The sequence below is a fragment of the Rhipicephalus microplus genome, chromosome X (assembly GCF_043290135.1).
Source record: "Rhipicephalus microplus isolate Deutch F79 chromosome X, USDA_Rmic, whole genome shotgun sequence".
Taxonomy (NCBI): domain Eukaryota; kingdom Metazoa; phylum Arthropoda; class Arachnida; order Ixodida; family Ixodidae; genus Rhipicephalus; species Rhipicephalus microplus.
The window spans coordinates 134,785,267-134,929,445 of record NC_134710.1 but is presented as its reverse complement, the minus strand read 5'-3'; the positions used below and the strand labels follow the sequence as shown (position 1 = coordinate 134,929,445).

Genomic DNA, 144,179 nt, shown 5'->3' with positions numbered 1-144,179 from the left:
GAATAATATTGATACTAAGTGGAGAAAGCGAACTCGAAAATTGTCAAGAAAGTATTTAGACAACAGCAGAATACCAAGCCAAAAGGGAACATCGGTTAAAAAGAAGGTGAAGGAAACAGAGAGGGACATGAGGAAGATTGGAATGCTTACGAAATCATCACTGGAGACCTACCGAACTTTCCAGCAGGACATTGCAAAAGGGAAGATGTACGATAATTCTCGGAGTAGTTCTCTGCTGTTCGAGGCCAGAACGGGAGTATTGCGGACCAGGATGTACCGACTCGAATACAAAGGCACAGACATGGCATATATAATGCATGTGGAGAGAAAAAGAAAACAACTGAACATTTGATAATGCTCTGTAAAGTACTGCACCCTTTAATCCAATATAATGGCGCAGAATTCGTCAAAGCATTGGGGTTTAGGAACAGTGAAGGCAAAATAGACTTTAAACGGGTAGAAATAACCAGGAGGAGGCTAACTGATTGGTGGCTACAATCAAGGAGCAAGTGAAATTGAATCAATGATTGATTGATTGATTGATCGATTGATTGATTGATTGATTGATTGATTGATTGATTGATTGATTAATTGATTGATTGATTGATTGATTGATTGATTGATTGATTGATTGATTGATTGATTGATTGATTGATTGATTGATTGATTGATTGATTGATTGATTGATTGATTGATTGATTGGTTGGTTGGTTGGTTGATTGATTGATTGATATGGGAGGTTTAACGTCCCAAAACCACCATATGATTATGAGAGACGCCATAGTGGAGGGCTCCGGAAATTTCGACCACCTGGGGTTCTTTAACGTGCGCCCAAATCTGAGCACACGGGCCTACACCATTTCCGCCCCCATCGAAAATGCAGTGTGCGTGCGTATGTGCAATGTAATATCCAAGGTTTTATGTCCCAAAACAATGACAGGCTCCATAGTGAAGGGCTCCGAAAACTTTCACCATCTGCTGTTCTTTAACATACGCACAGGCGTCACACAGTATACGGGTCTCTACCGTTTCGCCTCCGCCAATGTGCGACCGCGGACAGGATCGAACCCACGACCGTGGCGGCCTCTGTGTAAGCGTGTGTGCGTCTATTTGAGAGAGCGACGAAAACTAACGTACGAAAAGTTTTTAGAAGTGCGGATGATTTTATACCCTCTGTGACTGCTCACCTGATCGTTTTCTTTTTTTTAAGGAGAGTTCATAAGTGTGTGTCGCGATAGTCTTGATCCTCTGGAAATGAGAGTTGATTGAGCTGTTGACGGGTGCATTCATTTCTTTGACCGGAAGCCAGCCCTGCCACCGCTGGCTGTCATTGGGCACTTAAAAGTCTTTTAAGTAAGCGGTCTTTCTCCGAAAAGGAGTTCCTGACAGCAGACACACGGCACAGAGCGAACTCCTTTTCAGAAGCGGTCTTTTTCGTAAACGGCGTTCGTCGATCTCTTTTACGGCTCCGAATGAGTAGCCTCGAAACCAGTGGGCGCCAGCAATTTTCGAATGGTGGGAAAAAAAGAGCGAATGCTTATTTTTCTGTCACCAAACCTCTGTGTAAAAACAAATTTCATATGCTGCAGAAGGTGTAATGAACTCGTTTAATGGTTATTTCCTTTTCTACTCTCGTAAGCAGCTACAACGCGTCGGCAATATCACGTGGTGACGCTCGGTCTTGCGCTGCTTTATCCTCTCTTTGGCAACTTTTGCAGCGTCTGCCTCGCTTTCCAGAGCGAGAAGGCAGGCCGTGAGGCTTGCGATCCTCGCTTTTTCTCCCGTACAGTCGCTCATATCGTGTTGAGAGCAGTCGAGAGCAGCAAAAAACAAATACGGTAAATAAAAGCACAGTGGTGCCAGACGGACTTGTGCACGTCGCTATAGTTATGGGAATGCTTCCTTATCTAGTGCAAAAAACATTCACATTAGTGTTTCTTCATCTCTTATTCTTAAACTTATTTGAAGAAACGAGCAGTGCAACAAGCCTTTAGTTTGTACATCGTGATACATCGTTTAATTTTCATTGCTTCTCTTTTAACTGCTAGCGCCACGCTTTCGCTAGCGTCTTCGAACGAAAACACTAAAAGGAGATCGTTGCTGCCGTGTGTCTGCGCCGCAAACACCTCTTTGTTAAAAGTATTTCAACTTCGTAAAAGACCGCTTACTTAAAAGACTTTTTGCGCGCCCGAGTGACACAGGCTGCCTGCGTATTACACGCGGAGGAGATCGAATAATTTTGAAGAGTAGATCGTTTTGTTACGATACTTAAATGCTTGACATTGTATTAATGCTCAGCGGGGCTTGTGAAATGTAACCCAGCAAACACTGATAAGTGTACGATTAATGCAGATGAGAGCAGCGCTTAAAGGAAAGAGCAGTAAAACATTTACAGGCAAGTCACGGAGGCCAGAGGGCGTCTAAAACCAGCTGGGCGTCTTCTTGAGGACACAGTGAGCGTCTTCTTGAAGTCGTCACGTGCATCAGGCTGCATTATTGTCCTCTTGTGCCAAATCATGGAGAATAACATGTGGTTCCTCGAACTCGGTCCCTTTCTGGAGGCTATAGTCCAGCATCAAGCTTATCTATTAACGGTGATGTTATAACCGACAAAAGGGAAACAGCGGGGGCGATGAATGATTACTTCTGTTCGGTGTACACGCGTGATAATGACGTTACCCCTGATTTCATCACCTATGACACCATGCCACCTATCGATGACGTCTGTATCACTGAAGGGGGTGTCTTATTGCCTCTGCTTAATCTCGATCCCAAAAAGTCACCGGGCATTGACTCTGAACCTAACGCTTTCTGATAAGGTATGCTGAATGGAATGCCAAATACCTATACTTGATCTTTAAATCATCTCTCCTGTGCGCTGAACTTCCGAGGGATTGGAAGCACGCTAAGATCACTCCAGTACCAAAAACTGATGACCATTCGCTTGTATCCTCGTTTAGGCCTATCTCCTTGCTATGCACTAGTGTCAAAATTCTAGAGCATATAATATTCAAACATTTGTCTATGTTTGTCGAAAGAAATAACCTAATCACGACCCTTCAGCACAACTTTCGCAAAGGATATTCTACGGGAACCCAGCTTATTGAGACGTTTCGTGACCTAGCAGCAGCGATCGATATGAATGGTCAAGTAGATGTTATATTATTGGATTTTTAGAAAGCTTTCGATTGTGTGAGTCACCAGAAATTACTAATCAAGCTCAAACCAATCCTGAAAAATGATAAATTACTTGCATGGATAACTGCTTATCTTTCAATGAGGAGTCAATGTGTTTCCATTGATGGTGTAACCTCGAGTTCCACCCCCGTGAAATCGGATGTGCCTCAAGGGTCAATTTTGGGGCCGTTGTTTTTTCTGTTATTTATTAATGATATTGTGCTACACTTGCCCGTAAAAATAAAGCTTCTCGCGGACGATTGTATAATTTATCAGAAAATTTATAGTTACAGTGATCAAGAATCTTCGAATACTGCACTAGCAACGCGATAAACGTGGTGTGAAAATTGGCAGATGAGAATTAAATATAAAAAACAGTAGCAATGCGAATTACACTTAAGAAACAGCCGTTTCTGTTTACCTATCACGTCAATGGTCATGCGTTATCCGAAGTCACTAAACACAAATATTTAGGACTCATACTCACATCAGACTTAAAATGCAATGAACACATAGAATATATTGAAATAACTCGGCAATGAAAAAGCTTGGCTATTTGCGAAGGAGGCTTGTGGATGCCACACCACACATCAAACTTCTCGCGTACAAAACTTTCATTAGACCAGTATTAGAATATGGAGCTGCAGTGTGGGATCCCTTTACTGAGTCCAATATTATAAAATTAGAAATGGTCCAAAAAAATCTGTCCGATTTGTTTTTAATTGTTATAGTTGGCGTACTTCCCCTTCACTTCTTCTAATTAAAGCGGATTTCGAAAAACTACAGGAGAGAAGAAAAATGGAGAGGCTGAAGCTTTTTTACCTTATTTTTCACAACAAAATTGGTTTCAACAAAACAGTGCACATTAGACAAACAAGTGAATGTGCTGTGCGCTCACATCAGTCAAAGAAAGGTTTAGATTACGTAAACCGCACAGACACATTTAGGTATTCATTTTTTTCCAATGAACTACCCGTGAGTGGAATTGCCTATCACCCGATACTGTACAGTTTCCAACAGTTGATTTATTTCTACATGTTCTCAATAACCACTAGCAGTTTTTTTGTACAGTCATGCAGCCCAGAGTTACGCAATGTTCCATTTTTTACTACGTTTCAGTCAGCAAAGCTTTGCCATTGTTGCAATGTTTTTCTTTAGTTTTTCATAAATTGATACAAAAGTGTTGAATTGTATTCTTTTTTTTTTTGCTTTTGTCAATCATTACCGCTGCCAGTATGCTGTGTGATGTCAATTATGTTTTTTGTAGTAAACATTTCTGCATGCCCATTTCTGCTTAAGACCTGGTAAACAGGTCACCAGTATGTAATAAATAAATAATAAATATGCTTCTCCCAAACGACGCGCCCGCGTCACTCTGCTTCCTCGCAGTCTAGTTATGTTCACCTCTTAACCAGCCGTCGCGTCGGTAGCGAGAACATTTGATTCGGTTTGTTCCCTTGGCGAGAGGTCGCCTCCTCCATCTGCTCAGGGCTGGAAACTTGATATATTTCGTCTCCCTGAGCGTGCACCACACTTATTCACCCGAGACGAGAAACGCGCTCCACGTCCGCGGAGGCGACGAGTGGCGCACGAACAGGCAGGCCCGGAGTCACGTGGGCGACCGCCTCCAGCTGCTGCGTCCCACGGCGGCCCGCCCCGCGCGCGCCCACGGCCGTGACCGTGAGCACAGCCACCGGCACCTGCTCGCGATTGTGCGGCGCGACAGTCCGGGAAGACACGACCGTCATTCATGACACTCTGTAACAGCGTGCAAAACTGGGCTACTTGAAAGCCCCGCCGCGGTGGTCTATAGTGGCTAAGGTACTCGGCTGATGACCCGCAGGTCGCGGGATCGAATCCCGGATGCGGCGGCTGCATTTCCGATGGAGGCGGAAATGTTGTAGGCCCATGTGCTCAGATTTGCGTGAGCGTTAAAGAACCCCAGGTGGTCGAAATTTCCGGAGCCCTCCACTACGGCGTCCCTCATAATCATATGGTGGTTTTGGGACGTTAAACCCCACATATCAATCATTGAATGACCTTAATGGTAAAAACAGTGCAAAAAAAATGGCAACACGAGACGAAGAACGACGCAGGACAAGCCGGCGCTGAACTTACAAATGTCTTTATTACACCGAAAGGAATAAGTACAGATAGTCCAACTGCGCATGCACCATCACATAACAGATATTCGTCACATCTTTCGAGGAAGCTCTAACCTTAATTGGCTTCGCCTCGCCATGCGTCTTCCTACGATTGTGAAATGAGCCGTCTCGAATATCGACAAATGTACGGGAAGGTGCACGCGCAGTTGGACCAATAGTGTATGTTCCTTTTTGTCCACCATAGTGAAATAACGGTTATGCTGCTCGACTGCTGAACCACAGGTCGTGAGATCGAATCCCGACCGTGGCGGCCACATTTTTGATGGAAATGAAAATGCTTGAGGCCCGCACTTACATTTGGGTGCACGCTAAACAACACCAGGTAATCGAAATTTCCGGAGCCTTTCACTGCGGCGTCGCTCTTAATCATATGGTGGTTTTGGGACATTAAACTGTAACAATATTAATTCTGCGTAATAAACGAGGTATTTTTTTTAGTTCAACGCCTGTCCATATATGTCGTTCTTCGTCTCGCTGTTGCCGTCGTTTTGCGCTGCATTTACCCTGATGTTTATGCGATACGGCCGACTCTATTGTGCAATATGGAAAAGCATGTGAATTTCATCATGATTCGTATTCATGAAATGCATGCTATTCGACTCCCCTAGCTCATTTGTTTTAATATACAGCCGATTCTCAAACGTTTCCTATCCACTTATACTAATGATTCTCCTCAGTATCACTTCAGACATTCGGCATTCATTATGTCAAAAACCAAAACAAATATAGACTACAATTAAAAGATTCATTTTATATGCCCACAAGAATTTGCTATTATCTGTTATTGCATATCACACCCTGGCGACATTCAGCAAGCAATGAAAAAAATGTTCACTTGATTGCGATGCTCACTGACTTTTATAACTGCAATATTTTCAATATTTACCGACTTAAAGCTTCATTCAGTTATCTATTACGTATTTCTTCATTTATTGGTTGTAATTGGTGTTATCTTATGCCATTACTATCGATATCTCCGTAATTCCGTTTTCGTGCTTCTGCATTATTTGTGCATATGATGTATCTTGTTCAAAGTAGTAGTCGAACTATTGTGTTACGGAATTTCACTACTGTCTGCATGTCCTTTCTACACACTAAACAAAAATAACCTGAAATAACCCGAAAAAGTGGACAAACTTTAGACTGTGCTACTAACAGTGACCACTTGCCTATTAGTTTTGTTCTGAACTTTCCGATAGTACATGTCACCGGAAAGGCCTACTTATTCCTCAACTATAGAAAATTATAAATAGACTTGAGGGCTACTTTTGATCACCGCAAGGACATACAAGGTGACATTAGGGCTATGAGTCTGTGTGCAGTGTTAAAAAGATCAGTAAAAGACACAACTTTTAAATTAAATTCGGTCACAAGAGGTTCTTTTAGTCCGTGGTGGACTGAAGAGTGCATGAGGAGCTATAGAAAATGGAAAGTTGCATGGAAACAATTGCTGGTCAACCAATGTCCAAAAAATTCGTGTGATTATAAATTCGCAGCAGCAGACTTCAAACGTACAGTAAGTACAGCAAAAGATGGTTATAATATGAAACGACATGATTATCTTTCTAGGGCTAAAAACAAAAAAGCACTCTTCAGATTTTTAAGATCTCAAAAGATGTTACCACCCGCTGAAAATATTGACTCTTCTGTTCTTTCCCCCGTGAACTCTCTGATTTAGTAGAAGATATTGCGAAAGGCCTTTAAGATAGATTTATGTCAACTATACCGCTGCACATTGTGAACCCAATGGCAGGCGAGGATTTCGAGGAGGTTACTTTAGATGAGCTGGCAGAGATAATAAGGCACTTATCTCCTTCAGCACCTGTACCAGACGGGGTAACAAATGCAACGATAAAAGTAATACTCGAGATTTCTCCTACTGAAGTACTTAATCTGGTGAATTTTTCTTTAACAAAAGCTTGGATACCTGCGGAATGGAAGCTGTCTAAAGTGATTCCATTTCTTAAAAAGCAGAAAAAAAGGATTCGCCTTGGACAATGTAAGGCCGATATCACTCACGTCAAATATGGTTAAGCTAATTGAAAGAATTTTGAATGCCCGGGTAATGAAATATATTAATAGTAACGCAATGTTAAACACCAGTCAAATTGGTTTTAGATACGGTTGCTCAATATGGTGTGCGCATGTTGATTTAGAGAGCCGAATACATCTGGCTCTGCGTCGGCGCTAATACTGTGCATTAGTTACTCTAGATTTGGCTAAAGCGTACGATAGGGTTCAGCATTCGATTTTATTAAAACAGATGAAATATCACCACTTTCCCAACTACATCACTGCGTGGGTGTCGGAGTTTCTAAGAGGGAGAGAATATTACCGCTTTAAAGATGGGTACTCGTCGAATAGATATAAGCAGACACGTGGCGTACCACAGGGGGCTGTCCTGTCGCCAGTTTTATTTAACATTTTCTTAAGCTCCATTCCATCAACTAAGGATATTCAGTTATATGTGTACGCGGACGATATTGCTTTCTTTGCAAGTAATACCGACCTTCAATCACTATACCAGAGTCTACAAAATTATCTCAATATGATAGAAAGATGGCTTAAAAATATTCATATGACCCTGAACGTAAAGAAAAGTGTGCTTCTTGCATTCTCTTTTCTGCAGCCTATCAACATCTCGTTAATGTACAGTAATGAGCTCATTCCACAGGCAAATTTCCTTAAATATTTGGGCATCATATATAATGACACATTAAATTGGAGAAGTCACATTGATGATGTGTACTCCAAGGCAACACGGGCCATGGGGTGACTATGGAAGCTGGCAAACCGTAAAGCGGGTTTAAGAAGAGATGTGCTAATAAAGATATATAAACTTTATGTGTGGCCCATCATGGAATTTGGATGTGTATTATTTTCTGGCAGGGCAGCTTATAAAATGAGACCCCTAATACTGCTAGAAAGAGAAGCGTTGCGTTCGTGTCTGGGTCTACCAAAATTTGTTGCAAATAACGTGTTGTATATGGAAGCTCGCCTACCTTCTCTGCTAAATAGGTTTAAAATTCTTACTGTGCAAGCATTCTTAAAGATATAGAGTTCACACAAAAGAAACTCATTTTACGCTTTCATTCAAGAACCGGCTTTATTTTTTGAAACACATTCGTCGCGACTACACACCCCGCAAATAGTATTTGCACAAGCGCTACTACAGCAAGTGAATGTAAAAATTAAACATATTGGTCAAATACACAACCTAAAGTCAATGCTTAGCATACAATTTCATGATATATTTCCTCATAACACAAAACAATTGACACATAGGCACTTGAATGACCAGTTAGCAGATTATCTAGCTCAACTAGAGATAAGCAATATCATTGCGACTGATGCATCTGTGTCAAAAGAAAAGGCTGGGGTTGGCATCTTCCCTTTTTCTTTGGACTGGTCCTTTTTGATTCGACTCCCAGATTATACCCCTGTATTCATTGCAGAATTATTGGCCATTGTTCTTGCCCTACGCAAATTGCCCTCAAGCGAATCATTAGCAGTTATCATTACAGATTCGTTATCAGTTTGTAATGCACTTTCTGCGGCAGTAAATGCAGAGCTGATGAATACGTTTTGGCATTTAGTACCGAAAAACGTAAAAAAAACTGCATTTGCTATGTGTACCGGGCCACCGCGGATTATATTTGAACGAAATGACGGACTCTTTAGCAGCAGTATACCTAGGTGGGCCCACCATCCCAGTTTTGCCAGATATGGCTTACGTGACAGCGCTAAGGTTCCGAAATGCTTGCCTGCAATGGGGAAAAGGTAATTTGGATAAATTCAAAGATTTCAAGCATTTTAGGTATTGCTGGAATAAACAGTGGTGTGCATCTCGCCAGTTAGAGGTCACTTATACCAGATTGCGCTGTGCAGTTCCACAACTAAATTATTACCTTAACGAAGCTCGACTCAAGGCGTCACCGCTATGCATTTGGTGCAACGAAATTGAAACAATTGAACATTTCTTTTTATTCTGTCATCCTTATTCTTATCAGAGAAAAAGATTTTTAGTAGCCCCATTACAAAAGCTAGAAATGCAAGTAAATCTACCAGTAATTTTATCACTTGGCGGAACTTCATTTGGTTACTGCCCCAGGGATATATGCTCCACTGTGTTTCATCACATCAATGCAACTAAAAGATAACGGTACTAGTGAACCCTAACCTTTTCATATCTTTAATTTATGATTCGTAGCTATGTCTATCAAAAACAAGAGATGGCTTGACCGCTTGCTCAGCAAACATTTTTGTTTTTTGGTAGTATTTTTTTTTAAACTACTTTTTCAGATTGGCTTCATTTTCATTTTAGGTTCATTTAGGTATCCTGCCGCCCGGTTCTTGGCCCATTCCCCTCTGTGGGTGAGCGCCATCCATCAGAGGTCATCAGCATCAGTCGGTGTTCTGTGGCCCAGTCCTGTGCTTTCTGCTACCCCGATACCTGCGAACTTTCAATCTCATCGACCCACATAGCTCCTTCATGCGTTAGCCTTCTGTGGGAATCCAGTCAGTTACTTTTAATGTCAGTGTGGTACGTACCCTGCCCATGTGCATTTTTTCTTCTTGATTTCAACCATATCATATCCTTAACCCCGGTTTGTTCCCTGGCCCGCTCTGCTCTCTTCTTATCTCTGAAGGTTACACCTATCATTTCCCTTTCCATCGCTCGCTACGTCGTCCTTAATTTAAGCTGAACCCTCTTAGTAAGCCTCCAGGTTTCTGCTGCGTCGGTAAGTACCGGCAAGGTGCAGCCGTTATGTACATTCCTCTTGAGGGATAGTGCCAGGTTAGCATTCATGATTTGAGAATGCTTGCCGAATGTGATACACACCGTCCTTAACCTTCTAGTTATTTCACTCTCATGGTTGAGCTTCGCGGTTACTACTTGTCTTAAGTAGATATATTCCTTTACGACTTCCTGCGTCTCTCCACCTATCGCAAAGCACTGTTTTCTGCCGAGACCGTTGCACATTACATTAGTTTTGTGCCATTCTGCTTTCCATTCAGTAACCATGAGCTGCAATTTGTCCCCTAAGTTACTCTTCAAGACAATCTCATCAGCGGATCACAGGTTACTAACATACTTTCCATTAACTCTTATCGCTAACTCTTCCCAATCTTTCGCTAGCTTCACATATACCAAATTTGGTGTTATGTGACATGAATGGATGCAAAGGTATATGGCCAGGTGGAAACATGATTATCATGACATGCGTGTCTTGTAAAGACATGACTACAATTAAGCCACGCTCATGATGCATTCGTGGCCATTTCGCTAGCTTCGCATATACCAAATATGGTGTTACGTGACGTGAATGGATTACAAAAGTATATTATCTGGTGCAAACATGACAATCATGGCATGCGTTTTATGTAAAAACATCACTACATACCACGCTCATGATGCGCTCGCGACCGTCTCGCTCTCTTCACATATACCAAATTTGGTATTACGTGAGATAAATGGATGGCGAAGGTAAATGACACGTCCAAACATGATAACTGTGATGTGCGTGTCATGTAAAACGTGACTACATGCTACGCTCATAGCGCGCTAGCGGCCGTTTGGCTATCTTCACATATACCAAATTTGATATTACGTGACATGAATGAACGACGAATACAAATGCTAAGCGCAAACATGGTAATCACAACATGGAAGTCATGTACGGCATAATTTACATGCCTACCACTGCTGGTGCTGGCATTGCAAATGTTAGTGGTGCCGTCTTTATGCGACTATAAACAACATACTAGCATCTTATCGGAATACGTGAGTGTGCATAACATTTCTAATTGCATTTACTGTGTACTACGTTTGTTCGCCTCATAACATTGTGCCAATTTTAAGGTTCCATATCACCGTTCCTCATTTGTGCTTCGCCCAGTACGACTCCGGAGACAAAGTGTGAATATGGAAGCCTGTATGTGCACATGGTCATTCTGAAAATATGGTGCAGCGCTACTTCGGCACTTACAAGGTACTTCGCCGGTTGAGCACCTTAAACTACGAGGTCATTCCCAAAGGTCAAGCATGCTCAACACGAGGAAGAATTCATCCAGAAGTCGAACATGTGGTACGCATGAAACCCCACTACGAAAGGCAATGAACATCACTGATACACGTGCTCAACCATCAAGCCAAGCCCTGCCTTTCAACACTTTTGGCCCTCTCTACGCATTTTAGGAGGAGGATTGATGCCTCAGGTTGCTCATCATTCTCCGAAGACGCACCCTACTTCTTGCGTTTGTGAATGCCACCAAACAATCAACAAGCAAAGCGCGCAATGCACTGGTGGACTGTGCGTGCCATCACACCACGCACAAAAAGAGAAAGACCAACGGCTCATTGTGTGACCATTTTGTGGCTGCTTGAGAGAATAAGAGGTCGAATAGGTTCATGGTAGCTAGCGAGGAACATTTTGTATGCAAGGTTGTTTTCTCAAGTTCACAGGCACAAATTCACCCTGAATTAATAGTCTTTACCAAGAGGCGTTCTATTCGTTGGTAACAATATCATTGATTCCTGCTGTTCGTGATATCTGCCAATTTTTGTTTTTTAAACAATCCCTTCATCATAACTTTTAGGTAAATACACGATTAAGAGAATGGTCTGGCATCTGTATTCGAACCTAATTTTGTCATTGCATACTAGGCTGCTGCGGTATCTCTAAGTAAGAGATTCTGCTGCACTTTGCAAGCACTGTAGAATACCACCTGACCGCCTATCAGCGTATATCATTCGTAGCTGGCCTGGCCTTTTCTCAACTTTTTGGAAGTCCACTTTGCTTTGAAAAAAAAAGAAAAAAAAAACACCTCGCGCAGTTTCAAACTTTTGACCTTGCGAGCTTAGGCCGGCTTAGTGATCTGGATGACCCTCCTGGGTCAAGCGTTTATTCTCTCCCAGCTTCTCTCTGTTTTTCTCAATTTTGACATTGCTGGCTTCAATGTCTCTGCAATGTCAAAGTTTTTCTAGGGGTAGCACTCCGACTTTGACGTTTCCTGTCAACTGACGAGTTATGTGCTCCTGTATTGCAAACTAACCGGCTACTTCTATGTGGTGGCGACTGGAGTGCATAAAAAGTAAACAAAAAAGTTTCTAACTGCTAAAGAATAGACTGGCACTGCCTTTAAGGCTGTATCCTATTTTCCTCGTCCTTTGGAGTAAATAGATATAGTAGTAACTCTGGTAAATAGATATAGTAGTAAACAGTGGCCTTCAGTCGTACTAGTAATTACATCTACGATTAGCCTAATAACGTATAATAGTGGATGAAAAGATAAGGAGCGAATTATTTCTAGTTCTAGAGGGTCATCGAAAGGCAAAAACGTTGTACGAAAGTGATGCTTGCATGACTCACCCCATAGCGTCAGCGTGAATCGCTAGACTCCGACCACTCTTTGCACCGTACATATACACAACGATACGACCACGCTTATACAGAACAGCAGTATATGGCATGTCCAGAATTATTAAGGCTTAACTCAGGATTTCACTATTTTTGGCCATGAACCAATTTTGGGAGAGGTGGGTTATGTGTACACAACATTGCAATTCTTATCTAAAGATGACTTACACCTCTGCTTCCTTAGATTTTGGCTACGCTATTCTTGAAAAACTGTATACTCAGATGGTGCGATCAGAGACTGCTTAAGTTTTCGATAACATTATATTAATACAAGTTTATTACCTTCACTTGCAGGTTCTGTCATACGCTAATGAACCATTTGGTTTCCTAAAACTACTTCTACGTAACTAACCCACAAAGCATTCAACTACTTCTGGGATCTGGCGCCGCCATGGATGCCAGAAGCTTACACGCTGTATTTCTACAGCTTCTGCAGGTGATGACTGCCTTTCATCCGACCTACGCAACGTATCTTCTTATCGATGACGTCGGCTGTGCGGACTGTACGTGCCCGACCTCCATCGATGCCTGGTTTCGTCAAGCGCCACTGGACTTATCAGCGCTGCCAGCTGTCAACGACTTTGCTGGTTGGCAGCAACGCCCATCGGAAGACGGAAAACTACTTAAGCTGCTCCTCCTCCCAGCCACTTCGGGATCTGGCGCCGCCAGGGATGCCAGAAGCTTACACGCTGTATTTCTACAGCTTCTGCAGGTGGTGACTGCCTTTCATCCGACCTATGCAACGTGTCTTCTTATCGATGACGTCGGCTGTGCGGACTGTACGCGCCCGGCCTCCATCGATGCCTGGTTTCGTCAAGCGCCACTGGACTTATCAGCGCTGCCAGCTGTCAACGACTTTGCTGGTTGGCAACAACGCCCATCGGAAGACGGAAAACTACTTAAGCTGCTCCTCCTCCCAGCCACTTCGGGATCTGGCGCCGCCATGGATGCCAGAAGCTTACACGCTGTATTTCTACAGCTTCTGCAGGTGGTGACTGCCTTTCATCCGACCTATGCAACGTGTCTTCTTATCGATGACGTCGGCTGTGCGGACTGTACGTGCCCGGCCTCCATCGATGCCTGGTTTCGTCAAGCGCCACTGGACTTATCAGCGCTGCCAGCTGTCAACGACTTTGCTGGTTGGCAACAACGCCCATCGGAAGACGGAAAACTACTTAAGCTGCTCCTCCTCCCAGCCACTTCGGGATCTGGCGCCGCCATGGATGCCAGAAACTTACACGCTGTATTTCTACAGCTTCTGCAGGTGGTGACTGCCTTTCATCCGACCTATGCAACGTGTCTTCTTATCGATGACGTCGGCTGTGCGGACTGTACGTGCCCGGCCTCCATTGATGCCTGGTTTCGTCAAGCGCCACTGGACTTATCAGCGCTGCCAGCTGTCAACGACTTTGCTGGTTGGCAACAACGCCCATCGGAAGACGGAAAACTACTTAAGCTGCTCCTCCTCCCAGCTACTTCGGGATATGGCGCCGCCATGGATGCCAGAAGCTTAGACACTGTATTTCTACAGCTTCTGCAGGTGGTGACTGCCTTTCATCCGACCTATGCAACGTATCTTCTTATCGATGACGTCGGCTGTGCGGACTGTACGTGCCCGGCCTCCATCGATGCCTGGTTTCGTCAAGCGCCACTGGACTTATCAGCGCTGCCAGCTGTCAACGACTTTGCTGGTTGGCAACAACGCCCATCGGAAGACGGAAAACTACTTAAGCTGCTCCTCCTCCCAGCCACTTCGGGATCTGGCACCGCCATGGATGCCAGAAGCTTACACGCTGTATTTCTACAGCTTCTGCAGGTGGTGACTGCCTTTCATCCGACCTATGCAACGTGTCTTCTTATCGATGACGTCGGCTGTGCGGACTGTACGTGCCCGGCCTCCATCGATACCTGGTTTCGTCAAGCGCCACTGGACTTATCAGCGCTGCCAGCTGTCAACGACTTTGCTGGTTGGCAACAACGCCCATCGGAAGACGGAAAACTACCTAAGCTGCTCCTCCTCCCAGCCACTTCGGGATCTGGCGCTGCCATGGATGCCAGAAGCTTACACGCTGTATTTCTACAGCTTCTGCAGGTGATGACTGCCTTTCATCCGACCTACGCAACGTATCTTCTTATCGATGACGTCGGCTGTGCGGACTGTACGTGCCCGGCCTCCATCGATGCCTGGTTTCGTCAAGCGCCACTGGACTTATCAGCGCTGCCAGCTGTCAACGACTTTGCTGGTTGGCAACAACGCCCATCGGAAGACGGAAAACTACTTGAGCTGCTCCTCCTCCCCGCCACTTCGGGATCTGGCGCCGCCATGGATGCCAGAAGCTTACACGCTGTATTTCTACAGCTTCTGCAGGTGGTGACTGCCTTTCATCCGACCTATGCAACGTGTCTTCTTATCGATGACGTCGGCTGTGCGGACTGTACGCGCCCGGCCTCCATCGATGCCTGGTTTCGTCAAGCGCCACTGGACTTATCAGCGCTGCCAGCTGTCAACGACTTTGCTGGTTGGCAACAACGCCCATCGGAAGACGGAAAACTACTTAAGCTGCTCCTCCTCCCAGCCACTTCGGGATCTGGCGCCGCCATGGATGCCAGAAGCTTACACGCTGTATTTCTACAGCTTCTGCAGGTGGTGACTGCCTTTCATCCGACCTATGCAACGTGTCTTCTTATCGATGACGTCGGCTGTGCGGACTGTACGTGCCCGGCCTCCATCGATGCCTGGTTTCGTCAAGCGCCACTGGACTTATCAGCGCTGCCAGCTGTCAACGACTTTGCTGGTTGGCAACAACGCCCATCGGAAGACGGAAAACTACTTAAGCTGCTCCTCCTCCCAGCCACTTCGGGATCTGGCGCCGCCATGGATGCCAGAAACTTACACGCTGTATTTCTACAGCTTCTGCAGGTGGTGACTGCCTTTCATCCGACCTATGCAACGTGTCTTCTTATCGATGACGTCGGCTGTGCGGACTGTACGTGCCCGGCCTCCATTGATGCCTGGTTTCGTCAAGCGCCACTGGACTTATCAGCGCTGCCAGCTGTCAACGACTTTGCTGGTTGGCAACAACGCCCATCGGAAGACGGAAAACTACTTAAGCTGCTCCTCCTCCCAGCTACTTCGGGATATGGCGCCGCCATGGATGCCAGAAGCTTAGACACTGTATTTCTACAGCTTCTGCAGGTGGTGACTGCCTTTCATCCGACCTATGCAACGTATCTTCTTATCGATGACGTCGGCTGTGCGGACTGTACGTGCCCGGCCTCCATCGATGCCTGGTTTCGTCAAGCGCCACTGGACTTATCAGCACTGCCAGCTGTCAACGACTTTGCTGGTTGGCAGCAACGCCCATCGGAAGACGGAAAACTACTTAAGCTGCTCCTCCTCCCAGCCACTTCGGGATCTGGCGCCGCCATAGATGCCAGAAGCTTACACGCTGTATTTCTACAGCTTCTGCAGGTGATGACTGCCTTTCATCCGACCTACGCAACGTATCTTCTTATCGATGACGTCGGCTGTGCGGGTACGTGCCCGGCCTCCATCGATGCCTGGTTTCGTCAAGCGCCACTGGACTTATCAGCGCTGCCAGCTGTCAACGACTTTGCTGGTTGGCAGCAACGCCCATCGGAAGACGGAAAACTACTTAAGCTGCTCCTCCTCCCAGCCACTTCGGGATCTGGCGCCGCCATAGATGCCAGAAGCTTACACGCTGCATTTCTACAGCTTCTGCAGGTGGTGACTGCCTTTCATCCGACCTATGCAACGTGTCTTCTTATCGATGACGTCGGCTGTGCGGACTGTACGTGCCCGGCCTCCATTGATGCCTGGTTTCGTCAAGCGCCACTGGACTTATCAGCGCTGCCAGCTGTCAACGACTTTCCTGGTTGGCAACAACGCCCATCGGAAAGACGGAAAACTACTTAAGCTGCTCCTCCTCCCAGCCACTTCGGGATCTGGCGCCGCCATGGAAGCCAGAAGCTTACACGCTGTATTTCTACAGTTTCTGTAGGTGGTGACTGCCTTTCATCCGACCTATGCAATGTGTCTTCTTATCGATGACGTCGGCTGTGTGGACTGTACGTGGCCGGCCTCCATCGATGCCTGGTTTCGTCAAGTGCCACTGGACTTATCAGCGCTGCCAGCTGTCAACGACTTTGCTGCTTTGCAACAACGCCCATCGGAAGACGGAAAACTACCTAAGCTGCTCCTCCTCCCAGCCACTTCGGGATCTGGCGCCGCCATGGATGCCAGAAGCTTACACGCTGTATTTCTACAGCTTCTGCAGGTGGTGACTGCCTTTCATCCGACCTATGCAACGTGTCTTCTTATCGATGACGTCGGCTGTGCGGACTGTACGTGCCCGGCCTCCATCGATGCCTGGTTTCGTCAAGCGCCACTGGACTTATCAGCGCTGCCAGCTGTCAACGACTTTGCTGGTTGGCAACAACGCCCATCGGAAGACGGAAAACTACTTAAGCTGCTCCTCCTCCCAGCCACTTCGGGATCTGGCGCCGCCATGGATGCCAGAAACTTACACGCTGTATTTCTACAGCTTCTGCAGGTGGTGACTGCCTTTCATCCGACCTATGCAACGTGTCTTCTTATCGATGACGTCGGCTGTGCGGACTGTACGTGCCCGGCCTCCATTGATGCCTGGTTTCGTCAAGCGCCACTGGACTTATCAGCGCTGCCAGCTGTCAACGACTTTGCTGGTTGGCAACAACGCCCATCGGAAGACGGAAAACTACTTAAGCTGCTCCTCCTCCCAGCTACTTCGGGATATGGCGCCGCCATGGATGCCAGAAGCTTACACACTGTATTTCTACAGCTTCTGCAGGTGGTGACTGCCTTTCATCCGACCTATGCAACGTATCTTCTTATCGATGACGTCGGCTGTGCGGACTGTACGTGCCCGGCCTCCATCGATGCCTGGTTTCGTCAAGCGCCACTGGACTTATCAGCGCTGCCAGCTGTCAACGACTTTGCTGGTTGGCAGCAACGCCCATCGGAAGACGGAAAACTACTTAAGCTGCTCCTCCTCCCAGCCACTTCGGGATCTGGCGCCGCCATAGATGCCAGAAGCTTACACGCTGTATTTCTACAGCTTCTGCAGGTGATGACTGCCTTTCATCCGACCTACGCAACGTATCTTCTTATCGATGACGTCGGCTGTGCGGGTACGTGCCCGGCCTCCATCGATGCCTGGTTTCGTCAAGCGCCACTGGACTTATCAGCGCTGCCAGCTGTCAACGACTTTGCTGGTTGGCAGCAACGCCCATCGGAAGACGGAAAACTACTTAAGCTGCTCCTCCTCCCAGCCACTTCGGGATCTGGCGCCGCCATAGATGCCAGAAGCTTACACGCTGTATTTCTACAGCTTCTGCAGGTGGTGACTGCCTTTCATCCGACCTATGCAACGTGTCTTCTTATCGATGACGTCGGCTGTGCGGACTGTACGTGCCCGGCCTCCATTGATGCCTGGTTTCGTCAAGCGCCACTGGACTTATCAGCGCTGCCAGCTGTCAACGACTTTCCTGGTTGGCAACAACGCCCATCGGAAAGACGGAAAACTACTTAAGCTGCTCCTCCTCCCAGCCACTTCGGGATCTGGCGCCGCCATGGATGCCAGAAGCTTACACGCTGTATTTCTACAGCTTCTGTAGGTGGTGACTGCCTTTCATCCGACCTATGCAATGTGTCTTCTTATCGATGACGTCAGCTGTGTGGACTGTACGTGGCCGGCCTCCATCGATGCCTGGTTTCGTCAAGTGCCACTGGACTTATCAGCGCTGCCAGCTGTCAACGACTTTGCTGCTTTGCAACAACGCCCATCAGAAGACGGAAAACTACCTAAGCTGCTCCTCCTCCCAGCCACTTCGGGATCTGGCGCCGCCATGGATGCCAGAAGCTTACACGCTGTATTTCTACAGCTTCTGCAGGTGATGACTGCCTTTCATCCGACCTATGCAACGTGTCTTCTTATCGATGACGTCGGCTGTGCGGACTGTACGTGCCCGGCCTCCATTGATGCCTGGTTTCGTCAAGCGCCACTGGACTTATCAGCGCTGCCAGCTGTCAACGACTTTCCTGGTTGGCAACAACGCCCATCGGAAAGACGGAAAACTACTTAAGCTGCTCCTCCTCCCAGCCACTTCGGGATCTGGCGCCGCCATGGATGCCAGAAGCTTACACGCTGTATTTCTACAGCTTCTGTAGGTGGTGACTGCCTTTCATCCGACCTATGCAATGTGTCTTCTTATCGATGACGTCGGCTGTGTGGACTGTACGTGGCCGGCCTCCATCGATGCCTGGTTTCGTCAAGTGCCACTGGACTTATCAGCGCTGTCAGCTGTCAACGACTTTGCTGCTTTGCAACAACGCCCATCGGAAGACGGAAAACTACCTAAGCTGCTCCTCCTCCCAGCCACTTCGGGATCTGGCACCGCCATGGATGCCAGAAGCTTACACGCTGTATTTCTACAGCTTCTGCAGGTGATGACTGCCTTTCATCCGACCCTACGCAACGTATCTTCTTATCGATGACGTCGGCTGTGCGGACTGTACGTGCCCGGCCTCCATCGATGCCTGGTTTCGTCAAGCGCCACTGGACTTATCAGCGCTGCCAGCTGTCAACGACTTTGCTGGTTGGCAACAACGCCCATCGGAAGACGGAAAACTACTTGAGCTGCTCCTCCTCCCCGCCACTTCGGGATCTGGCGCCGCCATGGATGCCAGAAGCTTACACGCTGTATTTCTACAGCTTCTGCAGGTGGTGACTGCCTTTCATCCGACCTATGCAACGTGTCTTCTTATCGATGACGTCGGCTGTGCGGACTGTACGTGCTCGGCCTCCATCGATGCCTGGTTTCGTCAAGCGCCACTGGACTTATCAGCGCTGCCAGCTGTCAACGACTTTGCTGGTTGGCAACAACGCCCATCGGAAGACGGAAAACTACTTAAGCTGCTCCTCCTCCCAGCCACTTCGGGATCTGGCGCCGCCATGGATGCCAGAAGCTTACACGCTGTATTTCTACAGCTTCTGCAGGTGGTGACTGCCTTTCATCCGACCTATGCAACGTGTCTTCTTATCGATGACGTCAGCTGTGCGGACTGTACGTGCCCGGCCTCCATTGATGCCTGGTTTCGTCAAGCGCCACTGGACTTATCAGCACTGCCAGCTGTCAACGACTTTGCTGGTTGGCAGCAACGCCCATCGGAAGACGGAAAACTACTTAAGCTGCTCCTCCTCCCAGCCACTTCGGGATCTGGCGCCGCCATGGATGCCAGAAGCTTACACGCTGTATTTCTACAGCTTCTGCAGGTGGTGACTGCCTTTCATCCGACCTATGCAACGTGTCTTCTTATCGATGACGTCGGCTGTGCGGACTGTACGTGCCCGGCCTCCATTGATGCCTGGTTTCGTCAAGCGCCACTGGACTTATCAGCACTGCCAGCTGTCAACGACTTTGCTGGTTGGCAGCAACGCCCATCGGAAGACGGAAAACTACTTAAGCTGCTCCTCCTCCCAGCCACTTCGGGATCTGGCGCCGCCATAGATGCCAGAAGCTTACACGCTGTATTTCTACAGCTTCTGCAGGTGATGACTGCCTTTCATCCGACCTATGCAACGTGTCTTCTTATCGATGACGTCGGCTGTGCGGACTGTACGTGCCCGGCCTCCATCGATGCCTGGTTTCGTCAAGCGCCACTGGACTTATCAGCGCTGCCAGCTGTCAACGACTTTGCTGGTTGGCAGCAACGCCCATCGGAAGACGCAAAACTACTTAAGCTGCTCCTCCTCCCAGCCACTTCGGGATCTGGCGCCGCCATAGATGCCAGAAGCTTACACGCTGTATTTCTACAGCTTCTGCAGGTGGTGACTGCCTTTCATCCGACCTATGCAACGTGTCTTCTTATCGATGACGTCGGCTGTGCGGACTGTACGTGCCCGGCCTCCATTGATGCCTGGTTTCGTCAAGCGCCACTGGACTTATCAGCGCTGCCAGCTGTCAACGACTTTCCTGGTTGGCAACAACGCCCATCGGAAAGACGGAAAACTACTTAAGCTGCTCCTCCTCCCAGCCACTTCGGGATCTGGCGCCGCCATGGATGCCAGAAGCTTACACGCTGTATTTCTACAGCTTCTGTAGGTGGTGACTGCCTTTCATCCGACCTATGCAATGTGTCTTCTTATCGATGACGTCAGCTGTGTGGACTGTACGTGGCCGGCCTCCATCGATGCCTGGTTTCGTCAAGTGCCACTGGACTTATCAGCGCTGCCAGTTGTCAACGACTTTGCTGCTTTGCAACAACGCCCATCGGAAGACGGAAAACTACCTAAGCTGCTCCTCCTCCCAGCCACTTCGGGATCTGGCGCCGCCATGGATGCCAGAAGCTTACACGCTGTATTTCTACAGCTTCTGCAGGTGATGACTGCCTTTCATCCGACCTATGCAACGTGTCTTCTTATCGATGACGTCGGCTGTGCGGACTGTACGTGCCCGGCCTCCATTGATGCCTGGTTTCGTCAAGCGCCACTGGACTTATCAGCGCTGCCAGCTGTCAACGACTTTCCTGGTTGGCAACAACGCCCATCGGAAAGACGGAAAACTACTTAAGCTGCTCCTCCTCCCAGCCACTTCGGGATCTGGCGCCGCCATGGATGCCAGAAGCTTACACGCTGTATTTCTACAGCTTCTGTAGGTGGTGACTGCCTTTCATCCGACCTATGCAATGTGTCTTCTTATCGATGACGTCGGCTGTGTGGACTGTACGTGGCCGGCCTCCATCGATGCCTGGTTTCGTCAAGTGCCACTGGACTTATCAGCGCTGTCAGCTGTCAACGACTTTGCTGCTTTGCAACAACGCCCATCGGAAGACGGAAAACTACCTAAGCTGCTCCTCCTCCCAGCCACTTCGGGATCTGGCACCGCCATGGATGCCAGAAGCTTACACGCTGTATTTCTACAGCTTCTGCAGGTGATGACTGCCTTTCATCCGACCCTACGCAACGTATCTTCTTATCGATGACATCGGCTGTGCGGACTGTACGTGCCCGGCCTCCATCGATGCCTGGTTTCGTCAAGCGCCACTGGACTTATCAGCGCTGCCAGCTGTCAACGACTTTGCTGGTTGGCAACAACGCCCATCGGAAGACGGAAAACTACTTGAGCTGCTCCTCCTCCCCGCCACTTCGGGATCTGGCGCCGCCATGGATGCCAGAAGCTTACACGCTGTATTTCTACAGCTTCTGCAGGTGGTGACTGCCTTTCATCCGACCTATGCAACGTGTCTTCTTATCGATGACGTCGGCTGTGCGGACTGTACGTGCTCGGCCTCCATCGATGCCTGGTTTCGTCAAGCGCCACTGGACTTATCAGCGCTGCCAGCTGTCAACGACTTTGCTGGTTGGCAACAACGCCCATCGGAAGACGGAAAACTACTTAAGCTGCTCCTCCTCCCAGCCACTTCGGGATCTGGCGCCGCCATGGATGCCAGAAGCTTACACGCTGTATTTCTACAGCTTCTGCAGGTGGTGACTGCCTTTCATCCGACCTATGCAACGTGTCTTCTTATCGATGACGTCAGCTGTGCGGACTGTACGTGCCCGGCCTCCATTGATGCCTGGTTTCGTCAAGCGCCACTGGACTTATCAGCACTGCCAGCTGTCAACGACTTTGCTGGTTGGCAGCAACGCCCATCGGAAGACGGAAAACTACTTAAGCTGCTCCTCCTCCCAGCCACTTCGGGATCTGGCGCCGCCATGGATGCCAGAAGCTTACACGCTGTATTTCTACAGCTTCTGCAGGTGGTGACTGCCTTTCATCCGACCTATGCAACGTGTCTTCTTATCGATGACGTCGGCTGTGCGGACTGTACGTGCCCGGCCTCCATTGATGCCTGGTTTCGTCAAGCGCCACTGGACTTATCAGCACTGCCAGCTGTCAACGACTTTGCTGGTTGGCAGCAACGCCCATCGGAAGACGGAAAACTACTTAAGCTGCTCCTCCTCCCAGCCACTTCGGGATCTGGCGCCGCCATAGATGCCAGAAGCTTACACGCTGTATTTCTACAGCTTCTGCAGGTGATGACTGCCTTTCATCCGACCTATGCAACGTGTCTTCTTATCGATGACGTCGGCTGTGCGGACTGTACGTGCCCGGCCTCCATCGATGCCTGGTTTCGTCAAGCGCCACTGGACTTATCAGCGCTGCCAGCTGTCAACGACTTTGCTGGTTGGCAGCAACGCCCATCGGAAGACGCAAAACTACTTAAGCTGCTCCTCCTCCCAGCCACTTCGGGATCTGGCGCCGCCATAGATGCCAGAAGCTTACACGCTGTATTTCTACAGCTTCTGCAGGTGGTGACTGCCTTTCATCCGACCTATGCAACGTGTCTTCTTATCGATGACGTCGGCTGTGCGGACTGTACGTGCCCGGCCTCCATTGATGCCTGGTTTCGTCAAGCGCCACTGGACTTATCAGCGCTGCCAGCTGTCAACGACTTTCCTGGTTGGCAACAACGCCCATCGGAAAGACGGAAAACTACTTAAGCTGCTCCTCCTCCCAGCCACTTCGGGATCTGGCGCCGCCATGGATGCCAGAAGCTTACACGCTGTATTTCTACAGCTTCTGTAGGTGGTGACTGCCTTTCATCCGACCTATGCAATGTGTCTTCTTATCGATGACGTCAGCTGTGTGGACTGTACGTGGCCGGCCTCCATCGATGCCTGGTTTCGTCAAGTGCCACTGGACTTATCAGCGCTGCCAGTTGTCAACGACTTTGCTGCTTTGCAACAACGCCCATCGGAAGACGGAAAACTACCTAAGCTGCTCCTCCTCCCAGCCACTTCGGGATCTGGCGCCGCCATGGATGCCAGAAGCTTACACGCTGTATTTCTACAGCTTCTGCAGGTGATGACTGCCTTTCATCTGACCTATGCAACGTGTCTTCTTATCGATGACGTCGGCTGTGCGGACTGTACGTGCCCGGCCTCCATTGATGCCTGGTTTCGTCAAGCGCCACTGGACTTATCAGCGCTGCCAGCTGTCAACGACTTTCCTGGTTGGCAACAACGCCCATCGGAAAGACGGAAAACTACTAAAGCTGCTCCTCCTCCCAGCCACTTCGGGATCTGGCGCCGCCATGGATGCCAGAAGCTTACACGCTGTATTTCTACAGCTTCTGTAGGTGGTGACTGCCTTTCATCCGACCTATGCAATGTGTCTTCTTATCGATGACGTCGGCTGTGTGGACTGTACGTGGCCGGCCTCCATCGATGCCTGGTTTCGTCAAGTGCCACTGGACTTATCAGCGCTGCCAGCTGTCAACGACTTTGCTGCTTTGCAACAACGCCCATCGGAAGACGGAAAACTACCTAAGCTGCTCCTCCTCCCAGCCACTTCGGGATCTGGCACCGCCATGGATGCCAGAAGCTTACACGCTGTATTTCTACAGCTTCTGCAGGTGATGACTGCCTTTCATCCGACCCTACGCAACGTATCTTCTTATCGATGACGTCGGCTGTGCGGACTGTACGTGCCCGGCCTCCATCGATGCCTGGTTTCGTCAAGCGCCACTGGACTTATCAGCGCTGCCAGCTGTCAACGACTTTGCTGGTTGGCAACAACGCCCATCGGAAGACGGAAAACTACTTGAGCTGCTCCTCCTCCCAGCCACTTCGGGATCTGGCGCCGCCATGGATGCCAGAAGCTTACACGCTGTATTTCTACAGCTTCTGCAGGTGGTGACTGCCTTTCATCCGACCTATGCAACGTGTCTTCTTATCGATGACGTCGGCTGTGCGGACTGTACGTGCTCGGCCTCCATCGATGCCTGGTTTCGTCAAGCGCCACTGGACTTATCAGCGCTGCCAGCTGTCAACGACTTTGCTGGTTGGCAACAACGCCCATCGGAAGACGGAAAACTACTTAAGCTGCTCCTCCTCCCAGCCACTTCGGGATCTGGCGCCGCCATGGATGCCAGAAGCTTACACGCTGTATTTCTACAGCTTCTGCAGGTGGTGACTGCCTTTCATCCGACCTATGCAACGTGTCTTCTTATCGATGACGTCGGCTGTGCGGACTGTACGTGCCCGGCCTCCATTGATGCCTGGTTTCGTCAAGCGCCACTGGACTTATCAGCACTGCCAGCTGTCAACGACTTTGCTGGTTGGCAGCAACGCCCATCGGAAGACGGAAAACTACTTAAGCTGCTCCTCCTCCCAGCCACTTCGGGATCTGGCGCCGCCATAGATGCCAGAAGCTTACACGCTGTATTTCTACAGCTTCTGCAGGTGATGACTGCCTTTCATCCGACCTACGCAACGTATCTTCTTATCGATGACGTCGGCTGTGCGGGTACGTGCCCGGCCTCCATCGATGCCTGGTTTCGTCAAGCGCCACTGGACTTATCAGCGCTGCCAGCTGTCAACGACTTTGCTGCTTTGCAACAACGCCCATCGGAAGACGGAAAACTACCTAAGCTGCTCCTCCTCCCAGCCACTTCGGGATCTGGCGCCGCCATGGATGCCAGAAGCTTACACGCTGTATTTCTACAGCTTCTGCAGGTGATGACTGCCTTTCATCCGACCCTACGCAACGTATCTTCTTATCGATGACGTCGGCTGTGCGGACTGTACGTGCCCGGCCTCCATCGATGCCTGGTTTCGTCAAGCGCCACTGGACTTATCAGCGCTGCCAGCTGTCAACGACTTTGCTGGTTGGCAACAACGCCCATCGGAAGACGGAAAACTACTTGAGCTGCTCCTCCTCCCCGCCACTTCGGGATCTGGCGCCGCCATGGATGCCAGAAGCTTACACGCTGTATTTCTACAGCTTCTGCAGGTGGTGACTGCCTTTCATCCGACCTATGCAACGTGTCTTCTTATCGATGACGTCGGCTGTGCGGACTGTACGTGCCCGGCCTCCATCGATGCCTGGTTTCGTCAAGCGCCACTGGACTTATCAGCGCTGCCAGCTGTCAACGACTTTGCTGGTTGGCAACAACGCCCATCGGAAGACGGAAAACTACCTAAGCTGATTGATTGATATGTGGGGTTTAACGTCCCAAAACCACTATATGATTATGAGAGACGCCGTAGTGGAGGGCTCCGGAAATTTAGACCACCTGGGGTTCTTTAACGTGCACCCAAATCTGAGCACACGGGCCTACAACATTTCCGCCTCCATCGGAAATGCAGCCGCCGTAGCCGGGATTCGAACCCGCGCCCTGCGGGTCAGCAGCCGAGTACCTTAGCCACTAGACCACCACGGCGGGGCGAAAACTACCTAAGCTGCTCCTCCTCCCAGCCACTTCGGGATCTGGCGCCGCCATGGATGCCAGAAGCTTACACGCTGTATTTCTACAGCTTCTGCAGGTGGTGACTGCCTTTCATCCGACCTATGCAACGTGTCTTCTTATCGATGACGTCGGCTGTGCGGACTGTACGTGCCCGGCCTCCATCAATGCCTGGTTTCGTCAAGCGCCACTGGACTTATCAGCGCTGCCAGCTGTCAACGACTTTGCTGCTTTGCAACAACGCCCATCGGAAGACGGAAAACTACCTAAGCTGCTCCTCCTCCCAGCCACTTCGGGATCTGGCGCCGCCATGGATGCCAGAAGCTTACACGCTGTATTTCTACAGCTTCTGCAGGTGATGACTGCCTTTCATCCGACCCTACGCAACGTATCTTCTTATCGATGACGTCGGCTGTGCGGACTGTACGTGCCCGGCCTCCATCGATGCCTGGTTTCGTCAAGCGCCACTGGACTTATCAGCGCTGCCAGCTGTCAACGACTTTGCTGGTTGGCAACAACGCCCATCGGAAGACGGAAAACTACTTGAGCTGCTCCTCCTCCCCGCCACTTCGGGATCTGGCGCCGCCATGGATGCCAGAAGCTTACACGCTGTATTTCTACAGCTTCTGCAGGTGGTGACTGCCTTTCATCCGACCTATGCAACGTGTCTTCTTATCGATGACGTCGGCTGTGCGGACTGTACGTGCCCGGCCTCCATCGATGCCTGGTTTCGTCAAGCGCCACTGGACTTATCAGCGCTGCCAGCTGTCAACGACTTTGCTGGTTGGCAGCAACGCCCATCGGAAGACGGAAAACTACTTAAGCTGCTCCTCCTCCCAGCCACTTCGGGATCTGGCGCCGCCATAGATGCCAGAAGCTTACACGCTGTATTTCTACAGCTTCTGCAGGTGATGACTGCCTTTCATCCGACCTACGCAACGTATCTTCTTATCGATGACGTCGGCTGTGCGGGTACGTTCCCGGCCTCCATCGATGCCTGGTTTCGTCAAGCGCCACTGGACTTATCAGCGCTGCCAGCTGTCAACGACTTTGCTGCTTTGCAACAACGCCCATCGGAAGACGGAAAACTACCTAAGCTGCTCCTCCTCCCAGCCACTTCGGGATCTGGCGCCGCCATGGATGCCAGAAGCTTACACGCTGTATTTCTACAGCTTCTGCAGGTGATGACTGCCTTTCATCCGACCCTACGCAACGTATCTTCTTATCGATGACGTCGGCTGTGCGGACTGTACGTGCCCGGCCTCCATCGATGCCTGGTTTCGTCAAGCGCCACTGGACTTATCAGCGCTGCCAGCTGTCAACGACTTTGCTGGTTGGCAACAACGCCCATCGAAAGACGGAAAACTACTTGAGCTGCTCCTCCTCCCCGCCACTTCGGGATCTGGCGCCGCCATGGATGCCAGAAGCTTACACGCTGTATTTCTACAGCTTCTGCAGGTGGTGACTGCCTTTCATCCGACCTATGCAACGTGTCTTCTTATCGATGACGTCGGCTGAGCGGACTGTACGTGCCCGGCCTCCATCGATGCCTGGTTTCGTCAAGCGCCACTGGACTTATCAGCGCTGCCAGCTGTCAACGACTTTGCTGGTTGGCAACAACGCCCATCGGAAGACGGAAAACTACCTAAGCTGCTCCTCCTCCCAGCCACTTCGGGATCTGGCGCCGCCATGGATGCCAGAAGCTTACACGCTGTATTTCTACAGCTTCTGCAGGTGGTGACTGCCTTTCATCCGACCTATGCAACGTGTCTTCTTATCGATGACGTCGGCTGTGCGGACTGTACGTGCCCGGCCTCCATCAATGCCTGGTTTCGTCAAGAGCCACTGGACTTATCAGCGCTGCCAGCTGTCAACGACTTTGCTGGTTGGCAACAACGCCCATCGGAAGACGGAAAACTACTTAAGCTGCTCCTCCTCCCAGCCACTTCGGGATCTGGCGCCGCCATGGATGCCAGAAGCTTACACGCTGTATTTCTACAGGTTGGTTATTCATATCGTACTGTAAGGGGTAAAGCGTTCAAAAAACTGGCGTCAGATCCCACTCGCCATGTGCGTACGACTGCTGTTGACCTAATAAGTTGTATCGGGTCTTACTGTGAATGCATTGCGGCCATTATCAAAACATGTTTAATGTGCTGTGGTGATATCGAGGAAAACCCTGGACCTCTCTCAGCTGAGCAGGAACAGAAAATGTTTGAGGCTATCATGCAGATACCATCATTGATTCAAACCCAGACAGACATTCTTAACGAAATTCGTTCGCTTCGGTCCGACCAGCAGGCGATTGAATCAAAAGTAACGGAACTGGCTGCCAAGGTGGAACGGGCAGAAACGTGCACCTCGTCTGAACCGCCCTTAAAAGCAGCAATTGAAAATATGTTCACACGTGTTGAAACAACCATTTTATCACTGCAGGCATTGCATGGTGCCAAGATGATTTAGATAATCGATCGCGCCGTAAAAACTTGATAATTTACGGCCTTCTGGACACTGTAAATGAATCTTGGGCAGAATCCAAACAAAAAGTTATTTCCTTTTTTTTTCTGATAAACTAGATATCTCAGTCAGTCCAACATCCATTGAAAGAGCACACCGATTGGGGAAGTACCAAGTAGAATCAACACGGCCGCTGATTGTCAAATTCTTGTCATTCAAAGATAAACAACGAGCGCTTGCGGCTGCTTCAAAGCTGAGGGAAACCAATTCTTCTATCAGCCAAGATTATTCGAAAAATGTTAGGATTGCTCGAAAGAAATTGGCTCAGTTTGCCGTGACCGCGGTGGTTCTTTTAAATTGCATTTCAATAAGCTAATTATGGGACATGAAGTGTTTTTCTGTGACAGTAAGAGTAATTCTGTAATCCGGGCGAGCCAATAGCCATGACGAAATGCTCCCGAAAAATGACTGCGCCAAGTGAACGACTTGGAGGTTATTCTCATAAATTGTCGCAGTATTAAAAACAAAAAAGAGCAGTTTGATTCGCTGTTAGATCTGGTTACCCCTGAAGCAGTGATTGGTACTGAATCTTGGTTGGACAGCACTATAACTAACAATGAGATATTCCCATCAAATTACACAGTGTACCGCAAGGATCGTAACTCACATGGCGGTGGTGTTTTCGTCATGGTTCACAGTAGTCTGAATTGTACTCGTATTGAGGTTGAAAGTGCGTCATGTGAGACAGCCTGGTGCAAGGTCGCCCTAGCTAATGGCACTTCGATAGCATTTGGGTCGTTTTACAGACCACCTGCTTCCAATACTCCTCAATGTATATTCGACTTAAATAACATAGTACTGTCCTTAGATGCAGCGTATACCGTTCTTGGAGGAGATTTTAACTTACCAAATATTGACTGGCTCTGTCACCAGCCGAAAATAACCACTTCGTTACCTATTTACTCTGCGTTTCGTGAAATGATTAATGCACATACCCTGTTCCAATTTGTACAAACTCCCACGAGAATAACCCCAAATAGTGCAAATGTGCTAGACTTGTTGTTTTGTTCTAAAGGCACTCTCATTAGTTCTGTCAATTTATTACCCGGTATAAGCGACCATGAAATTGTTCTTGCACACCTATCTTTTGTTTTAAAGCGTTGCCATGTTCCTCCTTCGAGACAGGTGTTCCAATATGATAGGGCCGATTTTGCCTCACTATCACAGGAGCTTGATGAATTCCTGCCTTTTTTCAAACAGCACATTTCTGCCCTTGACATAAAATCTGCATGGAACCTATTGAAAACCAAACTTTTATCGCTCACGAAGTCCTTCGTTCCGTCTCGAGTAATCACATCTAAGCGTCAGGCAGATAAACCATAGATTAGTATAAATATTCGTGCATTGATAAATAAACGACATCGCCTGTATCACAGGTACTGCAAATCGCCGACTCCAGACCTTTCAAGCAAGATGAAGGAACTCGGTAAAACTATAGCAAAAGAAATACCCGAGGCAAAAAGCGCATATCTAGATGCAATGGGCGAAAAATTAAAAGCTAACCCAACAGAAGTCTGGAAGTACGTCAGAACCAAGCGAATGACGAAGGATGACTCTTGACTCTTTCGTTACCGCGCGAGAATGGTTGTTTTTCATATGTCTCAAAAAGATCGCTTTTGCCAGTTTGAAAAGAACTCCAGTATGCATTGCAGCATACCAAACTTTGCAGAATAAAATGCTCTTTCCAAAAAATATGTTGTAGAGAACAAAAATATTTTAGAATGAATAAGAATGTGAAAAGTGTGAAATTTTTCGTCACCCTCTGGTAAACAGTGGAATAAACACTATATATACAAATATATCCAAAACGAAAAAAAATCGGAATATACATTTTATACATAAATGACCCAGGAACAGTATAAACTTAATTAATGTTGTACAAAATGTTTCTTTTCACATAGACAAAGAAAATCAGAACGAGGTGCTGCTACATTGCTCATGCCATGCAGTGAAGCATTGCATAGTTTTCATGACACAAGTTTACTCGTACGCTCTTCTCAGTTAATTTTATTGCCTTGCGATAAGAGTCGTCAGGTATTCCAATATAGATGAATACCAGTGATGCAAATAATCTCTCTATAAATGCGATGTCCAATGAACTTCGCTACTTCATCTAGCGTCACCTCTTTCCATGAGACACCTCACTCTGCATAGGTTGGCGTTCCAATATATGCATCCAAGCATATTTCTTTGCATCTTTGTGCATATCGTAATAAAAAAAAAAGGACAATATCGCACGCAGTTCTAAAATGTTTCGCACTCTTGCGAAGTCAGGGCCAACATGTGCTCCGTGGTCTTTCTTGCCGTTAGGAGAAGCTCTGCAGCCAGCGCCACCACACCGTGCCCTAGCGAAATGTGGACCACGCACGTAACCTGATTAACTATAAGATTATGCACAAAAGTCAGAAGCTATACGCACTTGCAGTGGAGGAGATAGCTTGAGCATGTAAACAAAACAAACCCATGAATGGCTACGGATCTCTCAGGCTGATGCAAAACATCATCGCCATAAAACTTGAAGCTGAGGTGCTGTCATCCACGAAATCTCAGCTCATTCTCACTCAATTCAGGTGGGGTCGCAAGACAGTATCAAGCAGCGCATGTGTTTTGCAGTGCTGATGCGCAGCCATGCGCGCGTAACGACCGTGTGATAGGAGCGACCAGTGACACTAGATGTGACCCTCTATCTGATATAACGATACAAGCAGAACTAAAGTGGCTGGAAACTGGCTGTGAGAGCCACTTGCACACTTTACACAGGTGGCGGACCTTGGGAAATATTTCTTTTGTAGAATTGATTTTCCCTGACTTCTAGCAACCGATTTCTATTGATTAGTTGGCATAAATTTCTGACAATTATTACTGCTCAACTCACTCAAATTGCAAAGCTAACCGATGAATTCGTTATTTGGCTTGCAAAGTTTTTCATTACAGAACTTCGATGTTACCGTAGCATAATCACGTGGGGCACGCACTGCTGTCAAGTGTGCCAACCTAGTGCATTTTTCCAATTCCACACAGACATTGGTTCGCTCAAAAATCTGTGAAAAAATCACTGTTGCCCAAGTCGGCAAATTAAAAAAAAATTCTGAAAGTTGAGTGGCTGAACTAACTACTAGAAAGTGCTGGGTGCACAAAAAAGAAATTTAACATGCCTAAATCGATGACAGAAAAGCGTCGATCACCGGTGATCGATTTGTATAGGCGTGGGAACGGAACAGTTAAGAGCTGCTTGTCTTTAACCAGTATTCAAAGTAAAATGTACAGCTATCATATTTATGAAAGGGATCACGCGAGAATTTAGTAAATAGCCTCAAACTGCATGTGACTTGTTGCAGCGGCGAAATGTGAGCTAAAGGAAGAGAGCGGTGCAATTCTTTCTATTGCCTGCAAGCCTTCTTGAAGTTTTTCTTGTTTTCAAACACTCTAATGGCGAATTCCATTGAGAGAGCAGGAGCACTCAAAAGCACTTTTATAGTGCTCTCTTCAGAGCCGGCATGTTGCAGTGGTCAAACAGGTGCAGGAGCACTGTCATCCATTGGTAAAACAAGAGTGCTCTTGCTGCGCCGAGAGCAGCCAGGAGCAGTTTGCAGTGCTCTCACTTGAAAAGCGAACTAGGCACAGTACGATGAGTCACGTGGTCCTTGAACGTCGCCGCTTCCAAATTTTTCTTCAGCCGGCGAGCGCGGCAGCAATGGTAGCAACCATGTGTAGTTTGACCCCGCTGTTTTGTACGGATGGCTACGATGAGAGCTGGACGTTTGCCAAATGAGTCATTGCACAAGCATACTAGATATTAGGATAATGAAGAATATGTGGCTGATCGATTTCGCGCATATTTTGCTGCTGCCCCACAAAGAATATGCCGGGGCTTGGAATGTTTCAGTCACATGGTCTCTCTACTCGTCACCTTCTTACCTGCTCTCCGGGAGCGCGGCGCATTCCAGTGGCAGGTTGAGTGACCCTGCTCTCAACCTGCCAAAAATATAGCAAAAGAAATACCCGAGGCAGAGAGCGCGTATCTAGATGCAATGGGCGAAAAATTAAAAGCTAACCCAACAGAAGTCTGGAAGTACGTCGGAACCAAGCGAACGACGAAGGATCCCATTCCAAATAATATAGATGGCAATAATTATGCCGATGACCTCAAAGGAAAGGCTGAACAGTTCAATAACTACTTCGAATCTGTATTCGTACGGTCGATCCCCCAGGCCAGTGAGCTGAAAACTGTTTTGAACTTACCACAAATCGGTGATATATCCTTTTGCGAGCAGGGAATAATAACGCTACTACGAAAAGTGAATGTGAAGACAGCCCCCGGACCCGATCACATTTCGAATTCCTGGAATGACCATATTGATTACGTAGCAGCGAAGGCTAGTCGGGTCCTCAACTTCCTAAGGCGTAACTTCAAGCAAGCTCCCCATAAGTTAAAAAAAATTCTTTACTTTTCAAATGTTCACACTATATTAGAATATGGATGTTCCGCTTGAGACCCCGGTACAAAGACATGTATTGACGAATTAGAGCGCATACAAAAGCGTACAACATGATTTGTATCATGAAACTATGATTTCAGAAAAAGCTCTTCCGATATACGGGATAATCTTGGATGGCCGTCTTTGCAGGACAGGCGGAAGTACATACGCCTGAAACTGTTCCACAAAGTTTTGATAAGTGCAACAGGCTTAAGGAAAGAATTTTACATACTTGATCCTACCTATAGATCTGCCCTCGTAGACCATTCCCTGAAGATTAGGGAATATAGGTGTCGGATCAACCTATATAAACATTCTTTTTTTCCAAGGACAGACCATGACAGGAATAGTCTCCCGAATGAAGTTGCACTGTCATTGCAGACTTCCTTTGATGAAGCCCTCGCAGAATGTTTGTTTAACTAGGTTTTACATGACATATGTGGGATATTTTGAACTTTAGCTCACCATTTACAGCTTCTGCCTAGTTGTGTTTTCTACTGTCTTTCTTATGAGGTTATGTATCTATAAAGTTAATTTATGTTTAAAAGTTTTTACTTTAATATTATGTTTTGTTGCTTTTTCATATTGCGCAACCTGTATCAACCTTTTCGTAACGTGATGTTTAGTTTTTTTATAATGTTATTTATGTGTAGAGTGTTAATGTTATCTTTAATCCTACATAATGTTTGTTGCTTTTCACGTTGTATATACTACCTGTATCTTTTCCTGTTTGTTTCCCCCCTACAATAATGCCAAGTTGGGTGCTGTAGGTATCTGAATAAATAAATAAAATAAATACTTGAAAAGCATTACTCAAAGCTGGAACCCACCAGAAAGAGGGTTCCATATGCGCTATTAAATGTGCTCAAAATTGTGGCACCAGATTCATTCATGCTTTGTATTTGCATGACATCAGTTTTTTGTCCCTGAAAGCCGAACGTAACTTATCGTTTCCTACTCCCTTATGCATTGAAACTCTGCTCTCCCACTCTCCTCTCAAGAGCACAACTTACAATACCCCTGCAGCTCACATATCTCATCATAATGACAACACACTCACATACATACCTGTGCTAAAATATTTCCTGCTTGATTTTTTCATAGAGCAGTAGAAGAAGACTGGAATGGCCCTTCATACAGTACCACCCCACTCACTGTTCCCTGAAGCTTTAGGCACACCATATCAAGTGGGAATTCATGTTGAAATAACATGGCAATAATAACACGCTGTGTATACCATGCCCCTTACATAATTGCTGTTGTGTTGTGCTGTTCTTGCCAGTTTCATTTTCCGTTCCAGTTGCCATGTGGCACCTCGCACAGCAGCGATGTACGTGACATGCACCACTAGGGTGCGTGGCCGTCAGCAGCGTCAGTATGCTGCGGCGCTTCGTTCTTCTTCTTCGTCGGCCTCACGGCTAGCTCAACCCCGACACAGCAATGGTGACCCACGCGGGCAAAGCCCATTGGATTGGTGCACTGTGCTACTTGGACAACATATTGGTATGGGGGTCGAAATTGCGAAGAACACGATGCAAACTTCCATGCAGTTCTTTACCACATCAGCAAATGCGGTATGGAACCCAATAACAAATGTATTTTTGCTGTGAGAGAATTGCAACCGTTGGGCCACAAGATCAGGTCTTGCAGCTTAACACCTGTTGAGTCAAAAGTTCAGGCCATTGTGAATGCACCCCGTCCTACTGATGCCAAATCACTGCAATCATTTCTTCGTCGTGTTAGTTACCATGCAAAGTTTGTGTCACAATATGCAGATGTGGTTGAACCACTGTGCATCCTACTTCGGGAGGGACAGCCTTTTACAGGGTCAGTTGAAGCTGAACAGAGCTTCATTAGAATTTAGTGAATCCTGGTCTCAAAGCCAGTTGTCAGTATCTTTGATGAGAAGCTGTCTATCGCCATCACAACAAATGCATCCGATGTTGGACTAGGAGCAGTATTTCAACAAAAGTTAGGTAATCAGCTGATCACCATTGGGATTCTTCTCGCACATTGTCCCCTGCCGAGCGCAGGTATTCCACTGGAGAGCGTGAAGCTCTCGCATATCTTTTTGCTTGTGAGAAATGGCATGTTTATTTTTGGGGTCACCATTTCCCTATGCGCACAGATCATCAAGCTCTTGTCGCACTTTTTTCTGCAGGACCCGAAGGTTGCTGCCCCCTTCGCATTTCTAGGTGGTGTTCCAAACTCATGTACTACAACTTCAATGTGCGGTATTGTAAGGGTGCCAATAATGTCATTGCAGACGCCTTGTCGCATCTCCCTCTTCAGCTATTGCTTACTGAAGAGCGTGATGAAAAAATCATTTCCTTGGTTGCTTCTTGAATTACCAAAGCTGAGCTTCAGACTGCCACTGCTGCTGATCTAACATTGTCTCAAGTTCTTACATATGTACATGAAGGCTGGCCTTCCAAAAGTGCCCTTTCAGCTGAGTTTTTAACTCATTTCAGTGTCAGAAAGGAACAGTCTTGTGTCGAGGACTTGCTTTTCCATGATGAACAGGTGATTCCTAGGCTTCTTTCCGACACAAGCTGATTCAACTTGCCCACGAGTTGCATCCTGGCGTTGTTCGCACTATAAACAGAACCTTCGTGACAGGTACTGGTAGGCCGCCTTAGACAAACAGGTTGAACATGCTGTGTACAACTGCCACATATGTCAGGTGGCAGACAAGTCTGCCAAACCTTCATTTGCTCCCTTGCAGCCTGCTCCCTGGCCTAATCAACCTTGGCAAAAGCTTGGTATGGACATCATTGGTCCTTTGCACGATGTTCCACAAAATGCGCGGTTTGTTATTTCCCTCATTGACTATCACTCCAAGTGGCCTGACATTTGTTACATGCATAATGTAACTTCTGAAGTTATCGTTGAGTTTCTTCCATTTTCAACAAAAAAGGTTTTCCAGATGCAATAGTCAAGAATAATGATCCACAGTTTCAGTCGCTTCTTTTCGAGACTTTTCTTTCACAACATCACATTCAGCACTTGAATTTATCTGTTTTCTACCCGCAATCGAATGGACAAATCAAGCAATTCAATCATGTTCTGAAGAACAACATTCAGATTGCACAACTTTAACAGCGTCCCCTCAAGCATGTCTTGACTCAATGCTTGGATTCGTACAGGTTTTCACCGCAGGGCACTACAGGAGTGTCTCCTGCTCAACTTCTTCATGGTAGGCAACCTCGAATTGCTCTCGACATAGTTTCCTTACATCGCAACACTTCAGTTTCTCCAAGTCAGCAACGTCGTACCAAAGTTTTTTCCCATCCTAAAGCAATGGAGCAATATGTGGACAATCATCGAGGAGCCAAACCTTCCAAAGTTCCAGTCCGCAACAGAGTTGGTGTTCGTGTCGCAGGAAAACGTCCCAAGTATCGAGATCAGTACAAAGTTTTGAAACAGGTTAGCCCAACTTCCTTTTGGTTGAGTGATGGCAACATATGGAACTCCTTTTGTATCATCATTTCTTAAGCTTCAATGCTTCAAACTTCTGCTCATCACCCTTCCACCCCTTCCCAGTACTTGGCAGATTATTGCATGTGGCCTCCAAGTTAGACATTTTGTTCTCAAGGGGGAAGGACCTTCCAGTAGGTGTAGCTGGTAAGTGAAACGGTTCACATTGAGCCTTCACTAACGTCAGAGTCTGTCGAACCGGAAATTGCTCTGGAAAGTCTTGCTGCAGCTGAAGCTCCTACTTCATGTAATGAGGCCGCGACCGCAAGAGCAGAGTCCAACCCAGTGCCTTCTCCACCTCTTGAAGTTTAATCACAAGAGGCCGTGCAATCGTCAAGCGGTCTTAAAATCGCCAATCTCGAAGGAAGCGGACTAAACCAAGGAGCTTTAAAAAAATTTCTAGAGTGGAAAGTTTTGCCCACGAGTACAGCTATGCCAACCGTAAGATGGCGGCTGCGGCAGCAATCTTGCTAGGGGCATGATGAACTGTTGGCGTTCGGCAACTGAGAAGGAGCGTTCGCCTCGCATGCTTAATGAGTTTAACATGGCAACCTTTTCGGCTCAGATAGTGCTCAAAGTGCGTCTTGGTGTTACTAGTTTTATTTAGTAAGCCTCGAATTCAAACAAATTTTATAGGACATTAAGTCACCCACACTAGTCTCTGCGGATTATTTCTTTGGAAACAACTATCTTTTAATATATATTTAACGTAGCCTTTAGACTAAAAAAATCTAACCCACTTGATGTCTAAGTGGGCACCACCAGAAAATAGCATATTTCTGAGATCTTTCGAGGGCAAAAGCTGGCTTCACTACTGCTGGCAAAGCATTGCAGGAGCTCCCACTCCAGCAATTTTTTTAAACCTCCTTGGACTAAACCTAGCCACTTCGTGGACTATGTTCTAGACTGATTTGGAAGTTATTGTTCTTGTATAAAGTGTACTAAGTGATCTTGTACTAAGTGCTTGTTCTTCTATGCGCTGAGCTGAGCATACTGTCCAATTTTATTTTTTTATGAGTGTTTTTTTTTCGAGGGCGGTAAGGAGATGTTGTGTAGTACTGTTCTTGTCAGTTTCGTTGCCGGTTTCCGTGTGGCACCTCGCACGGCAGTGATGTATGTGACATGCCCCACTAGGGTGCGTATGAAGCGTATGTGTACATAGTTGTAAATAAAGAAGTTGGTGTCGTGCTGTTGTTCAAGGCAGACATTCTTTCTCTTGGCGCTCCGCACCCAAGTCGTGGGTGGCTGCTGCTGCCAGCATCAGCGTGCTGCGGCGCTCATGTGAGTACCTAAATTTAAAAACACGAATATTTTTGAATCTTGCCCCACTGAAATGCAAACGCTCTGGCCACATATTCAACCTGTCATGAAGTGGGTCATAGCAGCTAAATGCCACAGCCGCTATGACCCACTGAGCATGAAATTTTGACCAACAGTGAAGTGTCCTCTTCTTTTTTTGCTTTCTTTTTCTTTGCACTGATTTCAGTATGCAATTACACCAACACAAAATAAGTGCAAGTCAGCACACTACTGTTCTAATTAAGCAGTAAAGCACTAAATAAAACCTACAGGCATATTGTCACCTCACAATGACTTTCAATGGCTTCTTTGGCTTCCATTTCTTATGTTAAACCTACCCTATTTTCTCATTGTTAGGTATATACCAATCCACTACAATGGTGTGTCCCGCAGTAACGAACGATGCATTTTCATGCATGTTGCACCTTTCTCTGGGTACATCTCTATGCTCTTATCCCATATGTAATCTATCAAGATATCTTGCAGAGCTAAGATGAAGGGAAACAATAAACTTATGGCCACCAACACAAACTGGATCACCTTGGTACACTGTTCAAAAGATATATATATATATATATATATATATATATATATATATATATATATATATATATATATATATATATATATATATATATATATATATATATATATATATAGTATGCATAGAGCTCACACCAACAGTTTTATATAAGATTGCTTAAGCAAAATCGGACACTGCAAAATGAGACCAAAGAGTAATGCTCCAACTTAGATATCATGATTGTGGCATAAAATGTTTTCATGCAAATGGCATTGTTTATTAAGATTTACTTGCCTTTAGCGGTTAAAATTTGATCCAATCCTACTTTTACAAAAGCAAATGAAAGGACTAGAGCTCTCAGCAACGAAAATGTAACAGTCTGGCCAACATAGATGCTGGTGTTTTTTGTGCCACCAATGACTGCTGGTAAGTCACCCAAGAGTAAATGCTACAACACTGCAAAACCAATACTCTTGCTTATAACATAGACAATAATGAGCTACCTTCATGTCTCCAGTGTTCAGTGCTCACACAGATAAAGTGACAGCGACGACGCACATTTGACTAAAAAAATTGAATCTCGGAACACTCTGTATGCACAAGAACCACTAGTTTTTGCATTGTGGATGGCATTCTGCACCAAAAAAAAAAATGAACAAGAAGGAAAAGAGCAGAGACAGGCACAGACTAACAATGAAGTTTATCTTCAGAAAAACACGTGTGAAGAAAAGGCAAAGGCACATGATCATGAGTACAGGTTGGCGGTTAAATAATCTATTTTGAGTTTATGAAGGTTCACCAATGACCTTGCCACACATACGTCACTGGACTTTTGTATGAAAAAGGACTCAACGATCTCTCGTGCGGTCCTATCTTTCAGCCTCAACAACACTGCAGTTTCATTTAATAAAAGATGACATCTACAATCCTTACAATGCAGACAGAGATGAGACGGAGGCTGCCCTTTCAGAGAATTTCTGTGGTTTATTAATCGTTATATAAACAGCGCCCGGTTTGGCTAATGTAACACTTCCCACGTGATAGTGGAATATGATAGACTACCCCCTTTTCACACTCAACCAATCTGTCGCAGTGGTCCATCCAGAGCTACCACTAGGTTGTGGTCTATTTGGCTCAGAAAAATTTTGCTAAGTATGGTTGAAACTCGAGATGAACAACTATTCCAAAATGAGTGTGGTATATTTGTGGGGGTCTTTCTAAAAATATTAACTATGTATTTGACTCGACTGTGGTTGGTTGGAAGGGTGATGTTTACAAGTAGAGATCGGGCATGTGCATAGGTTCTCAGGCTGCACCCACACTTAGCGATATTTTCCTGAGCAAAATAGACCGCGACCTTGCAGAAGCTCTTGATGGTCTTGTGGTAGCGGCATTGCTAGGGACAAGGTCCTGAATGTATTTAAGGAGAAAGGTCCCGGTTCGAGCTTCACTTACGAAGTTCCTATGGAAGGATGTAATCAGTTCCTCGACTTGAGAGTCACGACTGAGCGTAAACATACCTGCTGGATGTATTTTCCAAGGTCCGTGAAGCCGATTCTGGACTTCAGGTCCCACCACTCTAAGTAGGTTAAAGAGGGGATCCTCACGTCTTGTGTGGTGTCCGCCTTGTGTAAGTCTCGCCCACAAGAAATGAAGGATGCTTTTTCCAATTAAGTCATTCGACTAGGACAGTCCAATTGTCCCTGAAGAAGATTGGCCGTTCTCTGTGAACGACTACTGAGAAAATTAAAAAGTGAAGGATGTGGTGACGCTATGATGGAGGCCCACGGTAAGGATAGGCCAGTCGTTAGTATTCCATATGTGCCTGCTATTTCTCACCGCATTAAAAAATCAGGGAGTCGGTTTGGAATGGACGTAGTATTTTCCACTAAGAACAAGCTACGTTGTATCTGTGCATCAGTTTAAAGGAAAGTTGAGGGTGCTAAGACGAAAGAATGTAATGAGTGTGATCTGAAACACCCCGGCAGATTGGTTAAGTGTGAAAAGTCTATCATATTCCACTATCACGTGGAAAGTGTTATATCGACCAAACCTGGAGCTGTTTAAATAATCGATTAATGGACCACAGAAATTCACTGAAAGGGCAGCCTCTGTCTCATTTCTGCCTGCATTGTAAGGGTTGTAGATGTCATCTTTTACTAAATGAAACTGAAGTGTTGTTGAGCCTGAAAAATAGGGCCGCACGAGAGATCCTTGAGGCCTTTTTTATAAATAACTCTGGTGACGTGTGTGGCGAGGCCATCAGTGAACCTTCATAAACTCAAAATAGATGATCTAAACGCCAGCCTGTAATCATAACCACATGTCTTTGCATTTGTCCGTTTTTTTTTTTTTCCCCGCAAAATTCTATCTATACCAACTCGCCCAGCGCTCGGTTCTTCTAAGTTTTAGCAATTATATCACATATCATTGAACCCAATAAACATGCTAAACTATAAAATTTTTGGACGTTATTAAAAATGTCTACTTAAATTCATCAATGAAACACTACAAGCAGCGTTCTCTGCAGTGGTTTGATAAAGTTTATGCATAACATGCAAAGATGTTTCAGAATTAAGAGCACTGAAGTTTCACAAGCATCACTCTGCCTGCCCAGTCACAGTGACTGTTTTTCTCCAAGACTATAAGAAAGTCTACTGTGGTGACGTTTTCAAAACACTACAGATGGGCCTACTGTACTCACCGACAGCTTTCTGTAACAACAAGAGCTGCAGGGGCGGCTTCTGCGTGCATGTTAAGGCACCGAGTAGTCCAGCAGCATTTCACACTGCATTTTGGTTGACGAGATACTGAATCGGCACAGCTTTTAATGGCGTTGCATTTGGTAAAAAACATTAGGCCTGTCATAGCTTGCTCTTGTAAATAATGCACTTAAAGTTTCCCTTCTCCAGCTAAACTAGAATGCATGAGAATGTCACTTTTTTTAGGAGTGGGCTGGCTTGCGCACACTTCATCTCAATACATGGTTTTCACGTGACATCATGCTGTGAGGCACATGCCGTGACGGAAACATTGGTACAGTCAGTGTAGTGCTGGCTAAGTGCCACACATCTTTTACCACGCAGTCACTTGTGGAGCGCAGGTGGCTTGACTATTTTTCATATGAGATGCTGTCCCTTCTTATTACCCATTCATAATGCAGAAAAGTATTCCGGTGTGAACAAAATTGACCCTTTCATGCTGTGACTGGCAGCAGACACCTAAAGCAGTGTCAATCAATATATTCTCATAGACTTGTAATGGTGACATCAATAATCACTGTTTTCACTGCCTGCATTCCGACCATTTAGGAAATCAAAGCATTTAATCAACCAAGAAGTATAATCATTCTACTATCAGATGAGTCAAAGGTCTCCAAACAAAACAACTGCGAGATGGCAAGGTGCTTCTGCTTGGAGCTGTAGCAGCAAAGCTTATTTTATTAGAGAGTAAGAGCAAATGTTTACTCAGTTCACTGGTGAATATGTGCAATGATTTACTGAGTAAAAATAGCTACTCACCAAGTCTCAAGAAGGTTCCATTTTACCACATATACTTTGACAATTTCAAATGATATCATGAGTAGCCATGTTTCTTTCGCTTTTTTTGCAATGCATATGAAGGCAACCATTGCTGGCTTTCTTGGTGCGCACACAAAACAAGTTATTGTGCAGAAAAGAAACAATCAGGCATAAAGTGATTGGTGCTGCTCACCAGAGATATCACGACCAACAACTCATATAGTACCGCCTGTCACTTTGCACAATATCATGGGATGTTTTGCTATGCTTGTAACATCGGCATCAAATGAAACTCGAACAGTGACAAGCCTTCCCAATGGTATAGTGAGCACCATCAGGTTACCACCATTCACAGGCGCGGGCATCCTGTTCAGCAGCTCCGTGCATATATGCATGCCTGTCCATGATGATAAGTCGACGGTGTGCACTATACTATCACGAAGGCTTGCCACTGTATGGGTTTCATTTGATGCCGATACAGTGGCATCAAATGAAAGTACATCCTACAGATGTGTGTCCCATGCGCATGCCACTTCAGACGGGGACACTAGAATGTGCATCCTCACCATTTTGGTGTTGAGACGAACACGTACACTCTGAGCTAGACAGAAACCTCATAGATCTATGCATAGTACTTTCGTACAGACACCTTGATGTTCAGTGACATTTAGTAGACCTAATAGTTTACTTCTTGATTTTACCTAACAAGCACGATTACAGCATCCAACAACAGTATAGATAACCAATCCAATGCATCAAAACATAAACTGTAAGTGCAAACGGCATCAGCTTCATAGAATAGAATATTATAAAGTTTCAGAGCCGTGATGTTGATGCAAGTAACCTGCAAGCATAGACAACAAACACCTATCTGCCAGTGCATAACTTGACTCTTTTGTTACCACGCGAGAATGGTTATTTTTCATATGTCTCAAAAAGATCGCTTTTGCCAGTTTGAAAAGAACTCCAGTATGCATTGCAGCATACCAAACTTTGCAGAATAAAATGCTCTTTCCAAAAAATATATGTTGTAGAGCAACAAAAATATTTTAGAATGAATAAGAATGTGAAAAGTGTAAAATTTTTCGTCACCATCTGGTAAACAGTGGAATAAACACTATATATACAAATATATCCAAAAAAAAAAGTCAGAATACACCTTTTATACATAAATGACCCAGGAACAGTATAAAATTAATTAATGTTGTACAATATGTTTCTTTTCACATAGACAAAGAAAATCAGAACGAGGTGCTGCTACAATGCTCATGCCATGCAGTGAAGCATTGCATAGTTTTCATGAGACACAAGTTTACTCGTATGCTCTTCTCAGTTAATTTTCATTGCCTTGCGATAAGAGTCGTCAGGTATTCCAATATAGATGAATACCAGGGATGTAAATAATCTCTCTATAAATGCGATGTCCAATGAACTTCGCTACTTCATCTAGCGTCACCTCTTTCCATGAGACACCTCACTCTGCATAGGTTGGCGTTCCAATATAGGCATCCAAGCATATTTCTTTGCATCTTTGTGCATATCGTAATAAAAAAAGGACAATATCGCACGCAGTTCTAAAATGTTTCGCACTCTTGCGAAGTCAGAGCCAACATGTGCTCCGTGGTCTTTCTTGCCGTTAGGAGAAGCTCTGCAGCCAGCGCCACCACACCGTGCCCTAGTGAAATGTGGACCACGCATGTAACCTGATTAACTATAAGATTATGCACAAAAGTCAGAAGCTATACGCACTTGCAGTGGAGGAGATAGCTTGAGCATGTAAACAAAACAAACCCATGAATGGCTACGGATCTCTCAGGCTGATGCAAAACATCATCGCCATAAAACTTGAAGCTGAGGTGCTGTCATCCACGAAATCTCAGCTCATTCTCACTCAATTCAGGTGGGGTCGCAAGACAGTATCAAGCAGCGCATGTGTTTTGCAGTGCGGATGCGCAGCCATGCGCGCGTAACGACCGTGTGATAGGAGCGACCAGTGACACTAGATGTGACCCTCTATCTGATATAACGATACAAGCAGAACTAAAGTGGCTGGAAACTGGCTGTGAGAGCCACTTGCACACTTTACACAGGTGGCGGACCTTGGGAAATATTTTTTTTGTAGAATTAATTTTTGCTGACTTCTAGCAACAGATCTCTATTGATTAGCTGGCATAAATTTCTGACAATTATTACTGCTCAACTCACTCAAATTGCAAAGCTAACCGATGAATTCGTTATTTGGCTTGCAAAGTTTTTCATTACAGAACTTCGATGTTACCGTAGCATAATCACGTGGGGCACGCACTGCTGTCAAGTTTGCCAACCTAGTGCATTTTTCCAACTCTACAAGGACATTGGTTCGCGCAAAATTCTGTGAAAAAATCACTGTTGCCCAAGTCGGCAAATTCAAAAAAATTCTGAAAGTTGAGTGGCTGAACTAACTACTAGAAACTGCTGGGTGCACAAAAAAGAAATTTAACATGCCTAAATCGATGACGAAAAAGCGTCGATCACCGGTGATCGATTTGTATAGGCGTGGGAACGGAACAGTTAAGAGCTGCTTGTCTTTAACCAGTATTCAAAGTAAAATATACAGCTATCATATTTATGAAAGGGATCACGCGAGAATTTAGTAAATAGCCTCAAACTGCATGTGACTTGTTGCAGCGGCGAAATGTGAGCTAAAGGAAGAGAGCGGTGCAATTCTTTCTATTGCCTGCAAGCCTTCTTGAAGTTTTTCTTGTTTTCAAACACTCTAATGGCGAATTCCATTGAGAGAGCAGGAGCACTCAAAAGCACTTTTATAGTGCTCTCTTCAGAGCCGGCATGTTGCAGTGGTCAAACAGGTGCAGGAGCACTGTCATCCATTGGTAAAACAAGAGTGCTCTTGCTGCGCCGAGAGCAGCCAGGAGCAGTTTGCAGTGCTCTCACTTGAAAAGCGAACTAGGCACAGTACGATGAGTCACGTGGTCCTTGAACGTCGCCGCTTCCAAATTTTTCTTCAGCCGGCGAGCGCGGCAGCAATGGTAGCAACCATGTGTAGTTTGACCCCGCTGTTTTGTACGGATGGCTACGATGAGAGCTGGACGTTTGCCAAATGAGTCATTGCACAAGTATACTAGATATTAGGATAATGAAGAATATGTGGCTGATCGATTTCACGCATATTTTGCTGCTGCCCCACAAAGAATATGCCGGGGCTTGGAATGTTTCAGTCACATGGTCTCCCTATTCGTCCCCTTCTTACCTGCCCTCCGGGAGCGCGGCACATTCCAGTGGCAGGTTGAGTGGCCTTGCTCTCAGTGCTCTGCCCTCCACTCATCAGTGCCCTGCCCCTCTACTCCTGTTCTCTCAATGGAATTCGCCATAAGTTGTTCCAAGAGCAGCAGCCTTAAACTGTGATAACCACAGTCCTTATCAAGATTGTTGATCACTGAAACTTCCTAAAAAGTATGCATAAGAAAAAGAAGGCGTAAAATAAAGATAAATGTATTCATGTTGGTAGTATAGGCAGTAGAATGAAGGACACCACTCGCTTATTTTCACATTTCCCCACTTCACTGTGCCACACATGAGGCACGAAGCCATTTGCCACGCACTTGCGAGTTCCCTTTCATCAAAACGATGGCTGTACACTACATCTTAGCATAAGGGGGTGCCTTACATTGCTTAAATTGGGTCACCATGTTGTCAATCAGTTAAAACAGAAGACACATGTCGGATGAATTTTATCATATCAAAGAGCTTGGCTGCATATTTCCTGATGCAGTATTATGTGCTTTTGTCGGAACGCATTAACCTTAAAAGACTTTCAACAAACTTCTGGGTCAACAAAATAAAAACAAAAATAAATGTTTTCTCCTGGACAGTCCAATTTATTTGCAGACGCGTTCATGTGAAAGGATCCAAATTTAAACTACAAGAACAACTAGTTTACAAGCAATTTTTTTTAAATAAGTGTCCGCCATGCACAAACACGAGCTAGTACGGCAGCCCACTATCAAAATTTACCACAACGCCGCCGGCCCGTATACTTCGAGTCAGGCCTGGTCTCTTTGCCCTGCCTTCGACGACGTTCCTTTTTTTCTTGAATCCAGGCAGCGGCGCTCTTCGGGCCCTTGCCACGCTGCTTGTGAAGCCGCTGTTTTCGCTCTGTGCACTCAATTTGGTCACGCTGCTCAGAGGACGCGCCGAGAGCAGCGGGTAGTTTTTGTGGCCCACCAGTGAACAGTACGAGGAACATTTTCTTCGCCTTGGTGCTGTTCGGGTAGTCCACCACGAGTCCCCCGGTAAAGCCTGCTCGCATGGCCTGCTGGGTGAGAAGCTCCACTTGATCGGCGTTTTCCGGATAGAACTGGAACACCGCGCGTCGGCCGCGTCCTAGGCAAGCATACAGGCTGGAGAAAAATGCGTGCAGGCGTTTAACGGGACTATGACTTTTCTTGTCAGCATTGCACAACCACTGCAACGCTGAGATGCTAATAGCACCGTCGAATGCCCCCGCGCGGAAGCAAAGACCCTGGCCTAGGTCCCCTAAAAGCATGTCGCCAGCAGCTTCCCGTTCTTGTGCCACATTCAGCATGGCACGACTGATGTCGACGCCGACCCAGACGTGGCCCTGTTCTTCTAGAACGTCGCCACTCAGGCCGCTGCCACATCCAAGGTCGAGTATGAGGCATGTCTCGTCATCTGGCAGAGCCAAAAGCTCGACGGCACGCTCCGACATTGCCGTCTGAATCTCCATGATACGCGAGTTGCTTGTGTACTTCTCCGCTTCCTCTTCGTTATAAAAGAGCTCCGGAGGAGCAGAATACTCGGGCCTTCGGGACATCTTGACGCTTATATTAGGGACGGTCCACAGAATAGATACGACCGTCAGTCAACACTGTCCTCCCGTGGCTACAAATGTGACGATCATGACACAAAAGCGCTGAATGCAGTAATCTTTACGCACACATACGTTCCAGACGTGCACGTGCACACCGACAAGACTGGCTGGATTATTGGCTTGGCTTGCATAAAGCCATTTTCTGACGTCGAGATAATCGAGAGGCAAGTTAAGCTGTAGTTTATTTTGTATTAAAGGCAGTTTTATTTTGTATTTTTAGCGCTTAATAAGAAATACTGAAATACAAAACTGCATCTATTTTTTAAATATAAAAATACAATGATTTTTTTACATCGGTCACATACACATAAAACTTTATGGTTTTATAAAAACCTCTGACAACACAGACAAAAAATAGGCCCACCAACGTTTTTAAACGTGTCATTATATTTTTCTTATATTTATTGCTTATCGTGTCTTTTGTGTGCATAGAGTTTCGTAAAGATAGAGTTTCGTACAATTGTATGAAACTCTTTTTGTGTATGTATGTGCGTGTGTGTGTATGTGATGTCGCATTTTTGACCGCCAGGGATTGTCGCATGTTCCACCACCTCGCTTCGCGCCGTGCGCCGAAATGTGCGCTCAGAGACAGTGAAATAATTATAATCGGTGATGAGACAGAGCGTTCAATTGAAAGATTCAGGGCGATAAATTGCTCGTGAACATACCACTAATGTTTTCAAGGCGTGCAGTCGTGACGCTTACCGCTGTCACGAGGAACATTTTGCAGTCGTCTCGTAGCCGGCAATCAACTTGTGCAAGTGACTTTCCCAGACTAACACATAGATCTGTTCCAAGAACGCTTTTAGAATACAGTCGTTTACAGTCTGCTGTGCCTGCTCAGCCAAGTAACCCAAAACTACTGCGTGTGGCCATCATAGGACAGCCAAATGTGGGTAAATCAACGTTGGTCAACCAACTAATGCGCTGGAAGGTCTGCGCAGTATCGAGCAAAGTTCACACGACTAGACACAATGCCAAAGCCATTTTTGTGAATGGTGAGACTCAGATCGTCATTTTGGACACTCCTGGTATCGTCGACCTCGATCACGGCAGAAAGCATCACTTGGAAGCAACCATGATTGTCGACCCTGAGCACGCGCTTCTCAACGCCGATCTTGTCGCAGTGATGGTGGACGCATCAGATCACTGGCGGCGGCACACGCTCGACGAGGAGACACTGAGGTTACTAGAGTACAACGCACAGTTAACTTCAGTTTTGATTGTTAACAAAGTAGACCTGTTGAGGTCGAAAAGGCAGATTTTGGAGTTCACGCATTCATTGACTGGTGGGGTGGTTGGAGGTGTAACCGCCAACAGAGAGAAAATTGTGAAGAAAAGATTGAGTCCCGAGGAACTTTTTGCCAGAGCGGGAGAAACATCGAAAACAGAAACAGCGAACCTACAGGCGGAGGCTTTAGATAGAATGGGAGTGCAAAACCAGCTAGGCCAAAGTAAGCACAAGAACTGCTGGCGCAATTTTTCCCGTGTCTTTATGATATCTGCACTGAATGATGACGGCGTGAGTGATATCAGAAACTTCTTTCTTCAATCAGCAAAACCCTCTGAATGGATGTATCCATTTGAGTTGGTTACTGACCAAAATCCCCATGAGCTGGCGACCCTAATTGTGCGAGAAAAGGTCCTCAACCATTTGCCTCGAGATGTTCCCTACAACCTGTCTGTGAGAGTAGCAGGGTGGGATCTAGACTCAGCCGGAGTTCTTCATATTGTTCTGGAGATTATAGGAAAAAGTACACGTCATGTCAAGCACATCCTAGGTGACGGTGGGAAAACAATAAAGGCAGTTGCTGCCGAGTCAAGACAAGATCTTGCAGCAACCTTCAGGTCGGATGTCTCTCTCAAGCTGGTCGTGAAAACTGATACTTCTGCAAAAAGTGGTGCATAAGTGCAGCTTGTGGTCTGAGTAATGCAGCACAATAAGCCCATGGAACATCAATATAAAACTGTGTAGTTGCTTGTTACTAGAATGCAAATAAAGTCCAATTATGATACAAGTTATTTGCAAGTGGTTTGTGTTTTGAAGACTCATTTTGTCAATAACATCCAGTTAGCTACTTCTATGCTGTAAGTAGTGTCGTCTTAGATTGAGATCGACAATGCACATTCATTTTCACCATTTTCAGTTCATGTCATATTCGGGTTATTTTGACTTGAAGACTTACACTAGATTCAGCATTACTTTTAGTGGCCAAACTCGCAGTGACATGATACGATTAGCCCCGCTGCAGTGGTCTAGTGGCTAAGCTACTCAGCAGGTCGCGGGATCGAATCCCTGCTGCGGCGGCTGCATTTCCAATGAAGGCAGAAATTCTGCAGGCCCATACGCTCAGATTTCGATGCTTGTTAAAGAACACCAGTTGTCGAAATATCCTGAGCCCTCCACTATGGCATCTCTTGTAACCATATGATGGTTTTGGGACGTTAAACCCCACATATCAATCAACATGACACGATTATCTCGGGGCCACGCGCCAGTTGCTGATAAATATGTTCTGATGTAATGTGTTGACGTTTCAATCAGCAAGCACTGTGCATAGGCATTATCATCAAAAGTAGCAAATAGGCTGCGATGGTGAGAGTAGGTGTGTTACATCTAGGACTAGCACTAACTGCCAGCAGACCAGAATGCCTACGGTACCACCCTCTTGCAAATACATAACATTACAGAGATACGCGTCTCCCCACTGAAGCAATCGAGTCTACTGGTCGAAACCTTAATAGCGGCTTCACGAACACCCCATGTTTCATGGGTTTTTCATGAACCCGTTGAATGAAGCGCACGGTGCACTCAGGTCATCATTCTAGACTGTTCTGGCCATGCCATGAAGTTAATGAAAAACAGCTTTAACCCTTTGTGGTCAGAAACCTTTACCCACCCTCAGTTCATTCCTGTCAGAAACAAGAGCAAAGAACGCTCAAGTAAAACAAGCTTACTTACTCTTTTAGAGATGGTGCATGATGCAATGAGAAAATACACATGTGAGTCAACCAGGAAACACCTGTCAAGAAGTGTCCGACCGAGAACTGCTGCAGACATCTCTTCCCAACAACATACAGCAATGTTTTAAGCTGTATTATGAAAAACAACCTGGCATGAAAGCAATTATTTTGCTTCCTATTACCTGTGGAACTTGCTTACGTTAAAGGGACCCTGAAACGGGTTTGGTGATATTGTAAAAACACAATGGGCGGGTCAACCAAAACTCAAGGGTTATTTAAAAACCTGTTTGAGCTCTCTACGTAAACTGTGTAATTTATTACAATGCTTTAAAATTGCAAATCACTGCAGATCGTTGTGACTCAATTAAACTCGTTTTCAATTGCCCTATTACAGAGCTACACACTCTTGGACAAAGCACGTCACCGTGACGTCTGATCTGGTTGGCTTTCATGGGCGCGGAAATAAGATCGGCTGGTAGGATGGTGGCACCTGTCAGAGCAAATATGAACCACACCGTGATCTTTGTCTGTGTGGCTAGACAACGTGTGTGCTGCCGGGCACACTATGTGATGGCCTCCGGCACTGCACGCAACCTGTCGATGTGCATTTTTGAAGGTCTGGACTGGTAAAGGCTCAAATTGTCAAGCGGCTGTCATGAGAGCTCTGTGATCACCAGCGATGCCAGGGCGCCTCATGAGTTTAGGCAGAGGTGAGAAGAAAGAAATGATATAATTGTCCGTAGCGGCCTTGGTACATGGCGGATCACTAAATTTATCGTGCTAATGGTTTGATAATCTTCTAGCTTAAATGCTGACAAAACTTAAAAAAAAACATTTCAGGGTCCCTTTAAGAGTTATGCTAAGCTGCTCCTTTGCATGATCATTACAGGGCTTTTTGAGCATTCTGAAACAACAATCATACGGACAGTTTGCCCCATTATGGTGACAGCACTGTGTAGGTGACCATCCTGATCAAAATACGCAGTTATGACAGAATTGGAAAATCCTTAAAATGAGAATGTTGATGCAATGTGCACCTAACAGACACATAACTTAAACCTCGATATAATGAACCCGGCTATAACAAAATATTGGTTATAACAAAGCAAATGGAGAATAGTCTTGCAAATAGTGTTCGGAATAAATCTTTATAACAAATTTTCAATTAAAACAAACGGTTCTCATGTAAAATGCAATATTATTATAATGAGGTTTGAGTACGGCTGCATCCTCAAGGCATAGCCATTGGAAGGACCACGCATGGGTGGCATGCACTGCTATACAATAAACAGAAGACAGTGGCACTAGCTGACTGTTTCGTTGAACTTTAGCTCATGTTTCTGTGTGTCTGCTGTAGTATACCAATATAGGAAAGTTCAGGACATAGAACAACCAGTAATCTGCACTGTGCCTATGCTGACAAATACTATCTGAAAAAAGACTGGATGTTATCCATCATGTCTTTGCAACTCACAGCACCTATTGAAGAGAGATTATTAAAGATGCAGCATGCATGTGTTTGTAACTATGTATTGGTCAATCGTGGATCCAGAAAAAGGGTGATCACCCCCCCCACCCCCCCCGCCATAGTCTGTGTCAACCCCCACTTCAGCGCTTGTAGTACACCTCCTATCACCAATTAGGACAAATGAGTAAAACCACTGTGAACACGCACTAACATAATTTACGCTATGAAGGGGTTTTACTGTTAGTAAAAACAAAAAAAAAGTCATGACTACGCACCTCTCTTCGGTGTTACTTTACACGACCCCCTCCCCCCCTATATTGACTGACTGGATCTGCTCCTGGCATTGGTGTGCTACTACTTTGTAGGTTGGCCTGTGGCTTGAATTTATGGTTTTTCCTGCGACTTCACAGACTTCAGTTGTAAGTTGAGAATGTGTCTTGCTACTTCCTGCTCTTCCTTGTAAATTTATGATATATGTTACATTGAACTATCATTTTCCTTTCGTGAGCTTAGTTTTTAACCTTCTCCAAATATTACAATAAAAATGCCGTATAACCACATCACAGTTGCACTGCAACTACAAAAATGCTACACCATTTTAAGTTCGGAAAAATTGGAAGGAAAAAAGAACCAGTGCCCACAAATCTATGTATCAAATTTTAACGTCAACTCGTCATTTTACATTCCAACACGTAACCTTGACAACACTCTTAACAACTTTTTTTTGTCATTAGTATGTGTGTTTTATTAGCTCTCATGCTAATGAGTCTTATTTCTTCTTACTCATTCTTGTATTCTTATTCTGACTTCTTATGCATTCTTCCTTATTCTTGTATTCTTATGCTGTACTGCCTACACATGTACAAAATATATCTTGATTTTTTTCTCTAATTTTAATTTGTGTATGATACATTGAACTCCTTTCTTATTACTCTAGTAATCATGTTGCCTCTACACTTGTTGTAAAGTAATATTCTACCATAATATCCCGAGCAAGCGTCGTCCCCCCCCCCTATGATGAAGGACAAGAAATAGAGGGGAGGGGGGTCTTGCTTGGTGATTGACCAAAATTCAAGATCCGCTAAAAATTAAGAATGCAAACCCATGCTTTTAATTGAATCGTTTATTTAATAAGCACACATATACTGTTTTAATTCACTCGTGTTGAGCGAATAAAAACAGTGAATAAAACTGTGAAAATAGTGGCAAGGGAAAAGAGGATGCATATTTTAAATCTTCTGGAGAAGCGAGCACTTGCTCGGGATTTTAGGTAGTGTGCTCATAAAGTTATGTGTATACATTCAGCCATGTTATTATGTAATGACCCCTTACCCAATGCCTCTTACAATGCCTCTTAGGAATCTTTTAAATAAATAAATAATTAACTACTGTCCCAGGGCCATGCTGCAGAACCTGTGCAACTAAGCATGGCTTAGCATAATACAATGCTACTAACACATAAGCTTGTCAAAGTCTATTCAGTTTGTCGCACACTTCACAAATTAGCTCTACAATTTCTGAGCACCAGCAAAGCATTAGTTCCCCTTTGCACAAACACAGCCTAGTATCTCCTGCACAATAAATACATTACATGCCCAGCACGTGCAGATAATGCTGTGATGCCTTCACAAGCTTGCACCACCCAAAACAAATGATCAAGAGCAGATGCCCCCATCTCTAACTGCTGAAATTAAAAACAAAAACTGGTGTTCTCTGAAATAGTACAAAACAGGGGTCTCAAACACCCAGGTCGGCAATCTTTTGCTTGTGGCCAGTGGCGTCCACATGAAATTTCTCCTCCCATATTTTTTTTAATGACTTTGTGGCTGCTTGCGACATTTCTCAATAATGCCATGAGCAAAAAAATAACCAGCCATGAGCCCTCCACTACGGCGTCTCTCATAATCATATAGTGGTTTTGGGACGTTAAACCCCACATATCAATCAATCAATCAATCATTTCTCAATAGTGCCGACATTAATTTGTCACCTATTGCAAATAATAATGTTTTTTCGGGTAAGCTACCCAGATGTGACGGCTTTTAAGTATTTTTTGTCATGAGGCACTCCATTTAGTTACCATGTTATAACATAACTGCAGAACAAAAGCTTTACTTCAGGATCAGTGTCCAGTGAAAAGATTGGTATCAATATTTCCGGAGTCCTGACCATACACGAGAAGTGACCCTATATATGTGAGATTAAAAAAGCCTTTGAAATTGCAACATTAGCAAACATTTTGTTTAAACCTCTTCCCATCTTGTTCCTCCCGTCTTCATTGCCCTGGCTACACAAACTTTTGTGACTGTAGCCTAACAGCTGATGTCATTTTGAGAAACTCGGTGTGAGTCACATGGAAAAAGAGCAGGATGAATAAAAAAATTGCTTTAACATGCAGACAAGTTTCTATAGCATTATGGCGCAGTGCAATAGTAACTGCAACAGCAGTTATAAGCAGGGTGCCAAACGAAACGAGAATTTTTGGCAAATTGAATGCAAACTGTGCCTGAAAAAAAAATTATTAATGGCTATAGCTTTCAAACAAACTGCTTCGATGTATGTGCAACACCACAAGTAGCAGATTACATAGAGAGAGTGACTCAAATGAAGACTCCTATCTAATGGTGATGCTTGTGTGTAGTGGTCATGCAGATGACCAGGTTTTTCAAGAAATTAAACACATTAATGTCACTTATCTAAAAAAGTTACCCATCACTGAGTAAATATATCTGTTATTATGATAGCAATTACATTGACAATCCTGGCTGGTTTTTGCCGTCACTACCACCGCCGACATTCAGGTGTGTGTGTGTGTATATATATATATATATTGTAGCATGCGCTAGCCTCCTTTTCCTGCAAAGTGAACATCGCCTTTCCGGCCGGGGTGCACATGCGTTTATCTTGTGAGCGAACAGGGGGGGCTTATGGTTTTCTCCCTATCGTGGCTCTTGCCGCCACAGCAGGTGGGAGCTTCTATGGGCTGCACTTTCAACATGAAAAAACGGTGCCAAAAGTGTACCTGGAGCGGCCGTCCACATATAGATGCGCTCTAGATATAACAAACTGGCACAAGCGGCGATATACGATGTATAGTCTTTAGTACCATCATGGGCTGCTTATGGGAGGCACTTCTTATCAACGCCGTCACTACGCACGAGCCTTGATGTGGTCATCTAGTGTGGCCGCACCGCAGAAAACTTGGTTACTTAGCAAGCGCATGTTTACTACAATTAATATTGCTCCTAAAAATACTAACCTTGCTTCGTAAAACATTCGAATATTTTGCTATCGCATTCATTGGTTTGCCCTTTTGGCGAAAATGTGACTTTTTTTAAGCCAGCCTATCAATTTTGCTGTCTTAATTTCCACAAACTAATTTATTATTTCACCAACTTGTGACTAAGCCATGTGCTCAGCATAACACTATTTAAGAGGAAAAGGTAAATATTTACAAAATAAGAGTCTTGGCAAACTTATGAATGTTTTCACTTGAACTGTACTGTCTGGATCCAGTGTGTCAGCTTCGCACATTAAATTTGTAGTTTAACGTGTGACCACTGTGCAAAGTGTCAAAGGTAACATTTACTAAGCTGAACTGCTTCATGAACCTGTTCAGTGTAGCGTACCACTAAAAATTTTTATTTCTCCAAACCAAACTCAACCGGAGCACTATGGAGCTCATTGGTTCCATACATAAAGTGAGTTCACAACTTTTTCTTCATTTCTATCTCCATGATAACAAAGTTCGTGGTATTGATTCTCTGAACGCTAACAAAAAAGCAACAGTTGGGGGTTCGAGTTCCATTGCCATCAGCTCACCACAAACATGACAACAAGTGTAGTCATTTGCATACATCACCCAAGCTGGAGACTCAGAAAAAGTTTAATGACTTAGACTTAAAATGTACGATCAATTCACAATAAAACTTCTCTCGCTCTGAAAACTGAGGCAACAAGATAACCACTGGTATGTTCAGTATTTGTACATATTCATATGTAGAGTCAATGAAATTGAATACAAGGACAGAGAGGGCCATAGGCAGATGATGTCGCTGTGTCCCCATCAAAGCTTGCACTATTTCATTGATGTTATCAACCAAGAAGAACAAGTTTCTCTACCAAAAATATATAGGACATTTCCCGAAGACCATATCACTTGTGATTGATCACATGTAGTAAAAATTACTACCTCTTGAGCTCTATTATCCTCAGCAGAGGGCATTACTTCGATAAAAAGTAGGAACACATAACTCACCTATTAACTAAATCTCACTAATGAAATGTGTAAATATTTAAATTAAAATATACATTTAAATATTGACAACTGTAGCCTTCGAGTTCACTAAGCATATACATCAAAGATGAAATCTTAGGGTGGCTCAAATTTTGAGACATGCACAATTGTAGTAAAAATCCACTGTTTCATTTACTTTCTTTTTTGCAAAACAACAGCCAGGCCTGTGCAATGAAGCACAAGAGTAACTAGGATATCCATTCTTTTGTTTCATCATCTGTCGTCTGGGTCTAGAAATGCGTGGGAAAACCAAGGTACGAGGTCACCAACCAGCGAGCTCGAGAATTCGACCAAGTGGTGGGCCTTACCTTGGACCCCGAGGATCTCAGTGAGCCCCTGACCTCCTGTCACAAAACAGCTCAGCACTGCCGCTTCATGGGTCAAAGAAAACCACTGCCATATCCAAAACTTGCACAATCACAAGAGATTAGGTGGCATCAACTCCAAATGCACTATTGTTATGTATACAGTGCCCACCGGTATACATAACAAAATCTATCCTGATCTCTCCAGTCTGCACTGCTTGCAAGTGCGGCTCCATTCTCTCCCGCTTTCACACACTATAGGACTGCAGCAAGACCCCCACCCCCCCCCCCCTTATCTTCTGACCACTCCTTCGTCCGAGGCGTGGAAAAACCTAGTCTCTAATACCAGCCTCGAAATACAGCTCTGGGCCATACAATGAACTAAGAAGGTGGTGGCCAGGCAGTGCCCAACTGCAATTATTCCATGAAAATCCTTTTTTTTTCCAATAAATTTTCTTCCCTCTCACGAAATACCGCTTTTGTGGATATGCAGAACACAAGGGTACAGTTGCATCGTCAACTTTCAGTTTGTTCTTGTATTGTGCACTGCACTAGATGCTTAAATATGATATAGCATGTCTGAACTAATGTTATTTAAAGCTATATGTACTTCATCACAGACTTTGGGAATGAATATTATGAAACCACTGTCACAACACATTTTGATTGTATACCCGTTACAAATTCAAGGGCTATATTTAGTAAGCCGCATTCAAACATTACGGAGGATATATGACGTAATCCGAATCACAGTCTAGTGCACGTCTTATCCTGTGCTTAAAATTCGAGTGGGTGCTTTAAGTTACTGTCGTTGTCATATACCTTCTGGAATGTGGGGTATGTAACATGCAATGTGTGGGCCAGACAGATACGCCATTTAGCATTGGATTCAACAACCATTAGGCACATGTACGTTCCCTGCCAGGCCTTCCACCTTCAAAACACAGTACATTAAATGACCACAGCTTTGATGACATCAGAGTTACACTATCGGACAGCAATTTTCAAACAATCAGACAGTGGGAACAACAGAAATCTTACTTTATTTACAAATTCAACACGATAAATATGGAATAAATGAGCACCCAGGCATTCTGTCAGCGTTACGATTACTAAAAAACGCAAACGCCCCTCTTTAATCAGTACTCTGCCCCTAGCCTCAGATTACAGCAATAATATTACCCCCTAACAAAGCTTTTAGCGTATACATCTGACAATAGAGAAATGGTTTGCCGCCCCAAGCACAGCCAGAACGCACAAATAAGTGCTCCCGAATGTCGTACAGTTCCCCCCTTTTTTCTTTATTTTCTTTTTCTTCTTCTTTTCCTTTACTGACAGGAGCCAATGCATATAATGAATATTGATAGTGGCGCCACAATTACCGGCTCTTTCATATCTTCCAATGCCACCAACATGCACTTGAAGCGCTTAAGCTTTCCCCACCGATTTGTCGTAAACTTCAAAGGAGGGTAAGCCGCCAGCAGATAGCACCGGAGGGTGAAATATAGAAACGGTGGTCAAAATGTCTCCTTGGTTTCTGAAACTTACGAAGGCTGAAATCAAAAAGGTCGACTTCACGCTCCGCAAGGGACTGAAAACGGCACTCGGCTTGCCCAATAGCACGAGCGACGAGAAACTCGAGCAACTCGTTCTGCACAACACAGCCGAATAATTTTTTGAGGCTCAGAGAGTGGCACAGATGCACACGCCTGTTGTTGACGCAGGCAGGCCATCTCATCCTATGAGACGCAGGCATTTGCCCAATTTTTCAACCAGAGAAAAGAACCCAACTTGGTAATGACGTGAGGAAACACATTAGGGTTGAACCAATCCCCCGCAACGTTCACCCAAAGTTCAACAAAGGGCGAAGGAAGGACAGAGCGAGGGCGCTCATAAACAAGGCAAAAAAACACAACACGCACGCGCTATTCATAGATGCCGCCCGCTACTACGGCAGGGAGGCGTTTGCCATAGCGGTCGTTGATATAGACGGAAACCTCATAAACGCGGCAACTGTCCAAACAAGCCATGTCAACGAAGCAAAGGGAATAGCGATCGTGCTAGCCTTGCAGAGCTGTCAAGCCTACTCCACAATATAGAGACTCTAAGACGACGGCCCGAACATTCGCGGCTGGTCTAGTAGCTAGAAGCACTGGAAAACTTACCGTCAACGCAATAAGAGAGTACGAGAGCAAAGAAACCCTTATTAAAGAAGAGAAAGCTCAAATCTACGTATGCTGGTTCCCAGCCCACATGGGACAGTTACCGGGACTCGACCACTGCAATCCCAACGAAGAGGTCAACCGCCTGGTGCGTGAGCTCGCACACCGTGCCGCAGACAGTGACCCCTGGACGAGTGAGCGGTACGAGAATCTCTGCAGCCAAGACAAAGCACTCGCATACCACGAGATCACTTCACATTACTGGGGACAAAGACGTGCCTTCCCAGCACTGAACCCAAAACTTAACAAAGCACAAGCTCTAACTCCAAGAAGATTGCAAACACGTACGTACATAACACCATCCACTTTACACAGAGTCGACCCCTACACACCACCCACATGCTTCCTTTGCAACCATCCCTATTGCAATTTTGAACACATGCTTTGACTGTGCCCTACCCACAGCACAGCACAACTGAATACCCAAGAGGCTTGGCAGGAAGCCCTCAATAGCAACGAATACAAGCAGCAACTACAGGTGGTCCAGAGGGCCCGGGAAATCGCTACAAGCCTTCGACTACCAGCACCATCCTGGGTAGAGCCTCCAGGTTGAATTAAGAGTGATAATGGCCCTTTCTTCGCCTCCTCAGGATATGTTTAAATAAAGTCAATCTCTCTCTCTCTCTCTGGGAGAAGGGTTAATTGATTGACTGATTGATTGATTGATTTGTGGGGTTTAACGTCCCAAAACCACCATATGATTATGAGAGACGCCGTAGTAGAGGGCTCCGGAAATTTTGACCACCTGGGGTTCTTTAACGTGCACCCAAATCTGAGCACACGGGCCTACGACATTTCCGCCTCCATCGGAAATGTAGCCGCCTCAGCCGGGATTTGAGCCCGCGACCTGCGGGTCAGCAGCCGAGTACCTTAGCCACTAGACCACCGCGGCGAAGCCTGGGGGAAGGGTGGGTGCTTGGAAGGTATTGTTGACAAAGATGGCATAGCCCGTTTATGTTCGCCTTACTTTGTTGAGTTCCTGTTCTTTCCTAATTCCTCCATGTCTCTCTTGCTTCTTTCTAACGTTTCTTCCTACTTTTTCTTCTTTTTTTTTGTTGGTGTTGTTATATTTTTTCTTCTGTCCCCTTCCCTCCTGTCTTGAGAAGCTATAAATAGACAAGGAAATGTGTAAATTGTATTACGCCTTGAAAAAGACTGGGCTCCTGTCGAAACGCCGGGTGAATAAACAAGTCGTTATGTGAAAGTGCATTTACTTTTATACTTATATATATATATATATATATATATATATATATATATATATATATATTGCGGGTTATGCAGCAGAAGCAGATAGCACTGATTGACTGCATATCCGCCATCTATCATACTAGATTCACGTGACTCATGCACCAGCCTAGCATTGCCCGGACATGAAGCCCTCCATGTCCAGGTGCCCTCAGATCGCTCTGGCAGAGTTTTCACAGGAACAGGAAACAGGAGAGGGTTAACAGAAAACACAGTTTTAATGTAGTTTTTGCACCCCACTACAAAACAATTTTAAATTGTGATTAAACAAAATATTCATTTGTCAATTTTATAAATTTCACGATTAAATGAAATAATTTGAGCATAGACATCACTTCATTATATCGAGTTTCAGCTGTAGTTCGAATACAAAATTTGTAAGCTTTCACACACCATTACCTTTGATTTAGGTAGTCGACTTATGCAGCAATATGTACAGTCTTACCTTCATAATTGCCTTAATTGAATAACATCCATCTCCTTGTGCACCACAGATCAGGCCATTGTCTACCACCATTAATGGCCAGCTTCAGAAGGCTGTGCACTTGGCTGCACACTTACTGTTGATAGTCTACCCGCTTGGGACAAATTTTGTTCAGATGCATGATGCTGTGAGCTCCAGAAAACATGATGAGCATGACTTTTGTCAAGCTAGAGATGGGGCTTGCCTTTTTATTTGTGGCAGAAGCATTCGGCACCGCTTTACACCACTGACTACTATTATATTGTCTTGTCATGTCATAGTCAAGGTATATTGCCTTCAGTTTCATTTGTTATGAAGCTCAACATATAATATAGGTAATTCTTAAATATTTACGTTTCATTTTCAACTCTTTGCAAAAAATGAAAAATAATATTGCCATTTTGATACGACCAATTCAATCAAGATGAAGTCACAAAAGAGTGCATAGCTCCTTCTGGGGTAAAAAAAAAAAGACTTCCACAACATACACAAAAAAACGGAAGTATGTTGTGAATGGTGTGTTACTGATGATGACATGTATGAATGCATTAAAATGAATTCCTTTCCTCGAAAATGAGCCAGCTTCAATGCATTTTGATACCATGACATATACAACACACACAGAACAATGTAAATGAACAATGTAAATGAATCAATTTCATAATGACCAATGCACACTTTATTAAACTTGACTCTTCAATTAGCATAGAGCTATCAAGTTACAAATTCCAGGTCAAATTGATTTTATTAATTTATTCACAGAGTTTCTGCTGGCTTTAGAGTCAAGCCGTAAACAGGAGTGGGTAAGATATTACATATAAGCATAGCACACCAAACATTTTCACAATGTATTAAACACAAGAAATGCCAGCAGACACACTGTTAGGAAAGCAGTAAATAAATAAATAAAAATAATAATATAGTGCATGGTATGTGATTGCATATAGCATAGCATATATTATATCAATGCATGCTAATATCACATGAACATGAGATGTTAAAGAGCAAGCAAAAAGAAAGAAAAAGTGGCTGATCCCTCCATTTAGGAATTCGTATAACATGAAAGTGAAATATAGGTCTTCACAGGGGCAGTTGAGCATTTATTCTGCATTTTTCTGCCACAAGGGTGAAGGAATGAATGCTACAGCACCAAATTGCAATGTCACATGAAGAACGGCAAGCAGCTCGAAAATTGAAGTGTGCACATAAAGCAGAAAGCATGCATGAAACAAGCATACACGAGATGAGCATGTACGGCCGTGGCCACATCTGTGTAGAGCACACGAACAGCCGGTTTTCGCTCTACATGGCGGAATCTTGGGGCTGTATCAGGCTCTGACGTGGTCAGCCAGACAACTAGGCCGTGCATGCTCCTGATACACCACGTCAGAGCTCTGAACTGCCTCAAGATTTTAGCTCGAAAAGCGAATACGGTCTGCTCGAGTGCTCTACACAGACCTGGCTGCGGCTCTACAAACAACTGTCACAGCTCGACACTTAAAGCACGTTGAAACAGAAAGATGCACAAAATGAATGTACAAGTATATGCAGGACGAGTGCGAAAAACTGTCACAATTCTTACTTCTTCGTGTGTGAGCAGCACGCTCCTTTTGTAAACGCGGCCGCGGCAGTGAGTGAAGTGACCTTCATGCTCTCTTAATCACTGCAACTTCAAAGCAAACTTGCAGTGAGAGCACAAATGGTACATAGCACCCAAATCCCGAGATAAGCACGCGCGCGAGTGAGTGACCATACCAGAGAACGTCTATAAGCACTATGACCATGCCATGTAGAGGCATGCATACATCACAACAAGTGGGGTAGCATGGGACGACGACCTTTAGAGCCCGCCCCCATCTCGCTACTGATGACGAAAACACACTGAAGTAGCACAGCTCCGCGGACCACCAATGATACATAGTATATATAAGTAGCTTGCTATCAGCAAGCTGGACAATGAATGCTCAGTGGCCTAATGAATTGCGCCATGCGCTGCAAGGCCACAGGTGACTAGCTCGACGCCCTATGACGGAACTTTATTCTTCTCGTTTTTTGTTTTCTTTACAATATGTTATTATATATTATACAACGTCACATTCATGGCGAAAAAAATTCAGTGAAGCAGTGGTGGACCCTGGCATAGAACACTTTTGCATTAGAAAAATTGTCCCAATGTCACAAAACAAAAATAATAAATATGACAGGAAGACATGTTTCAGGTTCTTTAGCTATGCTAGGAATGCGGTCACTGTCACTCCATCTACAATCTCACTAGGGAGGCGATTTTAATTACGTACAGTTCGTAGGAAAAAGGAGCCCTTGTATGAATTGGTCCTACAGGAAAATTCCTGTAGAGTTTATTGAATTGAACGACTACGTGGGTCGTCGCATGACTTCCTACGTATAGGCTTGATTGAGTGCCAAGCTTATTGAGATAGAGCAAGCACATATACTTTGATCTTTCATGATACCACTGAAGATGTGAGGTTTCCAAGCTTGCTCTCTGAAGCAAAGCAAAAACTGACATAAGGTGAATATAAGAGCGAAAAATAAATCAAGCAGATTTTTTGCATAAGTTTTCTAGCTTATCAATATTTTTCTTTGTGCATAGGTCCCGAACCCCAAAGGCATATTCCAAAAGTGGATGAACGTAAGTTTTAAAGTATAATAGTTTTATTTCTTGCATTGACTGCCGTAACGATATCCTAACATATCCAAGCTTTTTCATGGCTTTCTTTTATAAAAAGTGATTATTAAGCCTAAGTATATAATGATTGACATTAGTAAGTGATCATTTATTGAATAATGTAAAGTGTGTGTTGTCTTTTGCTTGAAGATACTCATCTGCCATCTTTAACATCACATATGTAGCATGCCCAGGGTATTACTTAATCATGCCTGGCCATCAGGAATGTCTACTTCCTGATAAAGGGTGCAATCATAGAGCTGTGCACCGCCTCGCCGCACCGCCGCTGAAGTTCCGGAAGAGAACACAGCGCTGCCGCCGCCGCGCTAAGTTGCGGCGCACCGCCATTTGTATTATTTTTATCCGATCCGGGAAATTGTGCATAGAATACGTCTAATCTCCTTCTTTTTCTGCAGCTTGAACATTTCTGAAAGTAGCATTTGTGGTGCCTAGACTGCTCTCTTGCTTTCGCGTTTGCATGCCCTGTCTATAAAAGAGCCCTGAAACAGCTTCTGAATATTCCCAGTAGAGCATGTCATTCTCTCTTGGCATTTCTCATTATTTTGGCACTTTTCGTGACGCCAGAAAAATGACTCACAGGACATGATTAGGGCACATACTCGACAATACTTCATACACGAGAAATATCAGCTGTAAATTGTTTTCTACCCTGCTTTGCCATGCATTCACCACAATCACCCCCGTTCTACCTCGCGTCTCACAGGATTATCATGCACGATGAACTTGTGGTTTCGCTGCATTTTGTGAGTTTTCGATTGATAGATTGTTATGTGGGGTATAACTCCCAAAACCACCATATGTTTATAAGAGACGCCATTGTGGAGGGCTCTAGAAATGTGAGTTTTCAATTATGCAAGTGGAAATAAGGAGAGTGTAGTCGAGAAGTTCGAAATCCTGATACCCTCATTGCTTAGCGCTCGCATTGCACACATGCTTGATGAAGACATAAATGTCGAAGAGCCTGTAAGAATTGTAGTAAAAAGATTGCAGTGCAGTGTAATTGAGAAGGAAGCCAAAGAAAAAGGCTCCCAATTATTTCAACCTCCCAACAGACGAATTCTTTATAGCTCTCCATAAGAAAGGCCCGCCTGCTTTGACGGTTTTTGTGTATTTTTGATTGACACAAGAATTGCAAGAGGAATGGGCACTCTTTACAGGCTTTCATCATCCCTGTCACATTCTGTATGAAGTTCAAATAAATTACTTTTGTATGCACACTGTATGCTGTTTCCACGGATGAAATCGCGCGAGCGCTATAGCAAAAAAAACTGCTGAAGCATAAATGAAACAAGCTGCCCATCTCCATCGCACGGAGGGTGCATGCGATAACAACACTTGGCATGCCATATCTACCCTCGATTGCTTCTCAACTGGAAAGAAAACCCTGTATGCCTTTCGCTGGACGAAGGAGTACGAAGGGATAACTTCGGTAGGAGGCTGCGTGGCTCGATCTACTACTGTGAACTTGAAATATAAGTGCGTGGTACCGAGTGCCCCGTCATGATGGTCTTGTGGCTAAGGCACTTGGCTTCTGACTCGGAAGTCGTAGGATTGAATCCCAGCTGCGCCAGCTGCATTTTTGATGGAGGTGAAAATGCTGTAGGCAAGTTTGCTGTGATTTGGGTGCACAATAAAGAACCCCAGGGTGCCGAAAATTCCGGGGCCCTGCACTGCGGGGTCTCTTGTATTTATACGATGTTTTCGGGATGTTAAACCCCATATATGAATCGATCAGCGAGTGCTAGCACTTGCAAGCACGTTCGCCATTTTAAGCAGGCATTAGCGAGCGGCTTGTTTGCCCTTCTACACGCTATGATATCACTGTACGAACACTGCTTCTTTTTCCCGGGAGCAGCCATAGTCCCCTACACTAGCATTTTAAATTTTCATGAGATCAGATGAAAAGGAGTTACCTGCATACCTAGAGAGAGAATTAGGATGAAAGATAGGTGGGGAGGTTAACCATGGCTCAGCCCAGTAGGCTACCCTGCACTGGGGAAGAGGATAAGGAGAATGAAAGTTAGAGAGAGAGAGAAGGAGAGAAAAGTCACTGATGTCGTCGACGTAATGGAAGTTCTGTGCTTAATATCACAGAGGGTGAGCCACCCATGTCTTAATCAAATAATCATATTCGTTGCATTAGGTAACTTGTATCAGCGATGGAAGCAACATTTAGCTTTTTGGAGCAGAAAAAATGGTGCTTTGGAGCAGCCTTAACTTTCTTCAGAGCAGAAAATAATGCTATAGCTATGTTGCTATTGGTGTATTCAGAGCAGATGTGTGTTCCTAACGACTTCTAAAGTCTAAAACATCACTTAAGCTTCTCATAAATATTTATATTTATTATTACAAATGCGGTATGCTAGTATGCAGCTAGTATGCAAGCTGTATAGTAGCTGTGAGAACCGAAGAAGGGGACCCGGACCCGATCGTCTGGCTGCGTTGAAGGTCAAAGGATCAACTGAACCAGCCAGCGCTCCTGCCTCGTGCCCGCCACCCCTTCTTCCTCCTTTATTTGCAGACCACTCCCGCGGTCGCCAAACTCTCAGCAATGTTCGGGTGCATAGCGGCAGACGTTCAGGCGGACATTGGCAAGCGAAATGGGAATGACGGACAGGGTGGGGTTGTTACATGGCAACGACGGAGGGCTGTGGGGAGGCGGTGACGCTTGGGGAGGCGGTGGCTTGGCTTGCGGGGGAAGTCGTTCAATCTCGCTTTGATGCCCAGAGTACTTCTTGGTCGCGTTGTTAGCTATATTCAGGTCATACTGAAAACTTTGGCATTTCTTGCATTGCTTGTAGTATGAGGAGTCTGATTTGGCCTCCTTTCATGGACTCGTGAGGTTTTCTAAAAATTTGCACACATCTTGGGAGTGATGTTAGTCCTTTGCTTCTGGTGTTGCATCTGAAGCTTCTGTAGGGGCTGCGCGGTCATTTGCATCTTGTCCACGGGAGGGGTTAGGTAGTCTCTCGCGTGTGCTTGGTAGGAAAACACATCAGAGCTTGGTGAAGACTCCGAAATCGAAGATTTTTCTTCCTCATTCAATGAGAAGGACTATAATGCAGAAGCATTCTGGCCTTTTTGTGGAGTGGCCCCATCAAGCAGGGGCATCTTGGCCGCTTTCGATGGTGTCGGAGACACATTCATGAGCACTGTTATCGGCAGTGGAGTGTCGGAGTCTGTCTGAGGGTTACGAACGATTACGTACGTGGAGCTGATGTCTTCGTTTGAAAGCTTCTGAGCTATGGCGAAGTACTTGAAGCCATCACCGTCACGCAGGTGTATACGATTGAAGCTCACAAGTGAATGCCAAGTCGATGAGGATTCTTCGTCCTCACTTGACGAGGATGACATTGGTGCCGAAGCATCCTGGTTCCATTGGCCAGTGACATCGCCAAGTACGGGAATGTCGGCTGCATTTGAAGGCAGCGGAGATTCGTCCATATCCTCTGTGGCCGGTAGCAAATTGTCGGTGTTTGTCCCAGCGTCGCGAACGATGGCGCACATCAACCCGATGTTTTCGGGTGCATAAGTTTGACTCGTGATGGCGTTTTTGTAGACATCACTGCGGGAGTCTCCTGACAACTGTTTCATCACGGTGTGTCGCACTTCGCGAGAGTCCTCGTCTCCGCTGGTTTCCTGCATGAGGTGCGTGCCGTAGTGCTGGAGCTGTGCGAGGTGACACTCGTACATCCAGCTCAGGTCTCTGGCGTCAGGTGCTGTCTTCTTGTGATGTTTGGTGGCGTCGTGGATGGTCATGGGGTCTATGAGCCTAGATGAGTGTGGCTCGTAGCAGCGCTTCCGCTCGCACTCCCGATCGCCGACTTTCTTGGGCTTCAGGAAAGACGAACTGGAGACCCTACCACCAGGATCAGGTCTGAGGCGCATGTAGGATGAGAAGTAGGGCTCCACATGTTCTCCATGAGGCGATTTCTGGGGGTACAATGTGCCGCACGACGTATAGTACATGCGTTTGTTCTTTGGGTTTGGGAAGTAGGAGTGCTTTAGCAAGCTGTGGTTCAGGCCGTGAGAAACCGAGTCTTTGTAGTCGATGCACTTGGTGCGCCCGGGGTTTCCCTTGGTCATCGAAATCTCCATGGCGCACCTTCCAAACGATTCCTTGCACCCAAGCACCGTGGATTGCGTGGACAGCGGCAGTTTTTTCAGCGTGCACCCGAAACTCTAACTGATGGGGATGAGTTCGAGGTAAGTTGTCTGTAGGCTTGTGTGCGACGAACTGCGTAGCCTTTGTTAGTCCGATGCGAGATTCTGACGTTGCAGTCGGGAAGCCTTGAGAAGTTAATGTCGCGGTCTGCTGGAACGATGGTACGAGAGGAGTCGTGAGGCTGGTTGACGCCGAAGTCGCGGCCTGCTGCGACGTCAGAGAGAGAAATCGACAGACCGGACGAAGACAAAGTCGCGGTCTGGTGCGACGTCGAGACGAGAGGTGTCATGAAGGCGGTTGACTGCGGAGTCTCGGCTTGCTGCGACGTCGGAGTGAGAGGAGTCAACAGACCGGATGAAGGCTATGTAGCTGCCTGCTTCAATGTCGAGGCGAGATAGGTCGAAAGGCTGATCGAAGACGATATCCCGGCGGGCGGCGATGTGTAGGCGAGAGGCTTATCGAGTTGGGCGGATGTGACTGCGACGGGTGCAGGGGAGGGGGGGGGGTTCGCGGCCGCAGCGCAGTTGCACGGCGAACCCTTGCTTGAGCATAGATGACTTGATTTTCATATTTGTTGGCGATAGTCAAGTCTGCCTCCAGGTCCTAACCATGTAGCGCAGCTTGAATCTCCTTGTCGACGGTGATGAGATGAGCGTGTTTCGCCACAATGATTTTGATGAGCTCCTGGAGCCTAGCAGGGGTCATCGAGTGTGCCAGTAAGGTGTCGAGAGTCGATATCGCTTTGGTGATGGCTGTCCAGTAGAAGCCACGCTGTACTCGGAGTTGATCCACTGTCGAAAGTCCAGGGCCAGATGACCGGGTGGGTTTCAGCACCAGAACGAAGTGTGAGAAACGAAGAAGGGGACCTAGACCGGATCGTCTGGCTGTGTTGAAGGTCAAGGGTCAACTGAACGAGCCAGCGCCCCTGGCTTGTGCTCGTGCACGCCACCCCTTCTTTCTTAATTTGCAACAGTAGCATCATTGGTGTAAATCATGGAGGTGGGGTGTAAAAGGAGTACGGACTTTTCTTGTGTTCAGACTGGGGAGGACAGTCCTAGCAAGTGTTTCCCTTGAGATTTAACTTGAGCACGTGATACAATTTAGTTAACAGTTAAGTATAGCACAATCAAGATTTTAAAAGGCTTTTCATCTGTTACTGCGTAGCTGTGTTAAATGCCCCTGAGCTGTGTGAACTATGGAAATTGCAAAAAGGTGAATAAAAAGAGACTGAATAGAACAATGAAATTGCTCAAGCTTGGACCCGATGCTCGTTTTTTTAATATACGAAGCATTTCTTAGCGAACTTCGGCGACTTTAAGCGTATCTATCTATCTACCCGCCCGCCCGTCCACCCCCGCATGTTTGTCCGTCCGTCCGCCCACAATTGGAGCAGCACTTCCATCACTATGGTATGCGTGGTCCCATGTAACCAAAATCTTGCCGATGGTAAAGCCATGATAATGCCGCTTGCATTCTCAAGCAACAAACTTCTGAAGGCTTGCGAGAGTTGGAGTGATGATGTCAAGCAGTTGCGACACTCTTCGAGCGGTCAGTGTCTGCATCCTACTCAGCAGCACGCGCAGAGCACTGACCAGGGTGCTGACCATGCCGATAACTTGTCTGTCTTTGTCCATCAGGTTATGAGGTACCAATGAAGTGTCACTCACTGTCGAAGTCTGATGCCTCTCATCAGGCGTATGTACCTTTAGGAGTTTGGGCCAAAGATCACCTGCACTGCTAATAGAGGCATCACTGTCCTTTGAGACGGCTGCATTTGGACTGGGTAGTAAGAATGAAGCGTCAGCTCCACTGCTGCTAGAAGTGCCTTTGTACTTACAACCAACATCGCTTGGCCCAAGTGGAAAAGGTAGAGGCGGTTTTAAACACGCTTCGCGAGGTGACAAGGTTTTGGAGGCTTTGGTGCAGTGGTGGTGACGGGACCATTGTGCCGTAATGCACGCAGCTGCTTCTCGGTTGGAGATGTCATCTATAGCCCATATTGCTTGACATAGCGAAATGCTATGTCAAGCAATACTTTCGCCTGTCAAGCAATTAACATAGCTTGATGGGCCAAATGAAAATTATTCACAAAAAAACCACGGAACTCAAGCATTTGGCATTCTGCCACACTGGAAAGTTCGTCATCGTCCTTTCAGCTGCAGCTTTAAAGGGCCACTCACCAGGTTTGACAATTTTGAGCTGACAAGCGCAATGCGTGGATGGGGCGTTCAAGATCATGTCAACCAAAATTTTCAACGCTACGTGCCACAAAAAAGGGTCAAATTTCAAGATGAATGCTGCTCCCCCTTTCTTTTGTGGGTGCGTGCCCAGAAAATGAGAGCAAGAAGTGCACTTACGAATCGCCCTATGTACACAGCAGTGCAGTGACGTTGGTCCCCTACATAGATGACTGTGCTTTGACATTGCCAACAGTGGCACGTGACACGGCGAAAATTATTTAACATGACAAGCGTAGTATATGTGATTTGTTGCTTGAAGAGAGGAATAAGACTTTAGATAAATAATGTGGTGCAATAAGGGAATGTGCACATCTTTTTTCCATTTTTTTTTCTTAGTGAATTGCAATGAGATGCAATGCTAATGTGCCGGTGTTTTGCATGCATTTGTGTCCCCGCGGTCAGCACATCGAGCAGACGACAGCCATGGAAGCAAAAGTAACGCTCTTACGCGTTTGCGCGCTCATTGTGCCCATCTATTCTATCGCTTCTGAGCCATAATTTCCAAACCATTCCACAGAAACAGGCAGTAGACCACAAAATAATGCTGATAAAAAAAAAACGCCGCTCGCATGCTTGAGGGTTGGGCTTGTTCAAGCACGTCATGTACACGTAACCTCTTGGTCGGATGCCGGGGAGGGTAGGGAAAAGATTTGGCTTGCGAAGGCTACGTGGGGGAGCGGCAAGGGTTTTGAGCTCACCTCCTCTCATCTTCATTTCGTGCTGCTTCAAAAAAACTGTTCTCTCAGCGTGTAATGAACCGATTGAAAAACTTTTTGTGGCAAAATGCGCATAAGACACACAACTCTCACGGTCTAACAAAATTCTGTTATGGGGTCTCGCGAGTGGCCCTTTAAGCTGCAGCCTAAGTATGTTATGGGGCTGCGAGCTCCTGTCACACAATGTAAAATGTGAAGTCGTCGAAGGTTTTTTGACCATAGTACTGTTTAAGTCGCCTCAAACTTAGCATGTTCTCCTCAAAGACCAGAGATAAACACTGTTTCACGATTTCTTGAAGCTGATGACACTTCCGTACTGGACACTCAAGCCTCATCTTTTAAGTAATTTGAATGTTGTAGTGAATTTTTTGCAATACAGATGCACTCCTTTTCAAGTTTTGTGATAATGCCTATCAAAGTATGTGCCACAAAAAATATTAAATTCAACCCAATACACCCATGCTACCATAAAGATAAAATACTCATCGCATTAAGCGCTTATGTAAGAATCCTCATTCCAAGTATAATGATAATGCTTCTTGAACAATGTATTGAAAAGTAAATATAGAAGATAAAATCAAGAAGCTAAGAAATACTACTTTAGCAATGCCTTTGCTACACTACTGAAAAAAATTCAGCCAGGATTTAGAGGTCGATTAGTACTGCATCGTCTATGAACTAATCGTTTACTATTGATGGTCAATTCTCTTGAAATCCTTGAGCTATAGCAGATGCCTTTAATATTTATTTCAATTTTTTTTCTACATAACCGCATCACTCCTTCATTTTCTGCGTACAGCAAACTACCTGCTCTTGCTAATCTTGGATTGAGCTCCTCAGAAGTGCATTACCTTATACTAATTTTGAAGTTACGAAACACTCAGGCCCAGACAGTATGCTAAATATATTTATAAAGTGGTACTCAGTATGGTGTGCTAAGTATCTTATCGTAATATTTTAAAAAAGTACCTGCAGCAGTTCCCTAACTATGGAAATTAGCAAACGTTATGCCCTTGAGTACAGAAACAAGCAAGTACCAAATTATATGCTAATATCCTTGCTTTGTATACCAGCTCCACACTTTTGGAGCATTTACTCAACAAATAATATGTAAAATACCTAAACGCACACGACATGTTTTCTCGATTACAGCAGGGCTTTTGTGCTGGCTACGGGTTGACCAAAGACAGATTTATGTGATATTTATTGAATCTTCTAAGGATTTTATTCCGGTTTGACATGCCAAAATTCTAGCTTCTTCACAGTTTTTTGGCGACAAGGTGGTTGGTTGTACAGCAGATTATTTGAAATCACACTCAAAATTTGTTACCTTCAACCACGCGAAGTGATGTGAAGTACAGATCACATCAGGGATGCCTCGAGGCTCATTGCTTAGGCCGCTTTTCCTTATTATTTATATAAATGACGTAGCCGAGATTATCAGCAACACCCAAATTCAACTTGAAATGTATGCAGACAACTGAATTATCTGTAAAATAATTTTTAATACTCAAGATCACGATGCATTGATTACTGTTTCTTTTTAGTCATTTTGTAGCAGGAGTAAAACATGGCAATTGTCTAGTAAGTGGAAAAATACTTTAGTCACGACCTTTTCAAATAAGAAATGGCCTTTTCATTTTACATATACTAATGACAGCATAAGTGATGGCGACGTGTCACGGATTTAAATACATTGGTCTAACTTTCCCAACAAGTTCAATATGGCGCAGTATTTCGGAACAGCCCAAGATCTTCGAAAACTTTGGTATCTTTGACACACATTAAGCAACTAGACAAAACGATGCAGACTGACAGCACATAAAATTTTGGCCAAACTCAAATAAAGGTGGGTTGTTGGGTGACCTCACCACAGACAGGACATAGCTGTGAGAATCTGTCATAGAAAAGCAATAACATTTACATTTTGTCACTATGACCAGCGTTTCTTGTATACACTTCGAAGCCGCATATTTTATCGCTGCAGCCTCCCTCGAACATCGGCACACTTGCAATTGTGTCATCCTTCTGCTTAAATAAGATAGTTCAAACTACTAGTTCCAGTATTCTAGCACCATATCCTTCGTTGCATCTTCTGCACACCGTACCAAGTGATTTGATCTGCTAAATATTGTGTGCATTATATCGATCAAGAATTGTTTTCGTTTTCCTTTGCTTGCTGTTTTCTTTTCTGTGAAATGTGCATTTTTTTAATGAGCTTAATGGATATCTACACCGACTCAATTCTGAGCAATCAGAAAAAAAAGAATTGTGTAAACACGTATTTTGTCACACACTATTTTCGATGGTGCAGAGCATTTGTATTTACACCTTCTATGTCTCGAAAACTGAAACAGCAGTATTTGTAAACAAATATTATTAAGACATGCTGCTATCACTTCAACTGTTTCGCCCTTTCGGTGAAACAGATTTTTTTTCAAATTCATGAAATAAGTTGCCGTCCTCAGCAACTCTTAAATCGTGTACCTACCATCCCAACCCCTCCCCGCGCCCCGCGGTCGCAGATTCGTTGGACCGCGCGCCGATGACACGCCGTAGCCAAAGGAGGAAACACCGGCGTGCCGCCTCCAGCGATTCTGGTACCAGCACACAGGTCTATGCAATCGTCTGTGAACAATTTGACTTTTACAAGTATTTTATGATGTCATTTATCAAAATTAGAAACAATGGCGACCCGAGAACAGAACCTTGTGGAATGCCTGATCGCACGAGAGCCAGACATGACCATCGGCTGCCAGGTTACACGCATTGACTCCTACAAGATAAGTATGACTCTACCCATGACAACAGCGAATTATTTTCTAATATGGGCCTTAATTTTAGCAAAGCCTTATGGTATGACACGCAATGAAATGTCTTCTGGAAGTAAAAAAAAACATTAGTTTAAACCTTCTCGCCGAAATAATAAGCTTCATAATTATGGGGTGAGACATACGTAGTTGTTTGCGCCCAATTATGTGAATTTTTTCCGCAGACGCGACTTGTATTTTCAAGATTTCAGTAAGCACACCTTTCAACACTTTCACTGAGTTCACTTAACTTTCATTAGTTGTTTCCTGTATATGAAAAACGATCAATTTGTTTCACCTATTTTTATCTTCAAGATCAACTAGTCACTTTCCAAGCTTATGACCCTTTTTTTCAACTTATGCGTCATTGTTCTTACCACACTTAAAGCCGCAACGACTTCCTCCACTTTCTTCTCAATAACATACAGCCTCTTGCGAATGCTTTCCTGACCTTCCATTAGCTTCGCAAGCAACTTCTGAACATCGGGGCCAAGATTCCCTCGACGTTGCCACACAACAAAAGCAAAGAGAGAAGCTATTCGCGTACACCATAAGATTCTCCTTAGGCTATGTGGGCATGCCAACGGTACAAAGAAAGGGTTCTCACATATTAAGATGAAACATCATCACTAACCTGCATGAAGAAAATAGACATATTTCACATAATGCCAATGCAAGGCCAGCTGACATGCCCACTAAAGAAACTTGATGGATGCCGTGCATTCATATCCTCATCTGGTTACGTCAATGTAGCCGCCTGTGGCATTTCCCAGCACTGCTTATAGTACACTGGTTGCCTTGCACAGTCATCAAAATTCCCAAGGGTTCAATGAGGATGAGTGTGCGATGTATTTCTCAGGCCGTTGTTGTTGATCCCAAGAAGAGCAACTGCATGAAGAAAATAAACTAATTTTAAAGTATGTCGATGCAAGGCAAGCTGACAATATAGACGTGCTCTGACAGTACCAACCTATGACGTGAGGCCAGCTACACTATTAACCTGTACTTTCAAAATAATGCCTCTTCTAAAGAGAAACAGAAAAGAACCCACTAAAGTTATCTTACTATACAAGACATTTACATTACAAACAACATTAATGACAACCAGCAGGAGATTAAGCCAAATAAAGTATAGGGGATATTACTTGTGGTAATTATGATATAAATGTCCAGAAAATTAAGTGGATGATAAAGCAACTTGCCACCGGCAGGTGCCGACCTTGCAAGCTTCGAATAATGTGTTTGATGCACGACCATTTGAGCTACACTGGCAGTTGTCCTCCCATTCACTTCATCAAGTATATCTGTGAATTTCAACCTGGCAGTGTTAGCATCATTTCTAGCCATGACAGCGAGCATGGAACTTTTCTTTGCAGGTATCACGTAGCACATGATGTAATTATATGAGCTCGCAGCTAACAAAAACTTCCTCACACTCTATTTGAAGGCATCGATTTCGCCAAATAAGACCCTCGCCATAAGTGGAATTTAAGGGCTAATTTTCTTTGTTAGACACATCATTATTGACAAAACAACAGAAATCAAGCCAAAGGAGCCCTGACGCTACGATTTTAAGCAAAAAAACCCACTAACCTTTACAACGGTCCAAATGCAGAGTAAAACATGCGTCGTTCTAGACAAAAGTAAATAACTGATGGATCATCCCTAGTTTATACGTTTTTGTATGAAGACATCTCAGTGTGATCAAACATCTCAGTGTGATCACACTTGAAACATCTCAAGTGTGATCAAACAGCTGCACAAGACAGTGTGTAAGTAAGAGGGTTTGATACAGACAAATGAAAGTTTTATAAATGCCTTCAATGCTCAATACTTTGCTGCAAACATTGGTTTATGTATCCTCTAGCACATGTAGTCATTCACTAATTAACAGCAAAAGGCAACTCAGTGAGTCGGGCTGTTGCACAGGGCCTCTTAAACTGTTGGTGCAAACACTGGTGTAACCAACCTATTTAAAGGCAAAAGGGCACCTGCCAACTTCTGGAAAAAGAAAAGCTGGGGCCTCCCAGCTAGATCTGCTGGTACTCGAGCACGAGGTCATACATTTTTCAATCTGCCACTAAGCTCTAGATTGACCATGCCTGCCCTGGCATACCAGTCAAGGAAGGACTTGCAACCCAAGTGAAAATTTGAAGTGGGATTTCAAGTGGTCCAAAGTGGTGCCCCTCTTGCTTTCGAGTGGCCACTGAAGTAGTCCCACTTGCTGCCAAGTGGTCTTCAAAGTGTTACCACATGCTTTTCAAGTGACCACTAAAGTGGTCCCACTAGCTTTCAAGCGCCAATTAAAATGGCACTACTTACAGCAGCTGGTCCCACTTGCTTTCAAATGGTACTATTTTAGCGAAACTGAGACCAACAAATGACCATAGACACCGATCTGACAAAGACTGACCATGTACATGGACCACAACTGGTTTGATTTGCTCTAAAGTGGCAGTTCAACCAGTGTCATTTAAATCGCAATCAGTTGGTTAGGTTAAGTTGAACTTGTTGCACAGTGGTAGAAAGCGGCCCGTATCTGACTCGTAATTCCTACCCTTGAGACCACAATTTGTCCTATTCGCAGATCTCTACTATTTTTAAGCTACATTTCCCAGGTGATCGAATGCAGGAGGTGTATTCAGCATTGAAGACGACTTTGCACGTTTATCGCACGTACATGGGGCACAATTCACAACTGCAATCGACCCAGCCACGTGCGATTGTTTTATGAATTATGTAATGCCATAGAAATAACGCACTTTTATTTTAGCTTTGGAGTATACGTGCGCCAGACCGACACGGAGTACAAATCTCATTCCTGTAAGCGTCCAACAAAGTGCTTGCCAAGTTTTCTGATACTGAGCCATCGTGAGAATAACTTGTGTTTAAAACATAGTGATCACTTTCCAGCAAAGAGAAGCTTCGCTTTTAAATGTTCGCCATTATTCTCCATGATTTAACAGCAGTGAACTCTCTTTGACTTCATTTGACGTCACCATGTCTGCCCCGTCTGGTTTCAGATGAGTTGGAGTAGCACTAGCTTTCTATCTTTTTTTTAATGTTTTTGAACACTACTGCTGAAATAAACCTAGTTTTTAATAATTATTCCTAAATAAAAGCTATGTTATTTTTTTATTTAGTGCTAAATGTGCTACAAACAGTAGTCTAATATATTGTAAAGCTTATCAAGCCACTACCGTTTCATACAGCCCATGGCGACTCATTGTGGCACCTTCTGAACTTTATGAGGATGGACTTTATTACAAAATACAGAATCCTAACTACACATATACAGTATCCTAACTATGGAATAATGTCTCTTTAGAAAAGAACACAGTACGGCTACTGTAGTAAGCTTAGTGGCAGAAACAGTAAATTATGCATTAAACGATAAGTAATTCATCCTCGATCGGCATTTTCCTTTACATATAAGAAAACCTTTGATTCAGTATATCACAATACATTGCTTAACAAACTTGAATGCTACGGATTTAGAGGAATATCTTCGAAATTCTTTCAGAGTTATTTGTCCAAGCAAACTCAGTATCTACAAGTACTTGGTAACAAATCAAACGGGAAACTCGGTGAAACTGGTGTTCTGCAAGTTTCAATACTTGAACCAATTTTTTTCTCCCTCTTCATTAATAATTATCCTCTATCCTTAACCCATATGCAAGCAGCTATGTGTGCAGATGACACTGCTTTACTTACAGCTCATCACTCTTCAGGAAGCTGAAGCACTAGCCAATGAAAAACTGCAAATGACTTTTCAGTCCTTTAAACAAAACAACAAAAAAAACCCAAGTACGTTGTTTTCGCCTCCAACCGAAAAGTGATACCTGAAACACGGGGTCTGTTCATCGAAAGAACTCCCATTGATATAGTAAGTGCACATACTTACCTTGGTGTGACATTAGACCATTCATTCCACTAGACATTGCACATAGACAATTTGTGTGTAAAACTAAGGTTTGGATGCTTTACATTATTTGAGGCTAGAAAATATTTTAGCACACACTCCATATTTTATACTTCAATGTTTTCCATTCTCACCTAACTTATTGCATTGAATCATGGAGCTACACATATGCCTCATATTGCTTGGTCGTTACTATTTTGCAAAAAAGAGCTGTACGAACCATTGCATCAGCCCCCAAGAATGCAGCATCGGCTGAACTTCTCAGCAATCTCAACATAACGCCTTTTATTTTAGTTCGGCAATTCAAAAGTGCAATATTAGTACACAAAATAATGAATAACAACATACCCATTCATGAATCGGTATTAAAATGCAGAGGTCATTCTCGGCAGGCTGAACAACAAAATCTTAATCTGCCGATAGGTACACAATGTTTATGGTGATAGAACAATACTTTTTATTGCTGCTAAAATTTGGGACGGTATCGCTGCCCCAATTAAATGTCTGCCAAATATGATGCAGTCAATCAGGAAACTCTTTTTATCAGGGAGTTACCAGTTGCCTTATTAATGTTGTTGAATTGTACGTACATTTCACATTATTCCTCTTTGTTTTCTTTTATACAAGAGCATATTTGATTTTCTGATTTTTGATGTAATTCCCTGTATAAAGATTGTACTCCATAATTAAACCACAACATACGTTTTTGTAACGGATACTTGACTAGCCATATCGGCTGTGGATCTGGATAATATCGCAGAAATTTTTTTGTAAATTATTTCACTGAAAATAAAGCCTTCTTCTTCTTTCTTTGTGTATTCAATCATCTGGCACGTTTTATAGAAGGACTTGCCTAACATTAGCATGAAATAGTTATTTTAGGTCAGATTTATCTGTAGAAAGTCTTACACCAGTATCTTTGAGCCGTTTTTCCTGCTGTATTGGTGGTGTCATGAATTCATCAATGCTGGTCGAACTACATTGATTCCCTCAGCTGCAATTTTTCTAAAAGAAAGTGAGTGTTGCATTTGTACATTTCAAGTAGAATTGAATGCTTATCTTGAGTGTTGGTGGGCTTTATTAAGCATGGTACCATATTTTGTATAGTGCTGTATCTGATATTTATATATGCGCGAAATACAGCGCTCAGCAATTGACTTCTCGTTCTGTTGTCAGGTTGCTATCAAGGTAGTTTTGGCTGCTTACACCAGGAATGCTCTTCTTTTTCTGAGGGGGACATGGTCAAAGCATCTATATCGTTCCAAAGCAGACCTCCCCAATTTGAAAACTGTGCAATCAGCATCACCGAAGCTTGAGCGCACGCAGTCTCAGTCGCTCCCCCGCTGTAAGGCGCTAGCGTTTTATGGTATGCTAGGCTCTGGACACAGCGCTGGGAGACCAGGCAATCTTCAAGGTACAGCCGTCCCATTTCGGGCTCCATACAAACAACGCAATACGAATATGTCAAAAGACCCCGCATTCTAAAGAGCACCTGCACACATCACAACCGATCTCAGAAAAAACCTGCAGTAGACAACGCGCTCAGCTTAGAGAGAGAACATGCACCATGTAACCCTGGGTATCGTAGCAAATTCTACCTATGAGCACATCATGCGTGGAAATCGAGGAGAGACCTGAGCAATTATGAGCACATCATAATGCAGGTAAAGTAAAGTAGACTGCAGCTACATTTAAGACTATGTGTAGTCACTATAGGCCGCTTTCTTCTATGACAGAAGTTCTCAAAAGCCCCTAAAATTCAGATGTACTTTCGGGAAGAGACAAACGTTTACACAATATACCCTTCCCTCCATCGCAAGCTTACAAACACTTCACCATTGCTCATAAACTGCTCGAACTGTGCATTAAAGGCCAACTCTACAGATTTTTTGACCACGTCAAAATAATGGTGCTTTTATGTTTCTGAGATGTTCCAGTTATGGGGCTGACAGCAGAATTACTAGGCAAAGTTGAGAATAATTTCAAATAAACAAAAAAGCAAAATACCAAAACCCAACAAATTAAAATACGGAGCAGTGGCTTATTTTGGTACTCTCTTTCTATGGAATTCAATGTCTTGGCACCCTTTGTTCAGACAGAGTCTATGGTAAGTCACATGGTAACTGTCAGTTCATTTTAGTTGACCACAATTCTTAAGCTATAGAGGCCCCTAAGCTCCATTAATCCAGACAATTCAGAACAAAACAAACAAGACTTTTGTAATCATGCTATTTGCTTAAAGAGTAATACAAGAGGTGCTTGCTCACCGTAGACATGGTGAATGCCAGGCTCCAGTTGTGTTGTACGGAATCAATGCCTGTGTCTCCATGACGGCTTATGCGAGGATGGAAGAGTTCAGTAAAGAACTTCACAAAAGACTTCATGGGATACCTGCATGTGCACCATTAAAAAACAAAACAAGCTGAACAATGCAATAAAAAAAGCATATTGTTAATAACAGCTTCAATAACAGTTAATAACAGCTTCAGTAGAGTTGTAGAAGAATGAAATGCAACAACCTCTTGCTTTTACACAAGAAGGCTAGTGTATCGCAAATAATCCAAGTCACCAGGAAAAAAAAGAACGTTGCTGATCCTGGCAAGTAATAATCTCAATCGACAACAGAAAAACTGCTGCTGCTTGTTTCAGACTGCCACAAAGTTTGCACTCCACAATCTTGAGGCCAAGGAAACCTATCCTCAACTTAAGAGAAAAGGGCGTGTTCCCAGCAAAAGCCATACAAACTAAAACAGAAGTTTTTGGTCATTGCATTATTCTTGCAAGAAGTTTTAGATTTGAGTATTCAATAGATTTATCAAAGCTGCTTTTCAAAACACAATACTGCTATTCACCACACAAAACGAGATGGGGGTCCCACTAAATAATGCTAATAGTTATTATTAAACTTCCGCTAAACCATTAACTAATGACTGAAAACTCTGATTATGTGCAAGATCTTGCTCAATTTTCAAACAATGCATGCAAAATGTTGAAGAAAAAAGCCTATCCTGGACGCAAAGATTGCTGTACTGCTTCCATGCCATTTTTTAGCAAAGCTTCTTCTTAAAGTTTCAGAAACAGGTTTTGATTAGGGCTCTGGTCTTGATTAGTAATATTCATTGGTCTGAAAGGAGAGCAACAATTTAATAAACATTGTTTTCAGTGTCAAACAATTTTGCAGGATAGCACAGTGCTGTTGCACCATAGTGGACAGCAAAATGCTTCGTTTACAATATTTGTCAATGTGTCAGACCTACATTTCATTTCTTGTTCCATGTGCCACACAATAGTTGTGAAGGAGACTCCCTGGCAGTGTGAATTTAGGCCTTAGAAGTGGCCAGCAGCTACTTTCATGATTTGTGGAACTAAATTATCTATATTTTTTACTAAAATTTGTTTATTATTCCTCTCAAACCTCAGTATAGTGCACATGGGTATGCCGAATTGTCGGTTATAACGAAGTTATTAAAAAATAGTCATGTCATAGATAATTATTGCTCTCAAACCTCAATATGGTGAATACAGGTATAACGAACTATTGGTTATAGCTAAGTTAACAAAACAGTTTTGTCATTGATACAATGTCACGAAACTGTGTTTAACGAATTTTCCATATACAGTCGAACCCCATTATATGAGACAATGTTATAAAAGACAAATGGGTATAAGAGACACCCGTGTGTCTGAAGTAAAATATGGGGTATGAGAAAATGCATACCAGGTACCCTGCTTAAAAGAGACATCTTGTGTAAAAGACAAGAATCGCTGCCTGGAGCATGCCTCTTATAAAGGGGTTTAACTGTACAACTAATTCATTGAAAATTTCAGTATTTCCTTTAAATTATAAAACAATATCAGCCAGTGACTACTTTTTATAAATGGCAAACTTTATTGTAGCAAAATTTTCTGATACGAACACAATGAACTGCAATTTTCAGTCGCCCTAGCTTTAACTGTGCAAGTGAATCTGCGCATTGAGCTTTAACTTTGGCATGGGAACTTTGCGTGTCGCCAAGCTTATATTTTAAAATTCCCCGAGTTTTCCAGATTTTCCCTGAATGGTAGTGATAAATTCCGTGTGCAAAACTTTTTTTTTTCAAGTAAAGCTAATGCCATGTTGCAAAATGTCCCTCTTTAGTATGCACATTAAAAAAATAAAACTGACTTGATTCCATTGGAATATAGTACAAAGTACAGTTAAACCTCAACACCGCAAAACCAAAATATGGTCCATTTGTGTTATTATCCCAAAACTTTGTTAACTGAACTTTGTTTTCTCATGGGAGCTTTACTTGAAAAAAGTATTTTGCACTGAAAATGCCACAACAAATCCCGACAAATGCGGCGGTATTTTTTATTTTTCTTTCTTACAGATCCTAACCCCACGGTTTGATGCCACATGAGAGCGGCATGCATAAAGGCGCGTTTACACTATAGCACACGACACCGACCGACGAGTTGGCCGCCAACGATGTCACCGGACCATCTGGTCGACGCCTCGAAAGACAGCAAGTCGTCGTAGTGTAACGTGACAACATACTGTAAACATCAGCAAAGCGCATCGGCAGACTTGTCGTCGGCAGGCCATAGGGAAAGCCGTGGCCGAGCGAATTTGCCTGTGTTGTTGCTTCCAACGACGAAGGGGGGGGGGGGGGGGAGTTAAGCCCTGCACGAGACCGAGGCGTCTTAATGGTCGGTATGCGCATCCCACGAATTCACTTCCCCGGAGGAGGGCGGACGGCTGAAAAACACGAGCGGAGCAGGAGGTTGCCAGCGTAAAAGTTCAGTAGGTGTCACCACGTGCGACTCACATCGAGCCACCGGCCGACGAAAGGCTGTGCGCACAACAATTAAGCCACCGGCGCACTGTTGGTGCTGTTGCAGAGCAAATAGGACGACGACATGACAAAAGACGTTCCCAAAACAGTCGGCAGACCAAAATCAATGTTATGTACTCGCTCTCGTGTAAAGGCACTGTTTCTCGACAGGGACAAAACAAATAATATGATAACAACTAATTTGAAGGCCAGCATTGCAAACACAGATTAAAGGTTCTCCATGCTAATAATCCCGTTACCGTGAGGTTAAGAGTCTTGCATTGGCACTTCGTCCAAGTTCTCAAGCCTTGCAGCACTCACCGATACATCCACGTCCACATGGCCGACGTTGGGAGCATTCACATGTGTGTAGATTGCCAAAGAACTTTCGTATCAACCATCTTCATACCCTGAACATACCTGCTTATAAAAACGCTTAGTCTATATTAGTACCAGTGCCCCACCGCGGTGGTCCAGTGGCTAAGGTTAGTCAAAATTTCCGGAGCCATCCACTACGGCATCTCTCATAATCATATGGTGGTTTTGAGACGTTAAACACCCCAAGATTACAAACTAGCCAGTATGGACGTTCGCTTGCTTGCTTGATCCTTTTTTTTTTTTTTTGTGGCTCTCCACCACTAAGGGGGATTGGCCAAGAAGCCGGCAGTTAATGCAAATCAATACCTTTAGATTATCGAGGCTAGAGAAATATGATTACTTTGTTTTGACTTGGCGGGATTATTTTGGCACAATGTGAAAAAAAAGTGAAAGAAGAGAAATAATAGAATTTTTTGAATATCTGAGGTGTAATCGTTATATGAAATCCTTTTGAAGGTTAAGTCATTACAATGTAATAGTTAAATATTAAATGTTTGATTGGATAGTAAAAATCGAGAGCTGATCAATGGCTCAGCAAAGTAATCTTTTTGTGTTACATAGGAATTCGCAGAGAGCCCCATAGATGTTCCTGTCGCTGAGTCCTAATGAAGCAGCCCCAAAAGACAAAATATTAGGAGTAGCAAGTGATACTCCAAATTTTTTTTAATAAAATTTCAAAACAATTTTTCCTTTGATTTTTAAAACGGTGACATGTGAGAAAAAAATGGTCGATATTTTCGGGTTCATTACAGCTTGAGCATTGAGGGGATGGCACCAGACCAGACCTGTTTAAGTAGAAGTTAAGAGGGGTACACGGCAACGTAATTTTGTTATGGAGGCTTCCAATTTACGCGTGGGACACCATTTATTATTCAATGCAAAGTGCAGTTGCAAGAGATCTGAATTCGGTATCGTAATCTTTTAGGAGTCTTCAAGAAGGGAAAGTTTTCTGAGCCTCGCTGCTGTTACATAAGCTGTAAGAGGCATGACTGGCACAATCGGAAGATCAAGGGATGCTCTCGCGAGTGAGTCAGCCATCTCATTTATAAGTATACTACGATGGCCTGGCACCCATATTATTCGCACTAGATGAATGTTTGCTGGGATTAATGATTTAAAAGTTTCTAGTACAGCTGATGCCGAGGACAGTGATAAACATGAACACACAGAATAAGAGTCAGTCACTATCACAGCTGTCGAATGAGTCACAGGAAGTTTAAGAAGAGCTAGTATAACGGCTGTTAATTTCACTTCAAACATTGGTGTATAATCTGGGAGGCATAATTAAATAAAACCAGAATAATGAGAGAGAAAAAACACCCACACCTGCTTTCTCCCCACTCATAGATGCATCTGTTGCAATTACTATATTAGTACCTAATTGAGACAGGTGTTCTTTTAATAAGGCAATCAATTATTTAGAGGGCAAGTGTTTCGCACTCATTGGGAAGATATCGTTAAATTCTATTTACACTTGGCCAATTGGTTTGTCAGATGATATGATCTCAAATATATTAGCATTTAAAGCAAGTAAAAGTGTTTGAACAAATAGCATTTGGGATTTATATAATTGATTGATATGTGGGATTTAACGTCCCAAAACCACCATATGAATATGAGAGACGCCGTAGTGGAGGTCTCCGGAAATTTCTACCACCTGGGGTTCTTTAACGTGCATCCAAATCTGAGCACACGGGCCTACAACATTTCCGCCTCCATCGAAAATGCAGCCGCCGCAGCCGAGATTCGATCCCGCGACCTGCAGGTCAACAGCCGAGTACCTTAGCCACTAGACCACCGCGGCGGGGCACTTGGGTTTTATATACACGAGACTGATGCTCATTGAAAAAGATACCGAGCTCGGCAAAGAATACGAACTGTCACCTTCTTAAAGTAGAATCAGAAAATTTTTAATAGGTTTTAACTATAAAATACAGAATCTGCAAGCAAGAGTGGGTATCCGAGATTCTTGATACAAAACATTGTTAGCTGTGAATTTTGGCACTCCTAAACAACTTCGAAGAGCTTTCCGCTCTAGGAGAATCAAGGGGTTTATTTTGTATGCTGGTCCATCAGAGAAAAGTACACATCCGAATTCAAGAATCGAACGAACGTACATGTGATAAATCATGATCTTTTTTAGGTCTTCTAGGGCATTGATAAGAATAGCATGTTCAACACTATCATATGCCTTGGCTAAATTGAGGGTTACTAGTGCCACATATTGTCGTCTGTGGCCAGCAAGCTTTATAAGAGCCTCTAAAGCAGCGTGCGCCCACCATATAGGGTAACCTGGTCTAAATCCTATCTGTCACGTACTGAGTACTGCATTATCTGTTATGAACTTCATTATTTTAATGTAAAGTATTCTTTCTATTAACTTAACTACATGTGATGTTAAAGCAATTTACCTAATGTTATCTATCTGCGTTCCTAGTCCCTGTTTCTTTAAGAAGCGTTACTATTTTTGCAAGTGTCAGTTCAGGAGGTATCCAACTATTTTCAAGTGAACGGTTGACAACGTTAAGAAAGTCTTCAGGAGAGATGTCGAATAATATTTTTAACATTCCTAAAGTGACACCATCTGGTCCAGGACCTGTGTTTGGCAGAATAGGAACTACGTGCGCAAGTTTATCTCTGCTTACTTTAATGAAATCATTTCCGAATGAAGGTTTTACAAACTTTATTTGTATTTGTGATGTAAATCTCTTCTTTAATCCTAATGCAATTTCAGCTAATATATCTTCCAACTCCTTTTGAGAAAGAATTGCTGAGTCAATATTCACGAGTGCTGCAATAGCTTTACAATTATGGAGAAGTCTGAATAGAGCTTTCTTGTTGCCACTTTTGGATAGAGAACTATAATGTTTTTCTTCATAGTTGTCTTTTACTAATGAAACTGTTCTCTTAAACGTAGCTTTAGCATACAAATAATTTCTCCAATCAGTAGGACATTGGTTGGTAAGGAGTTTTTTCCATGCAGCTTTCCGTCGTCTATAATCTCTAGCACAATCCAGATTCCACCAGGCAGATATGAATTTTCCTTTTGTTGAAGATATAGTGAACTGTGATTTTTTAATTGTACGCTTTAGAGTGGAACAAAGGCTTATAGCTTTCACATTTGTTTTCATACTGGGCAAGGAAGACAACATTGACTGTAAATTCTTTTTAAGTTTAGAGTGGTCTACAAAACTTTGCAACTGGTGGTCTACCGTCACTAAAGGAATGCTGACTTCAAATACCAGGGGGCAGTAATCACTACTTGCAGTGGTATCAAGAACAGTCCAAGACGATATGGTCACATTTGAGCTAGCAAATGTCAAATCTAAGACGGACCTCGAATTACATTGAACGAATGTCGGAACTCTGGAATTCAAACAAATAAGGTTATTCCGATTAGTCCAGTCCCACAACCATTTTCCCGATGAATCAGTGCGGAATCCCCACGACACGTGATGGGAATTAAAGTCTCCCGCAAATGGTATTCTGTTTCTGCAAAAACTTACAGTCATATCAAGGGCTCTTTCATCTTGTATCCCAGCTGGAAAGTAGTTGTTGACTATAGATAGTGGTGCGTATCCGGGAAAGTGAATTTCCAGAACCAATACGTCATAATCGTGTGATATTCGTTTGTGAACTAAATATGCTTTATGACAAATTTTGGATGAAATGAAAATAAGTAATCCTCCACCACGTGAGTCTTTGTCCAGCCGAAAGCACTGATAGTTTTTTAGATAGAAGTTTTGATCAGCTGACAGCCAAGTTTCTTGTAGCATTATGACATCTGGAGATTGTTGAGAAATTAGGTATAATAAATCAGTAGTTGCAAAGAGAATTGAACGGCAGCTCCACTGAAGTACTTTAAGGCACCCTATGATGACAAGCAAGCAGTAGCAACTGCTTGATCTAAAATACTGTCTTTTAAGAAGTTCGCTTTAGTCCTAGGTTCCTTCACACTCTTTTTTGTTTTTGGATGAGAAGGATTACAAAATTTGCTAGTAGGTGATCTAGTGCGTTTCAAAAGGCGAGCATCCATATCTACATCCCGATTACTTATTGACTTCGCTGAAACTGTTGCTTGGGCGAAATGCTTCATTATTATTTAAACTGATTTATCAGTGCAAAAAAGATGGGGACATTTAGAAAGACACACACACACAGCACTGTACAGGGCTGTGTGTGTGTATCTTTCTAAATGTCCCATTTTTTTTTGCACTGATAAATAAGTCTACTTATTGACTCTGAATCAGATATACCTTCCTGCTCAGTTGTGTTAGATCGGGAAGGCCTTGCTTCATTATCGATAGAGGCATCTGTCTGATGATCGGCAGGCTTATTGATTGAAGCACTAGGAGGTTGGATATGCTTAGGTATTCTATCAGATACGCCCGACATCTGTAAATCCATAATATCATTGAGTGAGTCGGACAGATTGAGTAAAAATTTTTCTGATACTTTTCTACGACCTTTTCTACCATAGCTGAAGTGGACCGAGAAAGTGATGCATTCATAGCAAGAGGTGAACGGGCTGCTATGCCGGCATAACCCTGATTCCTGCTTTGAATTTCTGCCATTGCTTCTCTACGAGAGCATCGTCTTCTTTGAATGATTTCAAGCCTCTGAAGTTCCTTAGATCTTGCGGGACAGTTAGGATCGTCTGCAGCGTGATTTGCTTTGCACAAACAGCGTGTCTTATTGTCCGATTCGCACTCAGCAGTACTATGACCGGCCCTGTATATGGCACCGCATATGCGGCATCGAGTGTCCGATCGACAACCTTTAGTACTGTGTCCGAAGTGCCAGCATTTAGCACATTGCAACGGACGGGGAGCTAGAGCTTCGACCCTATAGATAAGCGGCCATGCCTTGATCTCTGAATAGCGATCTGTTCCAGCGCATGTGGCAATTACAGTTTCAGTGGGAACTTTCTGTTTGTTTTCTTGTTTGGTACAGCAGTAAACAGAAATAACACCTGCTGGAGAAAAGATGTCCAAGACTTCTGCTGGACTTAGACTTGCGTCTACACCCCGAACTGATCCTTTGCAGCAAGCTAGATGAGGTGGGATAAAAGAGCTCACCGGATGTGATGCAAAAGTAGTGCACTTCAGTAGGTCTTGGATACAAGCCTTGTCTGGCGAGCAGCATAATATCCCTCCGTGTCCAAACTGACGAACCTCTGTAATCAGTAGGGAGTGGGGAGTGATCGCACGAAGTTTCGTTTAGATTGCTTTAGGATTCTTCATATGGATGAACCCACCAGTGGTCGGCATCAAAGAGACAGGAACACTACGGGTTCCATTGCGGAGAAACAACTCCAAGGGCAGATCCTGAGGGGGAACAGAGGCTGACCAGAGGGTAGGCCTCTGTCCCGGAGAAGAAACAGACATGAAAGAAGGTGAAGTTACACTTAGCAATGCACTCAAAACAGTTGTAGAACAAGAGGTAGATCTAATAAAATAAAAGTAACTGCCCGCTACTTGACAGCAACTCTGCAGATGGAACAAGGAACGTTAGGTCGAACAAAGAACTCTGCCGTGGCGACCCCACCGTTATCATTCCTTTTCTGTGATGTTGAATGAAGCTCGCTTGTAGGTTCAGGTTGCCTGTTCAGGCACCCCTCTTACCCCAGAGTTTTTGCCTCCTGTGAATATTTTAACCAATGTTTGAAAAAAAAAAAAAAAGGAAAGCTATAATTATATATAAATAAGCTTATACTTATCATTACAGACACATTACAAGATTTGCCGTTTATGTTTGCTAAGTTATAATTTCTCTTACCACTAGAAATGTTTTGTGCCACTAGTTTGCCAGTTATGACATAATGCATGGTGTCGGGACTAATTAAAATAAAATGTTTTCGAAGAACCTACATTTTAAAAGGTGGTGTCACATATAGTCCAATCAATGTAAGTTCTAGGTATATTCGCAAATAAAAGTTTGCGTTTTTTTTTACATCATATATTATTTCCGCCAAAGTATTGAGGATATCACAATCTAAAGATAAAATTGTCATTGCATCAAAATTCCAAACATGATAGCAGCTTCACAAATCATGTACTTGTATTAGAGTGTACTAGTACACTTTACTTGTATGTAGGGCAAAAGACAAATCACTTGATTAGCACTTACTTGGCCGCGGCATTGCACGGAATTTCGGTGGACTATTGACTCTGAGGATATAAAGAGAAGCGGATGGTCCGAAGCGTAATACCATCTTTTTTACGTGGTCCAACTCTTGGACGCCGTGCTGTCAAGTGACAATACACAGCGACGTGATGCGGATTGACTACGCATGTGCAGGCTTGAGCAAAAGTGTGCAGACCACAGGATCAGCGTGGCGAAATGAATAGACGTGCTATCTACTGACGTCACAGCTGCTGCAGTGCACATGCCCGTCCTGTCTTCAGGTGGCTTCAACAATCCTGCGTGCTCATAAGAACGCACCAGTGTGCAGATGCACTGGACTCACTCTCTGAATTTCGTGCCGACCAGTTGTGCCCCCGCAATCTCCGACGACAGCGCAGCTCAGGCCGACTGGCTCGCCCTGCGCCATCTCATGCCGCCGACAAGAGGTCTGGCTGAATGGTGCCCCGTCCTCGGACTTCTGCGACCGTGTCCATCTTTCCTATCTTCTCCTTGCTTCTGGGTGTCGCTGTCCCTGCGCCACGCTCTCTCATTCCCCCTCTCTATCTCTATACCTTTAATCCTACCCTTTTAATCCCTCCTTACTCCCATCCCTCGTGAGCTACTGTTGTCGAAATATGATGCAGACAGTTACGGAGCTCACTTTTCTCTTATTTTTTTCCTTAAGAATCATATAATAAGATGCACTAAGGCACAGTGTACACCGTCAACAGGTTACCTATGAACCTGGTGACCAACTACAAATGAAGCCCCAAAACTTCAAAATCGGAAAAAGGCAGAGTGGCAGAAACAGAGAGCAGTTAGCCAAGTATTTACCAACTTTACTGATGACCAAGTTAAGGGTTTGGACTCCCATTAGATGGCATGGTCTCGGCGAGCAACTCCTGAGCAAGTACGTCAGACCCTACAAAATACTATAGTAGGTGAACAAAGTCAACTGTGTTGTTGAAAAATTTTAAGACGGGCGCGATCGTCAACATCCCAGCGCCGTTCACCGCGCACAGATTGTACGTACATGTCATCTGCCTAGCAGCGATACTTATCATATTACACCTGCACAGCAAACTTGTTTTGTTTTCTTTGATATTGTCGGTTAGTTCCCGAAGAACTGTGTGATTTTTTTTCTTATTCCAAACCACAGACCACATTTTATTTCACGCATGTGCACATTCGGGCCCCTTCAGTGTACTTCTGTGCGTGAGCATCGAGTCAATACCCGTTGGGAGAGGGAATGATGGCACCTGTTGTTGTGGGCCAGCAAGCCATTGCCAGCCATGAAAGGCAAAGACGAGGAGTGATAGCCCTTTGATCACAATTCTCATTCGTGTCTTGCTGTCCCAGTGTTTGCAGCCCCTAGAGCGTAATAACCAGTGTTACTGGTAATCGGCTACAAATCTTCATTGCAGCGTATGTGGCTGGCCTAAGTGTGCCACGCAAGTCCAGCTACTAGTCCACCTTGAAAAAATGCTGCTCGAGGGTATTATGAAAAGTGGCACTACTTCCTGCAGGCCCACTAAAGAAAGAAGAGGAAAAAAGTACTACCTCCAATGGTCCAAGCAAAAACAACTTGTTAAGCATTTCCTTTCAAAGGACCAAGGAGGAATGTTATTGCAATTTTTATTTTGTATAAATAACCAAGATCCCCACTTTAATCCATCGAGAGAAGCTTTTAAGTACCCAGAGTTACGTCTGCACATTACTATATCTGCACACCACACGATCAATAAGACTATAATTTATTATTTCTCATGACATGGGGAAGGAAGATTCCAACTAAGGCTGGAAGGTTAACCAGAGAAAAGTTTGGTTAGCTACGCTACACTGGGAAGATGAGAAGTAGAATAAGGAGAGAGATAAGGGTAGATAAATTTCACTCAAAAGCGTGGTTTCAGGCAAGAATGCCACATGGACAGCACACACACCATAATGCAGCAATACAGGATTGAAAGTTCACATAAGCATAATATGCATTAAGGTTTTGCTCCACTCCAATACCAACTGAATATAATGCAAAATGCAACTATTTACAAAGGAACTGCAGCCTTAAAGCAATCGTGAAAATTAAGCGTGTGCAAATATTAGGTTTCGAATAAAAATTAAATTTTCAATCTCCTTATTCAAAGCACCCTCAAACCGAAAACTGATTTTCCTGAACATTCAGCCACGGCGAAACTTACCTTTGAAGATGCCAATATTCCAACCAATTTGAATATTCAAGGAAGTGACTACTCGTACTCATTTTTAAACTAAAGCATCCCAATATGTAGCCGTTAGGTCAAGTGGTACTTTGAGGTTTCTGCACACTTATGCTACATTCCTAGCAGTTGGGTGTGTTTTGCTGCAACAACTGAAAAATACATGTCACATGCAACACCTTTGCACTCTCAGCCTGACCAGCACACCCAGGTATAACGGCGGATTTCTCTTTTGTCAAGCACTACACCACAGGTCTCGTGCCGAATATGTTCTTTCATATTCTATAGCAATTACCACATAGCAGTCAAGATAGTTACATAAATGCTTGGAGAAAAAATTCTGCAATGTGCACTGACCGCATTACATAAGGGAGCTCTCCGACGTGTTACAGCCTTTAAGGATACTCACTTCATGTTGAGTAGTCTACCTCGGGATAGTGCCAGTTAATTTTTCCAATTCCGAATTTGTTCAAAGTGCTTTGCCACAAACACGTGCAACATGCTGCAGCTTAAGAACATGGTGCAGTTGGATGGATTAGAGCAAAGAAATTTTGAACTTTGCAAACAAATTTAAATGGTCTCTTACAGGTCGGGTCATGTTAGAGACCAATAGGAGAAACTGAAGTGGACATGATAGGGTGCCAACGCGTTCAGTATTAACCGACTACTACACGGCATGTATGAAACTTCGAAACACTAGATGCTTTTTATTGGCAGCACAAGATTTTTTTTTTCCCCAGCATAGTGCTTCATATAGGACTTGAATTAGAAGATTACAGAAGAGGGGGGAGGAGAAAAAGAATGCCTAGAAACAAATATGAAATGAACTCGATGCCACTATTTACAGCTAGGATGTCTGGTGAGCTTACACTTTTCTATGTTGAAAATTATTAAGCTAACCAGTTAGGCTGGACATAATATGCTGAATAAATATGCATTGCCAAAACAATTCTCTCATAGCAGTATGTGGCACATTGAAGTAATGTGCGCTCTATCTTAATGCGACCAAAGTTTACACAATAAGGATTAGTGGTATGCCCTATGCAGTACGAATAATGATTTCATGATGTTATAGACAACGCCAATCATAATTTGCTTTCTGCAAGAGATGGATTCAAGGCAGCTATTCCAAGCAGCGTTCACACAGCTGCACAAGGTGTAAATAACCATGTTAAATAAAGAAAGCTTTATTGTTCCATAAAAAAAAAAAACACTGAAAAAAAAAATGAATGCCTAGGCTTCTGCTTGGGCCTCCTCATCGTCTTCAAATTCCCCTTCTTCATCAGCTGTAGCTTCTTGGTACTGTTGATACTCTGAAACCAGATCATTCATGTTTGACTCCGCCTCTGTGAACTCCATTTCATCCATTCCTTCTCCAGTATACCAGTGAAGGAAAGCCTTGCGCCTGAACATGGCTGAAAAAAAAGAAAAAAAGCGCATTGTGCAAAAAGGAGTGAGCACACAGAGCAACAAAAACGACGACCAGAGGTCGAAGTTGATGTGGTCAATCCCAACATTTTGATTGATTACCGTATTTATTCGAATATAAGGAGAGGTTTTTTTTTCCAAAATGCGTAGTCTCAAAGTCATACCCCGCCTTATATTCGAAGCTCAGTATACCAATATGCCAATTTTGGTGTGACAGTTTTGGTTTCCACTTTTCAATTATTTCCAAGCTTCCAAAAGAGCCCGGCAACACTGTTGGAAATGTAACAAAGAGATCAGAATAAAACTCGCAAAATTTTACACAAACGCAGGTGGCAAAGAGTAAATACCGAGTTTCGGTCCATGCAAGGTTATTGAATAGCTCGCGATACAGCAGAGGCCATGGCAGCGAACGCCTTCGACCGTGTGAACATGCCGAGCCAGCAGTAGCCGCTCCAAGCCAGTAGTAGCCGCAGCCGCAAAGATTGTAAACAAGCCGGGACACCATTTTGCATTTTTTGTTGGAGTGCTGGAGTCCCTGCTGCAAGATTTTCTTTCTCAGTGCTTGTTTCTTATTTATGCGGCCAGCGCAATGGCGAGTAGTTGTTGCCACTACGATGCAGCCTTCAAGAGGAAAGTCGTGGCAGAGGCGGAAGCCACTAGAAACTGCGCGGAGGGTCGGAAGTTCGACGTTCTGGAAAACAATGTGCGACGTTGGCGCAAGCAGAAGACTGCGCTCTTAGCATGCGCCACTACGAGGAAGGCTTTCCGTGGCCCGCGAATGGGAGCGTTTCCCGAAGTGGAAGAAGTGCTGACAGACTCTGTCAAAGAGAAGATGCCGCGGTTTGGCCGTTACTGCCGGCATCGTGCAGATGAAGGCGCGCAAAATCTCGAGAGCGCGTGGCAACCCCGCTCTCAAGTTCAAAGCCAGCCGGGGCTGGGTGCAGAAGTACATGAAGAGGGCCGGGTTTTCGTTGCGAAGGCGGACCTCCGTGATGCAGAAGTTGCCAGAAGACTACGAAGAAAAACTAATTTATTTTCAAAGATATGTTATCGGCCTGCGACGCGACCACGACTTCCTACTCGGGCAGATTAGCAATGCCGACACACTCCACACATTTTTTTTGACATGCCGTCGGCCCAAACAATTCACCAAAAAGGTGATCTCCAAGTAATCCTGCGCACTACAGGCAATGAGAAGGCTCGGATAATCGTGATGTTAGTATGCACCGCCGATGGGTGGAAGTTGCCCCCCCTACATCATCCTGAACAGAAAGACCATGCCAAAGAACGAGGTGTTCCCGCAGAACGTCCACATTCGTTGCCAGGAGAAGGGTGGATGACTGAAGAGCTTGTTCTGGACTGGGTAAAGTCTGTGTGGTGCCGAAGACCTGGGCCACTGCTCGCCCGAAGGTCAATGCTGGTCCTCGACGCATTCCGCGGGCACCTCACGGAAGGTGTGAAGAAGCTCATCGACAACCGGACGGAGCTGGTCGTCATCCCGGGAGGCCTGACAAGTCAACTACAGCCGCTTGACGTTTGCCTTAACAAGCCCTTTAAGGCACACGTCGGACGACTGTACAATGAATGGATGGCGTTCGACACTGTGGCCCTGATGCTGTCGGGACGTCTAAAGCGGGCGTCCCCATCTATGCTCGCCCAGTGGGTGGTCGACGCTTGGGCAGCGATCCCCGAAGCCATGGTTGCGGCATCGTTCCGCAAGTGCTGCATTTCAAATGCTCTTGATGGCACAGAGGACGACGACCTCTGCGAGTGCTCAAGTGATAAGGAAGATTCCGATACCACCACCTCTGAACATAGTTTCTAAGTTGCACTTTTGTCTCACACCGAATAAATATCTGCGTGTTTCTAAGTTGCACTTTCGTCTCGCTCCGAATAAATATCTTTGTGCACAGATAGTTCATGAATATTTGGTGTCTGCTTTGCTGAAAGGTAAGGAATTTAGTTGCCTTTTTTCTTTCGTCTCTTTCGCCCTATATTAGTGTGCAAACTTTTTTTCTTTTTCTTGGGTCCTTCAACTTCCCCCTCGCCTTATATTCGTGACCGCCTTATATTCGAATAAATACGGTAATATGTGGGGTTTAACATCCCAAAACCACCGTATGATTATGAGACGTCGGCGAGGAGGGCTCCGGAAATTTCAACCACCTGGGGTTCTTTAAAGTGCGCCCAAATTTGAGCAGATGAGCCTACAGCATCTCAGCCTCCGTCAGAAAATCTTAAAATATAAGGTCAGTACATGAAATTGCCGCTCTATGGACTGCATTGAGTAACTGGAATGATGGCTGCCACGAATTTTCATGTAATTTTCATTGGCCTTGTGAGGCCAACAGGGTGGCAAAGAGTTTAAATTAAAAAGAAAGGGAGACTTACCAGTGAATTGCTCGGAGATACGCTTGAAGAGCTCCTGGATGGCGGTGCTGTTACCGATGAATGTTGCAGACATCTTGAGGCCTCTGGGTGGAATGTCGCAGACTGCAGTTTTCACGTTGTTGGGAATCCACTCAACAAAGAAGCTGGAATTCTTGTTCTGCACATTGAGCATCTGCTCGTCGACCTCCCGCATGCTCATGCGGCCCCGGAATACTGCAGCAACTGTGAGGTAACGGCCATGGCGCGGATCACAGGCAGCCATCATGTTCTTTGCATCAAACATCTGCTGGGTCAGTTCTGGCACAGTCAGCGCTCTGTATTGCTGGCTGCCTCGGGATGTCAGTGGTGCGAAGCCTGGCATGAAGAAGTGGAGGCGTGGGAAGGGCACCATGTTGACAGCTAGCTTGCGCAAGTCTGCATTGAGCTGGCCCGGAAACCTGGGAACAAGAATTAAGAACGGGATTACAATACAATGCAGATGTTTGAGAATTTTACTACAGCAGCAGTAAAAGCAGCTATATTTGCCAAAAAGCTGTATGGCAATGCAGAAGTAGCAAGCATACCTCAGACAAGTCGTAACACCAGACATAGTGGCTGAAACTAAATGGTTCAGATCACCATAGGTGGGTGTAGTCAGCTTGAGAGTTCTGAAGCAAATGTCGTAGAGCGCCTCATTGTCAATGCAGTAAGTTTCATCAGTGTTTTCCACCAACTGATGCACTGAAAGGGTGGCATTATAGGGCTCAACAACGGTGTCCGAAACCTGCAGGAAGAATGGGTAGTGCACCACGAGCTTAACATTCAGAAATTAAAACTGGGGATAAAAACTGAAGGGCCTGGACAATTTTTTTTTTGTGGGGGCAAGCTAAAAATCACAAACCTTTGGTGAGGGAACAACACTGAATGTGTTCATGATGCGATCGGGATACTCTTCCCGAATTTTAGAAATCAGAAGTGTGCCCATGCCGGAGCCTGTTCCACCACCCAGAGAATGAGTTAGTTGGAATCCTTGCAGGCAATCGCAGCCCTCTGCTTCTTTTCGAACAACATCAAGAACAGAGTCCACCAGTTCAGCTCCTTCAGTATAGTGGCCTTTTGCCCAGTTGTTACCAGCGCCACTTTGGCCTGAAAAATGTAGGTGAACAAGAAGAATGAGACTTCCAAGGCAGCCAATGCAATTGCCTTCACAAGGCATTAGTGGATGCAAGTTAAGAAGCTCTCTGAACTGCATATAGAACCAGGGTGCCCACTACACGAGCAACGAACATACGCAGATACCAGGCAAGGATGAAACGCTTCCAGAAATAGGGCTGTACTAATGGGGTTCCCTATGAAGTAACAGACCACGAGAATTGCATTTCAGGCTGTCAATTTTGTAGTACTAATCACAGGTCATCTAACGCCCATTCCACATTATGAGGTGCTAAGGCTCCAGTCTTGTATACCCAAATGCTAGGTATGTACTCACCGAACACAAAGTTGTCAGGTCGAAACAGCTGTCCGAATGGCCCAGACCGCACAGAGTCCATTGTGCCCGGCTCCAGGTCCACGAGAATTGCACGAGGCACATATTTACCTCCTCAAGCAAAAAGAAGATCGCCACTTAGTGGCAGCTCAGGCACAGAACAAGCAACATTTGAAGTAGCGTAAAGAAATTCCCAACAGTAATGGCAATCATAGGTAGGCAAAAATTTTAGCTCACTCAAACATAGCTCTCTGGGCTCACTCAGACTGACTCGTTGCCCAATCCCAGAGGGAGCGAATTTCCTGACCCATGATGGCAACTTGCATTTCATTGCACACTACAAAATATGCAATACTAAACTACACATGAATAAAGAGTGATGTGCTGTAAAAAGGAAACAGCAACTAAAATGCCCCCAAGCATGTGGATAAATGTGCACTGAAAGGTTTTCTTATCTCTGAAATGTTTTCATCCAATCAAACTAGTCGATGGGCTGTATGAGCATCACAAGGGTTTTCAAAGCTACTGTTTGAATGTCATGCCAGCTCTTCACAAAAATTTAACCGCACGCACGAGACCAGGAATCTATTCTACACAATAACCTAGACCACAGACATGAACCACAGCTGTAGATACATAAGTTTCCCCCTCGATATCGCACTGCCTTATTACGAACTTTTGCTTAGAGGAAAAAAAAAAAAAAGCAGGAGGAGTTAGGCAGTGTACCACCGAGGTCTTCCAATTCAGAGCAATTTTTGGAGCAGAAAAATTTTATATTTTAGAGCAATCTGGAGCATCAAACTTCAAATCCTGGAGGAAAAGTAAGTTGCATTTACATTAAAGGACACGAAAAATTACTCTCAGGCTCTTGTGAAGAGCTAGAAATATTTAGAGTCATTCAATTGCAATCACCTTGGAAGCCCGCTCTATTTTAGTTCAGCATTCTGGAAAAACATAAGTGATTATTTCCGTAGCAAATAAACAGAATACTAATTGAATAAAATTGTACTTCATGATATAACAATATGTAATCAAATACATTTAAGTGGTTAGCAGCAGATATGGTAAACAAACGATGTGACGTACAACGCTAGAGACTCTCATAGTCCATTTCCTTAAGATGACTTCAAGAATAAAAAAGGTCTTTTCACGACTGATTAGACTGCTGAACGTAACATGACGTCGTTCAGCTAGTCTTAGCCAACCTCCTCCGGCATTCATCTCTGTGCTGAAACTGTACAATTTAACGAATTTTTTTTTTCGGTAATATTTTTATGTGGCTAGGGCATTCTGTCTTAACTCCAAAAACCCCCTTCCGTGTCCTCTATGCGGATGTGCTAATGGAAGGAATTGCGAAATAACTCTTCTGTATGATGGCCCATGGATAAAGCATATTGGAGGTGTCAACGCGTTCCCACCATTTACGTGTTCTGCGGACGCGAAGGACGGAAAATTAGATCGCGATCTCCAGGCATCGACGTGACAGACATTCCGGCAGCACGCGTGCAGTTATTAGTGAAAATTGCTTGATTGCATGCCGTGCAACTCTTCAAACGAACCATCAGCCGTGTTCCTGGAACGGACAAAGTCCGCCGATGAAACGCCGCCACAGTTTCACGCTACAGCGATTGGACAAGACGTCACGAGAACCTGCGGAGAGCGCCTTTAGTCGTCAAGCGGAAATTTACAACAGAGTTGAGTCGGCACCAAACATAGAATCGCGAATTTTAGGTCACACGCGCCGACGGCTGTTTATTCAGCGTAATAAGATAGGTACGTGATTGCCACTTTGGTGGCCCCGAAAACAAGGAGCACATGTTATTGACGTGCCGGCGCGGCTATTGCCGGTCATAGACGCTCACTAATCCGACTTTTGCGCAATTTCCGTTGATATTAACAGAATGGCGCAGTAAATATGATTTGGCGCAGGAGAGGGATCACTGGTTAGGTGCAAAGTGTCGGTTTAGCATGACGATAGTTATAGCGCGAGAACAAAACGACGACACAGAGACAAGAAGGACACGAAAGACAAGCGCTTTTGTTCTCGCGCTATAACTATCGTCATGCCATACCAACTAGCCCAAGCTGCCACACTTCTATGTCGGTTTAGGTTTGGCCCTTCAGTGCTTTAGCGTTGGTCAGAGGTGCTGAAAGCAACGCAAGGGCAGACCCAATGTTGAAATCTCTCCATTTACGAGTAGAGCGAAAAAAAAAAAGGCAAGTACCAGAGGCCTCGTTGTAGTAGACGTTTATGCGTTCCAGCTGCAAGTCCGAATCTCCATGGTATGTCCCCGTAGGGTCAATTCCATGTTCATCCGATATGACCTCCCAAAACTGCAAGCAAACCATATAGAACGCACATGCTATCAAACATACAGAAGCCCACACACACAAAAAAGCAAGCAATCGTCCATTCAAACGAGACAAAATGCCAAATAGCGCGCCACCATATTTTGAACGACGGAACTACATGGCGGCAACCGGCTTTCTTTGGTAACGGTCAGCATGGGGTCAAACCGCCAACGAAAATATCAGCAGAACTCCGCAAGAATACGTTGACCTGTGACAACTATAGTTTTTGACACTGCGTCAGATTGCAGTTTTCCGTTAAGCCACACCCCGCTCAGAAAGCTGAAGCTCCGATAATTTCACAGTGTACTTACGCATGTGGCGACGAACTTTCACATATTTAGCATTCCTAACGTGCTACCGCAATGCATGGTTGACAGGAATATGAAGAACCACCACAGGCCAACAACTAGGATTTAAATGTGTCGGGCGCTGACATTCACACAGAAACGGGTGAAAGGGTGCACAAGGGCGGCAGATTTCATCGTGTAGGGCTGTTTACTTTAGATGCTGACGCAAGTCACTAGGGATGCAGTTCCAACGTATTTTAAAGAACGATTAGGCTTAGAAAAAACAATGGGCAGAACAGGGAACCCCACAAAACGTCGTTGGAGCGTGTTAAATTTGCGCAGAAAAACTGCGCGGCAGCAGAGTTCAACGAAGGCAAAACAAGCTTCCACATTACCTTCGCTCCAATTTGGTTGCCGCACTGCCCAGCTTGGATGTGAACTATCTCGCGCATTCTGAATAACAGAAGACTCGCGGTACCACTCAGTCGAGCTCCAAAATTGTGACTGGCGGTGCAACGTCGGGGAAAGGGTATTTATGCTGGCACTCGTTGCAGCTGAGTCACTTCCGGTCATACGTATTCTCACGCATAAGTGTGGCACCTCTCTTGCGCAAAAAAATCCTGTGAGATTATCCTTTTATGTGGAAAACGAGCTTCTAACGCGAATACTTTTTTGTGCGTAAGTATAAGTGTAAAACTTCAAGATATGAACGCGATTAAAAGAACTATTTTCTTTAGCGCACCCTGATGCGAGCGCCGCTTCACGTACTGGTGCCTTATAAATACATAAATAAAACCCAACGCCTCCTTTAGAAAGATGCCTGAGGAATGGCTTGCGCTCCCAGCGGAGTTGGCCTGCCTTCAGTTTTAAACAAGTTCCGCGCTGTGGCGCTCGCGACCAACACTATCATCACGGCGGCGGGCGGTACCAGCTAAGCGTTTTTCATCTGCGGCGCGCGTCAGTCGAGAGTTGTTCGAGACCTGCAACTGTGCATTACTGTTTCAGAGGCTATGCAAAGTGCTGCGTTGTTGCACCGTCCGCCACAAGTGACGCTAGCGACCAAGAACATTTTAAAATGAAGGAGAGAAAGAGTGCGGCAGCCGTTTTTCTTCTCATGCGGCAGGCATCTTTTCAGAGGAGGCGATGATAAAACCATTCGAAAAGATGAAGCAGAGCTACCTGGCGGGAAGTATGGGCGACGTGACGGCGCGGACTAACGCACGCCGCGGCGAGCCTAAATAACATCAGCTCGTATTGTATGGAACAGCGTTCCTGAAGCCCGGTTTTTAAAGAAGATAAATTTTCTTGGAAAACTTCGACGCTAAAATTTTTTTTTTCTGTTTGTACATTTGTCTGTTTGTCCGCGGTAACGATACTCTAAGCGGTACCAAACGATACCTCAAACGGCCAGCCCCATCCACAGCGGCTACCAATATTGCTCAAGCTTCAGCAATCGTACTCGTGCGATTGTCAATTAAAAAGCAATTATTTTTAAATGCAAAGCATTTCTTAGCGAACATCGGCGAGTTTGACCGTATCTATCTAGCCGCCTACGACTTCTAGCTCTCCTGGCCGTTTGGATAATGGGATCTATAACTAAATTTGCTATTCAACGACATCACTGTATGACGACCATAACTGACTAGTCATAACATGAAAATTATGACAAAACGTCATGATTTATATGTCATGCTCTTGCTGCTCCTGCGGTAGTTTCGTTCACATGACATATCGCAAAACTGGTATAGTATGACATGACTGCATGTCGAACACAATTGTGACAGGCCCTCACGTGGAAATCATGACATACGTGTCATGTAAAACATGACCACATGCTACGCTCATAGTGCGCTCGCGGTTGTTTCGCTAGCTTCACATATACCAAATTTGGTGTTACGTGACGTGACTAGATGAGTAAGGTATATGACTGGTGCAAACATGATAACCATGACATGCGTGTCATGTAAGAACACGACAACATACCACGCTCATGAAGCGCTCGCGGACGTTTTGCTAGCTTCACATATACCAAATTTATTGTTACGTGACGTGAATAGATGACAAAGGTCCCGCATCGGAGACGCGATGCTCTATGCGGGGAACAGCCAGCCCGTCCTGCGAAGAGCGTGCGCCGAGACGCGATGCTCGACGCAACCATGACCATTAGCCAGGCCACGTTCATCGCTGTGCCGAACGGCTGACCGTGGAGACGCCTCGCCGAGATCCGCGATGCCCTCGGCAAGGAAAAGAACAGCAGGCCAGGCCGCGCCCCGAGGTGCAGTACTCGTGCCGGCAACGCCACCCCAGCTGGTAGTTGGACGGCAGTAGCGTGCACAGCCGCGTTCCCCGGCCGGAACCTGGATCGCCTGCGTCTGACGCTTCGGCCCGCTGCCTTCCGTCTGCCGCTGCTTCGGCTCGTCCCCAGCCACAAAGCTTACCGCCACGTAATGGTCACACGTGGCCCAATCGTGGTACGCCACCTCCATGGGCCACCACAGGTGATCAGCTGATTGGCTGACCTCACGCGCACAGTTAGCTCGAAATCACACGCGCCCGCACTTCCGTCGTTGTCGTCGTTTTCTTCACTCATCACACATGATAACCATGGCATGCTTGTCATGAAACAACGTGACTACATACCACGCTCACGATGCGCTCGCGGCTGTTTCGGTAGCCAAATTGGGTATTTCGTGTCGTGAATGGACGGTGAAGATAAGATACGTCCTAACATGATAATCAAGGTATGCTTGTCATGATAACCATGACTACATGCTACGCTCATAGCGTGCTTGCGGCCATTCCGCTAGCTTCACATGTACGAAATTTGGTATTACGTGACATGAATGGACGACGAACAAAAATGCCAGGCACAAACATGATAATCATGACATGGAAGTCATGTATGGCATAATTTAGGTCCGCCTCGTAACGTGTGCAGATTTCAAAGCGACATATCAACCTTCCTCAGACGTGCTTCGCATATCATCGATTCCCACTGTACGTGGGATCTGCTTTTTTTTTTTTTTAAGGAGCGGAGAAACGCCACCGTTCCATTCAGGATCAGTGGAACTGTAACTCGTTCATTTTCGACAGAATAGCAGAGAGAACGGCGTTACTTGCGTAAACGTCCCACGGCATTGAACTGGTGCACGCAAGCGGAATATTATGCAGAACAGGGCCGATGACAACCGCGTGAGCCGCAAAAAGTGTACCACTTTCCTGACACGCAATTTTGCTGCATCCTAGTTTGCACTTCAAGGCGCCCGCCACGCAGAGACCGACAACGTGGAGGAAAAAACCTTTTTTTTTGTTGTTGTTGTTGTTTACAGGAAAGCTGCTATGCTCGAGGTTTGTCGTCGTGTGTCATATATATACAGAAAGTGTTATCATGAACAGGTACACGTACGATCTCTTCCTCCTGTTTTGCTTCGCTCCCAGAATACTTAAGCAGATATGTCCGGCGTGGTATGACATAACTATGATGTGTGAGAGAACTTGTGCAAAGAGAGACGGATGAAGAGAGAAGTAGGAAAAGAGAAATTTTCGGCTAAAAAAAAAACTCTTCGCGAGGCGAGATTCAAACCCGTGTACCTATGACATAAGGGTGAACGTCGTAACCACTCGGCTTTCTATTTTAAATGTGGATCATTTCTTTACGTAATGCCTGTCTGTCCGTCTGTCTGTCCGTCCGTCTGTCCGTCCGTCTGTCCGTCCGTCCGTCTGTCTATCCGTCTGTCACTATAACATCTTTCTTGATCTTGATGTTTTTTCATAGTCCACAGTAACTGTTTTTATCTCAGTTTCGCGCTGTCTTGTTATGGTCTTTCACAATGTATGGACTCTTGCTTTCTCCATCTTTCATGAAGCCTTCTGCATAGTTGTGTATATTCCACATTGTTTTTCACTCCCATTTTATCCTTCTCGTCTTGTCTTTTTATTCTTCTTATTTAGCATCGATCTCTGTCTGCACGTATTCGCTCGTTTTATTTGATTTCTTTATGAGAAGACTGTTCTTTATTTTTATTTTTCTGTGCACCTGCACAAAGACCTTATAGAAGTCTCCTGGGCACGTTGAATAAACAAATTAATTATTATTATTATTATTATTATTATTATTATTATTATTATTATTATTATTATTATTATTATTATTATTATTATTATTATTATTATTATTATTATTATTATTATTATTTGCAAAGTTATCTTAGGAGTTTTCCTCAATTCATAATTCAAATCTAAACTCTCTTATACTCAAATTTTCATTTCCGCACCAACTTTTAATCCTGGTGGACTTTGAAATGTAAGACGCATCAGCTTAGCAGACAAAAATCCGGCTAGCTGACGACGAAAAGGCTTATGAATGACGGGGCCCCGCCGCGGTGGTCTAGTGGTGGCTAAGGCATTCGGCTGCTGACCCGCAGGTCGCGGGATCGAATCCCGGCTGCGGCGGCTGCATTTCCGATGGAGGCGGAAATGTTGTAGGCCCGTGTGCTCAGATTTGGGCGCACCTCAGGTGGTCGAACCTCAGGTGGTCGAAATTTCCGGAGCACTCCACTACGGCGTCTCTCATAATCATATGGTGGTTTGAGGACGTAAAACCCGACATATCAATCATTATTCATGACATGGGGTGCGTTGTGGAAAGAGTGTATGGCAGGGCATGTGCTGGGCGTGTGCAAAGTTCCCAACGATGGTTGGGAGTTGCTCGGAGTATTTCAAGCTGAACAGTGGTGCCGCCCGCGATCTCCAACGCTAGCGTTGCTCTCGCTGACTGGTTCACCCTTTGCGATCTCCTGGCGCCGTGCAGCTCTCTCCGTGTGGTGCTCCGTCCTCGGATTTCTTTGACGGGCTCCCATCTTTGCTATCTCCTTCTTTTTGTGCCGCTTCCATTGTCCTATTTCTTTGTCTACACATTTCCACTATTTTTCTTTATCCCCGGACAGAAATTAGGCGCCCCTCTTGTCAAGAATCACTTAATCAACGGTGGTTGTTACGCGGCGCAGAGCCGTCAGCCACGCGCTCGTGTGTTCACCAGCGCCTACCGCTGTACCCAACGGATGCACGGGGCCACGCACCAGCCCTCCTTTTTTTCTTTTTTTAAATGAAGCGATCGGATGTGTAACGATGAGCCCACGGTGCTATGCGCAAATAGCGAAATGTTTAACTACCTTCAAGGAAAAACACCTGTTCTGACAACCATATATCGCCAGGCGCGTTCATTGCTTCATTGTGGTTGTGTGTGATGGGTTGCGAATTCGGAACGTAAAACGCCCCTCTCGCTTCACTGGTGAAGTCGGTTGAGCCAACACCGTTGAGCAGAGCGTGAAGGTGCGTCTACTTCGTTTCGCCGTCGTTGTGCAACCAAGCACACATCCTCTCGGTAAGCGTGCTTGTCAAAAGGGTGAAATATATGCAGGAGTCATAGCAATGCCTCGGATGCTACGTTATCGTGTGGGCCAGGACCAGTGACCCTAGGTGTCTAATGTGAAGGCGTCCGCCAGCAAGTCGCAAGCGCACACGACATCACTTTACAGAAGTAACCGAACGTGCTGACGGTGGTGCTTTTAAAACAACTCAAACTATATAGTACAGACACACACCTTAGAATCACGGAGAGAACGCATATGGATGTAATCCCGGTGAACGGCGCCCTCTCATTTCGCTTTTCAGTCGTCTTTTGGGAATGAAAACACTCGAACCTTCAGCACATAGTCAATATCGGCGATAGTTGGGTGCCCCATTGCGAGAGCTAGCACGTGTACGCTACGCTAACATTCAGCGAACGAAGCATATCACCACGAAGCACTTCAGACGCAGAAAAAACCGGGCATCTTCATGCAGTCACCAGAAAAAACACCAGCATCATATATCGCACGCTTCGCAGGCTTAGCAATCCTGCGGTCTCGAACGGTGGTAGCATGCATGAGCGCATCTACTCGGCAGGAGACGAGGATCAAAACTGAGTGACGTCAAAATCCATGCCCGGAGTAGTGAGCAGCCCTGAATTATGTTTCTATAGGTGGCATTGGTGAAGCCGGAACCCATAAAAATAAACAAGCATGCGTGGCAATATTTCGAAGGCTTGCTGAAATCGAAACCACCACTCAAGATAACATTTTATTGCGACAGCAACTATATGAACGCTCTCGGCTGGAATTTTTTTACCGGCGTCGATGTCATGCACCGTATATGTATACGTATTTGTATATACAAAAACGCTAGAAAGGTAAAAATAAAAAAAAAGTTACTCTGGTGCACAGAATCGAATGGCGTGTGAATGCGAGGCGTTAACGACTGAGCCAGCGAAAGGTACCTCCTTCAACGTTCAAATGGTGAGCTATTTATATATGCCACTTACCGTTGTTGGTGGGCATCTTGGGGGGGGGGGGGAGGGGGGCTATCGTGTTTTCAGCATTATCAGCAAGATGGCGCAATGAGCGCGCGGCGGCTCTCATCTCTCACGCGTACTTTGGCCCGCGGAAAGGAAGAGAGTGGACGATCCCGCGCGCCCTTATCTCCCGGTGGGGAGGATCATACGTCTTGGCGGGCGTTGGGCTTGGACTGGAACGATTCCGTTCTAGTTACGGGGCGCACAAAGGTCACTGCAATCGTTGCACAGCCTCCGTTTGTGAAAAGGGCGTGCTTTTCAGACACAGCGAAGTAACAACTGAGACGCTTATTCGCGTTCATCTGTACCTGTTAGTACGTTTCGTGCGTCCTTTGCGCGTGAGAAACGCGGGGCATGTTTCGATCTGCTTGCCATTCCACGCGGGACCTTCCGATTCGTTGCTATCGTTTTCATTGATTCGCCTTTTCGGCACGGCTGTGACTTTTTTTTTTTCATTTTGTCTGCTTCGCATCACATAGGTTAAAATAATCACGCTATTCTGTGCACATGAATATTCATCTTCTAAAAGTGAATATTCATCTGTAATCTGGACCCGTTATAAACAAAGCATTATCAATGACAGCGAAGCTCTCTAAAATCGTGTTCCTCGTTTCATTTAATGCTCACTTTTTGCTGTACTGTGGCTGCTTTGAAAAAGAAGCGACAGTACAGCAAATGTAAGATCATTTCAGAGACCAATGTAAGATCATTTCAAGCCCTAATCCTTATTATTTTGGTAGCGGCGTAACCCTTCACGTTTGCACATTGCAGACTGCAGCCATCTCAAGATGTCACTATAGCTGTGCTGAACGCAAGGCTGCAACAGAGAGCAGCAGCGCTGGACGACAGACCACGCCAGACCAAAAATATGCTGGCACACGCAATTACGATGCGACGAAATGCATGTTGCTCACCGTTGCCTAAAGTTAATCAGACTATTTTTGTGTTCTCAAATATTGTTTAATTAGATATGTTTAAATAACTAAATTTTGAAGAGACCATAATGGATAAAAATTTCAAAGAGAAAGTTGTAGAGTGGTTTGCCAAACGTCCAAAAAGATAGTTTTGGACATTATATATCTGTTAAATATTAGTGTTTTTCTGCTAATTACAAATGCCCGCGAGATACAAAAAATACCACGTGACAAATCCGCTCGTGCGCCAGAGCGTACAATGATTCTAGTGCTCCCTAACGTTCCGCGTACACATTTGCCATAACCTAAAGATCTGGTGCAGGTTCAATAAGCTTATTCTAAATTAATCGAAAACCAAACGAGTGTTGTTCCGTGCCCCCTGACTTTTAGGCAAAACCGATTACTGTGCAACTCTTGGGTCATTTCAATTCAAAGTAGCTGAACAGATTAAGATTCTGGTTGCAATTTCTTCAGAAAATATGTCCTGGAATGAACATGTGGAACTTTATTACCAAAATTACGCAGAGCCGATGTATTAAATCGAAACCGTCTCACTTGTTAGTATTCAAATAATGTTATATTTCGTGCTCTTTAGTTCTCGCTTATACTATTTCACACTAATATGGGAACATACAACATTATTAAAGTCACACCAAATATTCTTGGTTCATAAGAAGCGCTTCGTTCAATAGAAAAAGCCTCGTTTCTAGAACAAATACAACATTTATTCCAAAAACAAAATCATGAAGATTTACAATATACACAAACATAAACGACCGAGAACATACACATATATACATTCAGACAAACAAAACCATTAGAAGCAACATCAAATCTTCGAGCAAACAAAATTTCCTATCCTTTCAGGTGTCACCCTCCACATCACGTTCCTTTCTCGTGCATCTATTATCGAAAAAAAAAAAAAGCTTGATAATGTACTCGCAACCACTCGAAGTGATCTAGACAAAAAAAAAATTGACATTCTTAACATTGAACGAAAACATACTAGATCTTTTTTATGTATATGTGCTGGAATAACTCTTGTTTATTCATGTGCAGTGGTTTCTAACGTACATGTTCTTTTTCTTTTTTCGTTATGTACTGTTTTCAATAAGCTGTTCTCGCTATTTTATGTTCTTTTTTCATTACAACATTGTCGATAATAATAGTTTCACAATAAGGTTGTATATATTATGGCTAGATATGCTGATATGTTTCGTCCGGTCTGTGCTGCTGTACGGGCGACTAGAGCCTACATAGTCAAACTGTGCAAGTACAGCATTTTTACTCTAGTCCCCTATTTTTTTCATTTGCAATGCGCTGTATAGAGCACTGAGAAAATAAAACTTGCATTGATTGATTGAGTGATTGATTGAGTGATTTATTAATTGATTGTTTGATTGAGTGATTGATTGATTGAACTTTCAACCAACTACCCGTGATTAATGCCCAATGCCTTTGTGCACTTTCATTCAATTTACTGCACTTTTTTCTTTGACTTTGTACCTCCGCTTTTGTTTCTCCAATCTTTATTTTATCCTCAGCTAAACAACAAGTTTAGGTATAACGTTTGTGTGCCTTTCATGTAGCAAAATAGTTAAACTCAATTATTTTTGCATTTTACCGATTCTTTCTACAGAATTTTATTCGGGCCTGCATTTATATACGCGCCGTACATGTACGAGACTCCTCCCACGTAATACCCTTGACACGAGGCCCTGTAAGTGTAACTGTAATAAATATGAGCGCCCACGACATAGAACTCGACGCATGCCACCGTTCTCCACATTGTCACCGTTATCAACCTCTGCGAGCGGGTGACCTTGAAGTTTTTTTTTTCTTTTTTTTGTGTGTGTCTTTCCTGAAAGAGATCAAAATAACGTTTAAGTGTTGCGTGCGTTGAGTGCGCATACGTTTGTCGCTGACATCGACGTTCGCTGAAATATCTCGTGTAGTTGAAACATAACACGAAGTATTTTGTTGCGCTGTTCGAGAGGGCACTCGCTCGCCATTATTATAGACTACATAGCACGCGCTTTCCTGGAACACACCACGACTTGCCGTTCGTCAAAATTTTCTTTCGCTAGGAAGATAGGCGGGTCCCCTCAGTCCACCATTCGCGGCCGTGGACTGGCAGTGTGTGTTGAAGCAAGAAACAATCAACGAATGAAAGAAAGCAAGAGATCATTTGCAATTACAATTTCCGGTTATTCAAGTTTCGCGGTCGCGCTGTTCACAAAGAGCAATGTTTCTGTCCGGACCGGTGCCCGATAGAAGACGTCTGTAACTCGCTGCGCGACAACACAAACCGTGGAGAGCCCGGCGCAGTGCAACTTGAGAGCGCATCCAAGTGGCCACGTGGTTGGCGCGTGATCAACGCCGAGCAACGACTCAAGCTCGCTTCCGCCATCGGCTTAATTAACGACGTGCCTGGAACGACTGCGCAGTGCAGAAGCCATTAAAGGGAGCTCTCGCATTTAATACACGCGGAGAACGAAGATAAAAATGAAAGAGAGCGAGAGAGATGTCGTCGCTCGCACCACCGAACGCGTGCGCTGCGGTTGTGGCCGCCTTGTATATGTATCCGTGGCCGTGAAATTGCAAAGGAGACAAAAAGTGGAAAAAGCAGATTGTGCGTCGGCGAGCGTGGGCACTGGCCGGTCGGCTTCTGTCCGTGCGGCCCCAGAAGGGAGAGAAGGAGTTGCCACGAGAGCAGAACAAACCCCACCGAGGAGGTTGCACTGCGCCGCCTACGAGGGTGGCGGTGCGTAGATGGAGAGACCTGCTGGGTCTTTATCGCATGAAGGTCAACCAGTCTGGCGCACACGGCCCCGAGCGGAGGAGGAAATAAAAGCCTGCTACGGGGATGACCAACATAATCCCTGAAGCGTCGTGGGCCCAAATTAAGATCAACAATCGCCGCAACCGCGAAATTAGCGATTAGTCCCTGCACTCCGCACACTGCACGACACGTCCAGTTACGTTGTCGCATGGTGTTACTACCAAGCACTTTGTGAGCATCTGTACTCTTCTCGCGTCCATCTGATTGTGATGCTCAAGCCGGAAGATGATTATTCTTCCAGGCACGAATGGAAACAGCGCAAAAGCTGCAAGTTATATAGCTCTATTTGATCGCACGCCTCCGACTTGCGGTGAAGTTATACACGCCGCACTGAACTTACTGTCTGTCTCTCCCTTTTTCTTTTCCTCCCTCTTTCTCATCTTTCTTGTCCCCTTCCACAATCCCCCGGTGCAGGGTAGCCAACCGGTTGTCTTTCTGGTTAACCTCCCTGTCTTCCCCCTTTTGTTGCTTTCTTCCTTCCATTATCAGTGTATTGACGGCTCAAGTATTTAGGTAGATAAGGACGTAGCCACTAAGCGCGCACACATATAATCTTCAAAGCATCCTTGGGAACCAGTAAGCTAGGCATACTTTTGACGGGAGGGCGTTGCGAGAAGGCTCAAGAGTCGGACTCCTGTCTAGTCATCTTCAGCATTACTATCAGCCCTACTTGGATTCACGTTTATACTCACGTCTACACACAAACGTTCCAAAGCAGTGTGGTTCATACACCATTTGAGGCTCAAATTACGTATATACGGGCGATGTTAACTCCCCCCCACCCTCCAACTCTTCCATGGAAGTTCTTGATAAGTATACCTTATGCTGTCATCTCTTCCAACAAAAATCAACTAACTGGTTTGCAAACACTCAGAGCTCGTTGTCGAAAACACTGTCAAACTGCGCCATGAAGGGTACTGATCACGTGAGGTATTGGTGTTAAAGAACATCGTCGCCACCATGGTCGAAGAAGCGAATTTTATATATAGGCTAACAAACTCGTGAGTCGACTTACTCTGGCTCACATCTACCCGTGAGTCTGCAGTGAGTGCGTGTCAGTTATGTTTTGGTGAAACTGAGTTGGAGTGAGTCTAGTTGAAAAACATTTTCCCGAGTCAGATTCCGAGTCAGTTCAAAGCTCAAAATGTATTTCATGAGTGATTCTGAGTGAGCTCCACAAGTTTTGTCGACTTATGCTCAAGACGCTTTCTCACCCTGTAACCTCGCGGAAGCTTAGAGCTGGTGCGCTCTTCGTTTCGAGGTCGTGGGTTCGTGTCCTGCCGCGACGTCCGCATTTCCACGGGAAAGAAATTTGGAAAATTATTAGTTCATATATATAAAAGTCCACGTGGAAGAATCCCGGGTTGTCGCGCTTGATCGAGAGTCCCACAATGCGGGCACCTCAAAAATATATATCTTGGTTTTGGCACATAAAACTCTAAAAAAGTCTTTGCAGGGTTTTCATGTTTAAAAAAAGTAGACAGGATACCAGGCACAAGTAGCGGAGACAGATGTCGGTGCACGCGCGATCAGCTTGAAGTATTTTATGTACAGTGGTTAAAGTGTCAAAGGTGATAGCAGCGGTACACTTACCGTATACGCCCACACGTTATACACATGCGCACGTGCGCGCACTTGCACCATTTGCTGTTTGATGGTAATTTGAAATCGCCCCATCCTAATTAAAGTGCGACGTTGAAAACAGTTGCAGCAAACGTTTGGCGTTCACCAATCTGACATGAGCACACTGTTCACTCTAAAATAAACGAGTCGTCAGGCGCTTCAAAACATGCATGCACCCCACACTGTTCAGGCGGTGATCTTTCTTGTTGATTTACCCGCGAGTAACGTCAAACATAACTTGTCGAAGAATGTGCCCGAAAAACGAACTCTTACAGAGATACCTAAACTCTGATTGGATATACTATAACTATTTTTCGAAAAAGAAAGAAAAACTTCGCCCATAATTGCTGCATCAGGGGTAATGATGATGGTGTGGTGGTGGCAGTGCACGTTATAGTTGACAGTGATTATTTGTGGTGCGATGGGCCCATGTGACCATAGAGCGCCGTGCCGATGTGCGCCGATGAATCGTTGATGTGGAGTAAATAACAACAGATTGGGCATGGCAGTACTGCTACGAAGACCTGCGCTAAACGACCTCGACTGCTCTTCGTGCAGATTTATCTGCTGGCTGTTTTCCAGACATCTTACCATGAAGTGTCCAGCACAGCCTCCGGAACCTTGGTGCCATCAGCTCGGGTCTTCCACGGATCAACGCGCCACACTTCACCGGACCAGCACTGGGTGGTAGGCGTCAGAACGCCCGCCTTGGTGGCGGGCGTTCTGACGCCTACCACCCGGTGCTCGGGCACTCCGAAACAACCATCTGATCTGCCACACCTACCACCGACTTCGTTCAAATAATCACGTGGAACCGCGTCTACGGTGACGTCACACCGTTAACAAGCTCGGCGATCCTGTTATAAAGCTCGGCGATCCTGTTGCTATCTTCATTGGGCATGGCAGTAGTATACGATGACCTGCGCTAAACGACCTCGACTGCTTTTTGTGCAGGTAAACAACGTTTTATCCCTGTTCGCACCGCGCACTCGTTATTTGGGATTACTGGTACTGCCATGCCCTGGTCAGTGTCTTTTGATTGCGCATGATTGTGTTCGCCTTATTCTACCATTGTTACTTCTTGCTGGAAATGTTGAAGAAAACCCAGGTCCTGCGACGCGATCTGACGATACACAACATAATGGTGACGTTATGTCAGCTTTACAATATATACAATCAAGTCAGGCAACTTTGCTTAATGAAATCAAGTCAATTAATGCCACGCTCGCCCAAAACGAACAAGCATTTTCTGAAAGACGAAGAGGATTGTGAAAGATTGAAAGCCACTGTTCTTCCATAAACCAACTTACTACGGATATTGGCAGCCTTCGCACAACGACTAATCTAATCACAAGTCGTGTCGGAAACCTTGAAGCAAGGATAGATGATTCTGAAGACAGATCACGCCGAAATATTGTTGTATTAGTTGGCATCGCTGACGCTGAACGTGAGACGTGGGCCCAGTCAGAGAAGCTAGTAGTAGCTATGAAACTAACCTCGGCGTCACCATACACCCCGAGACATTGAGAGAGCACATAGGTTAGGGCGGTTTCGGCAAGATAAAAATCGGCCCATCATAGTACGTCTTGTTAACTTAAAGGATAAAGAACAGACCCTCGCATGTGCCAGGAAGTTGAAGGATACCGAAATTACCCTTTCTGAAGACTACTCGCACAACACCAGAGCAGCACGTAAAAGTCTGGCAGCATTTGCAAAAGATACGTCTGCTCCATACAAGCTACTTCACAACAAACTTGAGTCACAACAAACGACCGGAGCCCTCCACTACGCCGTCTCTCATAAGGCAGGTTTTGGGACGTTAAACCCTACATATCATCATCACAACAAACTTATTATCAATAATTGTGGTTATGTGTTTGACCATGCTACTCAAAAAGTTATACCACGAACATCATAGCCAGAAGGCAGCAATCTTAAGCGGCAGTGTAATTATATAGATGACTTGCGCATTATCTTTACTAACATAAGAAGCCTCACTCCGAAACGAGACACATTGTGAAACTTGATCGATACCACCAACTCTGACGTTATAGCCTTGACAGAAACATGGCGACATTCATCTATCCAAGATAGTAACTTGGAATTGTTCTTTTCCTCTTTTAACAACTTTCGCCGGGATCGTGATATCAAGGGAGGGGGTGGTGTTATGATTGCCACCCACCCACCGTCGTCTTCAGTGCCGTGTGGTTAAACTTCCTTCTAGAGCTGTTATTCATCTGTTACAGTTTATCTTACCCACTCGTTATCCTAGGAACTTGCTACCGTCCGCCCGACGTTGATGTATCTTTTATGGCTGACTTCCACGAAGTGCTTCGCTTACTTACTGGAAGATACCGTAATGCACAATTAATCTTGCTTGACGATTTTAATTTTCCTAGTATCGATTGGTCTGATCTCTCAACATCAGCTAAACAAAGCATTGAAAGTGATTTTGTATATTCTTGTCTAACTTTTGGCTTATCGCAAGTTATAACTACAGCAACACGCCTGACAAATAATACATAGCCCGCCGCGGTGGTCTAGTGGCTAAGGTACTCGGATGCTGACCCGCAGGTCGCGGGTTCAAATCCCGGCTGCGGCGGCTGCATTTCCGATGGAGGCGGAAATGTCGTAGGCCCGTGTGCTCAGATTTGGGTGCACGTTAAGGATCCCCAGGTGGTCACAATTTCCGGAGTCCTCCACTACGGTGTCTTTCATAATCATATGGTGGTTTTGGGACGTTAAACCCCACAAATCAATCGACAAATAATACATCGAGTCTTCTTGATTTATTCCTAACGAATCGCCCTAATGAAGTCACTTCTATCTCGAATCTAACTCCCTTGAGTGATCACGTCGTCGTTCTCGTAACTCACAAGTATCAGCTGCCACCATCGCGGAAGATTAAAAAAATAATAACGCTTTACGACTGAGGTAACTACGACGCAATTAATGACGAATCGGGTAATTTTTGTGAAGGATTCCTCAGAGACTTTTCCGAGTGAAATGTTGAAAAACTGGTGCTATTTTGAAAAAAATTTGAACAGCTAACATAAACCTATATTCCTACTATAACGGTTACTGAGCGATCCAGTTCATCGTGGTACAATTCATCACTCAAACGCATCAAAAAACAAAAAAAAAACAACGCAAATTCCGTCAGGCAAGATCACTGAATAGGCCTCTTGCCTGGCAAAAATACCACGACATTGAAAAAAGAGTTTGAGTGTCTTGCTGTTAAAACAAAGCGTACTTTTTTTTTCTTCTACCCTTCCAAGAATGCTGAAAAATAATCCTAAAGGTTTCTGGAAAATAGTAAACCCGCAACCCGCCCAAATCGGTATCGCTACATGATCAGTACGATTCCGTGATACCCGATTGCAGTGTACCAGATGTTCTGAACGCAGCATTTCGTTCTGTTTTCACTGAAGAGCCTGACTACATCCTGCCTCATATTCCATTTCTTGATCATCCGCCCATGCCAGAACTCATTATCAGTGCTGCAGGAATTGAAAAGGCTATTGAGTCTCTTAAATTATCCTCATCAGCAGTAGTTGATAACATAAGCTCAAAAATACTGAAAAGTACGAAACATGTATGTAGAGTCATCCTTCAGAGCATTTTTCAACAGTCATTGTCAACTGGAGTGGTGCCACGGGACCGTAAAGTAGGAAAGATCATTCCTGTCCCCAAAAAGGTATTTCTTTCTCCCTTAACAGCTATCGACCCATATCATTGACGTGCGTTTGTTGCAAATTAATGGAGCACATCGTTTACTCACACGTAGCTAATTTCTTCAGTCTGTTTATTTCCACCAAAACCAGCATGGTTTCCAAAAAGGACTTTCTTGTGAAACGCAGTTGGCATTATTTATTAATGACATTAGCTCAGCCATAGATGTCAACGTACCAGTAGATGCTTTATTTCTGGATTTTGAGAAGGCCTTTGACAAGGTTCCACATAAAAGAATTTTTCTTAAGCTGTCGCGCCTGAACCTTCACCCACTGGTACTAAATTGGATCCAAGATTTTTTGACTAACAGAAAAAAATTTGTCTTTGTAAGCACTCATTCTCAGTCATCTCACGTTAGGGCTGGTGTTCCTCAGTGGTCTGTACTTGGCCCTACTCTTTCTTATATATATCAACGACCTGCCTACTAACATTTCATCTAACATCAGATTATTCGCGGACGATTGCGTCATCTACCGGTCAATTCACAACAATAACGACATCCTAGCACTTCAATCTGACCTAAACGACGCAAATAACTGGTGCTCAAGCTGGCTTATGTCCCTAAACGTCAACCAGGCATCTCTCTTTTCAGCGAAGGAAAGGCCATCATGCACCTCTATACCTTCTTTGTAACTGCCTTGTTCAATCTGTTACTTCCTATACATACCTCAGCATTGAACTCATTGCTGGTCTCTTTTGGATGCCCCACGTCACTAATATAACTAACAAAGCTAACTGTGTACTTGGCTACCTACGCCGGAACTTACGCCTAGCCTCATTTTCCGTAAAACTATTAGCATATAACACCCTATTGTGAACAAAGTTAGAATACGCATGTGCCATATGGGACCCCGCCAATGTGACCTGATTAAAACACTCGTATCTTTTCAGAATCGTGCGACCAGGTTTATCCTCTCCGATTACTCATATAGCAGCAACATTACAGAGCTAAAATCTCGTATTAACCTTCCCAATCTTGCTGTTCGTCACAAAATCGCCCGCCTTTGTCTTTTTCATAAATTTTATCATGCTACCCCTCGTACATCTGTGATCATTCCAGCTCCTCGCCATTCTAGCCGACTCAATCACACGAAAGCAGTTCACCCGCGCCATGCTCGGAGCGTAGCTCACTCATAGTCCTTTTTGGAGCTGACGCCCAAAGACTGGAACGTTCTCCCTTCCGGTACCATACTCCAGCACGGTACTCATCAAAGAAGTTGTCAAACATTTGTTATGTTAATTTTTTTTACCACCCTTCATGTAAAACCCCTAAACCAGGGCATTTGAGGTAACACAAGTAAATAAATCAATAAAAACAGGCGTAAATACCAAATAACTGTAAAGACACCTAAACTAAAATCAGTGCGTGGACACGTTGTATATGTATGCGTCTATTAAAGGTATGACGGCGACTGTGCTATGAGCCTAAATGTAGTGTAAAGTGGTGACAGTTGAGAACGTTGTTGTGTTATATAGCTTATATTAAGCACAACCATCTCATCGATACCCTTGAACCCAAGGGTCGGGGACACTTGCCATATACAGCAGATGCAATAGCAGCCTTAGCAGGCCCGTAGCCAGGAATTTATCTCGGGCAGAGGGGGAGGGGGTGACTTGCTGGAGGGTCTTGATTATGCGAGAAAAGTACGTAGTTTAATTATGCATTTTGGATAAAACACCCCCTTCGTCAAAATTCTGCTGCGGTCGATGAGCCTTAGCAACCAATATAAAAACAGCAGTTTCCACTGAACGTAATCTGGAACCCTCTTCAATGAGGTAATTGTATGATATCTAGGGCAGCTTTGTGAGCAAATGATCTTACCGAGTGATGCATAAGTTGAGCGTATGCATTGTATATGCACGTTCGCCTATAGTAGCCAGCCTTTCTCGACATATTGGTACCCAATTACTAAGGAATGGAGGCAGGTGTGAAGAAACCGGGGCAGGCAATATGCATTCTCGTCGTGCAGTTCAAGGATCCTTGCATTGGCAGCCTCAGCGAGCCGCCTACAAGGCGGAAAAGCCTCATCTGGCATGCTGCAGTCAGCGTCCGGCGGAGATGAGCCGGAGCGGACGCGAGCGAAGAGCGGGTCGTCAGAGCACTCTCTCGACTTTGGAAACGTGTCGTGCGCAGTCGTACACAACGCAAGTGTCAGCTGATATATTTCCAGCTTGTCACACGTTCTCTGTGGAACAATAACATCGTTTCCTGCATATGCTGTAACTTTGGAAATACCGAAAGGGGCCGCGTGTCGCCCATAATTTTTTCCCAGACCCTTGGAAGTGCAGCACGAACTGCTTTTTTAAATTTCGGTAGAAAAGTTTGTTCATCGTGAACTTTCATACTGAATATTGTTTGTTATGCCCGATTCCGATTACAGAGCGTGAAGGGCGTGGCCAGAAAGTCGTATTTTTCCTTCCGGGTTGGCGGTGGCGCTTTATGTATGCTCATACGTGTACACATGGAAAGATGAACAATACCGAAGGGAGGGGGGGGGGGGGATTGAACCCCACCCCCTGCCTATACCATCACATGAGCAGGGATTATTACACAGAGACACAAGCTGCGCGGAATGGGAGTGTCAACAGGCATGCAATTGCGATTACGCTAGATCTCATTAGCCGAGCCTCGGTGATGGCCTAGGCGTAAAACCACGAAATCAAATCTAATCGAGATTTTCAGCTTACCCTTGAGGTTATGTTATCTGTGTTCGTTCTTGTGTTTCGTGGCTTATTGCCCTGTTGACTTGTCTCTAACATTTTTTTTTTCTTTTTCACAAATCGTCCGCTTGCTGGACAATTGTGCCGTTAGCTTTTTCGATCAGTGCAGTTCCTGTTATCACCCAAGTGCTAGAAACCAGCGTTTCTCTCCGCCATATCAAACGCTTCGCCGGCGCGCTATCGCGGACGCAATGGAGCGCAGTCTCCGTGGCGAAGAGCCGCACTTCTCCGGCTTCACTCGCTCGTTTTCTTTATTTCTTCTCTTTCTGACAGCGCCGTGTCGTCTCCAGAGAGCATTGCCTTTTATAGCGAGCTGTTCGGGAGGCCGGCGGGAGCCAGAGTACGAGAGCAAGTCTCGCCACAGAACGTCTCGCTGCGTGAATTCGCGGACCGCGGCGGTGCGCGCCGGCCGTCCCAACGGAGCAGCGGCCCTCTCGGGCGGTGTTCAACGCCAGCCCAAAGAAGGGATTTTCGCAGGCTTGGCGCATGTCCACGCTGCTTCCTTCGAGCGCGACTTGAAATTCACGCGTATTGTAAATTGAGGTGGATTACCACTTGACAACACACAACCTTCTTTAGAACCCTTTTAGGTTTATCCATGAGGCATTCGCCCTACTTGCATTGCGTTTAAGCATACAAGTGTGAGAAGTACTCTTATGAGAATCTGAGATTCAATGAGTCGATTGCTGATATTTTTATCATTACTATTTTTATCACAGACCCTACAGGGTTAGCACAGCCGACAAGGAGGCAAACGACTGCGCTAAGTCCGCAAGAGGGCATCGAAATCAGTAGTTGCATCGCTGGCATGAAGGTCTTGCCATGTTACTCGTGTTTGCGTCGGTCGTGGCCACGTTATTATGCATCTCATGCACACCGCTTTGCACGAGTATGGAATAAGTGAACGCATCGTGTCCCTTAGAGTCGCCTTTCATACCGTCAAAATAGTGCAACTCTGCAGCCACATTGGGCGAGGTTCTCGCGCTTTCGCACCGTTAACTCCTCTGTCATCGTCTGGCACCCGCTCCTGTTGAGCTGTCGCTCCCCGGTCTGGACGGGGAAGTGCACTGGGCTGACTTCTTCTCCGGCTGTCTTCTCTTTCCCCTCTCCTTCTTCGCTCCACGCTGGCCGCCTGGCGTGCGGGCTCTTTTGATCAGCTTTACTTGTGCCCCTCGCTTCCGCTCTTTCAGGAGAAAAGTTAACCAACTATAAACACACCGACGACGAGACACAAAAAACACATCCGCCCCGCCGCGTGGGGCTGCTGGGAACCGAGGCGAGCAGCCGAGGGGCTCCTACGCCGCGTCACCGAAACGTGGCCCGCGGGGGGAGAGCGCTGCACGGTACAAGCCGAGGAAGTGGATCTCTGGTTTTTCGTGCAATAGTGTGCGCCTGAAATATCAGAAGTACCCACGTTAGGTAACTGCGAGTAAATCTTGTTTCGCCTTGTAGACCTTCCATTTCTCAGCATTTATTCAACACAAATAATTGGCGCTGGCCGCACACACGTACACGGAGAAGCGCGCACGCTCGCATGCGTGAATACACCCGCAAATTCGCATCACAAAAGAACGCTGGCGCTCAATCTCACGTCTGTGCATCCTATAACCCAAACATTTTGTTATGCTCTTTTTTTTTTCTTTTGAGCAAATCATTTAGGGTTTGTATACGTCACTGAAATAGCAAATGATATTTATTTCGCTCTCTTTACCTTTCTTTTATCAAAACTGCTCTCAAATCAACATCAGAAACTCATTTGAGCAGCATGTTATGTATACACAGGGGCTAAAGAAATAACTATGTAATTCTGGTGCATTACAGCGCAAAAACACACAACGGACGGAACAAAAACGAGAACAACGTACACCCATTGTGTCTTTTTGCGCTGTAGCGCTCCAGAATAGTCTACCGAAAAGCCCAACTAACTGCTTTAAACCATAACACACCTTTTTCTTGTTTCTGCTGTCATCCATGTGCTGAACAAACAAGTCTCTATACGTACCAACTGGTCCAGCGAAATTCACGACATAAAGGTCAGCAGTCGAGTACCACAACAACTAGACCACAGTAACGGGTGGAAAAAGTGTCAGAGTGAATGATTCGATTATAAATGCGTTCATCCAACGCTGATTTTGGTTATTCTAGGAGAAACTAAGTTTGTCTATGGAGTATTATAGGCATAATTATTAGTACTGTACATAATTTCTACCAATCGCTATGGTGGCATATGGATACAGTGTTTTGCGAAACACGTTCAAAAATTCTTGAACATAAGATTGCTTAGGGGAAAAAAAAACTGCTAATGTTTATTGCAGGCGTGACAGACCTTTAAAAATTTGTAAATCACGTTATTATACGATTAGTAATTAATACAGTTGACCAGCAAATAGATTATTAATTACTTTATGGTGCATATAGCAAACAACGAATTAAAAGACGCACTTCTCGTGGCGCATGTCTGATATATTAGCGAATATTGAGGGTGACACCAGTTATCAACGAAATAAGCAGGCGTTCCGGTCGCCATTGACGCTTTTAACTAGTTCATGGAACAACAATGAATTTTTAGTGCAGATTTGATGGTGAATAACTTCAAATCGACGTCACCTTCATAATTTTTTTCCGAATAGGGGACGCTTCGTGAAGCTACGACTACAATTAAACTGCGACATGCACCGCATCTTAATTTACTCAGAAAGTCAACTAATGAATCTTCATGTTTTGTTTTTGTTGATGTTCACATTTATGGACGTCGGTGGCACCGAACAGTTTACCTCACAGATAGGAATATTTTATTGTGTAGTGCAAGCAGCTTCGTTAAAAGATATATATATATATATATATATATATATATATATATATATATATATATATATATATATATATATATATATATATATATATATATATAATGAGATCTAACAGACAGTAATGCCAAGGAATGTACAGGGGAAGTTATTAGAACCAATGGAATGTAAACAAGAAGAAAGAAGAAAGAAAAGTGGATGAAAAAATAACCAGCCGTTTTTCTTTCTTCTTTCTTCTTGTTTACATTCCATTGGTTCTAATAACTTCCCCTGTACATTCCTTGGCATTACTGTCTGTTAGATCTCATTATTATTGTGTTAAATCACGGAAAAACGAGCCCTTAGGCATACACTTATTTCCCTTATATATATGTATATATATATTATATATATATATATATATATATATATATATATATATATATATATATATATATATATATATATATATATATATATATATATATATGTGTGTGTGTGTGTGTGTGTGTGTGTGTGTGTGTGTGTGTGTGTGTGTGTGTGTGTGTGTGTGTGTGTGTAGGTTGAACTGAGGCACACCTCAGCCGTTTAATCCGTTTAGCTTCTACTAAAACAAATACTGCATGCGTATGTGTCCTGCCTGAACACGAGCTGCTGAGAATTTATCGTCGCAGCAAATAACTCTCCTCAACTGACGTCGTTGTCTCAATTGGCAAGCACGATATATCGTGGTTGCTAATTGCTGTTGCTAAAGCTGGCACTGTGAACGCTCGCTATGGGTGGCATCCTGCAAGAGTCCGATGATTCACGAAATAAAGCCCATCACAGCATGGGGCGTAACCCAAGAACTTCTTTTTCGGTGGGTGTTTTTGTGTCAAACGGCTACAACTTTGGCAACCGGTGGTCGGTGTGAAGGTGTGAATACTGCAGTGCAAACCAAAAAGTTAAAGCATGGAAAAATTTCGCATGTTGTCAGAACTTCCTCAACTTTCCCCTATTGCGGGAGTGGGCTCGTTGGCATTACATAATGTTAAAACTGAAGCTTAAACATACACAGCGGACGAGGGAACGATAAGGACAAGCGCAACGTATCCAACTATCATTTATTGAAACAATACACGAATATTTTACCAGTTACATGCGATCACACAACCATATCAATCAAAGCACAATGGTGATAAAACAAACTAAAACTGAACAACAGTGAAACTATGCAGAAAAGACACGCGTGCTGGTTAACTTGAGTAATCTAATGATTGATTTGTGGGGTTGTAATGATTGATTTGTGGGATTTGTGGGGTTGGAACGTCCCAAAACCACCTTATGATTATGAGAGACGCCGTAGTGGAGGGCTCCGGGAATTTTGACCACCTGGGGTTCTTTAACGAGCACCCAAATCTGAGCACACGGGCCTACAACATTTCCGCCTCCATAAAAAATGCAGCCGCTGCAGCCGTGATTCGAACCCGCGACGTGCGGGTTAGTAGCCGAGTACCTTAGCCACTATAGACCACCGCAGCGGGGCAACTTCAGTAATCTAGTTTGTTGTTGTTGTTGTTCGTGCGATGGATGGCTTGCTGACGCAGCTTACATTTGCTATCGCCGCCACCTACATGACCAGTCCAGTGCTATTGAATTCGCATTTGAATTCAGTGCAACGAGTCACCAAGAAACCCTCAGCCTCTCTCTCTCTCTCTCTCTCTCTCTCTCTCTCTCTCTCTCTCTCTGTGTGTGTGTGTGTGTGTGTGTGTGTGTGTGTGTGTGTGTGTGTGTGTGTGTGTGCGTGTGTGTGTGTGTGTTACGCTCTTCACAACAGATTCATTGCGATACTTAATTTTACACCTATTTGAAGGTCTGACTGGTTCTGGCACATAACTGCGAGAACTTATTGGGCGCAGAAAACACTACTTAAAACCCCTGCTCTTTGCCCAATCTTTTTTTTTTTTTAGATTGTGTGTATAAGTCATGCAGGTGTGGAATCACAGTCACCTTCTTAAGCACGGTTCCTTAAGAATCAGTGCACGTATCACTTATTTTCGATTCCTCGCGCAGGTTTTCTGGTATGTATATTTGTGTGTTGCTTCAATAAATGATAATTGAAAGTTAGCGCTTGTCGTCATTGTTCCCTTGTCCACTGTATATATTTCAAGCTTCATTTATTGTTTGCCCTAGTTACGGCCCTGAATCACAGGCTGCCGAAGTCTTAAACGGACAGTCCACTTAATGATCGATCACAAAGCGCCAGCGCCCCTACGTACATTTCCAATTCTGCCACTGCTATATAGGGGAGTGTTAGACCGATGACCTATACGAGAGGCAACAACAGCTTTCTGTCGCCGATCAGAGACGGCAAGAAGACGAATTCGACAACATGGCGGAATTTGACGACGTTGAGAAGATATGCATCATGTTAGCAAGCACATCGACTTCACGCTCGCACGCGACACCGTCGAGCCCGCCGAGCTGTTTCGATGTTGTGAATTTCGTACCAGCAGGAGCATTGTGGGCGACGGCGGCTTTCGTGCGTCCGGCGCAGAGCGGGGCGCCGCGCGTCGCATCGATTTTTCGCTGGAAGTGACTTCATGCGTTCGACCTTGAGAACGCGGCCCGCCTCGCGCGTCGTGGGCGGTGTGCATTGCGACAGGACAACGGAAACGGGAAAATTAAATAAAGAGAAATAAAAGAAGGTCGCACTGCACATTGGCAGTCATAATATCGAGTACGTCCGTAATCTCAATGCATATTCAACTAGTCAGCTTCGTAGCTCCTGCATGGAACGAGGCTACACTTTGAACAATCTTCGAATCAACTTAGCCGCCTTGGGCTGGGGGTTACCATTTGCCCACTCGCCGGGCGTTTCTTTTCTTTCATGCAGCGCGCCCACCACTTCCATGCATGTTACCAACGGCGTGCCCGTTATCAGTGTTACACGCACCCTTGGATGTAGCGTACACGGACTCTTTTTTTTTTTATGTAAATAAAAAAAGACAGGTGACGACTGCGATGGTATAAACACACGCCCAACAACACAAACACAAGGTCTGAAGAGATTTGTAAAAGTTGCATGTAACTAATTCACTTATTCTGCATACATGAACACCAATGGCGATCATGAAGCACAAACGCTGGTATTCGATTAACTTATCCTCGTAATATAGCTTCAAAGCTGTCTCGTGTAGTATCATCGTGGCAACTCCAGAGGGCTTTGAAATAATTAATTGGTTCAGTATGACTTAGTGACACGCCGAATACTACGTAAGGCAAACAGCCTATATATACGACAGATGCTTAGAAGAAAAGGTACCGATTTCTGCGCTCTGCATTCCACTATGTGAGAGTTGAATGCAGTTCTTCCCCAAAACAACGGAGCTTATCAAATAGGCGGAAATAGTGCTCATAGAACTGTTTTCCCCCTCCACGGCTGGCTCGCATATTTGGGGATTCCCCTTGAGCACATCTGTCGCTGGCGTGCAGTGCCACCGCGGCTAACACTGCAGAGCGGCGTTTCCCTTCACGCGCCGGCAGGTGACCTCCCTCGCGGCCCACTCAAAGCAACTGGCACACCATCGGGACGTTGATTGATTTCACTTGAAAGCTCGCGTTGGCGTGCGATTTATTCATAAAACGCCCGTCTGCCAGATGGATAGCGAGGTCATGTTGAAATGTTGTTGACAATAACCGTATGTGGTATAATATTTTATAGCGGAAGCTGTTATGAGATCACAACTCGGGTCACGCGCACTTGTCCTCTGCCACCGCCGCCGGTGTCCGTAACCACATCGCGCGAAATTAGAAAAAAAAAACTTAGCACGAAAAACACATGGGGCTCGAAACCCGGGTCTGCTGGGTACCAGCACAGCATTCTACCACTGAGCTACACCGGTGCTTCTGACTTGTTGGCAAACCTAGCACCAAGGCCACAGTGGGGCTCGAGTCCGGGTCCACTGGGTGCCAGCTCAGTATTCTACCACTAAGCTACGCTGGTGCTTGTGACTAGTAGGCAAACTTACCTTATAGACAGGCTTGATGTCGGGAAAGCAATCGCGTTAATACGACTTATAAAGCGTTTTACTACAGCGAAAGAACAAGCAGTCATCGCACAATGCGAATAGCGTAACGAGTGCCGTCCAATGCTCCAACCTATTACAAAAGCTTGTTCTTGTTTCCCTATTAACTGTGGCGCATACCCACTTCAGCCACGATTCCTCATCGTCGCCAGCCACTACATAAACAATTGGCACGAATTTGCTTGCAAGTATTTAGCGGATACCACGTTTCTCAGAAGAATGACGAAAAATACCATAGCGAATGCCGGCCTCCTAGCCAAAAGTTTATTATTAATGCCCTAGTGGGTATCAAGCAAGTTTCGTTGCAGTAGTTACCCAATGAGTGTTTTGAAAAGGCTCTGAATGGCCGCTCTTCTAGCTTTCGCTGTGACTGTGCTGCGCCTTTCACGCAGACCTGGCGTTTTTTTGTTTTTTTTCTTCTAAACACAGATGCATATTACCGAATGACCAGAAAGGACTCAAGGGGCAGCTCACTGCACTTCCATAGTGAAGTTGCATTCTGTTATCGCACGTGATTACTCTAATTTAGTGTTCGGCAACCTGCGGCCGGCGTGGCGATGCTGTCCCAGGCACGGAGTCAAACACCCTCTCCCTTTTTCCCTTGCCTCTTCCTATCTGAAGGCTGAAATGGCAGCTCTTACTTAAAATGAGGTGTTTGCTTGTGACCTGTGTTTCATTGTAACTTTGTGACATGGGACATGTGTAAAACTGGATTTTTAAATCCAGTTTTACGTGTAAATTCGCCGAATTTCTACGCTTTGCCTCCAATTGTCCGTGCGGCCCCCGGCTTTGTCGGCTTCATACCATTTGCCCCCCCCCCCCGCCTCAAAAAGTTGCAAGCCCCTGCTCTAAACGCACAGAAACAAAATTAATAAAATAAAACACGCTCTTTTGTAAGCAGGTATTCTCTGTATTAAAATGCACTTTCACAGATGTGAGAAGAAAAGCCGCAGCGATGTGCTAGTTTAATAAACTACAATTTAAAAAGACCAACCACCGTGGCTCTACGCAGAAGACGTGCATGCTCCAGACGCGCACGCATTCCCGTTAGCGTTCCTGCTGATCCCGCGTCTGAATGGTTTGCAGCGCCGAGAGACGCGCAGAGCACACAGGAGCCACGCATCGCCGATCACGAAGCCCGCTGAGCGAGATGCCAAGGGCGCACACTACCGCGCTCGGTCAGCAGCACCGCCCCAAAAATGCAGAGAGCCCCGCCACGCGTGTACGGTGTCGTGCGTGTGATTCAGGTGCGGGCCATGGCGTAAACGCGCCTTCCTCTGGCTTTCTGCGCAACCAGTGACGCCCGGCACTGCATCGCATACTTTCTTTTTTTTTCACTATCATTCGAAACTTTCCTGTTTTATTATTTTTCTGTCGGGTTTGTTCCAGGCAAATGAACATGACGGCTAAAGCAAGACAGTTTTTTTTTAAGTTCTGTGAATATGATCGGTTAGTGAGACAGGAGGGGACGACGAGGAAAATATGGGGGGTGGGTTAGATTTTTTTTTTCACCGTTCCCTGCTTTCTTTCTTTTCCTCTTATTTTATTCACTAAGGACAGACGTGTGTTGGGTTGATAAACTAGGAAGACCTTATGCTACGTATACCTGTCGCTACAAGCGAACTTGTCCCAAGTTCTTTGCGCATGCGTAAGCGATGTTGTCTGCACGGTGAACGGTCGGTGTGTCCATTTACCGTGATTGAACACCGAGGTCGCAAGGTGAAAGTGAGAACAAACACTCCTTCACAACACAAAAGACTTCAGTACACACTCGTCAGGTCCCGTGTCGTGGCGAGATGGCATTGAATACGAATCTGTCATCTCGGGCGCCTGTGCGTTGGGCGGCACGCCCATGTACCACTATCTTGGACAGAATGCATGTGCGCAGTCATGTAGAAATTTTTAAATTTTTTTGTACATGTTGCATGCAAGAACGCACGTCAACGCACCCACACCCTTATCTCGAATGTGTACACTCATACGTGCACTGTACATGAATATGATAGGAAAGTTGACGTCGACGTTCCCTCTAGCAGCCTTGCTGCGAGTCCTATCTTGTCCCCGGCCATGGAGGCGGCATTTTAAAGGGAGCAAAGTGCTAGAAGACCAATGCGTCTAAATTTGGGTGGACGTCAAAGAACTTGAGAGAGTTGAATTTGTTCCGGGATGCCCCACTTCAACGTGCCTCATAATAAATTGTGATTTTGGAACATGAAATTGTAACAGTTATCATCTTGTAAGTGGGTACGTGTTAATTAAGAGTCCTTCGGCATAGCTTATCGAAACCTTGCATGGAGTGGAACACACCGAAATTCGATGAAAATTTGAGCCGTTCAACGTCTCTGCTAGTAATATGGGGATGAGAGGGTGGAAGAAGGGACACGCCACATCAGTTGGTTGTCCTCCACCACCCAGTACAGTGTATACGTTGGCGAGACTGCGTGGACTTGGCGCCACTGACTCATAGCAATAATCATCGGCCAGCCCGAGAATAACTTATCAACCGCACAAATTGTAATTCATGAAGAAGTTGCTGTCACTAAGTGAAGGTGAAAAACATGGGCTATAATTTTAAAGGCCTGACCACAGGTACGCGCTGCAACGCGTATGGTTTGAGGGGACGGCTGGCGCTGCCCTGTAAGCGGATGAGGTACGTTATAAATATTAGTGGGAGGATGCAAAAAAAAAGTTTAGCTGTGGCTTTTAACAACAACAAACAATATATGTTAGATTTAGTTATTTTAATGGGTCCCGCGGAACGCGATTATATCGCGCACCCGTCTCAGTCCCACGTATATATAGGGACCAGCAAGCCGAGCTTGCCGGCCTACTCGAGTCTCGCGGTCCCAGTGGACAGCCGTGGTCTGATAATTGGAAGCAGGCCTGCGTAGAAGCGTCTCCCACTCTTCAAAGGTGAAGTTTTGAGCCCATGGCTTGAGCGTTCGGACGTACTCTAATGCGGTCGTCTCGCCACATGCCGAGCACAGATCGTATCCCAGTCCTGTGATTCTCCGTGATATCTATACCCGGATGTATTCAACCACCAATTACAACAACAAAAAAATAACATCATCTGTGAGATTCAACCATGTTGATGCGTTCTCAAGCCGCAGCAATGAAGTCGGTAATTTCACGCGGGCCTGTTCTGGTTGCTCGACGACTCCATGAGATTGGCAGCTCCGACCAAGTACCTCTATCGTTCAAGTGGCTCTGAGCTGGACCGCGAGTACTCGCATGCTGAGAACCATCAGAGGAGGCGCGGGAACGGGTTGGTCGTGCCGCCTTGACCGAATACTGCCTCTTCGCCTTCGAGCAGAGTTCTCGCCGACCAAACTGTGTATACCGTCCGCACCAATAGTGTCAGTAATTGGCTAGCTATAAATGCATATGGCAGGGATCTTAACACTGAAAACTACTTTAGCTATGAGTTTCATTGAGCTAACGTCTTCATGAACATTTCCCCCTCTTCATTCCTCAAGTAAAGGACATGCATGCAGTGTTGGGCAACACAGAGTACAAACATCAACGTCTCATCGCTATGGTAAGTCCGTGAGTTGATGATTGTGTTCGAATGGTTGGGAAAAAAAGGAAGGTGAGGTTGTCACATTCATCTAACGATTTTTATTGTACATTATTTAGCAGCGATAACCAATCTGACTCCTCATGCGCAGCTGTTTTTCCGCTGGATTTCGTGCCGACCGGTTGTACCCAGCGATCTCCGACGACAGCGCAGCTCTAGCCGACTGGCTCGCCCCATCGTCTGACACCGACAAGAGCTTTCGCTGAGTGGTGCCCCGTCCTCGGACTTCTGCGACCGTGTCCATCTTTCCTATCTTCTCCTTATTTCCGTATGTGGCTGCCCCTGCGCCTCTCTCTCCTCCTGATCCTCTTTCTATCTCTATACCTGTAATTCCTCCATATCCTTTTTAATCCCTCCTTACCCCCATCCTTTGCTCAGAACTGTGGAGGTGCCCTCCACTGAGAGAGAGAGAGAGAGAGAGATTGGCAGTAACGGAACTGCGCTTATTTCTTCCTTTCCCCCTTTGAAAAGTCACATATATTCCGTGGTCATGCGGTACTGGTATTGAGGCAAAATGACCCCAGTAAGCCGACCATACACAAGACGAAAGTGGCATGAAAAGAATCACTCCACCATAATGTAAATTCATCCTTTGAAATAACGACTTCGTAAGTTTAGAAAGCAGACATCAGTCACAAAGAATAGATTGAGAGATATATAGAAGGAACAAGAGAGAGAGAGCCGCAGTGTTGAGTGAGAGACGGTGACTGAGCACGCGAGCATAATAAGATCTTGGCACGAAGTTAGGGCGAGTGTCTGGACATCCTGGCATCTCGGTGTGATTGACTCAATATGAAGGATACTGATCAACGCCTTCCGTAAAGCCTTCCACGCTTTTATAGCGTCCTTCGTATTCTATCATTTCCTTTCTCGAGTTATTCGAAATTCAGGAGAATAAAACAGCCACGGCATCACTTTTTTAACCACTTAGTTTACCCCTCTACTCAAAGACCCCTATTACATCCAACTCAACATAACGCACATGCGCGAAAATGTGAGCCTTTCTCCAGCTAAATGTGAAACGCGTTTTTACGAGCGGTGATCGGGGCAAAACCCTCTGTCGCAGAGAAGAAATAAAATACAGCAAGAAAACAAACACGCCCGTACTTCTACTCAGTAACGAAATAGAAAAGAAAATTGATCTGAAAACCTGCGCGGACACCCAACGATGCTTCCATGTCATTGGTGGCGCCCTTCTTATACGCCGAGGCATGCGTGACTGGAAGTGGTTGAGCCACGAGTTAAGGTCACGACACGCAGTGGAAACTCACGAGGAACCATACTACAACAGGGCGACGTTGATAAACGGAGGGTCAGCACGCGGAGGAACTCCCTCGAACTGGTTACGTTTGTCACAAAAGGACTTGATTTCGTCAAGTCCACTGCGGTGGTGTGGCGGTTATGGCGCTCGGCTGCTGGCCCGGAGGTCGCGGGTTCGAGCCCGGCTGCGGCGTTTCGATGGAGGCGAAACGCTAGACATCTGTGTACTGTGCAATTTCAGATCACGTTAGAGGGACACCAGATGATCGAAATTTACGGAGCCTACGCAGTCTCTCTTAGTCATATCGTGGTTTTGGGACGTAAAAACCCCAGATGTTATTATTATTGGATTTCGTCAGGGTGACGGAGATAGGAACTCTTGTCAAAACGTTTGCTCCAGTGACATACCCCGCTCAACCATTTCTCATCAATGCGCACCAGTATTCACCTAAACGTAGAAACGTGTTCCGTAATTTTTCTTTCATTTTCTTTTTCACAATTTTCGCGCTCTTCATTAGTTCTCGGAAAGCCACGCCCCACCCCCCTCTTCGTGTATCCACGAGATCAGCCACACATGGATATATGAAACGAGTAGACGAACCAGAGTGATGTGATCCCTTCACAACACTCTCCCTGACTATCAGTGTTGTGCATCTGCACAATATATTTATTTGTTAATGAATTGTTTAGCTGCGCCTTCTGATTAATATTGGAATTTCAAAATAAAATCCGCAGATCCCACGTACAGTGGGAATCGATGATATGCGAAGCACAAATGAGGAAGGTTTATGTATGTCACTTTAAAATCAGCACAACGTTACGAGGCGGGCGTAAATTATGCCGTACATGACTTCCATGTCATGATAATCATGTTTGCACCAGTCATATCTGTTCATCATCCATTCACGTCAAGTAATACCAAATTTGGCATATGTGAAGCAAGCGAAACGACCGTGAGCGCACCATGAGCGTATAACGTGTAGTCATGACTTACATGACATGATTATTCATGTCATGGTAGGCCCTGACGTGGAGTTATGTCATACCATACCAGTTTTGCAATATGCCATGTGAACGAAACCACCGCAAGAGCAGCAAGACCATGAAGTGTAAATCATGAAATTGATGGTATGTATATCATGATTTTCATGTTATGACTTATGCTCGTCATACAGTCATGTTATGCCATACCAATTTTGCTATTGATACCAGATTAGATAGATAGATAGATAGATAGATAGATAGATAGATAGATAGATAGATAGATAGATAGATAGATAGATAGATAGATAGATAGATAGATAGATAGATAGATAGATAGATAGATAGATAGATACGCTCATTGCCGCCGAAGTTCGCTTAGAAATGATTCGCATTTAATAACAACAAAATGAGCTTTTCTTTTCTAAAATTCCCAAGTATACGAATGCGGTAAACTGAGCATTTTCGTAATCCATTTAAAAAAAGAAAAGTGAAAACATCTCTCTCTGTCTCTTTCTCTGTAACTTGAATTACAACTTTTATTAATTCTAGACACATTATTGCACCGAACTCTCCTTTAAGTATTTATATACATTTTATATACTATGTAAGTTTTATATATTCATATAAAACAACCACATGCATCCATTTAGCACTTTTGAAAGAAGTAAGTCCGCCGATATCAACAGCTCAAGGTGAGGCAACGCAGGAGGCGAAGAAGTGAACAGTGAACAGTGAACAGTGAACTTTATTGACATCATGTACATAGTACACAATGTCGGAGGCCGGCAGAAAAAGCCGTCGCAAGGATAGCTTGACGAAGCTGCGGGCCCCCGTTTTGGCACCAGCATATGGTGTTGTTCTCAGTACATAAAAAAAAATGTACTGAACAGATAAATCACTTAGTACAGGACCCGAAGGAAAATGTGAGCCCACTACAAATAACCACGTCTTACGTACAAACCATACACAAAAGAAAAATATACACCAACGGATGTACTAAATAGCTCAGTACATATAGATTACCTTCATAATACATGCATACAGATTAACATAACTTTGTAATATACATAGAGTACACTATAGATATATAATTGCACAAATCATTCAATACACGACCGAAAGAAAATATGAGAAAATATGAGGTGGTTACAAATCACCATGCCTAGCGTACACCGACATATTCTCTATAGTTGACACTCATAGACATGCGCGAGATATTATATAGTGTCAATGTAATTATTTGCAAGAAAGGAACGTATTGCATTGAAAGTGTTGCTTTCCAGCTGAAACTTAAATTGTGGCTATTAATGAAAATTGGTCATTTCCACTTTGATGGCCGTATACACATCACTCAAGAATATACTCGGAAATCAATATCTTGGTGCCTGTTCTAAGCATAGCCTCAACGTTTCGCGTAAACATCCGTAATGTCCGTTTCCACACAAAAGGCATTCCGACACGCACGGTCAATTTTTTTTTATAGAGATTTCGCCGACATCTCAACCATCTCGTGGATTGACACAATACTACAGAGGTGTTAATATCGCATATACCATATGAGCCTCGCTGTATCTTTGCTGAAAATGGAGGATCAGTCGGACAATGTTTGTCCAACTATGTTATACCTCGAGAACCATTTGTGAATCGTCCGCCGTGGTTGCTTAGCAGGATGAGTAGTTGCGCTGCTGAGCTTGCGGTCGTGGACTCGATCACTGGTGACGGCGGCTGCAAACCTAAGTGCACGGATGTGTGCGGATGCACACATCCGTGCACTTAGGTTTAGCTGCACCTGAAAATGCCCAAGGTGATCAAACTTAATCTGGAGTCATGATGCTATCGTCATTTTGACACGTGGAGCCCTAGAAATTATAACTTGTTAAAAAATCGTGCTGTTTTTTTTTGTTTTTTTCTCCCTGCGTGCACCGACTTTGCAGCCACATTACACAGTAACGCAATTTTTTGTTCGAGCCGTGCTAATGTTGATCGATAAAAAAAACAAATCGTTGATCCACGTACTATGGTGTACATGAGCTCAGCGTTGGCTACGTGTATGTTGATAAAATATCATCATTCACTGGTTTGTTTTCCTAATCATTGATTTTTATTCTGGCGTTCCCGCTGTCATCCGGAAGCAGAAAGCTCCGTCAAGTGCCGTGCGTGTTGTAACGTCCGTGTCTGCGAACCGTGCCAATTTTCTTTCTCTTTTTATTTTCTTCCCGAGCGACCTACGCCCAGCGCTAACGGCCAGTGCACGCGACCTGCAAGGAAGGCGTCCGCCGGATGCAAACCTAGCTCCGATCACGGGCCTGTCTAATGCTTGACAAGAGCGCGGCCGGCCGGCCGGGATGGGCGGCACCGAACCGGAGAAGGCAGAAACCGGTGCCGACGCCGGCGCTGCATCCATTCGCGAGAGGAGTTTCTCCCGAAATAACGCCGGCTCGCCACAGTACGCGCAAAAGCGGCACTCGTCTGCGGCGGAGGGCAACGGCCTTTCCGGCGTCCACTGCGTCCCCCTCTGCCGCCGGAGCGGTGGCCCCGTAGAGGCTGCACGAATGCGTTGCACGGGTTGCACTGCATACGCAGGCGGCGGCGGCGCAATGGCTTCACGCTTCGAGGTGCGCGCACTGCTGCAGCACGTGGAGGGACGACGGTCTGCGAGCACGTCACTCCGGCGGAGAGGGCCATCTTGGGGCGCAGAATTCGTCCCGCGACGAAATTGGCCGCACTCGAATCTGCTTACGTCGACTGCGGGAAACTTCTGTTTCCATCACACCGGGCAAGCCTGGTGCAAAAAGAAATGGAGGCATGTCATCAGTCAGCAGGGCCATTTTCTCAACTGAGCAATGCAGGGACATTGCGGATTTATTTATTTATTTATTCGGTTTGTGTACATAGAAAACACGAAAGCACAAAGAAAATAAGGAATCAGCAGGCTAACAACAAACGGCGGAACAGGGCAAGTTACGTTACTTAAGAAGCGGTCATACATACGGAGGAGAACAAAACCCCCGATATATCCATGTATGCACCCCCGCCCCTCTTTTTTCGCTTCTCTTTCCGCCCACAAAAGAAGAGTACAGGGAAACAACAAGATTCATTCGAAGATGGCGAAACAACAAATTGATCCCAGTGTTGAGATAACTGAGTGAGAACTGTTCTATGATATCGATATTACAGGCGTCAAAGCAACGTGTCATTTGGGTGAGTGTGTGGGCAGGGGAGCTGGCTGCGCTCCCACATTGGTTACGACGCCACCGAAACATGAGGATGGCCCCGATGAAAGTTGGATGAGGTTGATATATATCTATTCTCGGTTTTACGTGCCAGAACCACGATATAATTGTGTGAGACGCCTCCGAATTGTTAGGCACAACATATAAACTTGCGAGGCATCGATATCAAAGTTTCGGTGCAAGTCCTGGAGATGACGGAGCCCAGGAATGATTGCGACGAGGCAAAGCCCGCACAAGGCACAGCTGAAAGCTCCCAGACCTCGCAGCCTTCGACCGAAACGATTTCCTGGATATCTCAGGGCCGAAAGTATGCACCTGGGAAATGTATGTGCACGCTTACGTGCCCTTCAATTTCCTCGCTCCAGCGATTCCAGAGACTACACCTCACCGGCCCCTCCATCACTCAGGCATCTGAGGCGCAGCATAGTCAATCAACTTCTTCCAATTTTACTTTTTCAAGCGGTCACCTTGCACTTTGCAGTCTACGCGCTTGACGACTAAGTAAAATATAAAAATAACAAATGAGGTTGTGAAGCAAGTGAGGTACATGATGCCGCACCTATACAGAAACAGTTGCGTACAAGCAGCGCCAATACGGCCTGTTTTATTTTTGCGATTATTCTAGTTGAATTCGGCGCAAGTTCACTGGCGTGAGTATCAGTCGTCCGTCCATTTACACGAGCGGTTCATTTGTTCAGACGCTATATACGAACCAGTGTGAGAGGGTTTCATGCAACATAGTCCTTCAGTTGATGCGCTCGTCCACCATTTTGGTTGTCTCACTAAGTTGACACTTAAATGTGACTTATCATCAATTCGCCCAGCTGTGCGTCCTGTTTGAAGTCCCGGAGGAAGTGGAGCCCGCATTAGGTGCGATTAATCGAAGTGAGCACTGCACGCTGCTTTAGAGCAATCCGAACTGGTCATGCAATACGTAAAAATAAAAGGAAAAAATAAAGTCCTCTTGTCCTCTCGCTTTCCTTCCGAGGTCATTCAGGTGTGTAAAAACCCCCAAAGTATGCGCTTGGTTTCTTTATATATGTGCCCTGAGCAACTAATAGCTTTTAAGATTAATTTTCAGACAATATTCCCTGTGTACTGCGTTGTCTGGATCGGATAATTCATGTTGATGTGGAAGATTGGTAGACACAAGGACACAACACTACTTTGTTGGATGCATTACATTCGGTTCCATTTGTATAGAGAAGCTAAACGACATTCAGTTCTGAATCGAAGTTACCCCATAAGTAGTTTGTACATCGCGAACCAAGTGGACTCCAAACCACTTTCTGTGCAGAAGATTCTAGGGCCTTGGGCGTGTGTTTCGATAACGCAAGCGACTGAAGCACTACTGCAGCACGCGAACACAACAAATCTGAGCGACCACCCGTAGGCTGCATGTGCTCCCCCGAGTGTGCTCGTGATTATGTGTATCTTTCTTGCCTCTTTTCTATTTCCGCTTCCCCTTCATTCCTCTCTGCCAGTGCAGGGTAGCAAACCAGACGTGTGTCAGCATGGTTAACCTCCCTGCCTTTCCTTGCATCTCTCTCTCTCTTTCTCTCACGCGCCATTACCACGTCACTTCATAAGAAAACGAATGCGTAGATTTTGTTAGGACACTATCAGGCGCAATCATAAACGTTTCAAAGAAAAACAAAATTGGCCCCGTATCTGCGTGTTTCACTGCAAATGTCGTCAAAAGACGATAGTCTTGCGTCTGGAGAGAGTGAACAAAACGTTTATTTGATGTTCTGCGCGAGAAAATCGGTGAATTGTATTCTGGAGGCGCTGCGTTAGAGAGTCTCAATACAATATGGAGGAAGCAAACCAGAAAATTGACTAGTAAATACTTGAAAAACAGCTGGCGGTCAAACCAAAAAGAAATATCGGTTAGGAAGAACGTGAAGGTAAGCTGAGACCGATATGTGGAGAATCAGCATGATTAAGAAGTCCGCACTAGAGATCTATCGAACTTTTAAGCAGGAAATTGCCAAGGAAAGGATCTATGATAATACTCGGGGTAGTTCTCTACTGTTTGAGGCAAGGACGGGAGTACTGCGAACCAAGACATATCGGGCCAAATACGAAGGGGTAGACACGGTATCCAGTGCGTGTGGAGAGGAAGAAGAAACTGCCGAACACTTGATAATATTCTGTAAAGGGCTTCACCCTATAGTTCAGGATGATGGCGCAGGGTTTTTCAAAGCACTGGGGTTTAGGGACAGGGAGGACAAAATAGACTTTAAGCGGGTAGAATTAACTAGAAGGAGGTTATCTGATTGGTGGCTAAATTCAAGGCACGAGTGAAAATTAAACCCTCCACTGCGAAGGACTAGCCCTCATCCTCACTATTTAAAGGAGAAATAAATAAATCTAGTTTTTTTTTGTTCACTAAGTATTACGGCTTGATGGTGTTAGCCACCGCCCGATCTAAAGGGTACAGCCATATCAATCCATCAATCCATCGATCTGTGCAGCGAAGGCGAACGAGCACATCGAGACGCGTTAGACACGAGCACTATTTGGCAGTTATCTTCGAAAACGAAGGAAGGCGTGCGCACCTGTCTCGGAGGCGATAAGGTGTAGGACGCAAAGTGACGGGCAGGTGCCATCACTGTGTCGCCTTAGCAAAGCGTTGTGAACACTTGCATTTTTGAGCATCGCGTTGCATTGTCAGCGCTGCGTGATAACCGCTACGGTCCTTAGAATTACTTGTGTATGCCTTCTATGGTGTAAAGACACACATACAGAATATTGACGTGTTGTTATAGTGCCTTAGATATGCGCAATAATTGTTTTTTTTAATTACCAATGCACAAGTATGGACGCTGAAACTTGAGCAACATTGGTGGGCGCTGCTGATGGGGTTGGCCGTTTGGGGAATCGTTTGGTGCCGTTCGGGGTATCGTTACGGCAGACAAACCGACAAATGTACAAACAGACAGACCGAAACTTTTGCGCCTAATTAGGTACCCCAAGAAATACTATCGTCTTTCCTAAGCGACTGCAGCTGCCGACGTGGGCCTTCGACTTAGGCGGAGGGACAATTAAGCATCGTGAAGATGAGGGCGTCCGCAATATTTAAGCACTTGTAAACGTTAAACAGAAGTATATTACGGAAAATTTGCGCGGCACGTCTGTGCACGGGCGTTTGCATGCATGTACGATACATCCATGCACGTATCCAAGTCAGAGTGCGTAGTCCGTCGTTATGTGCGGTCTCATATAGATTAGTCATGTTGGGACAGAAAAGAAGAATAAGAAATGAAAGTACGCCAACCCTGTACAGTGATAACCGCAAATAGCGGCAGTCCGGTTGTCTCGGGGCTATCTACAAGGTGGCGATCACCTACTGAGTGATCTATCTATCTATCTATCTATCTATCTATCTATCTATCTATCTATCTATCTATCTATCTATCTATCTATCTATCTATCTATCTATCTATCTATCTATCTATCTATCTATCTATCTATCTATCTATCTATCTATCTATCTACGACTTTTAGCTCTCCTGGCCGTTTCGATGATGGGATCTATACGGAAATTGGTATGACATAACATGACTGTATGACCAGGATAAGTGACTAGTCATAATATGAAAATTATGGTATATATCATGAATGTCATCATTAACATTTTATGGTATTGCTGCTGTTGCGATGGTCTCGTTCACATGGCATATTGCAAAACTGGTGTGACATGACTGCATGGCAAACATTAGTGGCAGGCCCTGACGTGGAAATCATGATATGTAAGTCATGACTACACGTTATATACTCATGGTGCGCTCACGGCCGTTTCGCTAGCTTCACATATGTCAAATTTGGTATTATTTGACGTGAATGGATTACGAAGGTATATGACTAGTGCAAACATGATAATCATGACATGCGTGTCGTGTAAAACATGACTACCTGCTATGCTCATCATGTGCTCGCGGCCGTTTCACTAGCTTCACACATACCAAATTTAGTACGTAACGTGAACAGACGAAGAAGGTAAATGACACATCCAATAATGATAATCATGACATGTGTGTCATGTAAAACATAACTAAATGCTACGCTCATAGCGTTCTCACGGTCGTTTAGCCAGCTCCACATATACCAAATTTGTTATCACGTGACATGAATAGACAACGCAGGTAAATGACATGAAAGTGATGTACTGCATGATTTATGTCCGCCTCGTAACGTTGTACTGATTTTAAAGTGACATATCAACTTTCCTCATTCGTGCTTCACATCTCATCGATTCCCACTGTACGTGAGACCTGCCATTTTTTTGTTGTTCGCATTGACTTGTTGGCTGCAGTACGTTCCGAAATTATTTCGAGTCTGGCAATAACTTTTTTCAGCAGAAACTATATGCATAGCGCACAGAATGCATTATAACTTATTGTTTTATTTGCAACTTATTTGTGACTCGAACACCAAGGAAGAAATGAAAGCTTTACTCTTATTTCTATGGTCTTCTTTATTCAAAATGTTATTATTTTTGTTATGTAATAAAATTCTACTCAAAATACCGTTTCTGCTCAACTTGGCTCTAAATATGACCATAAAATTAAATAACATGGCTGCTTTGGTTACTTTTAGCTTGAGTTCTGGCTAGAGATAGAGAGAGAAAATAAAATGTGGTAGAGGCAGGGAGGCTAAACTGAAATTGGGGCATCCGGTTTGCTACCCTGCACTAAGGGAAGGAGGAATGGGTGTATTTGAAAAGCTCTGGATACTTTTCAAATACACCCAGCGGTAATCCTAATATATATATATATATATATATATATATATATATATATATATATATATATATATATATATATATATATATATATATATATATATATATATATATATATATATATATACCAACATAGTTAATCAAAGTTCGAGGATAAAGAATAAAGATGCAGCGCCCAAACTACCTGCGTAATATGGAGGCATCATTACTAGTCCATAATCAGCGCAGAACAATTAAGGCTGCTTGGCTTAAGTATTCACCACATTGTGGTCGAGATATCTATTAGTTTTTTTTTTAATCTTGCTATTACACGGCCCTCGTAGTTTTGAAGCCTGCAGCGTTACTGTGAACCGTGTCTTATATACGCGTAGCAGCACATCGCAGTCTAGCTACCCTTTGGCAGTCGAACTGTGCCCACCAGCCGCAATCCTGCTGCAGGGCGCGGCAGTTGAAGCGCGCGCGACGCATGCTGAAAGCGGCGGCCCACTTGGGGGCGCCGCGGGCAGTGCACGGCGACGATATTGATGACCGCCTATTTTTCACCTCCTCGAAATTACGTCTGCGGAACGACGAAAACAAAAGAGGCCGTGGCGGGACGGGTCCGTGCAACCAGGTCGTCCGCTGAGCGGCAAAGTGGAGCGGCCGCACATCGCTCTCATCAAGGGCCTCCTCCCTTCATGAAGAGCAGCGGGGACATGGCGCGCCATCCGGCCCGGGGCGATGATGATAAGGTGGCCGACGGTGGGCGGGACGCTTGAATGCAGACGCATCATCTTGCACTGCTCTGACGCTTCCGTTTGTGTGTACAGTAATCGTGCGGCTATGACGGCCCCTTCGATCTCACTCGTCCTCTGCCTCGCTGTTACCTCGTGTACGGTGAAGAATGAAGCGCGCATATACAAACGCGTTGTCTGGTGTAGGTGAATATCGAAATATTGATTGAATGGCTGCATGGTCGCGCCGGCACAGGGGGAAACGGACAGCTATAACGCTGAAGATTTCGACCGCGACGCTCGCGTCGCTTATGCGACTGAGTCATGCGGCGGGCGCTGACGTTGGCAAGCCATCCGAGCGCCCATCGTGCACTGCTGCGTCGGAGCATCCGCAAAATGGGGAGCCGACTCTCGTCATTTTATGGCCGCCAGCACAATACCACTTTTCAGAGACGAATACGGTTTGGGCTCCTTCACATGCGAGCTATACTACACATGCATACTATATAGACTAATCGCGTACAACGAACAGTGAGCTCACGGGACGACCTTATATATCCGCCTTTAGTGGGTGAAAAATTACGCGAATGGGAGTCAGGAGATCCGAACCCCTCCTCTTGATCCACCCGTGGACTTCAGCATCTATAGAAAAAGAAGAATAGAGTAGAGTACGTTGAGACAGGAATTATGAGAAATTAAAGACAGTTTCCCGGTCTCCGTCAATGGAAAGTGTATAGCAGCTGCATCTTACCGATATACTGCATACATACGGGGCAGAAACGTAGAGGCTCACGGAAAGGGCTGAACTTAAATTGAGCACCAGGTATGAGGGTTATGAAAAAAAAATGATAGGCGCATATTAAGAGACCAGAACGTAGAGCAATGTGCCACAGGCAACCAATGCGTGTTAAGCACATTTTAGTCGAAATCAACAAGAATAAATGAACACGAGCAGGGAACATGGCACAAGCCTACTGCGCGCTAGTCGCACTTTTCAGTACTAAAAATAAAGTTCTTCCATCCCATCCATCCATGGGAAGGGTATGTCACGAGAGGCTAAGTTAAATGCTGGCAGCCTGGATTCTAAGAGAAGTTAAGCGTGCCAATGGGGAGGCAGAAAGTTGGGTTTGAAGGGATCACGTGACCACAAAAAGCACACGTGTGGGTTAATTGAAAAAAAAAAAAACATGGAGGAAGCCTTTGACCTGCAGTGGGCGATGGCAGGCTGACGATGGTGATGATATATATGTACTATCAGCGTCATATGAATCCCGAACAGCGGCAAGACTTCGCGATGGTACAGTGCACGCCGTCCAATCATCACGATTGACAGGCGCGCGCATTCTGTTAGGCAGCTCTGCGGATATATGCGTGCCTGTCCATGGTGAGTATAGTGGACGGCCCACACTATACCGTTACGAAGGCATGCCGCTGTTCGGGTTTCATTTGACGCAGGTAGTCCACCTGCACTCAAATGTGTCATCCTTGTACAGGGCCGTACCCGGGACCGACAGACAACTTTATTTTTGACAGACAACTTTTTTTTCCGTACCCGGGAATTTTTTTTCTTCAGAAGCTAGGGGGGGGGGGGGGCAGGGTGTCATGTGTAGAGTGGCCAAATTTAGCAACTGGTCGTCGCTGTGAAGGCGTGTAAGTATATTAGTATCACCCAAAATGTTAGCGCATGAAAAAATTTCCATTTACGGCACTGTCGTTGAACGCGAGGTCTCGAATGAAGTGGTCGATTTTTCTTGGAAATTCGGGGCCAACATACAGCTAGTATTACAGGTGGCCGTGTGCCGTCTCCAAGCCCCCAATCTTGAGGGTTGACTTGACACACTGACAGAAGAGTGGTTTGTCCTAAGTCTTCAAAGCGACAGCTGTTGTAGACTATATGAGCCAGTACACTCGCCACTAGCCGTGTAAGAAGAATATTCGTGCAGGAAAGGGGGAAGGCGTGCGTTGCGGGGGCTCTCTGCATCGAATTGGACACGTGAGTGCCATTTCCACGCTTAACAAAAGCAAGTCACGAACTTGGAAGCGGCTACGAGTGAAGGCTAAATGGGCGAGTATTTCTCTGAAGCGACGGCGCTGGACTTTGCATCCAGAAAGCAGCAAGAGAACTCTCGCTTGCATGCGCACCGGGTCCTTGTTCGTACAGCCGCATAATAAGGCAATTAGGCTCGTGCACCACCCGGCATCAGTTTGCAGTTGAAGCTGCGATCTCGCATTTACAACGAAACGAGAGAAAAATAAGCTGAAGGCCTAACGGGTGAGGTAGAAGTATGGCGGGAGAAACACCTACAACCAAACGGTTAATGTATTACCCCATCTTGTTGTCAGCAAAGGCATAAAAATGCTACTTCTTACCATTTATTTTCACGTAAAAAATGTTTATAGTAATAATGCTTCATGCAAAGAAAGAAAGAAAGAAAGGAAGAAAGAAAGAAAGAAAGAAAGAAAGAAAGAAAGAAAGAAAGAAAGAAAGAAAGAAAGAAGTAAATAAATAAATAAGTTAGAACGCACAGGCTTGTCAACGCATAGCTTGAAGGGCAACGCCTGGTAATTAGCAAGTAAATCACAGATAATCGCATGAGGAAATAAAAGGCCTTCAAAGAAATATTGCACAATAATCTGATAGCTGTTGTTGCCAGATGAAAAACGTATAAACAGAAATGAATAAGTATAAATAAGGCTTAAATACACAACGGTTTGCTTTTGCTTTATTGTGTAAATTAGCAAGCCTCAAAAACTGTGGGGAGGAGAGGATGAGGCAAGGGTGCTCGCGCTCCACCCCCCTACACTCTGGGAGCGCTAACCCAAGACAGCTCTATTTGCCGGCTACATTTTCTTGTGCACATGTGTAGTGCTGATTGAATGAACCGTGCATAAATGACCTTCCACACTACGATTGGAACAGTACGGCTGTGTAATTTTTTTTTTTTTTGCCGCCCACGAAATAAACACATTTTAGTTCTCCGACACCCATGAGAAGTGGGAGAATGCTAGAGGCTCGTGTCACTGCATGTCAGGACACGTTAAAGAACACCAGGTGGTCTGAATCTCCGGAGCCCTGCACTAAGGCGCCCCTAATAACCATATCGTGGTTTTGGAACATAAACCACCAGATATTATAATTAACCACGAGAAGCGAGAAGCATACGCCTCCTGTGGCTCTAATGATCTGTTGTTTCGCATGTTGCGCCACATGCGAAGGAGTCTCAAGGAACTGTCTCAAACGCACGGCCCTCGAAACACTGTACCTGCGGCCATTTTTTAAATTTTTGTTTTCATTTCATTACTTTAGGAATGCTCCCTTCCAATGAGAAAGCATTATACGAGGGGTAGGTTACAGTAGCCGAGGAAGTTTGCTTAGGAAATGTTGGAATTGAAATTGTGTTTCGAAAATGAAGCAACATGTCCACCCGTCATCTCACCATGGGCACGACAAAACCTTCCAACTATAACAGCAATGAAAATGTACCTACTGCTCCATCCGCTCTACCAGTGTAAGATGACTAATTGTTCCGGACAGACACTGCACGACGTGCTTGTTTGCGCTACTTAAGTTTCATTAGATATCACTGAAAATTGCGAAGTTACCATACTAAAATGTAGTTCGATTTCAACACTAATTATTTTCCGGAATTGCTTTAAATGTAATTAAACTGCGTTACAAGTTGCAACTGGGCGTAAGTTATGGCGTAAGACTACATTACTATTGCTTTTGAAAAGTAATGAGATGGCTTTGAAATTACTAAAACAAAGGTTCATTATTGTCAGGAGTTTAGAATTCCGAGCCCTTCCAGCAATTTCTTTTGGAAGGATTTGAGTTCGAATGCTGCGCGTCTTTTCTGTAGGTCTGCCTCGTTCTCAGGTTTGAGGCTTGGCACTCAAATGAACTTGCACTTGTTATTTTTTTTTCTTTATTTTGGAGAATCCCTTAAGCCATAAGGCAAGTGGGTGCGTCGCATTTTAGTCAAAAGTAATCGAAAAAGTAATGATCAATTTTCTTGAAATTACTCGCTTAAAATAACTAATTGCATTACTAGATTGTCGGCCTATTAAAGTATTACATTACATTGCTCACTACAGCAAAGCTTAATTTAATTTTTGCTATATCATTGCTGTAAATCCATTGCTGCCATGTCGACTTTACTCGTCTGTCGGGAAATGGGATGTTTTATCTTGCATTTGACCTAGGATTTACGTTAGCAGAACAAAAGTACTATCTCCGATCTCGCATCACAAGAAAATAATATGTTTTAGAGGTAAAGTATGGTCCCATTGTAACTTCACATTCGCTGCTCATGTTGCGAGAAGTTCAACTCTAGCATTATTTTTTAACATGATCGGTTACAGCTATAAGCAACATTGAATTTCGAAGTTGTCCCACGTGATATTTTCCTCCCTTCATTCGTCGTAAGCTGGCAAAGCTTTCATTAATGTCACTTTCCTCTTGAACAAAACAGTGTGACCCCACGGGGCCTAGCCCCGCCGCGGTGGTCTAGTGGCTAAGGTACTCGGCTGCCGACCCGCAGGTCCGGGATCGAATCCCGGCTGCGGCGGCTGCATTTCCGATGGAGGCGGAAATGTTGTAGGCCCGTGTACTCAGATTTGGGTGCACGTTAAAGAACCCCAGGTGGTCTAAATTTCCGGAGCCCTCCGCTACGGCGTCTCTCATAATCATATGGTGGTTTTGGGACGTTAAACCCCACAAATCAAATAATCAAATCACGGGGCCTACATGTCCAGTATGTGGACCAAACTCACAGGACGAACTCATGAAGCCCCGCCGCTTCTTTTGAGATGTGTCGTTAGAATGTCCACTGGTAGATAAATAAATTTACTATGACTATTATTATTGATCCCAAGCATTCGCGACGTCATCACCAACCAGCATCAAAGCCGGATCCCTCCTTTGCTGTCTGGTCAGAAAAATAGGTTTTTTGTTTGTTCGTTTTTTACCATTTTTATGTGATGTTGACTGAACTCGGACGGTGACCTTCCCAGGGCGTGGCACACTGGGCCCAGGCCCTCCTCCCCTTCCCCTCGAAATTTTTAATCGCATATACATACATAGGGGAAAATGCCCATTTACCCACCACCGGGCCCCCACTTAAAATGAAGAAAATGCCCCTCTAAAATACTTTGCCCACGCCCTTGCCCCAACTGCGCTGATTTCGGAAGAAGCTTCAGAAGTCCACGTGAATGTCATTTTCAACACTTCCTTCGAGAATAGGTGGCGGTATGTATGTCAGCGCATAACATATAACTGTGATCGCAGAATGAATGTATGTACATCTATCTCTGCTAGGCATAGACGTGGAGCTGAAGATATCCAGGTGATGCGCGAGGAGACGACATACGCTGCATCTCGAAAAGTACTGAGATAAGCTCGCTTGCGGCCGTCGTGTGTCTTAGCGGAATGGCAATGTTTACATTACGGGCGCTGTCTCGCCGCACTCCGTGTTTCGCTGCAACAGCGGATGCCGCTGCGCTTATTGCAGTAACGCGCTATAAGCGAGTGACGACACCACGAGCGAGTTGACTGCCACGGATCACTCGGTCCGTGGCGTGCGGCCCGAAAGGCCGCTCAACCCGCCGCCGCCGATCGATTGCGGCGGCGCGCCGTCGCCGGTTCCAGACGTCATTCCCTTCCCCCAACTCAACTGCCTCCGCACACAGCCTGACTCATCGCAGCACTAGGGCTTTTCCTGCCGACACGCCTGCCTTGGGCCGCGTCGCCATGTTCGGGGCGCGGTGCGCTGCCACCACGATTGCGGCGCTACTTCAATAACAAATGCCCGTTAACCGCCTCGTTGACACGACACGCAGTCTCTCACGCCGACCCTTCCCACGTAGGAACTCTGTGAAAGGAAAGTTAAAATTCCAGCTATTATGTGGAAGGTCTGCAGGGCTTGGGAGGCGATCGCGTCAAGGAGGATAGCGATCGAGGGACCCTCCCATCTAAGCTGACCTCGAGCTTAAGAGCTCGAGAACACCGTCTCGGAATATCAAAAGCTTATTTCATTCATTCGTTCTGCATAGAGAGGTTTGTTATGGGACGTTTTACGGAGGCAAAGAAGAAGAGTGCGTGCGTGCGTTTTTGAGAGAGAAAAAAGAGGGTGAGTGAGTGTGAAATATGATGTGTTTGTAAAGGAGGAAGATTGAGCGCGTCTCGATACAGTAGAAAAGCGATTTTTGTTTAAACAAAAGGAATACAATAGGAGAGAGCAGTTTTCCTCTCAGTCGAAGTCGCTGTTACCGTCACTGATGTAACGGGAAATAGATGACAGGTGACGATGCAGCAGTGACGTGCGCTGTGGGGAGATGACGTGCGTGTGGGCGCGGCGACGTGTCGGCGGACTTGACAATTCTGTCAGAAGCTAATTAGCTGAAATTAAACGTACTACTCTAAAGCAACGAAATATAACTTGACGTATTTTGAATTACGAGCTTCCTCTGTGCAAAAAGGAAAAGATTTTTAATGTTTTTTTTAAAGAATTGGTGCGACACTTAGTAAAACGGGTTTTTGTATTATACATGTATGCATCTGATGCTATGGGCTGGTCACGAATCTGTTGGCGCCAACGAGGGCGCTGTCGCCCGAGCCAATGGGTCCGCCGCAACAAGGAGATGCATGACCCTGTGGAGTAGTCTGTATACTACAGTAAAACACACTCCTTCAAAACTATTGTCGCTCAGGTAAGCAAGCGATACCCCCCGCATCCCCCCATTACACAAAAAGGACGAGGCTGCCACCTGGAGGCAGTTTCAGAACATTTTTCTGCATCAACTTCTTTTATGGTGCATACAGCCGC

General features: G+C 44.9%; 5 protein-coding genes across 8 annotated transcripts in view; 1 reads left to right on the top strand and 4 right to left on the bottom strand.

Annotated features, from left to right (window-relative positions):
• Positions 1-45,742: 45,742 nt before the first annotated feature.
• Positions 45,743-46,906, bottom strand: LOC119176500 (18S rRNA (guanine-N(7))-methyltransferase). The gene has a single exon (XM_037427814.2). The coding sequence runs from the start codon at positions 46,719-46,721 to the stop codon at positions 45,891-45,893; it is 831 nt and encodes a 276-aa protein (XP_037283711.1). The 5' UTR covers positions 46,722-46,906; the 3' UTR covers positions 45,743-45,890.
• A 244-nt stretch (positions 46,907-47,150) lies between these two features.
• On the top strand, positions 47,151-48,800 carry LOC119176501 (GTPase Era, mitochondrial). Its single transcript, XM_037427815.2, has one exon. It carries the CDS (start codon positions 47,452-47,454, stop codon positions 48,685-48,687), a length of 1,236 nt encoding a protein of 411 aa, XP_037283712.2. The 5' UTR covers positions 47,151-47,451; the 3' UTR covers positions 48,688-48,800.
• An 11,601-nt stretch (positions 48,801-60,401) lies between these two features.
• On the bottom strand, positions 60,402-90,858 carry LOC142775772 (uncharacterized). Its single transcript, XM_075877786.1, has 2 exons — positions 78,573-90,858; positions 60,402-73,271 (listed from the first exon to the last, which is right to left on the bottom strand). Exon 2 carries the CDS (start codon positions 66,548-66,550, stop codon positions 65,507-65,509), a length of 1,044 nt encoding a protein of 347 aa, XP_075733901.1. The 5' UTR covers positions 66,551-73,271; positions 78,573-90,858; the 3' UTR covers positions 60,402-65,506.
• A 152-nt stretch (positions 90,859-91,010) lies between these two features.
• LOC119176503 (tubulin beta chain) lies at positions 91,011-110,142 on the bottom strand. 4 transcript variants are annotated; one of them, XM_075877784.1, is made up of 7 exons: positions 110,124-110,142; positions 97,349-97,457; positions 95,127-95,237; positions 94,539-94,783; positions 94,222-94,421; positions 93,659-94,095; positions 91,011-91,254 (listed from the first exon to the last, which is right to left on the bottom strand). In XM_075877784.1, the coding sequence occupies exons 1-7, from the start codon at positions 110,124-110,126 to the stop codon at positions 91,073-91,075; spliced, it is 1,287 nt and encodes a 428-aa protein (XP_075733899.1). In that variant the 5' UTR covers positions 110,127-110,142; the 3' UTR covers positions 91,011-91,072. The 4 variants fall into 4 exon arrangements, with proteins under 4 accessions (XP_075733899.1, XP_075733900.1, XP_037283713.1 ...); XM_075877785.1 differs by having other exon boundaries at positions 95,127-95,234; XM_037427816.2 differs by lacking the exon at positions 110,124-110,142 and adding an exon at positions 98,158-98,313.
• Positions 110,143-129,389: 19,247 nt separating this feature from the next.
• The window catches only part of LOC142775770 (uncharacterized), a 30,080-nt gene continuing 15,290 nt past the window's right edge, over positions 129,390-144,179 (bottom strand). Inside the window, exon 4 of the mRNA XM_075877782.1 lies at positions 129,390-131,444. Coding sequence (XP_075733897.1) covers positions 131,326-131,444 — 119 coding nt within the window. The 3' untranslated portion in view covers positions 129,390-131,325. The remainder of the gene's footprint in view (positions 131,445-144,179) is intronic.

Excerpts from the sequence above, each read along its gene's own strand:
- LOC119176500 (XM_037427814.2), bottom strand. The coding sequence starts at position 46,721 with ATGTCCCGAAGGCCCGAGTATTCTGCTCCTCCGGAGCTCTTTTATAAC.
- LOC119176501 (XM_037427815.2), top strand. The coding sequence starts at position 47,452 with ATGTTTTCAAGGCGTGCAGTCGTGACGCTTACCGCTGTCACGAGGAAC.
- LOC142775772 (XM_075877786.1), bottom strand. The coding sequence starts at position 66,550 with ATGGAGATTTCGATGACCAAGGGAAACCCCGGGCGCACCAAGTGCATC.
- LOC119176503 (XM_037427816.2), bottom strand. The coding sequence starts at position 98,214 with ATGCGCGAGATAGTTCACATCCAAGCTGGGCAGTGCGGCAACCAAATT. Across the intron at positions 97,458-98,157 it reads GCAACCAAATTGGAGCGAAG|TTTTGGGAGGTCATATCGGA; the intron begins GTAATGTGGAAG and ends GTTTGCTTGCAG. Across the intron at positions 94,096-94,221 it reads GGTGTTACGACTTGTCTGAG|GTTTCCGGGCCAGCTCAATG; the intron begins GTATGCTTGCTA and ends TCTTGTTCCCAG.